We start from the raw sequence: 144,179 nt of genomic DNA on the forward strand, positions 1-144,179 counted from the left end.
AGTTTTACTTCTTCTTTTCCAATTTGGGTTCCTTTTATTGCTTTTTCTGCTCTGATTGCTGTGGCCAAAACTTTCAGAACTATGTTGAATAGTAGCAGTGAAAGTGGGCACCCTTGTCTTGTTCCTGACTTTAGGGGAAATGCTTTCAATTTTTCACCATTGAGGATAATGTTTGCTGTGGGTTTGTCATATATAGCTTTTATTGTGTTGAGGTATGTTCCTTCTATTCCTGCTTTCTGGAGAGTTTTTTTTTTATCATAAATGGATGTTGAATTTTGTCAAAGGCTTTCTTTACATCTATTGAGATAATCATATGGCTTTTATTTTTCAATTTGTTAATGTGGTGTATTACATTGATTGATTTGCAGATATTGAAGAATCCTTGCATCCCTGGGATAAAGCCCACTTGGTCATGGTGTATGATCTTTTTAATGTGTTGTTGGGTTCTGATTGCTAGAATTGTGTTAACGATTTTTGCATCCATGTTCATCAGTGATATTGGCCTCTAGTTTTCTTTTTTTGTAGCATCTTTGTCAGGTTTTGGTATTAGGGTGATGGTGGCCTCGTAGAATGAGTTTGGAAGTTTACTTTCCTCTGCAATTTTCTGGAAGAATTTGAGTAGGATAGGTTCTTCTCTAAGTTTTCGGTAGAATTCAGCTGTGAAGCTGTCTGGACCTGGGCTTTTGTTTGCTGGAAGATTTCTGATTAGTTTCAATTTCCGTGCTTGTGATGGATCTGTTAAGAATTTCTATGTCTTCCTGGTTCAGTTTTGGAAAGTTGTACTTTTCTAAGAGTTTGTCCATTTCTTCCAAGTTGTCCGTTTTATTGGCATATAATTGCTGATAGTAGTCTCTTATGATCCTTTGTATTTCTGTGTTGTCTGTTGTGATCTCTCCATTTTCATTTCTAATTTTGTTGATTTGATTTTTCTCCCTTTGTTTCTTTTTTTTTTTTTTTTTTTTTCCTCTCCCTTTGTTTCTTGATGAGTCTGGCTAATGGCTTGTCAATTTTATTTATCCTTTTAAAGAACCAGCTTTTGGCTTTGTTGATTTTTGTTATGGTCTCCTTTGTTTCTTTTGCCTTTATTTTTGCCCTAATTTTTAAGATTTCTTTCCTCTACTAACCCTGGGTTCTTTATTTCTTCCTTTTCTAGTTGCTTTAGGTGTAGAGTTAGGTTGTTTATTTGACTTTTTTCTTGTTTCTTGAGGTATGCCTGTATTGCTATGAACTTTCCCCATAGCACTGCTTTTACAGTGTCCCACAGGTTTTGGGTTGTTGTGTTTTCATTTTCATTCATTTCTATGCATATTTTGATTTCCTTTTTTATTTCTTCTGTGATTTGTTGGTTATTCAGCAGCGTGTTGTTCAGCCTCCATATGTTGCAACTTTTAATAGTTTTTCTCCTGTGATTGAGATCTAATCTTACTGCATTGTGGTCAGAAAAGATGCTTGGAATGATTTCAATTTTTTTGAATTTACCAAGGCTAGATTTATGGCCCAGGATGTGATCTATCCTGGAGAAGATTCCGTGTGCACTTGAGAAAAAGGTGAAATTCATTGTTTTGGGGTGAAATGTCCTATAGATATCAATTAGGTCTAACTGGTCTATTGTATCATTTAAAGTTTGTGTTTCCTTGTAAATTTTCTGTTTAGTTGATCTATCCATAGATGTGAGTGGGGTATTAAAGTCTCCCACTATTATGGTGTTATTGTTATTCCCCTTTCATACTTGTTAGCATTTGTCTTACATATTGTGGTGCTCCTATGTTGGGTGCATATATATTTATAATTGTTCTATCTTCTTTTTGGATTGGTCCTTTGATCATTATGTAATGTCCTTCTTTGTCTCTTTTCACAGCCTTTGTTTTAAAGTCTATTTTATCTGATATGAGTATTGCTAATCCTGCTTTCTTTCAGTCTCTATTTGCGTGGAATATCTTTTTCCAGCCTTTCACTTTCAGTCTATATGTGTCCCTTGTTTTGAGGTGGACAACATATATAGGGGTCTTGTTTTTGTATCCATTCAGCCAATCTTTGTCTTTTGGTTGGGGCATTCAACCCTTTTACGTTTAAGGTAATTACTGATAAGTATGATCCCATTGCCATTTACTTTATTGTTTTGGGTTCGAGTTTATACACCCTGTGGTTCCTGTCTAGAGAAGATCCTTTAGCATTTGTTGGAGAGCTGGTTTGGTGGTGCTGAATTCTCTCAGCTTTTGCTTGTCTGTAAAGCTTTTGATTTCTCCTTCATATTTGAATGAGATCCTTGCTGGGTACAGTAATCTGGGCTCCAGATTATTTTCTTTCATCACTTTAAGTATGTCCTGCCATTCCCTCCTGGCCTGAAGAGTTTCTATTGAAAGATCAGCTGTTATCCTTATGGGAATCCCCTTGTGTGTTGTTTGTTGTTTTTCCCTTGCTGCTTTTAATATTTGTTCTTTGTGTTTGATCCTTGTTAATTTGATTAATATGTGTCTTGGGGTTGTTTCACCTTGGGTTTATCCTGTTTGGGACTCTCTGGGTTTCTTGGACTTGGGTGATTATTTCCTTCCCCATTTTTGGAAAGTTTTCAACTATTATCTCCTCAAGTATTTTTTCATGGTCTCTCTTTTTGTCTTCTTCTTCCGGGACACCTATGATTCGAATGTTGGAGCGTTTAACATTGTCCCAGAGGTCTCTGAGATTGTCCTCATTTCTTTTAATTCGTTTTTCTTTTTTCCTCTCTGATTTATTTATTTCTACCATTCTATCTTCTACTTCACTAATCCTATCTTCTGCCTCCATTATTCTACTATTGGTTCCCTCCAGAGTGTTTTTGATATCATTTATTGCATTATTCATTTTATATTGACTCTTTTTTATTTCTTCTAGGTCCTTGTTAAACCTTTCTTGCATCATCTCAATCCTTGTCTCCAGGCTATTTATCTGTGATTCCATTTTGTTTTCAAGATTTTAGATCATTTTCACTATCACTATCACTATCAGGTAGATTCCCTATCTCTTCCTCTTTTGTTTGGTTTGGTAGGCATTTATCCTGTTGCTTTACCTGCTGGGTATTCCTCTGTCTCTTCATCTTGTTTATATTGCTGTGTTTGGGGTGACCTTTCTGTATTCTGGCAGTTTGTGAAGTTCTCCTCGCTGTGGGTGGAGCTGGATTTCTTCTCTCTGGAGTGCAATGAAATGTCCAATAATGAGTTATGAGATGTCAATGGGTTTGGAGTGACTTTGGGCAGCCTGTATATTGAAGCTCAGGGCTGTGTTCCTGTGTTGCTGGAAAATTTGTGTGGTATGTCTTGCTCTGGAACTTGTTGGCCCTTGGGTGGTGCTTAGTTTCAGTGTAGGTATGGAGATGTTTGATGAGCTCCTATTGATTAATGTTCCCTGGAGTCAGGAGTTCTCTGGTGTTCTCAGGATTTGGACTTAAGCCTCCTGATTCTGGTTTTCAGTCTTATTTTTACAGTAGCCTCAAGACTTCTCCGTCTATACAGCACCATTGATAAAACATCTAGGTTAAAGATGAAAAGTTTCTCCACAGTGAGGGACACCCAGAGAGGTTCACAGAGTTACATGGAGAAGAGAAGAAGGAGGAGGGAGTTAGAGGTGACCCAAATGAGATGAGGTGGAATCTAAAGAGGAGAGAGCAATCTAGCCAGTAATCCCTTCCCTATGTGCGCTCCACAGTCTGGACCGCTCAGAGATGTTCACGGAATTATACAGAGAAGAGAAGAAGGAGGAAGGAGACAGAGGTGGCCAGGAGGATAAAAAAGGGGAATGCAAAGGAGAGAGACAGATCCAGCCAGTAATCAGTTGCCTAAGTGTTCTCCACTGTCTGGAACACACAGAGATTCACAGAGTTGGGTAGAAAACAGAAGGGGAAGGGAGGAGATAGAGGCGACCTGGTGGAGAAAAAGGAGAGTCCAAAGGGGTAGAGAGCAATCAAGGCAGTAATCTCGCTCCCAAGTAAAAATGGGTACTGAAGACTGGGTTCTTAAAGGTACAAAATTGATCAGAAGTACCAAAAAGCAAAGATTAAAAATCTAAAGTAGAGGTTGGATTTTCAAAACTACAATATTAAAGAAAAGAAAAAAACAAAGTCACAAAAATTATGAAAACTATATATATTTGAAGTTTACTTTAAAAAATAGGGTCTCTCTTTTTTTTTTGCAAAACTTATATGCAGAGTACATCATGAGAAACCCTGGGCTGGAAGAAGCACAAGCTGGAATCAAGATTGCCGGGAGAAATATCAATAACCTCAGATATGCAGATGACACCATCCTTATGGCAGAAAGTGAAGAGGAACTAAAAAGCCTCTTGAGGAAAGTGAAAGAGGAGAGTGAAAAAGTTGGTTTAAAACTCAACATTCAGAGAACGAAGATCATGGCATCTGGTCCCATCACTTCATGGGAAATAGATGGGGAAACAGTGGGAACTGTGTCAGACTTTATTTTTGGGGGGCTCCAAAATCACTGCAGACGGTGATTGCAGCCATGAAATTAAAAGACGCTTACTCCTTGGAAGAAAAGTTATGACCAACCTAGATAGCATATTCAAAAGCAGAAACATTACTTTGCCAACAAAGATCTGTCTAGTCAAGGCTATGGTTTTTCCTGTGGTCACGTATGGATGTGAAAGTTGGACTGTGAAGAAGGCTTAGCACTGAAGAATTGACGCTTTTGAACTATGATGTTGGAGAAGACTCCTGAGAGTCCCTTGGACTGCAAGGAGATCCAACCAGTCCATTCTGAAGGAGATCAGCCCTGGGTATTCTTTCGAAGGAATGATGCTGAAGCTGAAACTCCAGGACTTTGGCCACCTCATGCGAAGAGTTGACTCATTGGAAAAGGCTCTGATGCTGGGAGGGATTGGGGGCAGGAGAAGGGGACAACAGAGGATGAGATGGCTGGATGGCATCACTGACTCGATGGACGTGAGTTTGAGTGAACTCTGGGAGTTAGTGATGGACAGGGAGGCCTGGTGTGCTGCGATTCATGGGGTCGCAAAGAGTCAGACACGACTGAGTGACTGAACTGAACTGAATAATAGGTTATAAAAATGAAAATTAAAGGAGTAATAGAGGACATAAAAATTAAAAAAATTTTAAAAAATAAAGAATGATAGTAAAAATAGTAAAAATATATCTAGGACTTTCTCTGGTGTTGTTGTGGGCAGGGTGGGGTCAGTTCATTTTCAGATAGTTCCTTGGTCCGGCTTATATTTCTCAAGATCTATAGGCCCCTTCCTATGTAGTTGGTACTCACTACACGGTTTTAATCCTATTGCACCTGTCACTTCCAAGGTCGGGCAGTCCTCAGAGGCGCAGACTGTGTTGGGCCTGCGTTTTGTGCCCTTCCCAGGTCCAAGCAGCTCAGTTGATCAGGTGTCTGGCAAGCGCGGTCACTGTGACTCATCGCCTCCCCGTCACTGCCGCTCGGTTTCCTGTGTGTACAACCGGTGCACCTTTTCAGGCGGATTTGACTGTCCAGAATCCCAAGAAGTCTTAGTTAGCAGAGAAGCCTGCTTGCAGTTTGGAAGATAATGCCTCTCTGGGGCTGCAATTGCCCCCTTCCGGCTCTGGCTGCCTGTCTAGGGGTGGGGGTGGGGGAATGGTCTGCAGCCAGCTAACTCTGTTCAGTCCTTTGTTCTGTGCGCGGGCCTGGCGGTGTCTTAGGTTAGGGCTTTTCACGTGGTAGCTATCCCACAGTCTGGTTTGCTAGCCCAAGTTAGTTCCCGCAGATTGCCCTCGGGGCACTCAGGCCCGGTCCTTACTCTAAGCAATGCAGCCTGCGCCTCTCTGCCCAGCCCCCGCTAGCTAGTGGTGGCTGCAGGCATCTGCGCTGCTTCTCCACTGGGGGAGTTACAATTGGGCCCAAAATCTGTGGGGTTTAATTATTTATTTATTTATCCTCCCTGTTATGTTGCCCTCTGTGGTTCCAAGGCTCGCCACAGACTGGGCAGTGAGAGTGTTTCCTGGTGTTTGGAAACGTCTCTCTTTTTAAGACTCACTTCTGGGGACAGAGCTCCATCCCTACCTCTTTTGTCTCTCTTTTTGTCTTTTATATTTTTTCTTACCTCCTTTTGAAGACAATGGGCTGCTTTTCTGGTTGCCCGATGTCCTCTGCCGGCATTCAGACGTTGTTTTGTGGAATTTACTCAGCGTTTAAATGTTCTTTTGATGAATTTGTTGGGGAAAAGTGGTCTCCCCGTCCTAGTCCTCTGCTGTCTTGAGTTCTTTGTTCTAAAATGTTTGAAGGTATTAATTATAGTTTCAAAATATCCCCTTGCTGTTGGCTCTGTTACCTTCGTGTTTGGGCTGACTCACTGCAACTCCTTTCGGAGCTGAAGGGAGGAAACCCAGCCTGGAGGACTAGTGTTCAGCCTGCATCTTCCCCTTGCTTTACACGCCCCTTGACTTCCTCCCTTTTTTGCCCCCAGGCCATGGGCCCGTCTTCTTACTTCTCTCACTGCAAATCTCCTGTTCTGCTGGGGACCTGGAGACCGTAAGAAAAGATTCCAACTGTCCCAGTGCAACTGGCTGAGAAGGAAGGGGGAGGCCAGGGCCCCGTGGAGGATAATAGGATAAACGTCCAGTGAAACCTGGATTTTTCAGGTTTCACCTAGCGCTGCTAGAAGCTGCAAGGAGACTTTTCTGCCCTTTTAAAATGATCAAATCACTGATTCTGCAGTCTCTCATCTTCTGAGACTTGTGCTCTAGAAGCAGAATAGTCTGGGCCATGGTGGCCAAGAGCTTCCTGGTGGTGGTGGGCTCCCCGGGGCACCCCCTGAGGCACCCACTAGGAAGCACACGTGGGCACAGGTGTTGGCCAGGACACAAGGCCAGGCGCCCAGAACAACCAGTGCAGCCAGGCTGAGGCCGATGAAGTGGGTGGGGATGGGATGGGCCCTTTGTGTGATTTCTCTGCTAGAGCCATTGATGAGGAATGATGACATCATATAAAATATATGTGGGCCAGTATTGGAACTTTTAAATGTATCTGCCATGCCTCTTAACTTTGAAATTTTTCATCAGCTGCTAGTCTCATTCACCTATGTTACCCAAAGTGCCTCTCTTTTTTATTGTGGTAAAATTTATACAACATCACCTTTTAACCATTTTTACCCTTTTAACCATTTTTAAGTGAACAATTCAGTGGCATTAAGTATATTCATAATTTGTATAACCATTATCACTCTTCATTTCCAGAACTTTTTTCATCATCCCAAACAAGCCACACCCATTAAACAATAACTCCCCATCTTCCCCTGCCCCAGCCCCTGGAAATTTCTGCTATACTTTCTAAAGTCTCTATGTAATTGCATATTCTAGGTGCCTCATACAAGAGGGGTCATAAAGCATTTATCTCTTCATATCTGGCTTACTTCACTTTAGCATAGTGTTTTCAAGTTCACCCAAATTGTAGCCTGTGTCAGAATTTCGTTTCTTTTTAAGACTGAAAAAGATTCCATTGAGTATAGTTACCACATTTAGTTAATCCAGTCATCTGTTGATAGCTCCAAGGGATTTTGAAACAACTAGACATTTCATTTCAAATGTATATAAAAACCTTTCATGTATGAGACCTCATTTTAATGTTTGAAGACGTTAATATATTCCTACCCTGTTTTCTCTGCTATCTTTGTGTTCTCCCAAGTCAATAAGTCCCTTTATTTTCTCTCTCCCGTAGTGTCAGCTTGCTCCAGGTAAGTGGTCTTTGTAGATCGTGGACTTATCGTCCCAGAAGAGACTCTCTGTAGAATGTCTGTTGCCTTCATTTGCACATCCTCTTGGGAGAGGGGGAGTGAGAATCCAAGGGAGCATCACTGACTTATATCTTGGCCAATTCCTGGTGGGAACGAGGGAGAAACACAGGATGTGATACCCACACTCACAACTCCAACCAAGAGAAAGATGCCCTCCCCTCTTAACACCCCAGGCCATAAGAGAGATGGGAGGGCCCAGGGCACTGGCAACCTTTGCTTCAGTCTCCCAACTAATCAGCTTAGCAGTGGTCCCAAGTTCTCCTTCTGTGATTGTTTCTCCCACCTCCATTTCCACATCTATAAAATGGGCATAAAATAGAATGATTCTAGTTAACATTATTATTTTATTTAATCATCTTTTCTTCAGTATTTCCATTAGAGAAAAGTTTTTCTGGCAATATCAAGGATGAATACTTAACTCTTTTAAAAAAAAGTATTGTACGTTGTACCTATGGGTATGTGCTTCTGTGTGTGTGACTTTAAGTAATGCCATGTAAAAAGGAGCTGTGATTTTTAAACTTTATTTATTTTTAATTGGAGGATAATTGCTTTACGATATTGTGTTGTTTTCTGCCATACATCAGAACTGCTATTTTTAAGTTATGTTTTCAAAGTGAAAACATTGGAAGCAAATGTTTCAAGAGGAGGCATTAGAATATTTCCTTAGTGCTAGGAACTGGGGGGTTCATACTGTAAATTAAACTAACAATAAAATGATGATATATTCTTCTTAGGTAAAAATAATTCTCTTCAAGCTGTATAAAGAAGTTAACATCTGATACTTAAAAATATATAGAGAACATTGATTCAATATAATTATCAAATTAGTTCTTATCTGGTATAATAACTATAATTTAAACATGGAACCGATGTCTTTAGTAGAGAATTTGTGTGTGTGTGTGTGTGTGGATAAAGATTTAATTCTAAGCAAGAAAAGACAGGCAGAAAAGACAAATACAAAATTTCTAAACCTCATATATATATGGTCTTATGAAAAATAAAAGTAAATGATGATGAAGTAGAATGCTTCAAAGTAACAAGTTTTTAATATAGTATTCCTATTTTCAGTTCAGTTCACTTCAGTCGCTCAGTCGTGTCCGACTCTTTGCGACCCCATGAATAACAGCACGCCAGGCCTCCCTGTCCATCACCAACTCCCGGAGTTCACTCAGACTCACGTCCATCAAGTCAGTGATGCCATCCAGCCATCTCATCCTCTGTCATCCCCTTCTCCTCGTGCCCCCAATGCCTCCAAGCATCAGAGTCTTTTCCAATGAGTCAACTCTTCGCATGAGGTGGCCAAAGTACTGGAGTTTCAGCTTTAGCATCATTCCCTCCAAAGAAATCCCAGGGCTGATCTCCTTCAGAATGGACTGGTTGAATCTCCTTGCAGTCCAGGGGACTCTCAAGAGTCTTCTCCAACACCACAGTTCAAAAGCATCAATTCTTCAGTGCTAAGCCTTCTTCACAGTCCAACTCTCACATCCATACATGACCACTGGAAAAACCATAGCCTTGACTAGACTATTTTAAGTTATCATAATTTGGGGATGAATAAAATGTTGCAAGCCATTACAAAGTGCTAGCAGTTTATAAACCTGCCCTCAAGAAAGCAGGCATTCCTCAGTTCCCAGGCTTTCTGGCCAGGCTCAGCTCAGTACAACCAATGCCGGGATCAGGTTTTGCTCAAATTGTAAAAAGTAATCTTTCTTTTTCCTCTTTCCTATTTCCCCTCTTTATTTTCAGGTGAAAGAAATGTTTGGTCCAAGGATCCTAAGTGTATTTGTCTGGCTTCTAAAATAGAGACAGGGCTTTTAAGATATTATTTATTTATTTTGCTGCACTGGGTCTTAGTTGGGACCTGGAAACTCTTAGTTGTGGCATGCAGGATCTAGTTCCCTGAGCAGGGATGGAACCCAGGCCCCCTGGACCACCAGAGAGGTCCTGAGACAGGATTTTTAACAAAATGACCTGGAAATAAAAAACTTATGTCATTATGTGCTCAGTAGCTTGAGTCATAGCCAGCTCTTCACGGCCATATGGACTGTAGCCGCCAGACTCCTCTGTCCAGGGGATTCTCCAGGCAAGAATACTAGAGTGGGTTGCCACTTCCTACCTCCGGGGATCTTCCTGACCCAGAGATCGAATCTGCATCGATTCTGTCTCCTGCATTGGCAGGCGGGTTTTTTACTTCTAGTGCTACCTGGGAAACCCATGTAAGGAGGCACATTCAACCCATCCTTTATGATACAACTACATAACCTGGTAAAAAGAATAGTTACTAAAACCAAAACTGAATGAACCATGAATAACAATCAATTCAGAAAACACTCTAGCTTGCACCAAACTACTGTCTACTACCTTCCTAATAAGGTTTGAAGAGCCAGTGATTCTCTTAACTCTGTAAGACATATCAAGTAATACATTGCTATTTTGTCTCGTTTCTAACGGCATTGCTCATATCTGCAGTTATACAATGTGTAGGGTTCAAAGTCAAACACAAAACACTGCTTAAGCAAACAAGTAGAGCGCCATTAGTATACATTTTCCAAATTCCTCCCTCTTTGGTTGCCTTGCATATAGGTAGAACATTGAGCACTGCACTCAGATCCTATATATGGACAACTTTCTCAGTCGGCTTCTCCAACACATAATCACAGAATCAGGGCTATTCTTCAAGGCCATTGAGTGCCTGGCTTTTAATTGCTTCTTGGCCTGGGGCTGAGCATTCAATTAAGATTAACACAGATCCCTGTTCCTACCTTCATGAAGGTTAAAGTTTGGTGTCATTTGGAAAGTTTTGGCATTCTTACTTTGCAAGTCTTATAATCTAAAATATGGTTTTAGTTCTAGTCCTTATTTAAGAAGTTAGAATCTCCAATGAATCTTCATTGAAATGAAAGGAAATGTGCCTGGAGATATAGCGAGGAGTCAGTACCAACAAATCTTATGTGTTATTTCATTTTACTCTTGTGGCAGCCTTGTCAGACTTAAAGTAGGCAGGTATTATTGCCCTCACTTTACAAATGAGCTTTTATAAAGGGAGGTTGTAGGCAACTTGATCATGGTCATAAAAGCTACCAGTGGGTAGAAAAAGGGACCTCAACTTTGGTTTCCTGCCAGACTACCAGTGAGTGACATTGCTGTTCTTTGTTCCTTTTGTGTAAAATTGACTTTGTACTTCCTCCAAAGCGTCCAGCTTTGCCTGAAAAAGAAAAAGAAAAATTCAAGTGCGTCACATCCCAGTGAAAATTAAGTGTGATCAAACTTAGTGTTCCTTGGGCTTCCCTGGTGGCTGAGCCAGTAATGAATTTGCCTGCAATGAGAGAGACACAGGTTTGATCCCTGGGTGGGGAAGATCCTCTGGAGAAGGGAATGGCTACTCACTCCAGTATTCTCGCCTAGAGAATTCCACAGACAGAGGAGCCTGGTAGGTTACAGTCTATGGGGTCGCGAAGAGTCAGACACGACTGAGTGACTAACACTTTCACTTTCAAGGACCCTTGATGAGTCAGTTGTCTCATCAAATTCTCACTTTAAGACATCCTTTCCAGAGACATTACCAGTTCTGACACTGAATTTAGGGCTATTCCTAAAACTGATAGTAAACCTTCAGCAACAGAAAAGGGCATGTAGACATCTATCTAGAAGTTTCCCTAGGTTTGAGAGATCATTTTCTTCAGAAAAAGATTTGTTCAGACCTACCTGCCTGCCCCCATCTGATCTCCCTCTTTCACCAGTAGATCTTTAGTGTTATCACTAACTTTGATACCTTTACTAATACATTTCATATATAAGGTTAATGTTAATGCATGTTAACATGCATTTAACTAAAAAATTTACCTGTATTCTTACAAGCATATCAAATTGCTTTCATTTCTCTGTATTTTCTGTTCAGATCTGATTTATGTGCAAACAAAGGCCATATATAGTTTTTAATCATGACACAATCTCATATTGATCTATATTTATAGCACATTAAAAATAGGGGGGTAATGTTAACCTGACTTGACAACAAATAACAAAATAATAGCTCCTAATATAATAATAACTCAGAATTTCTAGGTAACAGTACTATTAGTCCAACAGTCTGGAGATGACTATTCACAATTTCAAATTTTTCTCTAATTTGTATATTTGCCTGGTGGTTTGTTTTCAGTTTTTGTTGAGCAAGTGACACGGATGGCTTATTTCCAAGAGTAGAAGTCTGAACACTTCTGCCCACTGTGTCATGCTGTGGGAGTTGCCAAAAAAAACAAAATGCAGTCAAAGCACTGGATGGAACAACACTTTACTCACATGGAGACAGAGCAAGGGGGGCTTCAGCAGTGGGTACTGGCCACCAGGGGCCTCCTGGCTGCCTATTCAGGGCCACTGTCTCACATGCACCCCTCTCGATCTGTACCAGAAGGATCCCACACCCTCTCCATAAGGGACAGTAGAGCAGTGATGTTGGCCAGGTGCCATATGACCCACATGCTGAAGCAGAACAAAGGAGTACAGCTTGAGTCTGAACTAGGGAAAAGTGTTTCCACCCAGGATGGTTAGTCCAGCACAGGCTGTAAGGACTCTTTATCTCTTCAGAAGAAAGTGTTCCAGGCTTACTGGGGCAGAGTGGGAGTTGAAATGCTGCACACATGAGACTCCTTTCCCTACAGTTTTAATTTTAGTATCCCCCCACCTTACATTCAGTTTGCAGAAAGCTATTTCATGTAACAGTTACCTAAATGGAGAAGGTTCACAAACTGAGATCAATCCCATTTTCCCTCACTACGTTGGCCTGGGGATATTGTTCCTGCTTCTCTTGAATGCAGCCAAGAACCGCAGCCTTTGAAGATACTTTTTAGGTGACCAGATAATGCCCTTAATAACTGCCTGAGTACCTACTGTGAGCCTTACAGTGGCACGAACAAGTGAATTACGTCACACGTATCATTGCTAGATCAAGTGTTAGGTTTTGTTTTTGATCTTTCTTCTACTGAGTGGCCAAGCTAGAACAGTACACACTGTTCCTTGGTGTCATGAAGTATCTTTATAGAATTTCCAGTGAACAGGATCCCAGGGCTTCTGGGCTGTTGCTAATAAACTGGACCCATGATGGCCTAGCTATGGACCCTTGATGGCTTAGCTATGGACCCATGATGGCCTAGCTATGTAGTACTGAACAGCTGCCCTTAGCACATGTAGTCAGGAAAAGTAGAAACAAACTGACTATGTAGTGTTTACATTTAGAAGTAGCAAATCTTGGGAGATTGGAGGCTGCTCTTGCTTTTCACACTCTACAAGCACTCTGTGGATAACATGTGTACTGTGAGGTACTGCACCTCTGTTGGTGGTATACTTCATTGAACAGAAATCATTAATTTTGTTGTAATAAATGTATCAGTTAGGTTTGTGGTTTGAAGTTCTGTTTAATAATTCCTTTTTTTTTTTTTTCTTAATTGGGGTGTAGTTGCTTTACAGTATCACACAACAAAGTGAATTAGCTATATGCATTGGCATATATCCCTGCCTTTTTTGGACCTCCCTGACACTCCCTCCAATCTCACCCCTCTAGGTTACTACAGAGCACTGAACTGAGCTCCCTACACTGTACAGCAGGTTCCCACTAGCTGTCTACTTTATACGTGGTAGTGCACTCATGGGAGCGCTCTTGCACTGTTGGGGAGAATGTAAACTGATACAGCCATGATGGAAAACAGTATGGAAGTTCCTTAAAAAACTGAAAAGTAGGATGACCATATGACCCAGTAAGCTGGTACTGGACATATACCCTGAGAAAACCAAAATCCAAAAGGAGAGGTGTACCCCCATGTCCGCTGCAGCACTATTGACAGTAATTCCTTCTCCAAGGATGATCCAAAGAGGTTCTCCTGTATCACTTTCTATTCACTTCATAATTTTGCCTCTCAAATTTAGATATTTAATCTTCCTAGAGCCCTTTTGTATGGTGTCATGTAGAAATAATTTAATTTTCTTCATACAGTAAACTGGTTTTACCAATGGCCTATAGTAAATAATCTGTCCCTTTCCCTTTAATTTGTGGTACTATTTTTTATGGTATACTTGGTTCTCTATACACAAATCTAACTTCTGTTCCCAGGGGATATTTATCTGTTCTTTGACCACTGTCACCATTTAAAAATTTATTTTAAATTTTAAGCTAAATCTTTGAGGTATGTCTTAATATTTGAAAGGGAAAGTTTTCCCTCTTTCTTTTTAAAGATTGACTTAATTATTTATGGGCCTCTATTAGGTAAAGCTTAAAACTTCCCTAGTAGCTCAGATGGTAAAGAATCTGCCTGCTATGCAGGAGATCTGGGTTTGATCTCTGGGACGGGAATATCCCCTGGAGAAGGAAATGGCAACCCACTCTAGTGTTCTTGCCTGGAGAATTCCATGGACAGAGGAGCCTGGTGGGCTAAGTCTATGTGATCACAAAGAGTCAGACACGACTGAGTGACTAACACATACCCAGTGATATTGGGTATCACTTGTCTTGAGGCTATCTTAAAGATTTTCCATTAGGTACAATGGTTGTAGTATTTTTGGAATATAAGCCTTACTGAATAAAGGATGTTCTCTTCTATTGTTAATTTGCTAAGCGTTTTCCCCCTTAATCATAGCTATTGAGTTTAATACTTGCTGCATCCTTTGATGATTATATAGATTCTCTTTTTCCAGTCTTTGATACACTGGATTGTGTTAATTGATTATTTTTAATGTTGTTGCACTCTGACATTCCCGGCATATACTCAACTTTGTCATCTTCTTCGTATGCTGCTAGATTCAGCTTGCTAATATTTGATTTAAGATTTTTGACATCTTATTCATGAATGACACTTCCTGTCATTTTCCTTTCCCAAACTGTCTTTGTTTAATTTCACTTTTAAGTTTACACTAGCCTAACAGAATGAATTGGAGACTAGCCCCTTTGGAGACTTCCCTCGTGGCTCAGATGGTAAAGCGTCTGCCTACAATGCAGGAGACCCAGGTTTGATCCCTGGGTCAGGAAGATCCTCTGGAGAAGGAAATGGCATCCCACTCCAGTACTCTTGCCTGGAGAATCCCATGGGTGGAAGAGCATCATATGCTACAGTCCATGAAGTCGCAAAGAGTTGGACATGACTGAGTGACTTCACTTCATTTCACTTCACTTCCCTTTGTCTTTATTTTCCAGAGAAGGTTTTGAAAGTTTGCTTTCAAAGTTTGAAACAATCTGCACTCAATATGCCAGCAAATTTGGAAAACTCGGCAGTGGCCACAGGACTGGAAAAGGTCAGTTTTCATTCCAACCCCAAAGAAAGGCAATGCAAAAGAACGCTCAAACTACCGCACAATTGCACTCATCTCACATGCTAGTAAAGTAATGCTCAAAATTCTCCAAGCCAGGCTTCAGCAATACGTGAACCGTGAACTCCCTGATGTTCAAGCTGGTTTTAGAAAAGGCAAAGGAACCAGAGATCAAATTGCCAACATCCGCTGGATCATGGAAAAAGCAAGAGAGTTCCAGAAAAACATCTATTTCTGCTTTATTGACTATGCCAACGCCTTTGACTGTGTGGATCACAATCAACTGTGGAAAATTCGAAAGAGATGGGAATACCAGACCTGCCTCTTGAGAAATCTGTATGCGGGTCAGGAAGCAACAGTTAGAACTGGACATGGAACAACAGACTGGTTCCAAATAGGAAAAGGAGTATGTCAAGGCTGTATATTGTCACCCTGCTTATTCAACTTCTATGCAGAGTACATCATGAGAAACGCTGGACTGGAACAAACACAAGCTGGAATCGAGATTGCTGGGAGAAATATCAATCACCTCAGATATGCAGATGACACCACCCTTATGGCAGAAAGTGAAGAGGAGCTGAAAAGCCTCTTGATGAAAGTGAAAGAGGAGAGTGAAAAAGTTCGCTTAAAGCTCAACATTCAGAAAACGAAGATCATGGCATCTGGTCCCATCACTTCATGGGAAATAGATGGGGAAACAGTAGAAACAGTGTCAGACTTTATTTTGGGGGGCTCCAAAATCACTGCAGATGGTGACTGCAGCCATGAAATTAAAAGACACTTACTCCTTGGAAGAAAAGCTTTGACCAACCTAGACAGTATATTCAAAAGCAGAGACATTACTTTGCCGACTAAGGTCTGTCTAGTCAAGGCTATGGTTTTTCCTGTGGTCATGTATGGATGTGAGAGTTGGACTGTGAAGAAGGCTTAGCACTGAAGAATTGATGCTTTTGAACTGTGGTGTTGGAGAAGACTCTTGAGAGTCCCTTGGACTGCAAGGAGATCCAACCAGTCCCTTCTGAAGGAGATCAACCCTGGGATTTCTTTGGGAGGAATAATGCTAAAGCTGAAACTCCAGTACTTTGGCCACCTCATGAGAAGAGTTGACTCATTGGAAAAGACTCTGATGCTGGGAGGGATTGGGGGCAGGAGGAGAAGGGGACGACAGAGGATGAGATGGCTAAATGGCATCATGACTCGATGGACGTGAGTCTGAGTGAACTCCGGGAGATGGTGATGGACAGGGAGGCCTGGTGTGCTGCGATTCATGGGGTCACAAAGAGTCGGACACGACTGAGCAACTGAACTGAACTGAACTGATTCCTTTCAAATTTGGTAGAATTTGCTTTTAAACTGGCCAGATACAGACATTTTTCTTTCTTAAAAAAAAAAAAAATATATATATATATATATGAAAATATATATGCATATACACGTGTGTGATCGTACTTTAACTATGTCTTACACAGTTACTTTATATTCAGAATCTGATAATTCTATACAGTTATACCTAATTTTATTGATATTGTATTTTTCACAAATTGAAGATTTGTTGTTGTTGTTATTGTTCAGTTGCTAAGTTGTGTCTGACTCTTTGTGACCCTGTGGACTGCAGCACATCGGACTTCTCAGTCGTCCACTATCTCCCAGAGTTTGCTCAAATTCATGTCCACTGAGTCTGTGATGCCATCCAACCATTTCATCCTCTGTCACCCTCTTCTTCTCCTGCCTTCAATCTTTCTTAGCATCAGGGTCATTTCCAATGAGCCGTCTCTTCGCATCAGGTGGCCAGAGTATTGGAGCTTTATCTTCAGCCTCAGTCCTTCCGATGAATACTCAGGGTTGATTTCCTTTAGGATGGACTGGTTTGATCTCCTTGCAGTCCAAAGGACTCTAAAGAGTCTTCTCCAGTGTCGCAATTCAAAAGCATCAATTCTTCAGCACTTGGCCTTCTTTATGGTCAAACTCTCAGATCCCTCCATGTGAAGCCAGTGAGTCTGTCAGTGCCATTTTTTCCAATGTTAATTGTTCACTTTATATTTCTGTGCCAAATTTTGGTAATTTTTGCAATACTTCAAACTTGTTATGCTGATCTGTGATCAATAATCTTTGATGTTACTACTATGACTTGCTCAGATGGCTAGCATTTTTTAGCAATATGATATTTCAAAATTAAGGTTTATACATTGTTGTTTTTTAGATATAAAGCTATTGAACACTTAGGAGACTACAGTATAAACATACTCTTTTCTGCACTGGGAAACCAAAAATTTGTGTGACTTCCTTTATTGCAATATTCATTTTATTGTGATCTTTCGGAAATATATAATATCTCTGGGGTATGCCTACAGTCTGACTCCTCAGAGGTCTAAATCTGTTATTTATTGTTTCTGCTGACTTTTACTGAACTGGTGATTCCTGTGTGCCTGGTGATTTTTTTTTTTTTTTCAAAATTGTGAGTTTACATTTGACTGCGGTTAACCTGTGGAAATTCATAATGCCTAAACTGGAGTTTTTCCCCCCAATAGAGGATTTTGACTTCGTTTCTACAAGGAGCAGACAATCAATAATATCAGCATGAGATCACTTTAGCCTGACTTGAGGGTCTTGGCTACATGGGGAGCCTTAAACTGGACTATTTCATCATACCAAGGGTTACAGGCTTCATCTAAAAATCATAGTAACACTGTCTGCAGTTGCCTTGGAGAAAGAACAAGTTTCCTTTGTTTTCTGTTCATCAATCAGCTTTCAACTCACTAGTCCTTTTCATATCTTCATATTCCTTGGTTCCTAGACTATTTGTTGAAATAACTTCCTTACAGTATAAAGCATGGGACTGCTTCCCCTTCCTCTCGGGATAGGACCTTGTTTTGTTTTGATCATATCAGAGCTCTCCAACCTTGGATTAAGAGAGGCTACTTATTGTTTCCTCTGGAGAAGGGAGGAGGACTCACAAGGTAATGGAGCACCGAGGAAAGATTAATCCAGGCCCTGAAGGTAGATGCATAGAATAAGGTACACAGATAGAAAAATCTCAATGAGAAATGGATACCAATTGGGGTTCTCGGCCTCCTTAATCAACAGAAATTGAAAAGAGACCAGACAAGAAATTCAGGCAAGGCTTTACTGAGGCTCCTGCTACAGTAGTGGGGAATAAAAACAAGTAACAGATTCCCTTACTCGTTCCCCATGGGAGTGAGCTGGTTCCTATTATACAGTGAGGGAAAGGGTGTGTTCAGGGGTTGGGCTGGACAGGTGGTTTAGGTGGTTTTCTCACCACTTTGGTGGTGGTGTGTGCAGCGGGGCTTGTGCAGTACCCTGCTTTTGCTTCCAGCTCCTTAGACATGGCAGTGGGGTTTTGGGTATCTTTGTATCTTCTTATCCATAATTTGCCCCACTGTACAGGCACAGTTTTTAGTTCCTTATAGTTTCTTTTATTTTTTGTTGCTTGAGGAGAAGTTTGGCCAGGTACAAGCACTACAGCAAAGGACCCCAGGTCCCAGCCTGCTTCAAAACCTCAGAGTGGAACGCTGGTATAATTTATTGTTGTTGTGCAGTCACTAAGTCATGTCTGACTCTTTGCAACCCCACGGACTGCAGCACGCCTGGCTTCCACGTCCCTCACTATCTCCCAGAGTTTGCTCAAACTCATATCTATTGAATCGGAGATGCCATCCAACTGTCTCATCCTCTGCCACTCCCTTCTCCTGCCTTCAATCTTTCCCAGCACCAGGGTCTTTTCAAGTGAGTCTGCTCTTCACATCAGCTGGCCAGAGTACTGGAGTTTCAGCATCAGTTCTTCCAAAGAGTATTCAGGGTTGATTTCCTTTAGGATTAACTAGTTTGATCTTGCTGTCCCAAGGACTGGTATAATTACTCCACTGATTATGACTGAATTTCTGGTAAACCTCTTTATAAGCCAAAAAGAAGGTTTGAGAGATAGATGTAGTGGAGAAGCATTTACAGACCCATTCCTGGGAGGAGCTCCTGTCCTCCATAAAGTAAAACCACAGTAGATTGTTTTTTGTTTGTTTGTTTTGTTTTTGCCATGCCATACTACTTGCAGTATCTTAGTTCCCCTACCAGGGACTGAACCCAGGCCACCCAGGCCACAGCAGTGTAAGCACTGAGTCTTAACCACAGGACCACCAGGGAATTTCTGTGTTGATATTTCTGTTGATGTGCCAAACATGAGAGGGAAATTAAGCCAAGGATAATCACTAATCATATTTGATCTTTTGTTTCAGATGTCTGTTTATTGTGAAAAGCATGCATATAAGAATCAAAATGAAAATCCTATCCCAGACTACAAACACAGCTTGAAAGAATTCGGAGAGACTGACACCCTAGCCATCCCTGGAGATACTGACTCAATGGACATAAGAGACAGATATTTGGCAAGCCTATTTGAGGATTGTTGAAATATACTGGGGCTTATATAATACAGATACTCTTTAGCTATTTATTTATTCTGTTACAATGATTTCTACTAATGTCAAATCCTCCTAGGTGTTGTCAGTTGCTACCAACACACATATTTTAGTTCTATAAAGTCAGAAAAACTAAAATATCTGTGCCAGTTAATGTTTTTATTGAGTAACTTGGGTATCCTTTCTTTCTTATAGCTCTTTCCCCCATCCGTGTCAACAGTGTTGAAGAGTTTTGTTGAATCCTGTTTATAACAGTAAAAGCAGATGTTAACACAGTCCTTAGTCCAGGCTTAATAGGATGAATGGGGATTCAGCAATGATCAAGTCAAGCATGATCCTTCCTTACTCTCATTGATCTTAAAGTTGTCTCTTCTTTTTTGAAAATCCCACTCTCTTTCTTATTTAACCTCTTTTGTGGTGCTCAAAGTAAAAATGATTGCCCCAATCTTACCATAAAATACTCACTGCCTTTGAGAAATCAGACTGAACTTTAACTAAGGAGTGGGCTTAGTTTGCAACTGGGCTTCCTTTCCCTGGGCTTCCTTTGCAACTGTTCTTTTTCTGCCTTCAAGTATCTGTATGTCGACCAGATGAATTCCTATTCTGAGAGAACCCGAAGAAGTACAGTAGGGAGTCACTAATCATTTGTTGGATAGCAAATGATACAACTTTGGGTTACTTATACTATGAGTCTCATTTTGCCTCTTGAGTCTGAACCAGCAATAGTATAGAGAAGTTTCCCTCAATAACTTCTGATACCTGGAGAACCAGAAAAATCTTTCATGGGTTGCTTTCACTATTTGTCTTGGTACACTCATTTAGTCATGCTAAAGAGAAACCTATGACAAGCCTAGACAGCATATGAAAAAGCAGAGACATCATTTGCCAACAAAGTGATGTCTCTGTGACTAAAGTGCCGTATAGTTAAAGCTATAGCTTTTCCAGTAGTCATGTATGGAAGTGAGAGTTGGACCATAAAGAAGGCTGAGTGCCGAAGAATTGATACTTTCAAATCGTGTTGCTGGAGAAGACTCTTGAGTGTCCCTTGGACAGCAGGGAGATCAAACCAGTCAATCCTAAAGGAAATCAATCCTGAATATTTACTGGAAGGATTGATGCTGAAACTGAAGTTCCAGTACGTTGGCCACCGAAGAACTGACTCATCGGAAAAGACCCTGATGTTGGGAAAGATTGAGTGTAGGAGAAGAAGGGGATGACAGAGGATGTCAATGAACATGAATCTGAGCAAACTCCGGGAGTTGTGAAGGACAGGGAAGCCTGGAGTGCTGCAGTCCATGAGGTCCATGGGGTCACAAAGAGACACTACTTGGCTAGTGACTGAACAACCACAACACAGAAAGCATGATCTTATCCTTAGCCAGGGCAATTGTATCAAGATTACCCTAACTGCTCACAAGGTTACTTTTGTTAACTGAGGACTGTAGGATTTCTAACTGCATCCTGGGTTTAAAAGTATTTGACCATAAGTCTAAACTGTTATTCATTCATTCAACAAATGGTTATTGAGTGACTACTTTGGCTGTAGAAGATATAACAGAGGACAAATTAAACAAATATTCCTACTCCCGTGGAACTTACATTCTATCTGGAAAGAAAGGAAAGAAGCAAGATAAGTAAAATACTATTTTAAAGTAATGTTAAGGAGAAAATAAAACAGAGGAAGGAGAGAAACACCAGGAAAAGGGGGATTACAATTCTTCATATGAAAAGCCTGCCAAGGAGTTGTATTTTGAGTGTAGACCTGGAGAAGGTGAAGGAGTGAACTATGTAAATATTTGGAGGGGAATATGCCAGGCAGAGAAGAGTAGGTGCAAAGGCCCTTGGTGGAAGCTTGCTCATTATGTCTTAAGAATAGCAAGGAGTCAAATCTGGCTAAAGAGGAATGAGCTAAGGAGAAAGTAAACAGAGGTAAAATTAGAGAAAAATGGGGCAGATTACACAGGGCCTCATAAGTCACTGTGAAAACTTGGGCTTTTATGAGAAGTGAAAAAGGAGCCACTAACGGTTATAAGGAGGAATTACATGATTGATGTATGCTTTATCATGAGTGCTACCATTGTTTTGTTGAACTAAAAATTAAAGAGGGGCAAGGAGGGACTTCCCTGGTGGTCTAGTGGCTAAGACTGCACACTCTCAATGCAGGGGGCCTGAGTTCAATCCCTGGTCAGGGACCTAGATTCCACATGCCGCAACTAAGAGTTTGATTGCCAACTAATGATCCCAAATGCAAAAAAAGAAGAAGAAGAAGAAGACCCCATGTGTTGCAGCTAAGATCCAGAACAGTCAAATAAATAATTTTTTTTAAGAGGAGCAAGGAAAGAAGTAGGAAGAGCTGAGGAAGATGTTGCAGTATTCCATATGAGAAATGATGGTGACTTGAACTTGAGTGGTAGTAGTGGAAATGGTACCAAGTGATCAAATTCTGGATGAATTTTGAAGAGTGAGCCAGTAAGATTTACTTGTTGGATCAGACTGGGGTGAGAGAGTAAGGGAAGACACCAAGGATTTTGGCCTGAGTAACAGGAAGAAAGGAGTTGCCATTTACTGAGATGAGGATGCTGGCAAGAGGAGCATCCTAGAGCAGGGATGCTTGTCAGACATCAAAGCGAATGTGCCGAATAGGCAGGGGAATGTGAGTCTGGAGCTGAATGCAGAGGTCTGGGCTGGAGATTGAAATTTGGGAGTCACGGTCATATGATGGCATTTAAAGTGACCAGAAGGGACTTCCCTGGTGGTCCAGGGGCTAAGATTCCTTGCTCCCAATGTAAAGGGTCCAGGTCTAATTCCTGGTCAGGGAACTAGCTCCTGCATGCCACTACTAAAGATCCTACCTGTTGCAATTAAGACCCGGTGCAGCTAAATAAATAAATAAAGTTAATTAATTTAAAAAAGTCTAACCAGGGAGCTGGGAGTTGTTGTTCTATATGACTAAAGAATAAGACACGACTGAGTGACTGAACTGAACTGAAACCAGTCAAGTTTCCGCAAGGTTCTGAAGGTTCAAGGTTCCGAGCTGCACAGAAGATGAATGATCCTGTGTGCTGTGATTAAGACCCAGAACAGCCAAATAAATAAATACATTTTTTTAAAAATTAAAAAAATAAATTTATTTAAGAATAAAGTGACTGGAGGAAACCTCCAAGGAAGTGAAAATAAATAAAAGAGTGTGCTCAGAGGTCACGGAGATGAGGAAGAACCAGCAAAGGAGACAGGGGACAAAAACCAGCAGTGTGGTATTCTGGAAGTGAAGAACGTGTTTCTAGGGGAGAGTGATCAACTGGGCCAAACACTGCTTTAGGTCACAAGAATGAGAACTGAGACGTGACCTCTGGATACAGCAATCTAGAGGCCTGCGGCGAGCTCTGATAAGGGCAGTTGGTGAAAGAGTGAGGACAAAAACTTAATGGGTTTGAGTCGATGAGGAAACAGGATGAGCAGAATTGGACACAGGCGAATATAGAGAATTAGTTCATGGAGTGTTCTGTAAAAAGAAAGGCCTGGCAGAAACAGGGTCAAGAAAGGGTTCTTAAAGGATGGGTGTTTAAAAAAAAAGGATGGTGCAATTATGATACTTTGTTTTGGAGGGGTTTTTTTTGTTTTTGTTTTTTTTTACTGTACCTCTCAGCATGTGGGGTCTTAGTTCCCTGACCAGGGATCAAACCCATGCCCTCTGCAGTGGAAGCATGGAATCTTAACTGCTGGACGACCAAAGTAGTCCCTGACAACATGTGTTTATATATTGATGAATAAGTGTATATTAGAAGAGAGAATTGTCAGAGCAATGCTTTTAAGTGGACAAAAGGAATAGGGCTAGTGTGTAAGGGGAGGGGTGGACAATGAAAAACGGCAGATGCAGGCTGGGAAGATGTGGCAGGAGACATGATTATCCTTTGGTTTCTGTATACTTTTTACAAAAGAAATAAAACTTTTGGTTAATGTACTTATACATAATGATAGCGATGGCTGACATACTCACTTTCGGATGACCAGATTATCTTTGTTTTTTTAAAAGATTTTTTTTGATGTAGACCGTTTTTAAAGTCTTTATTGAATTTGTTACAGCATTGCTTCTGTTTCATGTTTTAGTTTTTTTGCTGGAGAAGCATGTATGATCTTAGCTCCCCGACTGAGGATTGAACATACATGGCACCCCCTTGCTCTTGGAAAGTGAAGTCTTATCCACTGGACCACTAGGGAAGCCCCAAGAAGATTATCTTTAAAATTTGAAAACTATACATGTTGCTAATGCTGTTGCCATCAACACTGGGAGGAATGTTACAGTAACATTCCAAGACAGTCTGGTGACCTTCCTCCCAAACTGTTCTTCCTGGATATGCCTCTCTGGTTGTTTTAAAGTGTTTCCTTAATAATCAACTCTACTAAAATAACCCCACAATAATTAGCTCCCTTCATCTAAACACCAGCTATTTTTTAGTTTGGGTCTTTGAGTCACAAAGTTTTTCTATTTTTTTTTTTTTCCTCAAAGTAGCCTACATTCTTGTTTCCTGATCTTGATTATAGGTAGTCTAGTCCATTTCAAAAATTGGTAAAATACAGCTGCTGACTGCTCCATTCAGTTAATTTTCAGTTTATAGCTACTTTCCAGTTCAAGTGATTAAAGGTAGGAACATGAGATAATGGGTCATTTACTGAGTTGTTGATACTGATGCTCATACTGAAAATGGGAAGGAATCATTCTAGAATGCTTAAAATATGTCAGAAAAAGACTTTCTGTTTGTTAGTTGGTAAAAGGCTTGGCATAGCTCTCTGTTTTTTCGGTGAAAGCACTAAAGTCAGGATTGAAAACCTCTTAAGGATCACCTGGCCCAATCATTCATTTGATGCTTCAACTCCCCTGTAACATCTCTGCTAATGTGTCCACACTTTCCTTAGCTCTAATGCCAGGAAAGTGACTACTTTACTCCTCTACATCATAGAAATTAACATACAAGGACACATCTGGAGGTTTCTATTTAAAATGATGATGAATTGTATGAAAGTTTTCAGGACAGTCAAGAGATTTTTCAGTTGCTATACAAAAGATTATAAATCAGAATTCTGGTTTTACAGAGATGCAAATGGGGACATGCAGGTGGAAATGCAGGCATAAGTACCTTGTACAGCAGGCTGAGATGCTGAGTCCCAAGCTAATTCTGGTCTGAAGCACTAGTCACTTCACAGTTGAGGGCAGAGGATGATGTGGAAAGTCTGAGCTGTAGGCTGCTCTCCTAAAGCTATCCTGTGTCTTAATTTTCTTCCCTAAACTTGACAGAATGGCTGACAGCTTTCTTGTCTTTGATTTAGCTCCAGGCACCTGGTTTGCTGCAAGATTTAAAATCCCCCCTTCCTGGTTCATCATTTTGGTCAGAAGATTTAGTTCATAATCATTAATGTTTGATAAGATAACTGGACAAAACTATGCATCCTTTTTCCTCTTAAATACACATAATACAGACAGGGTGAAATCATTTCAGGTTAATGAAGTCGATGTTTTATTTTTGCTTTAATTGATGTGGTTAGCATTAATTCCAGCTGAAATAATGTTTTCCATTTTTTATATAAACCTCAGAGACATGACTTTGCCAACAAATGTACGTCTAGTCAAGGCTATGGTTTTTCCAGCGGTCATATATGGATGTGAGAGTTGGACTATGAAGAAAGCTGAGCACCTAAGAATTGATGCTTTTGAACCATGGTGTTGGAGAAGACTCTTGAGAATCCCTTGGACTGCAAGGAGATCCAACCAGTCCATTCTAAAGGAGATTAGTCCTGGGTGTTCTTTGGAAGGAATGATGCTAAAGCTGAAACTCCAGTACTTTGGCCACCTCATGCGAAGAGTTGACTCATTGGAAAAGACTCTGATGCTGGGAGGGATTGGGGGCAGGAGGAGAAGGGGCCAACAGAGGATGAGATGGCTGAATGGCATCACTGACTCGATGGATGTGAGTCTGAGTGAACTCCGGGAGTTGGTGACAGACAGGGAGGCCTGGCATGCTGCGATTCATAGGGTCGCAAAGAGTCGGACACGACTGAGCAACTGAACTGAACTGAACTGAACTGAACAGGATAGTAAGTTTACTAAAAAATTATTTCACTGGGGAGAGAGGGATGAATGGGTGGAGCACAGAGAATTTTAAGAGCAATGGGACTTTTCTGTTTGTGCGTGCTCAGTTACTTCAGCTGTGTCCAACTCTCTGAGACCCTATGGACTGTAGCTTACCAGGCTCCTCTGTCCATGGGAATCTCCAGGCAAGAATACTGGGTTGGGTTGCCATGCCCTTCTCCAGGGGATCCTCCTGACCCAGGTATTGAACCCGAGTCTCCTGCATTGCAGGCAGATTCTTCACCGCTGAGCCACCAGGGAAGCCCTGGAATACTGCTGTATGATACCCTAATGATGTCAATGTACACTTATCAAAACTACATTCTATATGTAGAACACAAAGAATAAACCCTAATATAAACTATGAACTTCAGGCAATAATAGTGTGTCCATATTGGTTCATTGATTGTAACACAGGTACCTCTGTGTTGGGGGATGTTGACAGAAAGTGAGGCTGTCCTTGTATGGGACAGGGATATAAGGAAAGGGGTATTTTCTGCTCAGTTTTGCTGTAAACTTAAAACAATTCTAAAAATAAAGTCTATCAAAAAATGATTTCACAAAGCCTTCAGAGTTTTGAAGAAGCACAATTACTCATTTCCAAAATGTTTTTTTGTTATTAGAAAACTTGGAGTCATTTTAAATAAACTGTTACCAATGGCAATTAAAAACTATAGTGAAGGCATTTACTTCTTTGTTAAATTATTTTGTACAGTGAAGAATCAGTCTAATTTAGTTGTATGACAAACTTAGGGATGTCTGAGAAAATCACCATAGATGAGGAGTATTAGATTTTCAGATTTTTTTTTAAGGCAGAACCTGAAAACTCGGCAGAAAGATTCTCTCAAGTAAATGCAAAGTAATCTCTGGGATAACTGGATATTTTCTCTGGGTCTTCTGATGGTTTTATAACCTGGTGGCAACTTCAGACTAGTGAAAATAGGTAGTATTTTCTAAGGAATAGCCAGTTGATTTTATTGTACAGCATGATGGAAAGTGAACCTTTGGAGTCATGGAAGAAAGGAGAGGCGTAAATGACCTGTTTCATTCTTGGGGGCTGGGAGAACCCCTGGAATGTAATTTAGTATGATGGCTCATCCTGCCTCTGTGGGTGTCTAAGACAATTTACACAAACAACAAGAATTCCACTGGGATTCCAATCCTAAGAGGTATTGGGTGAGGGGCACTTTGAGTGCCTTGTAGAGTATGTGTTATACTCATTTTTTCCCCAGAAAAGTGAATGGATTTTTTTTGTTTAATTAAAAAAGAAAAAAAAAATTTTTTTTTAATTTTTTGGCTGCGTTGGGTCTTTGTTGCTGTGCATGGGCTTTCTCTAGTTGTGGCAAGCAGGAACCACTCTCTAGTTGCCGTGCTTGGGCTTCTCATTGTGGTGGCTTCTCTTGTTGCAGAGCACGTGCTTAGTTGCCCAGCTGCCCCACAGCATCTGGAATCTTCCAGAAACAGGGATAGAACTCATCTGCATTGGCAAGTGGGCTCCAACTTCTGCACCACCAGGAAGTCTTTTTCTTTAGGCACCAAAATTTTTATTAATCCACTTTCTTGCTCAATTTTATCATTATAAACCAAATGAATCTCTTTTTGACCCAGAGCTGTGATGGGAATTATCAAGTTCCAACGTGCCTTTAAGTTACTCTGGCTCCTCTGAACCTCTGGCAGTCACTTTTCTTGTCCTCTCTTGCTTAACAGTATATTCCAGCCCTTGTAAAATAGGGACTAGAAGTACCAGTCTCTTTGCTCTGAGGTTGGAGAGAATGCCAAGCCCTAAGCCAGGCTCTCAGGAGCCTCAAACTCCAACAGTTCCTCCCCACCCTTTGACAAATCCCCTTCTTCCTTGTCATGGGCTGAGGAACCAATGAACTTGTCATCAAGAACATGGGTATGAAGTCCACAGGTCAAGCGAGGGCCTGGATGGTAAAGTGCATGGGCTTTGTTCCTACCATTGCCAACTTTCAGCCTAAGGAAGGACTGACTGAGTGAGAAGTTCAAAACCCCCTGAGCTCAAGGCTCTTTCCCGTGGGTAACTCCTATGCACCTCCATCATGACCAGGGCTTGAGGGAGGACTTTTCAATCCCCCCTGCCACACTTGGGACAGCATGAGGAGTGCAGCAGAGGCCGAAGACTGAGTGACTAGCCCCAGGGAGCCAACGGGGGACATTATCAAACCAATTTCAAAGGTGGTGGCATTTTTGCTCTTGGGGAGGACAGGTGGGGGGCTTCCCAGGTGGCTCAGTGGTAAAGACTCCGCCTGCCAATGCAGGAGATGCCAGAGATGCAGGTTCCACCCCTGGGTCGGGAAGATCCCTTGGAAGAGGAAATGGCCACCCACTCTAGTATTCTTGCCTAGAAAATCCTATGGAGAGAGGAGTCTGGAGGGCTACAGTCCATAGGATCACAAAGAGTCAGATGGGACTGAGAGACTGAGCATGCTTGCAGGAGAGGAGGGACCCAGGTAAGGACAGCAACTGGCAAGCAAAGGGCAGGCTTGGTTCTTAGTGGTCAGGCTGGAAGGGGCCATCATGGGACACACCCAGGTACTGGGCCTGCTTCTCAGTCAGCTTGGTCAGCTTCACATTCAGCTTGCCCAGGGGGGCTTCAGCCACTGCTTTATCCAGGTTCTTGGGCAGGAAGGAGACCTCCACAGGGTGCTTATCTGGGTGGGTCCACAGCTCAATCTCCTCCAGCACCTGGTTGGTGAAGGAGTCGCTCATCATGAAGCTGGGGTGGCCCATGGTGCAGCCCCGGTGGACCAGCTGGCCCTTGGCCAGCCCGATGATCAGTGCCCATTCTGCAACAAGTAGCAGTTCACCTGGGGCTTGATGTTTGCCTTCTCCGCAGTACTCTCATTCAGGCACTTGATATCAGTCTCCATCTTAAAGTATCTGATTTACACACAGTGACGTCATCTTTCATCTGTTCAAAGTGTGGGTTGACGGATGATGTTGGTACAGCCAATGGTGGTGACAAAATGCTGCCCTCCTGATGGGTCTCATCCATGATGGTCACCTCACACCCCTCCATGGCAGCCTAAAGCACATTGATGGAGCTCATCTCCCCTATGATGAATTGGGCCCCGAAATCCCTTAGGGCCTGGGCACAGCCGTTGCCCTCATTGCCACACCCCACTACCACTGCCATCTTGCCCGCATTCATCATGTCAGGAGTCATTGACACTGACATCAGGCACCTTCAGGATCCCATTGATCATCCTTTTATACAGGTTGTGGACCCGCATTGTGGTCTCTTCAGAGATGCCTCAGATGTGAGACTGGAGCTGCGGGTACTCGGTGTGGATGCAGTTGGTGAGGTTAGCGCCGTTGCCCAGCATCATGTTGAAGGGCACATCCCTGAAGCACAGTCTGCTGGAGGCACCGCAGATACTCCTCATCCGTGTCACTCTTCTGGGCATGGAATGCCAGCCTTGGCAATGGCTGCTGTTGCGTGGTCCTGGGTAGAGAAGATATTGCAGCTGGACCACTGCACCTCACCACCCAGGCGGACGTGGGTCTCACCGAGGACAGCTGTCTCCATGGTAATGTGCAGGCAGACAGCAACATGGCGCCTTTCAGTGGCTTGGAGGCAGAGTACGTCTCCCGCACGCGCATCAGGCCTGGCAGCTCGTTCTCGGCGAGGTCCAGGGCTTTGCGTCCCCAGGCAGCCAGGCTGAAGTCAGTGGCTTTGTAAAGCAGCTTGTTGGACAGGCTGGTAGCGTTTCTGTTTCTGCAAGGAGTGGTGAATGTGGGCAAAGGGGACTGGGCCTCAGGCTGGGAACAGGAGCTGGCAGGGCAGCACCGTGCAGGGTGAGAACAGAATATTTTAGGTAACATTCTAAATGTTGGTTGTCTTGCTCAAGTGGTCATCTTGCTCCAGTGGAAGGGAATACTTGAATGTGTATATATGAGAGAATATAAAAAATAAACAAGCTACAAGGATATATTGTACAGCACAGGGGATATAGCCAATGTCTTATAATAACTTTAAATGGAGTATTAGTTCAGTTCAGTTTAGTCACTCAGTCTGTCCAAATCTGCGACCCCATGAATCGCAGCACGCCAGGCCTCCCTGTCCATCACCACCTCCCGGAGTATAAAATGGAGTATAATTTATTTTTAAAATGGAATCACTATGTTTTACACTCAAAACCAATAAAATATTGTAAATCAACTATACATCGTTAAAAAACAAAAACCAAAGAGTTCCCTGGCAGTTCAGTGGTTAGGGCTCCGAGTTCATACTGCAAGGACATAGGTTCAATCCCTGGTTGAGGAACTAAGATCCCATATGCGAAGCATGGCATGACAAAGAAAGCAAACAAATAAATAAACAGAAACGTTCCTAAATAGAACAAAGGAAATAATACACAACAGAAACCAGCAAGTATGTGATTCTGTTAAGGCCAAATGGGATCGAAATCTGAGTCAAGATGTTGGCCAATGGGTGACAATGATGGCGTTCAGATTCCTGCCCAACTGAGACCGGACAATCAAAACCAGACTCTAGTGGCGGAAGGGGCTGTGGAAGGGAGACAGTAGGGCAGGAGGGATGGCGAGAGGAAGTGGGAATGTAACCCCTGGAGGAGCAGCTGCACAAAGATGAAACAGCTGACTGAACTCCATATATAATGTATGCTTGATTGGACTCAGGTAAAAGCACTGAATTTGAAGAAACTGAACTTCCTGAGGATCCCAATGACTGGGGTTGCAGATCGACAGGAGGAAAGAACTCAGTCATTGCCGACATAGAAACACCTCCAGCAGGCACTGAATGACCACCTGGAACCATCGCTGCCGTTCCCTGTCTGCAGTCACCGTCTCCGTGACCCTGGTATCCCATTCTATTCCCTGGGGTGTTCATTTGTGCGTTATGCAAACATTCTTTCATGGTCGTGTGCCCTGGAGCCTTTGCGGAGTGGACTGGAATAGGAGAGTGGATGGAAGACAGACAGTGTGCAGGAAGTGACAAAGGACTTTGTGATTACACAGTCTTTGGCATTCTAGAAATTAGAGTAGGGGGGATGAAATCAGCAGAATTATGACTCTAGTTTTCCCAATTATTTACATTTAATAGGAGTTTCCCTGATCACATAATATATGAACTTTCTAGCATAATATCATATGTTTGTTATATAAAAGAAAGTTTTATCCAAACTATGTATATCACTATGTAAACTCCTTTAGAAATGGAAATAATTCTGACTCAGGTTTATCAGCTTTAAAGCTGTTAAGAGAAATAAGTTAAGTGTCACAGCTGAATAAATATTCAAGAAAAACAATGAATGCTTTAGGTAGGCAACGAATAGCAAGCCATGGGCAGCCAAGTTCTCTTGTTTTTAGTACTTTTCATCTCTATTGTGAATTGAAAAGGGGAAGAAATGCCCACAGTAAAATTTAGAAATCCTATCAGGCAAAAATTCTCTTTATAGCTAAGTTACAGGTAGAAATTCACTTTAAAAAATGCTGTGGCCAGTTGTTAACACAGCATTACCATCTGCAAATACAGTTCTTTAAACACAACAGATTGTCATTACTCAGCAGGTTCATTAATCACAATTCAGCTTGCTATCAGGAGTGAAAATTACTGGTGTTATTAAATTTCCACCCCATTACCTTGACTTTTATTTAGAAACATTCATCAACAATCTCCTCCTTCATTAGAAGTCACAAGTTAACCAAGCCAAAAAAACAAAAAAAGTCATCAAAGAAGCACAATTTGATGATATCTTGGAAATGTAAATACTTAGTGCAATTTGGTTAATTCACAAAGTCTCTTAAGCATTATAGTAATCTACTCCAGACAATTCTCAAGCCTTTGCTTCAACTGTTAGCTATGGACATTTCAAAAACTGCTTGAGAAAAAAACAGAACTCTTGACATAGTAGATTTCTAGTAATTGTCTCAACCCATCCTCTGACAATTACTCCTTCAGTTGTCTTTGTTTTTGTTTTTTCGCTAGTCCCCCAATACCCTCTGTTAAACGAAGTGTAATTCACTGCCTTAAAGAAAAGCTGCAGGTTTCATCTTAGTGCCTTCACCAGAAATGTTCTGGTCTAAGGAAGCCACTTCCCGTCTGTCCACAGGAACAGTTCTGGGTACCATACCCAGAACTGGTTCTCAGATAGATGTCCTCCAAGATAGATTAAGATCCTAACTGATATTAACCAATCAACAAATGTTTATCAATTACTGTTCATTGGAACTGAGATAGCCATTAAAGAGAACAGAGCATAAGAAGATCAAGTCCTCTACAGCTTTACCCTCTAGATGTCTATAATATACGTATTCACAGGACCAGCTAGTACAGAGCAGCAGATTGTTGGCGTTAAAATGAATGTGCTAGGTAGAAACTATCAGCATGAATGTTTGAATGTCTTACTCCTGACTACAAAGATGAGAAAATTCAGTCATCCTCTCAGAGCAGAAGTGAGATAGGCTGTGAAAAGTAGGGGAGGGAAAACAAAGCGTCCAGAGAGATGTATTTGAAAGCAAAGTGAAATCTGCAATAAATACTGGGTTGGCCCAAAATTTCATTTGGGTTTTCCCATAAGATGTTATGGAAAAACGTGAACTAACAGTTTGGTCAACTCAATATAAATATATTTTTGTGTATGGTGTAAATGTGACATTTCAAGTATAAATATTAATCTTGACTTTGTGCTTTTTGACAGCATTCATTCAAAAACTGAAGCACACTCAGGTCGTCCATGGCTGATTGTTTGGTTCCATGAAGAACCATGGGAAACACAGTCATGACTGACTCTAGTAGGATCACCATCTACACGAAGATTGTACCTCCAGGTTAACTGCCTGCAATAATCTGTCCCAGCAAAATCAATTGTAAATTGCCATTATTTGCAATGAGAGAGTTGTACTGACTGACAGTTCTCATATTAATCGATCTGGGAGGTCCAGAAATATTTTCATCTGAGAAATGTGGTCAATTTCTCTACACCTTCAGTTCAGTTCAGTTCAGTCGCTCAGTCATGTCCGACTGTTTGCGACCCCATGAACCACAGCGCACCAGCCCTCCCTGTCCATCACCAAATCTCGCAGTCTACCAAAACCCATGTCCATTGAGTTGGTGATGCCATCCAGCCATCTCATCCTCTGTCATCCCCTTCTCCTGCCCTCAATCTTTCCCAGCATCAGAGTCTTTTCCAATGAGTCAACTCTTCGCATGAGGTGGCCAAAGTACTGGAGCTTCAGCTTTAGCATCATTCATTCCAAAGAAATCCCAGGGTTGATCTCCTTCAGAATGGACTGGTTGGATCTCCTTGCAGTCCAAGGGACCCTCGAGAGTCTTCTCCAACACCACAGTTCAAAAGCATCAACCCTTCGGTGCTCAGCCTCCTTCACAGTCCAACTCTCACATCCATACATGACCACAGGAAAAACCATAGCCTTGACTAGACGGTCCTTAGTCGGCAAAGTAATGTCACTGCTTTTGAATATACTATCTAGGTTGGTCAAAGCTTTTCTTCCAAGGAGTAAGCGTCTTTTAATTTCATGGCTGCAGTCACCATCTGCAGTGATTTTGGAGCCCCCAAAAATAACGTCTGACACTGTTTCCACTGTTTCCCCATCTATTTCCCATGAAGTGATGGGACCGGATGCCATGATCTTCGTTTACTGAATGTTGAGCTTTAAGCCAACTTTTTCACTCTCCTCTTTCACTTTCATCAAGAGGCTTTTTAGTTCCTCTTCACTTTCTGCCATAAGGGTGGTGTCATCTGCATATCTGAGGTGATTGATATTTCTCCCAGCAATCTTGATTCCAGCTTGTGTTTCTTCCAGTCCAGAGTTTCTCTATGTACTCTGCATAGAAGTTGAATAAGCAGGGTGACAATATACAGCCTTGACATACTCCTTTTCCTATTTGGAACCACTCTGTTGTTCCATGTCCAGTTCTAACTGTTGCTTCCTGACCTGCATACAGATTTCTCAAGAGGCAGGTCAGGTGGTCTGGTATTCCCATCTCTTTCAGAATTTTCCACAGTTGATTGTGATCCACACAGTCAAAGGCTTTGGCATAGTCAATAAAGCAGAAGTATATGTTTTTCTGGAACTCTCTTGCTTTTTCCATGATCCAGTGGATGTTGGCAAGTTGATCTCTGGTTCCTCTGCCTTTTCTAATACCAGCTTGAACATCAGGGAGTACACGGTTCATGTATTGCTGCAGCCTGGCTTGGAGAATTTTGAGCATTACTTTACTAGCATGTGAGATGAGTGCAATTGTGCGGTAGTTTGAGCGTTCTTTTGCATTGCCTTTCTTTGCGGTTGGAATGAAAACTGATCTTTTCCAGTCCTGTGGCCACTGCTGAGTTTTCCAAATTTTCTGGCATATTGAGTGCAGCACTTTCACAGCATCATCTTTCAGGATTTGAAATAGCTCAACTGGAATTCCATCACCTCCACTAGCTTTGTTCATAGTGATGCTTTCTAAGGCCCACTTAACTTCACATTCCAAGATGTCTGGCTCTAGATTAGTGATCACATCATCATGATTATCTGGGTCGTGAAGATCTTTTTTGTACAGTTCTTCCACAACCCGGATAATCACAATGGTGTAATCACTCATCTAGAGACATTACTTTGCCAACTAAGGTCCGTCTAGTCAAGGCTATGGTTTTTCCAGTGGTCATGTATGGATGTGAGAGTTGGACTGTGAAGAAAGGTGAGCACTGAAGAATTGATGCTTTTGAACTGTGGTGTTGGAGAAGACTCTTGAGAGTCCCTTGGACTGCAAGGAGATCCAACCAGTCCATTCTGAAGGAGATCAGCCCTGGGATTTCTTTGGAAGGAATGACGCTAAAGCTGAAACTCCAGTACTTTGGCCACCTCATGCGAAGAGTTGACTCATTGGAAAAGACTCTGATGCTGGGAGGGATTGGGGGCAGGAGGAAAAGGGGAAGACCCAGGATGAGATGGCTGGATGGCATCACGGACTCGATGGAGGTGAGTCTGGGTGAACTCCGGGAGTTGGTGATGGACAGGGAGGCCTGGCGTGCTGCGATTCATGGGGTCGCAAAAAGTCGGACAGAACTGAGCAACTGAGCTGAACTGAATCCAGATGGTGTTAATAGGTAAAATATTACAGAAAGTACAGAAGGCATTTGTTGTTACTGTTGGTGTTCAGTCACTAAGTCCTGTCTGACTCTTCGTGACAGAAGGGATATTGTTTCTATTTCGGGGCTACCAGTGTTCTGAGGTGTGTTTTTTTTGATGTTCTAAGCTCAGGATGTCTGGAATGATTAATGAATGTGTGAATACATGCTGAGGTTAAAAAAAAAAAAAAGTATATGCAAAGGGAGTGCCTGAATAAATCCAGGACTTCATGAAAGGGACAACTGTCAGTTTTGTCTGACCAGCATCTTTTTCCCCTTCCATTAATGATTGAAGGCAGTAATACTCAATCTTCATCTGTGTTATCACCTTGTGCACATCCCACATAGTACTGTGCAGTTATCAATCAAATAGCTTGCTCCCTCTCCCCAAGGTAAACTCTAGAAAAAATCTGAATTTTGATAGGTGGGACAAAGACTAAAATGACTGGAGTTGCTCAAGCCAATGTCAGTGTCCTAGAAAAGACTACTTGGAGTCCCTGAAGGCTGTCCTGATGGATTTTCCTTTCCTGAGGTATGAGCAGCAAAATCTTCCTGTGTACTAAGAACTATTCCACACTTTTAAAATTTGCTGAAATTTAATTTTTTTTTAAGCTAGAGCTGATTTTTGTGGCTTAAAACCAAAGGGAATTAGTGCATTCACTTTACCTGTTACAACTTCCAAGCATATCAGGTAAAAATTATTTTTGTTTTTAAGCCAGGGATGAACTAGACATGTTTGGAGGCAGGAGAAAAAAGGTGTTGAAGAAGAAAAGGACAGCGAGGCTGACTTCTGGGCATGTGACCTGTGTGGTAATGTTCTGCTGTTGTTGTCTTGAAATTCTTACTATTTTTTTTTTGAGCCAGGACCTTGCATTTTCATTTTGCACTAGGCCCAGCCAATTATGAAAGTGCTTCATATGATATAAAGCACTATGTGAAGGCTGATTAATGCCCCCCCAAAGATACTCACACCCTAGTTCCCAGGTCCTGTTAAGTATGCTACCCTATGTGGCAAAAAGGACTTTGCAAATGTGATTATGTTAAGGATTTTGAGTTGGGAAGATTATTTTGGACTATCTGGTGGGCCCAAAGTAATTGCAAGTGTCCTTCACAAGACAGAGGCACCGAATTAGGGTTAGAAAGAGAAAGCATGTGACAACAGAAGCAGAGGGCGTGAAATCTGACTGCGTGATGCATGGTTATGAGCTAAGGAATGTAGGTGGCCTCTCTGTTGTTGCTCAGTCACTCAGTCGTGTCCGACTCCTTGAGACCTGTGGGCTTCAGCATGCCAGGCTTCCCTGTCCTTCACTCTTTCTCAGAGTTTGCTCACTCACGTCCATTGAGTCAATGATACTGTCCAACCAACTCATCCTCCGTCTCCTCCTGCCCTCAATCTTTCCCAGTATCAGTCTTTTCCAATGAGTTGGCTCTTCTAAAAAGGTGGCCAAAGATTGGAACTTCAGCTTCAGCATCAGTCCTTCCAGTGAAAAGGCAAGGAAACATATTTTCCCCTAGAGAAAGCCTCTGGAAAGAATGTAGCCCTGCTGATCTTAATTGAACTCATCTCCAGAACTGTAAGATGATAAATTTGTTTTAAGTCACTAAATCTGCGGTAATTTGTTATAAAAGTGATGGGAAACCTACACACTACAAGGTTACTACAAGGTCACCTTAAGGTGATGCCTTACTAGTTTACCAGAAATCAAGACTATTAATAAAACTAATAGCAGCTATTTATTGAGCATTTCTTTTGTCCTAGGACCATACTAAGCCCTTTATGTATGAAATCTTATGCAATCCTAGAACAATGTTTGAAGTGGATATGCGTGTATTTACTTTAGAGACAGACAAACGGAGGTTCAGAGAGGTTAAGCAACTTGTCTAAAGTCACATAACCAACCAAAATGTCTTAGAGGTGGGAGCTGAACCCACTTATCACTCCCAGTTCAACCCCATTGCCGGATTTTATATAAACCTGGGTTTGTTCCCATCCTTTAACGTGCATTATGTTTGTATGGGTCAACACAGGAGTCAGAGCATGGCCAGGGAGACAGAGCTTGACCTGCCAGAGGACCACATCCACATCTGGGGCGTGTGAGGAGGAGCCCAAGCCAACTCCGCGTCTCAGGTGGCTCATCTAGGCGCGGGCGATAGATGGGAGGCTACAGAAAAGCGGATGAGCCAAAGAAAGCGCCAGACACTGAAAGCCGAAGAGCCCTTGTTTCTCGTTTGCCTAGATCGCGGGCGAATCCTGTAGCCTCGTGGCGGTGCGGGTGTCAGGGGACGACTACAGAGGGAGGGGCCCCCGCCGGGTTTCCACGAGCAACTGCCAGGCGAGGGGGCGCGGCCGGCGGTCAGCGGGAAGGGCGGGCGTTCCTTTCCACCCGCCAGCACCGCCTCTTGTTTTGAAGGCCCGCGTGGTCCCGCGTCATTGGCCGCAGTGGAGCTCAGGCTCCGGAGAGGCGGAGCGGTCTCCGCAGCTGTAGCTCTCCAGTTACCCCCTCCGCCGGCCCCGCCTTCCGGCCGCCGGCGCCCCCCGGGCCGCACTGGACCACAACTCCCACAAGGCCTCGCGCTCGGAGCGGGGGGCGTGGCCGGGCGCAGGGGAAGCCGGGGGCGGGGCCGCCTGGGGGATGAAGTGGGGGCGCTCGACTCGTCCACCTCACTCACAGCTGCCGGGCGGCGGGGAGAGCGTCCTTTGCATCTGGACCGGCGTGCAGACCTCTGACCCTGGAGTCTCTCGGCCGCCGGGAACCGTCCTCTTGGGTCGTCGCCCGGGCCGCCCGCCGTTTCCCGGCCCCGAGGGGCCCGGCCGGCCGCGGCGGGGGGAGAGGTCAGCATGAGCCCGGGGGTCCGGCTGGCCGGCGCAGGGAAGGGGGCAGCTGCCGCGGTGCAGCTTCTCATCACCCTGAGCTTCCTCCCGAGCGTCGTCGAGGCCCAGGTGAGCCGGAATGATGGCGGTGTGGGGACCCCCGGCCGAACGCCGGCGGTGGAGGCGGCGACCGGGCCGCGACTGAGGCGCGGGCGAGCCGGGGAGGGAGCCCCGGGAGGTTTCTGACGAGCGGAAAAGCCGAGGGGCTGAAGCCCCGATCATCGAGCCCAGGAAACGCCTGCGAGCCGCTTGTGATGTGAGGGGTGGCGACACGGGGTGATGGCAGGAAAAAGAGGAAGATGGTGACGGTCCCCTGAGGTGTTTTCATTTTTATCTTTCTGATGTTTCAGCGGCTCCGAGTGTGGCGGGAGATGGGACAGGGATGAAAACCTCTGCAGTTGTTCTGGGACGAGAGCACGCGGAGAAAAGGGGAAGCCCTCAGGGAACTCAGGGGATTGGAGGGGAGGGGGGAGGTGGGGAGTAGGTGACAGACCCAGCGGCCCTGCAGAAGCCAAGTCGATCGCAAGGGGGACAAGTCTGAACTTCCTTGACTTTTGGACTAGAGAGTGCCTCACCTCTCTTACTCAGGACTGTTGTATTTTTACCCAGCTTGTACTCCGTCTGCTGAGTGGCGCCGCCAGGTGAGCTCAAGTACGAGGGGAGGGGGCCCGTGTCTGACGTTGTGGCTCCCTCAGCGGTGAGTGATGGCCGATAAATTAGAGTTTGGGGGTTCTTTGTGAGGCGTAGCTTACAGAAGGGTTCTCAATACGCTGGCTCTCAATAGCTTCCCAGGGTCTTTTGCCTTAATAAAGGCTTCTTTTTTTATACAGTAGAATTTGAATAGGCTTCTGCCAGGTGCTGTCTAGTCTGCACCTGCTGCAGAGTGGCAAAACTGCTAAGAGCTAAAAAAAAAAAAAAAAACACCAAAAACAAGAAAAGGTGTCTCATGTGGAGGGATGATGAGGGGAGACATGGTTTGAAGCAATTAGTGCTGATGGTTAAGTCAAATTGAAGGTAACTCTTGCCTGGAAACTCCCATGGACTGAGGGGCCTGGTAGGCTGCAGTCCATGGGGTCGCTAAGAGTCGGACACGACTGAGCGACTTCCCGTTCACTTTTCACTTTCGTGCGCTGGAGAAGGAAATGACAACCCACTCCAGTGTTCTTGCCTGGAGAATCCCAGGGACAGGGGAGCCTGGTAGGCTGCCATCTGTGGGATCGCACGGAGTCGGACATGACTGAAGTGACTTAGCAGCAACAGCATGACAGTAATCCCAAAGAAAGGCAATGCCAAAGAATGCTCAAACTACCGCACCATTGCACTCATCTCACATGCTAGTAAAGTAATGCTCAAAATTCTCCAAGCCACGCTTCAGCAATTCATGAACTGTGAACTTCCAGATGTTCAAGCTGGTTTTAGAAAAGGCAGAGGAACCAGAGATCAACTTGCCAACATTCGCTGGATCATGGAAAAAGCAAGAGAGTTCCAGAAAAACATGTACTTCTGCTTTATTGACTATGCCAAAGCCTTTGACTGTGTGGATCACAATCAACTGTGGAAAATTCTGAAAGAGATGGGAATACCAGACCACCTAACCTGCCTCTTGAGAAACCTGTATGCAGGTCAGGAAGCAACAGTTAGAACTGGACATGGAATAACAGAGTGGTTCCAAATAGGAAAAGGAGTATGTCAAGGTTGTATATTGTCACTCTGCTTATTTAACTTCTATGCAGAGTATATCATGAGAAACGCTGGACTGGAAGAAACACAAGCTGGAATCAAGATTGCTGGGAGAAATATCAATCACCTCAGATATGCAGATGACACCACTCTTATGGCAGAAAGTGAAGAGGAACTAAAAAGCCTCTTGATGAAAGTGAAAGAGGGGAGTGAAAAAGTTGGCTTAAAGCTCAACATTCAGAAAACGAAGATCATGGCATCTGGTCCCATCACTTCATGGGAAATAGATGGGAAAACAGTGGAAACAGTGTCAGACTTTATTTTTTGGCACTCCAAAATCAGTGCAGATGGTGATTGCAGCCATGAAATTAAAAGACGCTTACTCCTTGGAAGGAAAGTTATGACCAACCTAGACAGCATATTCAAAAGCAGAGATACTACTTTGCCAACTAAGGTCCGTCTAGTTAAGGCTATGGTTTTTCCAGTGGTCATGTATGGATATGAGAGTTGGACTATAAAGAAAGCTGAGCACCAAAGAATTGATGCTTTTGAACTGTGGTGCTGGAGAAGACTCATGAGAGTCCCTTGAACTGCAAGGAGATCCAACCAGTCCATCCTAAAAGAGGCCAGTACTGGGTGTTCATTGGAAGGAATGATGCTAAAGCTGAAGCTCCAGTACTTTGGCTACCTCATGCGAAGAGTTGACTCATTGGAAAAGACTGTGATGCTGGGAGGCACTGGGGGCACGAGGAGAAAGGGATGACCCAGGATGAGATGGCTGGATGGCATCACCGACTCGATGGACGTGAGTTTGAGTGAACTCCAGGAGTTGGTGATGGACAGGGAGGCCTGGCGTGCTGTGATTCATGGGGTCGCAAAGAGTCGGACACGACTGAGCGACTGAACTGAACTGAACTGATGACGGTAACAGTGCAAACATGTTTTTCTGACTTTATTCAGACACTTTTTTTCATGACCCTATGGTGTTCTGAACTCCAGAATGCCTGAATATTTAGTTTCTGTCCCCGTGTGAATATTTTCTAAATGAATAATAAAAATAAAAGGGGCAGACTTTTAGTTTGGGAGGGTGGGATGTTAAAAATGCACATTCTGTGGGCCCACTACCAACTGTTCTGATTTAATGGATCTGGATGTGATCCAGGAATCAGCATTTTAAACCAGGCTTGCAGGTAACTAATGTAGTTATCCTTTTAGCTATCTTACAACACCACTTGGAAATACTTGAAATACATACTGGCAATCTACCAGACTTATGAAAAGTATATTTTCTAAACTGTCTTTGATAAAATTATTTTCTAGTTATCAGTGGGCTATTTCTTTTTGAGTAGTGTTTACATTTAGATATTTTTCTAAAGTTCTTTTTTTTCCCCCCTCATTTCTCTTTCTTTTTAGATAGTATATTTTAATTGTATACTTTCTCACCAATTTAGAAGCTTCATTTTAGGTTCCTATCACAAATTAATGTGTATTAATGTTTTATAATTGCAGGTGTACTCTAAATGTTATTATATCCAAATGAATATATATGATTTAAATTTCATTATGTTCAAATGAATATATGTAGCCCAACAGTTAAGGATTTGTGCATATTCAAGGTTCAGTTCAGTCGCTCAGTCGTGTCCGACTCTGCGACCCCAGGAATCACAGCATGCCAGGCCTCCCTGTCCATCACCAACTCCCGGAGTTCACTCAGACTCACGTCCATCAACAGTGATGCCATCCAGCCATCTCATCCTCTGTCGTCTCCTTCTCCTCCTGCCCCCAATCCCTCCCAGCATCAGAGTCTTTTCCAATGAGTCAACTCTTCGCATGAGGTGGCCAAAGTACTGGAGTTTCAGCTTTAGCATCATTCCTTCCAAAGAAATCCCAGGGTTGATCTCCTTCAGAATGGACTGGTTGGATCTCCTTGCAGTCCAAGGGACTCTCAAGAGTCTTCTCCAATACCACAGTTCAAAAGCATCAATTCTTCGGCGCTCAGCTTTCTTCTCAGTCCAACTCTCGCATCATACATGACCACTGGAAGGTAGCATGTGCCAGAAGTCCTCAAAATTGAATACATATGGTTTTTGTTTCCAGTGGTTCTTTCTCATATAGTATTCCATCATACTTCAATATGTAACATGTTTAAAAACACATTGTCTCATTTCATTTGACACGTCTTTCATGCAGTGAGGTAACTGACATTCAAAGAGCTTACAGGATTAATATTACAGGTTAAGTAAGTGAAGGAGAGTATCTTTCTGGTCTATACAGTTGCATCTCAGTATGCTTGCTTCTTTGTGGTATAGAAAGTAAAGGGAGACCCAGGAAAATACAAAGGTGGAACTAAGCCAGTTCTTTCTCTACTCTTTCATTCACTAACTTGGAAGAAAACCAGTAAAGAATAAAAGGAAGAATTAATTTTTTTTTTCTGCTTTTATTTCCTTTATTTTTTTTTGTAATAATTTTTTTCCTTTATTTTAATTTACAATACTGTATTGGTTTTGCCATACATTGACATGAATCAAGAATTAATTTTTTGAAGAATATTTCTGTTCACAAGTAAGCATTTGTACAACACATACCCCATGTTCTTGTAAATGAAATGCAAGTGTGCTTTGTATTGGGTTAGCCAAAAAGTTTATTTGAATGAACTTTTTTCCAACCTTGAGTATGATAAAACACTAGAAACAAATCATAGTGCATACAAATGATGTAACAAGTTAATCTTCCCATAAAAAAGTAGCTTCAGATTTTAAACTTTTTCTAAGTGCATTTCTGAGCTGGCAAGAAATCAAAGTATATATAAAGCCTCCCCCAACCCCCAAAATGGAAAGCCAGAATTTTGAGTCTCAGTGCTGCTTCAGTGCCGTTACCCTGACGATTTCCCCTGAACTCTGAAGACCTTGAGCTTCTGCTCTGACAACTGTATGGAGTCATGTAAACAAGAAATAAAACCCATGTCTGCCCAAATAGAGGGAAGTAAAAGGGGCCCTCACCATAAGCTTGGGCTCCAAAGAGCTACATCTTAAATATAAGGGGAAATGAAATCCACCACAAGTAAGGGGAAAATGAACAAACTTGCTAGGGGAAGAGGGGGAAAAACTGCCTTGAGAATTTGTAACCATGAGCTGGGAAATTCATGCTACCTGTACTGGGAAAATCTTCAAGTAGAAAATTTAATTTGTAGCAATCTCAGGTTGGTGTGCTCTGAGTTTACAGGTAAAAACAAATATCCATCCCCTCTGGAGGGCTTCCCTGTTAGCTCAATGGTAAAGAATCTCCCTGCCAACACAGGAGATGTAGGAGACATGGGTTCATCCCTGGGACAGGAAGATCCCCTGGAGAAGGAAATGGCCACACTCCAGTATTCTGACCTGGGAAATTCCATGACTGAGGAACCTGGTAGTCTACAGTCCATGGGGTTGCAAAAGAGTCAGACATGACTTAGTGATTAAACTACCACCATCACCATCCCCTCTGGAGGAATTCATTGTCTACACAGGCCCTAAAGAATTTTTGAAGATAAAGTGTCAAGAAAAATAAGCTAATAGTCAAAAATCACAGAACACACAAAGGCAACATGAACGTGATATTTAGAAATACAGATTATAGAAATAGGTCTGTAATAAGCATAGATTTTTTTCAAATAATCAGGTATTATTTAAAATCACCATGTTTAAATGGGGCTTCCCTGGTGGCTCAGACGGTAAAGTGTCTGTCTACAATGCAGGAGACTGGGTTCAATCCCTGGTTTGGGAAGATCCCCTGGAGAAGGAAATGGCAATCCACTCTAGTACTATTGCCTGGAAAATCCCATGGACAGAGGAGCCTGGTAGGGTACAGTCCACGGGTTCGCAAAGAGTTGGACACGACTGAGCGACTTCACAAGAAAATGTTAACACCTGAAGGGAAGAGATTTTTGTCTTTTTTTTCTTTTATTTCTTCTAATGTTACATCCCCAGTACTTAGGACAGTACAGGGCTTATGTTAGGCCCTCAATAAATATATTGGATAAATGAATAAATGAATGGAAAAAAGTGCAAATAAATTATTCAGAATGAAGCTCAGAAAGGTAACAGAATAGTAAATGTTATAGAGAGCTTAAGAAACATGAAGAATAAAATAAGATGGTTTAGTTTGATGAGTTCCAGAGGTTAAAATAGAATAGGGAAAAAGCAATATTGATTACTACATTGAAAAATACAACCCAATAGAAAAATGAACAAAAGATATGAACAGAAATTTTGCACAAGCAGAAAGACAAGTATTTTATAAAACATTAGAACTTTGTACCTCATTCAGTTCAGTTCAGTCGCTCAGTTGTGTCCGACTCTTTGCGACCGCATGAATCTCAGCACGCCAGGCCTCCCTGTCCATCACCATCTCCCGGAGTTCAATCAGACTCACGTCCATCAAGTCAGTGATGCCATCCAGCCATCTCATCCTCTGTCCCCTTCTCCTCCTGCCCCCAATCTCTCCCAGCATCAGAGTCTTTTCCAATGAGTCAACTCTTCGCATGAGGTGGCCAAAGTACTGGAGCTTCAGCTTTAGCATCATTCCTTCCAAAGAAATCCCAGGGTTGATCTCCTTCAGAATGGACTGGTTGGATCTCCTTGCAGTCCAAGGGACTCTCAAGAGTCTTCCCCAACACCACAGTTCAAAAGCATCAATTCTTTGGCGCTCAGCCTTCTTCACAGTCCAACTCTCACATCCATACATGACCAATGGAAAAACCATAGCCTTGACTAGACGGACCTTAGTCGGCAAAGTAATGTCTCTGCTTTTGAATATGCTGTCTAGGTTGGTCATAACTTTCCTTCCAAGGAGTAAGCATCTTTTAATTTCATGGCTGCAGTCACCATCTGCAGTGATTTTGGAGCCCCCCAAAATAAAGTCTGACACTGTTTCTACTGTTTTCCCATCTATTTCCCATGAAGTGATGGGACCAGATGCCGTGATCTTCGTTTTCTGAATGCTGAGCTTTAAGCGAACTTTTTCACTCCCCTCTTTCACTTTCATCAAGAGGCTTTTCAGCTCCTCTTCACTTTCTGCCATAAGGGTGGTGTCATCTGCATATCTGAGGTGATTGATATTTCTCCCAGCAATCTTGATTCCAGCTTGTGTTTCTTCCAGTCCAGCGTTTCTTATGATATACTCTGCATAGAAGTTAAATAAGCAGGGTGACAATATACAGCCTTGACATACTCCTTTTCCTATTTGGAACCACTCTGTTGTTCCATGCTCAGTTCTAACTGTTGCTTCCTGACCTGCATACAGATTTCTCAAGAGGCAGGTCAGGTGGTCTGGTATTCCCATCTCTTTCAGAATTTTCCACAGTTTCTTGTGATCCACACTGTCAAAGGCTTTGGCATAGTCAATAAAGCAGAAATAGATGTTTTTCTGGATCTCTCTTGCTTTTTCCATGATCCAGCGGATGTTGGCAATTTGATCTCTGGTTCCTCTGCCTTTTCTAAAACCAGCTTGAACATCAGGGAGTTCACGGTTCACATATTGCTGAAGCCTGGCTTGGAGAATTTTGAGTATTACTTTACTAGCATGTGAGATGAGTGCAATTGTGCAGCAGTTTGAGCGTTCTTTTGCATTGCCTTTCTTTGGGGTTGGAATGAAAACTGACCTTTTCCAGTCTTGTGGCCACTGCTGAGTTTTCCAAATTTGCTGGCATATTGAGTGCAGCACTTTTGCAGCATCATCTTTCAGGATTTGAAACTGCTCAACTGGAATTCCATCACCTCCACTAGCTTTGTTCTTAGTGATGCTTTCTAAGGCCCACTTGACTTCATATTCCAGGATGTCTGGCTCTAGATTAGTGATCACATCATCAAGATTATCTGGGTCGGAAGATCTTTTTTGTACAATTCTTCCATGTATTCTTGCCACCTCTTCTTAGTATCTTCTGCTTCTGTTAGGTCCATACCATTTCTGTGCTTTATCGAGCCCATCTTTGCATGAGATGTTCCCTTGGTATCTCTAATTTTCTTGAAGAGATCTCTAGTCTTTCCCATTCTGTTGTTTTCCTCTATTTCTTTGCATTGATCTCATTAGTGCAAAAAAAAAAAAAAAAATCAGATATCCTTTACAGTTTTTTCTCTGTATTTATGAACTTGGATTTGTTGTCGTTTTCTGTTTAGACTACATGTGAATGTGAGATCATATAGTATTTATCTTTCTGTGACTTATTTCACTTAGCACAATGTCCTCAAGTTCCATCCATGTTGCAAATGGCCAGATTTTTTTTTTTTCCATTACCGGCTGTATTGTGTATATATCCGACATCTTCTTTATTCATCCTTCAGTTGATACTTAGGTCACTTTCATACTTGGTTATTGTAAATAATACTGCAGTGAACATGGGGCTACATATATCTTTAAGTTAGTATATTTGTTTTCTTCAGGTGAATAACAAAAAGTGAAATTGCTGGATTTTGTGGTAGTTCTATTTTAAAGTTTTTTTGTAACCTCCATACTCTTCTCCATAATAGTTGTGCCAATTTACAGTCCACGAGCAGTGCACAAGGGTTTTCTTTTCTCTACATCCTCACCAACACTTGTTACTCTGATCTTTTTGATAATAGCCATTCTAACAGGTATGACATGATATCTCATTATAGTTTTGATTTTCATTTTCTTGATGTTGGTGATATTGAGCACCTTTTTGTGTACTTGTTGGCCATTCATATGTCTTCTTTGGAAAAATATTTAGATCCTTAAATAATATTTTCCCATTTAAAAGTACTTTTACTTATTCATTTATGTTTGGCTCTGCTGGGTCTTCATTGCTGCTCAGGCTTTTCTCTAGTTGCAGTGCCTGGGCTTCTCATCGCAGTGACTTTTCTTGTTGAAGGGCATGGGCTCTAGGGTTTTCGGTTTTGTTCAGTAGTTGTGGTGCAGGGGCCTCGTTGCTCCTTTGCACGTGGGATCTTCCTAGAGTGGGGTTGAACCAGTGCCTCCTGCATTGGCAAGTGGATTCTTTACCACTGAGTCACCAGGGAAGCCTTCACTGCTCATTTTTTAATCAGATTGTTTTTTGCTATTGAGTTATGTGAGTTCTTTATATATTTTGGATATTAACCCCTTATTAGATATGATTTGCAAATATTTTTTTCATTTCCATAGGTTGTCTTTTCTTTTTGTTAGTGGTTTTGCTTTGCTTTACAGAAGCTTTTTATTTTGACATAGTCCTACTTGTTAATTTTTACTTTTGTTACCTTTTAATTTGGTATCAAATCCAAAAAGTCATCATCAAGACTGATGTTAAGGAGCTTAAAATCTGTATTTTCTTCCAGTAGTTTTATGGTATCAGGTCTTATTATGTTCAAGTCTTTGATCCATTTGAGTTAATTTCAAATGCGTATGCTGTAAGGTAGTGGTACAGTTTCGTTCTTTTGCATGTGGCTGTCTGTCTGGTTTCCTCAACATTGTTGAAAAGACTGTCCTTTCCCCATTGTATATTCTTGGCTCTGTTGTCATATATTAATTGACCATATATTCATGGGCTTCTTTCTGGGCTTTTTATTCTGTTTTGTTCTTCTGTGTTTGTTTTTCTGCCAGTATCATACTGTTTTGATGACTATAGGTTTGTAATCTAGTTTGAAATTGGGGCACATGATGCCTCCATCTTTGTTCTTTTTCATGATTGCTTTGACTATTCTAGGTCTTTTATGGTTCCATACAAATCTTTAGGACTGTTCTATTCTGTAAAAATGCTGTTGGAATTTTGACAGGGCTGTATTGAGTCTTTATCCTGCTTAGAGTACTAAGGACATTTTAACAATATTTTTCTAATCCATGAGAATGGAATAGTCTTCTATTTATTCAATATTTTCCATCAGTATATTATAGTTTATAGGCATTTCACCACTTGGTTTATTTTTTCCCTAGGTATTATCTTATTCTTTTTGATGTAATTGATTGTAAGTGAATTATTTCTTAATTTCTTTGTCTGATAGTTTGTTATTAGTGTATGGAAACACTGTACACTATTTTCATATATTGATTTTGTGTCCTAGAACTTGCTGAATTTATTAGTTCTAACTGTTTCAGTGAATGAAGTCTTTAGGATTTTCTGTATATATCATCTGCAAATAGAGTTTTCTTCTTCCTTTCCACTTTGGATGCCTTTTTTTTCTTTTTCCTATCTAATTTCTATTTTAAAAAACTTGGTTATACACAAAGTTTTTGTCTTAATAGTAGTCTTTAAGAGTTAGAAATAAGTACGTGGTAATTTTGTGTACCTTATTCCAACCCCTACCACAAATAATATGTTTGTAAATGCTGCAGTTTACTAACTAAAATCCAGTAATTTAAGAAAAATTTGTAAGAATGAGCACTCACTCATTCTTACTGGGTAAAGTATTTTTCAAGCCTAAAAAGCTTTTTGGTATGTATTTTGTTTCCTTTTTCCCCCTATTATTATTTAGGGGCCTAGAGTGTAAATGGGACACATTTACACTCCCAAGGAAAAAGCATGAGACAGAAACAACTAGAAAGTTTCCATTTTTAAAATCATTCTTTGCATATATTACACCTGTGGATCACATGAATAACCTTTAACAGGCTGAATTCCATTTTTGTTTTTAAATTTTAGTTTTAATTGTGATAATTGTTTGTTCCATGCAATTGTGAGAAATAATACATAAAAATGTCATTTACCCTTTATCCAGTTTTTCCCCGGTGGTAACATTTTGTAAGGGCTTCCCAGGTGGCACAGTGGTAAAGAATCTGCCTGCTGATGTAAGAGATGCAAGATATGTGGGTTTGATCCCTGGGTCGGGAAGATCCCCTGGAGTAGAAAATGGCATCCTACTCCAGTATTCTTGCCTAGGAAATCCGAAGAGGAAATCGGCAGAGGAGCCTGGTGGGCTATGATCCATGGGGTCACAAAAAGTCAGACATGACTGAGCACATACACACATTTTGTAAGCATATAGTGTAATATTATAAATAGAGCACTGACATCGATGTAATCATGTATGTTCATTTCACTTGTTTCATTTGTGTATCTGTGGATTAGTTCTATACCTTTATATCACATGGTATGAGTTTGTGTGTCCACCACTGCAGTCAGGATACTGAAAAATGTCATCACTGCAAGGATCCTTTCTGCCCGTTTATAGCCACACCTACCTCCTTGCTTCCCTACTCCAACTCCCATCCCCTACTCCAGTCCCTAAGCGCTGGCAACCAGCAGTCTGTTTTCCATTTCTAAACTTTTGTCATTTCAAAAATGTTATATAAATGAAATCTTGTAGTATCTCATCTTTTGGGTTTGACTTTTTTTTTATTTAGCATAATTCCATAAAGATTCATCCAAGTTGTGCATGTTAATGAGTACCATTTTTAAATTTAGCCAAAGAATGTTTTGTGGAATTTTTCGACTCTGAATTCACTTTGTAAATATTAATTTCTCTTCTTTGATTACTGTGAGTAGTCAATAAGATCATTTAATTTAAAATACAATAGACCTGGGACTAAGTCTTATGTCTACTTTGGAAAAAATTATTTTAACCTTGCTAAGCTTTAATTTCCTTTTATGTAAAGTGAGAATAGTGCCATTTCATAAGGTATTTAAAGGGTAAATGTGTTAACATATGTAGTGCTCTTAGCATCATGTCTGTTATGAAAGGGTTCCATGAATGAGACTCTAAAAGAAAGGTACAGTTACTGTGGCAGTATTATTACAGCCTGTGATTTCTAGGTTAATCTTGGAAGTAGTTGCCTTAGTATTCCAGTGACTGTTTGGATTCTGTATATGTTAGACAAGGGTGAGAGTATTCAATACCTTTCTTTTGACCACTGAATAAGAATGTTTATTTTTTCCGAATGGGTATATGTAATCCTTCTGTTGTTTTTTTATTTAACTGACCATTGTAAAACATGACAGCTTTAAATGTTATGTGTCTTAATCAGCAAATACTGGCTAAGTTGAAGGCATAATTTATCTTATTACATAATAGTACAGATTTGCTAAAGTTGAAACATTAATTCACATCTCTTCTATTATATATGTGTTTTTTTCCCTAGGTCACTGGAGTCTTGGATGACTGCTTGTGTGACATTGATAGCATCGATAACTTCAACACCTTCAAAATCTTCCCCAAAATAAAGAAGCTGCAAGAACGAGACTATTTTCGTTATTACAAGGTGTGGTATAACTTGATTCCATCGGTCCTGAAGATTTGTCTATAGCTCTCTATAGAGGTGACTTTTATAACTCTTTGGAAAATCCTTTTCTTTCTTCTCAGCACTCTGTGTATATCCTTCATCACTGGACTGTATTAACTCTTGTAGTGAAAGCCTGTTAGTCTTTTTGAACATTACGAATCTGAACTCCCTTCCTGTGTTTGGGGAATTTCTCATTGGTCAGTTTGGGTTTTCAGGCGCAAAGACTCATTCCTCTAAGATGTTGAAAATACCTGGGACTTATTTTGTCCGCCTCCCTTGGGACTTAGGTTTTGTCATCTAGACACACTTACCCAGGCTTTAAGTTGTGCAGTTGGCAGTGTTGTGTGCTATCAGTGTTAGAGGTGCAAAGTCCCAACAAATGTATTTGTTGGGTGGCTCACTGGAGGAGTGACAGAACAGCCTGAGGACGTAAGCAGAACAGACTGCAGCTTGGGTCTTAAGTCTGAGAGCCCACTCTAGACCTTCACAGAACAGCCAGTGGTAGTTTAAAGGCAGTAGCAATAACGCAGATTCAAAGGAACAATAGTTAAAAGCCGCTGTTATACTTCTTTGCCTCTACTCTTGCTCTCAGTATTCAATTGGGTTTATAATTTCTTTAATTTTCATTTTTAGTTCATTTTTAATTATCTTAGCCTTTTAAATAGCTTCTAGGGTTAAAGAATATACTATTTGTGAAGTTTTAAGTTGTACAGAAAGATACCAAAGTAGAGACCTAAAGATTTGGGAACCTGTCCCCTTTTCCCATCAGCACCAAGAATATACAAAAAGGTGGATATATCTCCTCAATACAAAACCCTTTAGAGATGCAGATCCCATAAACTTATTTCAAAAAGAAATCTATGCCTAAGCAAACTCTTCTAATATTTTAGACGTTTTTCATACAAACAACACAGGTTAGAAAACCTTCTTCTAATTCCTAGCCCTAAATTTATGTCTGTCTGCATTTGTAACTGCTTTCTCTTGCTTCCTTTCTATTACTAGGCTTACCCATATGAAATTGTTGCTTTTAGAAACTGGAAAGGTTGACTATTGCCTACTTCATATGGTTCAGTCTATTTCCTGTGTTTAGTGAACGAAGTGTTCCTTCTACCAAAGATCATCCCTTCACAGAACGTCCAGATCACATCTCCATTCAAAATGTCATGGCCTCATTCTTCCACTCCTCCGTTTTTGGAATTGTTTTTACAGTTTCTGTATCCTCACCCATCTGGTCAATAATAAGCACTAAAATATTCAAATACATGGATGAATATCTCATTTAATCATTCATTACACTGGAATCCTGTTAGGTCAACATCATCCACATTTTCCAAAAAAGATACAATGGTTTACGTACCCTAAGGTAGGGTACTTTTGTTGGCTTACAAACAAAACAGAAGTTTTATTAAGAAATGTGAGGCAGCTCACAAAATTGAAAGATAAGCTAAAGAAGCATATTTCAGGTGAGACAGAAATTATAGCAGGTATTAATGGCCATTCTCTTTGTGATACCAAAATTTTGAATTAAATTAACCATTTCCCCATATTTTTATATTATACAAGAGTCAGATTTCTGGGAGGAAAGGTCTGAATTGGTCTTGGTAGGGTTACGTAGCCCTACCCCTTGACCAAAAGACAATTTGGTTAATAGTTCTATTTGTATTTGCATATTTGCAAACTGTTTCTCAAAGGAAAATTAGGGGACGTTACAGAAGGAGGAAAAATGAAAGTCAGGTAGGCAGAAATAACAGTGTGCTTGGCTAGCCAACATACAGTTCATCCTTATGCATGTGATTTAAAAAATGTTCCAACCAATATATTGAAATTACTCTAAATGTAACCACAATGTATTCAGACCCTCTTCCAGAGGAGAGTAATGTAATAATCTAGTTAATCAGTTAGTTTCAAGTCTAAGATGTTCGGGTGCTATCTACTCTTCGAATTCTGTCAACATACGAATTAAAAAAAAACAACAACAGGAAAGCTAAGAGAAGAGGTTAATTTTAAACACACATACATAGTTTTGATTCATCTAGCAAGGAAATACAAGTAGAAGAAAGAGCCTAACCTCTGACAGCTGATCAGTTGGCTGCTGTAACTGGTATTTATATATTCTGTCTTCTACTATCCATTCCATTCCTTTATTTACCAAATATTTATCAAATTACTTTGTAGCAGAGTATATTCTAGGTGCTGTGGATACAATAGTGAGTAAAACAAAACCTCCAAACTTATGAAACTTTTTATTATGATTACAGAGACAAACCTTGAACAAGTAAAAAATAAAATATAATTTCCTGTGATAATGTCAATGTTATGGAGAAAAACAAAGCAAAATAAGAGAAATAATAGGGGTGGGGAAGGTAGATGGTCAGGAAAGGACTGTTTGAGCGAAGACCTACCTAAGGTGAAAGAGTAAACCATGACAAGATCTGGAGAAAGAACATTTTAGGGAAGGGGAGTAGAACTATGGGTATAAAGGCATAGGGTGTTTGAAGACCAGTATAGCGGGAGGAAAGTGAATAAGAGGGAGAATTGGAGAGGTAGTTAGGGGCCTGATTTATTTATTTATTTTAATTAATTAATTTTACTTTATAATATTGTATTGGTTTTGCCATACATTGATTTGAATCCACCATGAGTGTACAGGTGTTCCCCATCCTGAACCCCACTCCCACCTCCCTCCCCATCCCATCCCTCTGGGTCATCCCAGTGCACCAGCCCCAAGCACCCTGTATTCGAACCTGGACTGGCGATTCGTTTCACATATGATATTTTACATGTTTCAGTGCCATTCTCCCATATCATCCCACCCTCATGCTCTCCCACAGAGTCCAAAAGACTGTTCTATACATCTGTGTCTCTTTTGCTGTCTCGCATCCAGGGTTATCATTACCATCTTTCTAAATTCCATACATATGCTTTAGTATACTGTATTGGTGTTTTTCTTTCTGGCTTACTTCACTCTGTATAATAGGCTCCAGTTTCATCCACCTCATTAGAACTGATTCAAATGTTCTTTTTAATGGCTGAGTGATATTCTGTTGTGTTTATGTACCACAGCTTTCTTATCCATCCATCTGCTGATGGACATCTAGGTTATAATACCCATGTCCTGGCTATTATAAACAGTGCTGCGATGAACACTGGGGTACACGTGTCTCTTTTGATTCTGGTTTCCTCAGTGTGTATGCCCAGCAGTGGGATTGCTGGGTCATATGGCAGTTCTATTTCCAGTTTTTTAAGGAATCTCCACACTGTTCTCCATAGTGGCTGTACTAGTTTGCATTCCCACCAACAGTGTAAGAGGGTTCCCTTTTCTCCACACTCTCTCCAGCATTTATTGCTTGTAGACTTTTGATAGCAGCCATTCTGACTGGCGTGAAATGGTACCTCATTGTGGTTTTGATTTGCATTTCTCTGATAATGAGTGATGTTGAGCATCGTTTCATGTGTTTGTTAACCATCTGTATGTTTCCTTGAATACTGGACCCTTAGATGAAATAGTATGTGTGTGTGTGTGTGTGTGTGTGTGTGTGTGTGTGTTGTGCTTAATCACTCAGTCGTGTCCAACTGTTTGTGACCCCATGGACTATTGCCCGCCAGGCTCCCCCGTCCCCGGGATTCTCCAGGCAAGAACACTGGCGTGGGCTGCCATTTCCTTCTCCAGTGCATGAAAGTGAAAAGTGAACATGAAGTCGCTCAGTTGTGTCTGACTCTTTGCGACCCCGTGGACTGCAGCCCACCAGGCTCCTCCATCTAGAAAACTCTAAATAATAAATTGCACACAAATAATAAAAAATACATTAAGATAGCAGGTTATAAATTTAATATTGAAAAATCAATATCTTCTTAAATACAAACAATGTTAGAAGATATAATGGAGACGAAATCCCCATTACATTTGCAAAAAAGATAAAATATACAGGAATAAATCTATCAAAAAATACAGTTATTATTTCTAAAAGAAGAAAGCTTCAAAACACTTCTTCAAGACACAAAAGTAGGCTCAAACAAATGGGCAGATGTCTTTTGTAGCATAAAGACGTTACCTCTCCCCCAAGTTGTGGTTCAGTCCTTAAATTGTGTCTGACTTTTTGCAACCCCATGAACTGTAGCCCACCAGGCTTCTCTGTCTCTGAAATTCTCCAGGTAACAGTACTGGGGTGTATTGCCATTTCCTTCTCCAGGGGATCTTCCTGACCCAGGGATCAACCCTGTGTCTCTTGCATTGGCAGGCAGATTTTTGACCACTGAGCCACCTGGGAAGCCCCAGAGTTAATATATAAATTTAATGTGATCCCCCCAAAATAGCAGTAATGTATTTTTCTAGAGCTGGACAAGTTGTCACAGGTTAAGTTCCTGGGAAGCTGACTCTGAGACTGTGTTTAGTGTCCAAGAGGTTAATTAGGGGCAGCTCTTGGAACCAACAACGTAGAGAAGGAAAAGGAAGGGAGACATCAGGACTGGGCAAAGGGGGAAATAAAGCTGTGACCTCAGGTGACACTTTAGGGGGAGTTCTTAATTTTTTGAATTTATTTATTTACTTTTGGCTGTGTTGGGCTTTTCTCTCATTGCAGTGAATGGGGGCTCCTCTCCAGTTGCAGTGCTCAGGTTTCTCCTTGTGGTGGCTTCTCTTGTTGCTCTTCTCTGGAGCTTGGGCTTCAGGAGTTGTGGCTTGTGGGCTCAGTAGTTTCAGCTCCCGAGCTCTAGCCCTCAGGCTTAATAGTTGTGGTGCACCGGCTTAGTTGCTCTGAGGCATGTGGGATCTTCCTCGACCAGGGATCGAACCTGTGTCTCCTGCATTAGCAGGTGGGTCCTTTACCACTGAGTCACCAGGAAAGCCCCTATGGGGAGTTCTTAAGATAGTACAACCAGAGCTGTCCCTACTGCAGAGGGATGTCTAGCCCTTTATTTCCTTACACCAGTCATTGGATGTAGTGACATTGTGCACAGTGGCTCTCATTAGCCAAGGTTGGCTGCCTGCAATGTTTCCAGGGCTGGGGTAAGAGGCCCTTTCTTCCTGAAGGGTAACCTGAGCAGCCTGTTGCAGTGTGTGCACAGCCTACTGGTTGCATTTTGTATTAATTATCTATCACTCTGTAACAGTTTAGCCTAAAACGTAGCAACTTAAAACAGCAAACTGAGAAGGTGCTATTGGAGGAACCCTCAAGGGAATGAGAAAGCAAGCCTTGTGGCTATCTAAGGAGCAACAAGAGTCAAGGCTCAGGGACCACGGTGTGCTTCATGTATCTGAGGAACAGCAGGAGGAGGCCAGTGAGCAAGGGTCAGGAACCTAGGGAATCAGCCCATGGGAGGGGCTCTCAGCCATTGAATTGGACTTGTGTTTTGAACTGACCTGATTTTCAGAGTTATCTGTATGGGGTGAGAGAAGAGTTAGGGTGATCCAGGATTTTGGCCTGAAGAACTAGAATAATGGAGTTGGTATTTACTGAGATGGCAAGAATTACTACAGGGCAGAGCACAGTTTGCGGTGTCTTAGTACATTTGAGATGTCTGTGCCTGTCCTGTGGAGGTGTCAGGGAGGAGCTAGATTTACAAGCCAGCAGCTCAGGGGCACCTGCAGTTTCCAAGGGTGCCAGGTGATTTTAAGCTTTTTTGCCTTCAGACATCCTGATGCCTCTGCCTAGAAATCTCTTTCTCTAGGAAACTTGTAGTCGTAGCCATTTTACCTGTTGCCTTGGAGGCCCTCCTGACATCCCATAGGCAGAGTTCACCGCTTTCTCTTCGTGTTGCCAGCTTCTACCTGTTTTTGCCTCTTTCTCTGTAAATTTGGGTATGGCTTACCTCACCTCACATTTAATTTATTGAGGTGTCTATTATGTGTTGTGGATACTGGGGTAAAATAATGAACCAGGCTAAATCCCCATTCTTACAGTGAGGGGTTCAGACAATAAGCAGATAATGTTCAGGTAGTGATAAATGCTATAATGATACAGCGTGTAGGGTGCATACTGGGCACTGCTTTAGAGAGTCTGATCAGAAAGGTCTCTGCTGAGGTGATCTTCGAGAGAACCAGAGTCGGACACGACTGAGTGACTGAACTAAACTGAAGGAGGGGAGGGGGTTGAGCCGTAAAAGATCTGGAGGAGCCACCGAAAAAGGCCCTGAGACAGGAAGGAGCTTGGTGTGTTCCCAGCCAGAAAGCCATTGTGCCTGGAGGTCTGTGGGAGGAGGCCAGGCGATGGAGGGCCTGTGGATTTAAGGTGATGGGAATCTGTGGGACGGTTTTGAGCAGGGCTTGGTATGCTCCGAATTGTGTTTTAAAGAGCTCATTGTAGCTCCTGTATTAGAGACTAGCGAGCAGTAGATGCAGGAAGACTTGCAGGAGTCAGGGCAGGAGTGGGTGGTGACAGAAGAGATGGTGAGAAGTGAACAATAAGTTGTTTGCAGGGGATAAAGGAAAGGGAGGAAGTAAGAATGAAGCTTTGATTTTTGGCTTGGGCAATCGATGTGGAGGTCCTATTGAATTAATGCCTTCCTGTTAGGTTAGAATATGAAAACCAGAGTTTGTCCCTGCTGAAATGTCCTGCATTGTGTTGCCTACCTCTCCCTCATTCCCTGCCACTCCCTGCCTTCCCCTCTAAAAGTCAGTGAAACTAAGTCACCTTCTCAATTCCCGGAACCGTCCCAGTCGTGTTACCTTTCCATACACACATTTCCACCAGCTAAAACACCACCTCCTCAGATGTCTCCAGCCACCAGCCCGATATTTTCCATCAAAGAACTCTGGATTTTCCTTTGTAGCACTTGCCAGAATTTGTAATTAAGTAAACACTCAAATAGATGATTCCTGGTTCCCCCGGAAGACTATAAGCTGCAGGGAGGGTGTGCTTTTTCTGCCTCTGGAGCCTACACAGCGCCTGGTGCAGAATGGGTGCTCAGTGCACGTCTGTTAAGGGAGTGGGTGCCTGGGAGAACCTGGTCAGTGGGTGATGGTAAGGAGATGGGAGACATTATAGAGTGGTCCTGTAGTGCTTTCCAGGTTCTTCAGATGAGCAGTGTGCTTGGACTTCATTCCTTTTTGAAGTGTCAGAGGACTAATAGCATTTATTTTTAAAAATTTATATTAGACCTTGGATGTCTGAAAAACTTGAGTGGTTTTAACTTCTGAGCTGTACAAATGCCACAGGACACGAAGCTTTCTTTTCACCACCGGGTCCCTGGTGCCCAGCGCAGTGATACTTAGCACTGTAAGACTGTGACACATGTTGACTAATGCTCATTCATTCTTTCTCTCAAGGTTAACCTGAAACGACCGTGTCCTTTCTGGGCAGAAGATGGCCATTGTTCAATAAAAGACTGTCATGTGGAGCCTTGTCCAGAGGTAAAATAAATTTTTTGAAAATCAAGAAAAGAAATGCTTTCTCTTGGGCTTTTAGATAAGAATGAACTCTACATTTTAGGCTTATATCCAAGCATTTGGACTTGGCATCAGATTCATATGCCCTCAACTTTCTTCTTTTTAACCAGATTATGGAAGATTTAGTCTGTACTTGCCACCAAGTACACTCATGTATCCAGTGATGTTGGAGACTGGATGTAGAACTAGAGTCTGATTCTAAAATGGAGGCCTATTCTAGGGCAAGATCTACAGTTAGCTGTTATGTCATGCTTTATTGAATCTGCATCTTGTTTCGTGGGCAAAGAAAATGCTACTGGACCTTAAATTTCAAATTTAGAGTGGGAATTAGAGTGCAAAAAGTTGGAAAATTCAAAGCTTGGAGTTAGATCTTCACTTGGTCTCGTTACATTGAGAGGAAAACGGGCTGTACTTATTAGTAAGGGAATTCTACATTTCAGACTTTATTTTTTGACATCTAGCATTATTAATTATATTCCTCTTTGGCAGTTTCTTGCCAGGAAAATCCCATGGACAGAGGAGCCTGGCGGGCTACAGTCCATAGGGGTCACAAAGAGTCGGACACGACTGTTCGACTTCACTTTCACTTTTGACAGTAATTAGTTAGAAGCTGTATTTTCATTTTACTTTTTTTGTTCTATTACCTAAAATCAGTTAGTCTAGTTTTTACCTTACAAACAGGAAAAAAACATCTGAACCAATGTCCTTTCTAAAGGGAAAAAATTTTTTTTAATTATTTACATGTTCCTTTAAGAATAAAATGTTTTAACTTTTCAGTTTGCAATAATTTCAGATCTACAGAAAAGTTGCAAGAATAGTACAAACAATTCCCATTTCCTTTTTATCCATATTTTCCCAAATGTTAAATGTTGATCAAGGTTGCTCTTCTTCCATCTATATGTATATATTAATATTATTATATTTTGAACCATTTAGATATGTTACCAACATGATCTTTTATCCTTAAATACTTCAGTGTATATTTCTTTAAAAACAAGATTATTAACCACAGTGTAATTAACAAAATCAGGAAATTAATATTTATATAATACTAATGTCTATAGACTTTAATCACAGATCACCGGCTGACTTAATAATGTGCTTTTACAGAAATAGCAACAACAACTAAGTTTCTGACCCAGAATCATACCTTGCATTTGGATGTCATATCTCTTTAGTCTTCTTTAATCTGGAATAGTCCTTCGGTGTTCCTTTCTCTCTTGTTGTCTCTTTAACAAACCCTTTCCCTTCCTTCTTTCCTTAAAATACACTAGTTATTTTGAGACTACCTCTTATTTTGGGTTTTTCTGGCCTTTTCTGATGATTGCATTCAGGTCATGCACTTTGGACAGTACACCATAGAAGGGATGTTGTGTCCTTCTCAGTGTCCTATTGGGAGGCAAATTACGTCATCATGATTACATGATTAGGCTTGTATGGGCTGTATTTCTTCATGGTAAACTGGGAAACATTTTTTGAAACTATGAAAACATCCAGTTTTCTATCGTATTTTTACCATCATGGTTTTAGCATCCACTCATGATTCTTGCCTGAATTAATTATTTATATGATGATTGTCCATTTGTGATTTTTCTGATTCCATTTCTTCTACATTAGTTGATATTCTACTGCATAAAGAGCTTTTCCTTTATTTATTGTATGTTTATGTCAATATGGACTTGAATTATTATTTTAATTTAATATCATTACTATCATGATTTTTAATAACAGCTTTATTCAGACATAATTGCCCTACCATAGAATTCACTCATTCTAAAGTGCACAATTCAGTGAGTTTTAGTATATTACAGAATTGCACAACAGTCATCACTATCTGGTTGTAATACATTTCACTACCCCAGAAAGAAACCCTACCCATGAACAGTCATTCCTTGTTTCCTACTCTCTCCTGCTGGAAACCACTAATCCATTCTGTCTCTATGAACTTGCCTATTATGGACACTTCAAGTAAATAAAATCATACAGTATGTGATCATTTGTGACTGGTTTCTTTTGCTTAGCATAATGTTTTGAAGGTCCATCCATGCTATCGTGTGTGTCAGTATACTTCATCCCATTGCCGAGTAATATTCCACTGTATGGGTATACCTCATCTTGTTTATTTATCAGTTGATGGACATTTGGATTGTTTCCACTTTTTGGCTACTATGAATAATGAATAAATATCCAGGCACAGATATTTGTGTGTACGTATGTTTTTCAATTCTCTTAAGTATACTTTGGAGTGAAATTGCTAGATCATATATAGTAACTTTAACTCTTGAGGAATTGCCAAACTGTTAACCATTGTGGCTGCATCATTTTACATGGACTCTAGCAGTGTATGATGGTTCCAGTTTCTACATGCTTGTCAACACTTACCGCTGTCTTATCATTGCTTTTTTTTTTTTTTTTGGTGTGGGCTTTCTCAAGTGGAGGCTGTTCTTCATTGTGGTGCATGGGCTTAGAAGCCATGACTTCTCTTGTTGGGGAGCACAGGCTCTAGGTGTGCGGGCTTCAGTGGTTGCGGCACACAGGCTCAGTAGTTGTGGCCTATGCGCTCAGTTGCTCTGCAGCATGTGGAAGCAGGTGGAATCTTCCTGGACCAGGAATTGAACCCATGTCTGCCGCTTTGGCAGGCAGATTGCTGTCCACTGTGCCACCAGGGAAGTCCTCTGCATTATGTTTTGTTTTAGCCGTCCTTACAAATGGCATCTCATTTTGGTTTTGATTTGCATTTCCCTGATATCAGGTATCTTTTCAGGTGCTTATTAGCCATTTGTATATATTCATCAAAAGCATGTCTGTTCAAATACTTTGCCCATTTTTTGAGTTGCCGTTTTATTGCTGAGCTGTAAGAGTTACTTTGCACAGTATGTGTCTCTAAGTTGTTTCTATGTTAAAATATCAATTTCTTATTGTCTGCAGTGGATTATCCTCTGTAGTCTTAATTTTTTTTTTAACTTTTTATTTTGTACTGGGGTAAAGCCAATTAACAATGGTGTGATAGTTGCCGGTGAACAGTGAAGAGACTCAGCCATACATATACATGTATCCATTCTCTTCCAAACACCCCTCCCATCCAGGCTGCCACATAACATTGAACAGAGTTCCATGTGCTGTACAGTAGGTCTTTGTTGGTTATCCATTCTAAATATAGAAGTGTATACATGTCCAGCCCAACCGTCCTATCTCTTCCCTCCACCCTATCCCCCATAAGTTCATTCTTTTAAGTCTGTTGAGTCTTTCTATTTTGTAAGTTCATTTGTATCATTTCTTTTTAGAGTCCACATATAAGGGATGTCATACAGTGTTTCTTCTTCTCTGTCTTGTAGTCTTAAATTTCTAATAAAAATAAGTGAAAATGTTTATTTGCATGTAAATCGCCAACATAAGAAATCTAACACAAGTATTTAAAAATTTGTCTCTTCCTTTCCCAATGCCATCTTCTTTCATTTCTTTCTGGAGATAAAAACTATCCCTTTATGTTGGTTCTTTTAACTAATGTGAGGATATTTGTATTTCTCTCTCTTTGAGGGAGAATTTAGTAGGCATTTCATATTGAATCCGAACTTGTCATGATACAGAGTTACAATTTGCATTCCATAATTTGAAGTCTAATTTAATCGTGAGGCTCACTTAATTTTGTAATTTGCAGACTGCTTCATATTGTTAGTGCCAATGGCCAGGTTTATTTCATGTTTGATTTTAGTTATTAGCTTTACATTTGTCATTGCTGTTAATAATTCTCTTTTGTGGTTTTTATGTTACACATGACTATCATCTGTAGTGCCTATCCGAATATTTCTCAGTAGCCTGTATTAAGATTCGCTTAAGTCACAAGTTACTGCATTTAGCATCAAACCTTTTAAAAAGCTGTAAGTACACTTTTATTTTAGCATATTATGTGAGTTAGAAGACAACAGTGAGAGGGCACTTTTGATAAGTATTCCATACTTTAAATTCAGGGTCTTATAACTGTAACTGTTACATTTGGCTTGAGTTATAGTTTTCTCTCTTCTGCCCTCTATTAATGGTGCTAAAAACATTGAAATTATAAAGTATTGGCAGCAATTAATGTTTTAACTACATGATCTCTTTGTTCATTGGGGAAAATTTTCTTATCATTTTTGTTACTTACATTCTTCAGCCTGACAGAAAAATATTTATTCTGAAAATTTGATTAGGTTGGAAATGTGAAAAAGTTTTAATAGGTAATTTGCTATTAATTTGATAATCCATAGATTCAGATGTTGGAAATCAGTCTCCTGGTATGATCTGAGGATCAGCCCGAGACTGTCTGCTTTCAGATATGATTTTTATTGAAGATTGTGTTTGATAAACCAGTTGTAATAATTCATAGATTTATGCTTGAGATGAATTATTGGTTTTACAGAAAAGATAAACCTATATACAGTTCTTACTGTATATAGTAAGAACTGATGCAATTCGTACGTTGGTAAACCTTAGTTTAATCATGAACCAAAGAGCTTACTCTTTAAAAAAAAAAATTATTGAAGTGTGGTTGATTTTGCTGTTGAGACATTATGTCATGTCCACAATGTTGATAATTTCTGCTGTATAGCAAAGTTACTCAGTTATACTTATAATACTTTTTTATATTTTTTCCCATTTTGTTTTTTCACAGTATGCTGAATTTAGTTCCCTGTGCTATACAGTAGGGCCTTGTTGTTATCCATCCTACATACAGTAGTTTGTATCTCCTAACCCCAAACTCCCAATCCTTCCCTCTCCCACACCGTTCCCCTTGCCAACCACAGTTCTGTCAAAGAACTTACTCTTGCTTTTTAGTATTAATTCAAAATTATCTAAACTTTAAATGTCAACTTTGAGTAAAACTTTTAATTGAATATAATAAATTTCAAATAATTTTGAATTTTTAAAAAGTTGTTTCTGTGGAAATAAAGTTTATGGAAAAAGTATTTTGCTAGGGTCTTTTTGAACCTAAAAATTATATAAACTATTATGTACTACGTTGAGAGTTATTAGAGCTGATTATGACAACCTTTGTCTTTTAGTTTTCTGTACTGTGATTTACAAGCCTGTACATTGGGGTAGTTCTTTACCTTTCATCTCAAGAGGTAGTGTGAAAATGAAATTTGAATGAATGTATATTTTCTCCTCGTGGACTAAAACAGTCTTTGAATTAGGATAATGGCATTGATAATTTATGAAAAATCTCAAGAAATATAAAGATCATTTTCTAAATTGCTATTGTTGTTCTTTTAAGAGTAAAATTCCAGTTGGAATTAAAGCTGGAAATTCTAATAAGGTAAGTCACTTTTCTTCATTAAATATTTCTGCTTTACACAGTGAAACTTGCCCCTTATTGCTTGATGTGGTTGCAAAAGAGAACCATAATATGGTTAGCTGAGAACGGACACGTTTTTGCCTGAAAATCCCAAATCCCTAATTTTGTATTAAGTCATGAGGTGTAATATAGTCTTACAATTAAATTATATAGCTTCTTTTGAAATACTTTAGTTCTGTTTTTAGAACTTCTGGAAGAACTATAAAACATAACTTCAGTGTCAGTTTACCTAATCAGCAGGTGTTTTATCAGGCATGTGTTTTTACTCCTCTTTTTCATACCCTGTCTCTCTGCTTCCTAATGCTTTTGCTCTCCATTTTGTTCTTATACTCTCTACCATTTGCAGTCTTTTGTGCTTACCCTTTTTTATGTATTTTTATTTCAGATCTAAAATAAATAGTATAAAGATAATTGAAATTCTGTCTGAACTCTGTCCCAGTCCCATTATATAATAATATTTCCTCCCTCCTTAGAGCTAGCCACTTTGCTGAAGTTGTCATGTATCCTTCTGTGATACTTTTTATGTTGTATTATACATGTATCTACAAGTAATATATAGAACTTTTACTTGAAATTTTTAAAACTTTAAAATAAATTTATATTTTGTGTGTCTTCAAGTTAAAAACATTTTTTGCTTAATAGTTTTACTCAGTATTGGCTTTTAACATTTTGTCTCTGCTGATATATGTAGATTTTGTTAATTTTAATAGCTGTAGAATACTCAGTTATATAGATATTTGTATAATTGTGTGACTAGCCATTCCTCTGTTGATAGACATTTCAATTGTTTTCAGGTTTTTGCTATTACAAACAATGACGCACTGGCATCTTTGTCTTTCGTCGAATTGTGCACATATGTAAGAGTTTCTTTAGGTCTATATTTAGAAGTAAGATTGCTGGGCCAAAGGGTATGCCTATCTCAACATAATGAGAGAGTATCAAATAACTTTCTAGAGTGATTCTTGTTCTTAAATGTTGCTCTGGATATAGATTCAGCAGTAGGACTGCTGGCTCAAGGATTTATTCATATTTGCAGCTCTACGTAAATATTAAGTTACTTTCTCAAGAGTCTTCTCAGTTCACATCATCACCAACATACCACTGCAAATTGCTACATTTTAAATGTCTTTGCTTACTTATTAGGTGGAAATTTGTGACATATTTTCATTTGTATTTCTTCTCTGTGTTAGGGATTTTGATGATAGGACGTATCTATATTTAGTATATATTATCATTGACAAATTGACTCTTCTGCCAGTGGAAAATGAAATAAAGGTAATAATTGTCACTAAACTTACTTATTCTGAACTTCCTTTCAGTACTCAAAAGTGGCAAATAATACCAAAGAATTAGAAGACTGTGAGCAAGCTAGTAAACTGGGAGCAATTAACAGCACATTAAGGTAAATTTTATTTTAGTAGTGTTAAGAAAATATTCTCTTGTTTAAATTATTTGCATTAGAAATCTTTGATTTTTTCTTGTGATTTTGATTAAACACTAGTTTCAACTAATTTTTGAAAGGAAGAAGTTATTCTTTATCCTAAATTCCATGATAGCTTTCCTTCTTCTTGTCTAATTTGTTCTTAAATTTCTGTCATCAGTAATGACTATGAAAAATGAAAAATTCAGGCAGTTTCTCAGCTAACAGGGTTTATGGGTCATTCTTTCTGATTATTATAGAAAAAGAAACTTGAATCTCTAAGTTTTTTTTAAACAGTAATTCATTGTGGGAAGGAGAGGGTGAGATGATTTAAGAGAGTAGCACTGAAACATACATATTACCATATGTAAAATAGATAGACAGTGGGAATTTGCTATATTCCTAAAGCCAGTGCTCTGTGACAACCTGGAGGGGTGGGATGGGGAGGGAAATCTAAGAGGGAGGGGACATACATATACCTGTGACTGATTCATGTTGATGTATGGCAGAAATCATCACAATATTATAATTATCCTCCAATTAAAAATAAAAATGATAATTCAATCTATATGTTGCATTTTGACTATTAAAGGTTTCTATTAACATAACTGTTACAATGCATGAATTTTTTTTTTCTGTTGACTTTTCTTTATTTGCTCTAAGTACAAACCTGCTTTTGAAGGCCAACATAATTTGTAAATGGTCTCAGATAATGCAGTATAAAATAACTGAGCAGAAGGCAGTATTATAGAAATTCTTTTTATTTTTCTTGTTTAGATATGTAGTTGTGTACTATAAATGTTAAAGACTTAATAAAGTTAGCAGTTTTATGTATCTGATTTACTGATGAAAATTCAATGTAGAAAATTAGAAATGATGGTATAATAAACACTCATATATTCACTACTCCAAATGAATAAGTGTTAACATTATCTACCATGTTTTTGAGAAAAATGTCAAAGACAAATTTGAAATTCCATATGTTTCTTCCTCAGTCCCTCTTTTCTTCCATTTTTTCTTATAAGTAAATTTAGTGTATATCTAGTCCATATTTTTATTTTTAGTTTATAATATAAACTATATGTAGATACATAGATGTAGTTTGTGTAGAAGATTTTATTTTTCCTTTATGTAAATTATATGTGTTAAATAACATTCTGAAACTTTCTTTTTACACTGCACATTTTGCCTTCTAGATATATTCATGTTAAAACTAAGAGATTTGCCTCGTTCTTTCAGCTGATGAATGGTTTTCATCATATAAAGTGAAAGTCGCTCAGTCATGTCCAACTCTTTGGGACCCCAGGGACTATCTACAGTCCATAGAATTCTCTAGGCCAGGATACTGGAGTGGATAGCCTATCCTTTCTCCAGGGGAACTTCCTGACCCAGGAATCGAACTGGGGTCCTCTGCATTGCAGGTGAATTCTTTACCAACTGAGCTGTCAGGGAAGCCCAGTGTTCATCAGTGGGAAATAGACAAGTAAAATATGGTATTCCCCTACTGATGAACATTTTTTACTTTTACAAATTATGCCACTTTGAACATCCTTGATAATTTTTTTTATATACACCAGAAGTGAAATTGTTGAATCTTAGGATTGCCCTCTTACAGCTGCTCTTGTTTGTTTGTTTGTTTATTGGCATATAGTTGCTTAGCTGTTCTTGATATTGCCTAACGGCTTTCTAAAATACTTGTATGGCTGTGTTGCCTCCAACACCAAGAACTTGTTTTGTTGTCCACATCTTTGACAAAAAATTGATAATGTTTAAGTGTGAAATAGTATCTCATTTTTGTTTAATTTATATTTTGTTGATTACCAGTGAGTTTGGGCATTTTTCCCTCTGTTTATTGGGCATTTGGGTTTCTTATTCATTCAACAAATGACTGCCAGGCACTATCCTAGGGATATAGCAGTGTACATGAGAAACAGATTCCTGCCCATGTGCAGCTTAAAACAAGTAAAGTCAATGAGAAGTAAGTCAGATGATGATGAGTGCCAGGGAGAAAAATAATGCAGGGAAGACTGTGAGAGAGGCCTTGGAGTAAAGGTGCTTGCACTGTTTTAAATTGGTGGTCCAGTGGTTAAGACTCTGCCTTCCAATACAGGGAGCCCACTTTTGATCCCTGGTCAGGGAACTAAGATCCCACATGCCTTGAGGTGCAACAATAGATAAATAAATAAATAGTCCAAGAAGACCAGAGTGATAACAGGCAAAGTGCTCTTGAAGGCATGAGTCATGATAATATGGCTGCAGGGGAGGGAGTGGTGGTGTTGGGGTTGGTGGGTGGCTGGGGGTTGAGTACTCCAGGCATGCATAATGGTTAGCAAAAGGCCCTGAGGTTGGAGTCTGCCTTTACTTCTTGAGGAATCACATGGCCAGTGTGGCTAGAGTACAGTGAACAAGAACAAAATAGTAGAAGAGAAGATCAAAAGGTGCTAGGGGAGGAATGCCAAGGGCAGTGTAGGGTGGAGATCTCATAGAGTCTAGAAGACACTTGACTATGAATATTGATTTCAGACTGAGTGGAATGAAAAATTACTGGAGGATTTTGAGAGATTGGGTTTGGCGGAGCCAGGTCTGTGGAATCCTGGTTGTATGGTTGTAGTATTATCCTTCTAAGACATGATGGTGGTTCAGTTTAGACTGGAGTGATAGCAGTAGAACCCCCAGGGAATTTGACTTTGGAGAGCAGTGGGATTTGAATCAGTTCAGTCAGTTCAGTCACTCAGTCATGTCTGACTCTTTGCAACTCCATAGACTGCAGCACGCCAAGCCTCCCTATCCATCACCAACTCCCAGAGTTTACTCAAACTAATGTCCATTGAGCCAGTCATGCCATCCAACCATCTCATCTTCTGTCATCCCCTTTTCCTCCCACCTTCAATCTTTCCCAGCATCAGGATCTTTTCAGATGAGTCAGTTCTTCACATCAGGTGGCCAAAGTATTGGAGTTTCAGCTTCAACATCAGTCCTTCCAATGAATATTCAGGACTAATTTCCTTTAGGATGAACTGGTTGGATCTCCCTGCTGTCCAAGGGATTCCCAAGAGTCTTCTCCAACACCACAGTTCAAACACATTAATTCTTCGGCGCTCAGCCCTCTTTATAGTCCAACTCTCACATCCATACATGACTACTGGAAAAACCATAGCCTTGACTAGATGGACCTTTGTTGACAAAGTAATGTCTCTGCTTTTTAATATGCTGTCTAGGTTGGTCATAACTTTCCTTCCAAGGAGTAAGCATCTTTTAATTTCATGGCTGCAATCACCATCTGCAGTGATTTTGGAGCCCCCCAAAGAAGTCTGTCACTGTTTCCATTGTTTCCCCATCTATTTGCCATGAAGTGATGGGACCAGATGCCATGATCTTAGTTTTCTGAATGTTGAACTTTAAGCCAACTGTTTCACTCTCCTCTTTCACTTTCCTCAAGGAGCTCTTTATTTCTTCTTCACTTTCTGCCATAAGGGTGGTGTCATCTACATATTTGAGATTATTGATATTTCTCCCAGCAATCTTGATTCCAGCTTGTGCTTCATCCAGCCCAGCATTTCTCGTGATGTACTCTGCATATAAGTTAAATAAGCAGGGTGACAATATACAGCCTTGGCATACTTCTTTTCCTATTTGAAACCAGTCTGTTGTTCCATGTCCAGTTCTAACTGTTGCTTCCTGACCTGCATACAGATTTCTTAGGAGGAAGGTAAGGTGGTCTGGTATTTCCATCTCTTTCAGAATTTTCCACAGTTTCTTGTGATCCACACAGTCAAAGGCTTTGGTGTAGTGAATAAAGCACAGATAGATGCTTTCCTGGAACTCTCTTGCTTTTTCAGTGATCCAGCAGATGTTGGCAAGTTGATCTCTGGTTCCTCTGCCTTTTCTAAAACCAGCTTGAACATCTGGAAGTTCATGGTTCATGAGCTGTTGAAGCCTAACTTGGAGAATTTGAGTATTACTTTACTAGCGTGTGAGATGAGTGCAATTGTGCGGTAGTTTGAGCATTCTTTGACATTGCCTTTCTTAGGGATTGGAATGAAAACTGACCTTTTCCAGTCCCGTGGCTCCTGCTGAGTTTTCCAAATTTGCTGGCATATTGAGTGTAGCAAAGGGATTTGATTACAGAACTTTATAGAGGACTGGGGAAACAGACTCTTGGAGGGCACAAACAAAATCTTGTGTGTACCTGAACCCAGGAGAATGGAGCAGTGGCCCCACAAGAGATTGACCCAGACTTGCTTATGAGTGTCCAGGAGTCTCTGGTGGAGGTGTGGGTTGGTGGTATTCTGCTACAGGGTCAGGAGCACTGAGTGTGGCACTGCATGCCTGGGACCACATGCATGGGACCTTTTGAAGGAGGTCGCCATTATCTTCATTACCTCCACCATAGTTTGGTCTCAGGTCAAATAACAGGGAGGGAACACAGCCCCGCCCATCAACAGAAAATTGGATTACAGATTTACCGAACATGACCCATCAGCAGAAAAAGACCCAGTTTACCCCACAGTCAGTCTCTCCCATCAGGAAGCTTCCATAAGCCTCGTATCTTTATCCATCAGAAGGTAGACAGAATGAAAACCACAATCATGGAAAACTAATCAAACTGATCACATGGACCATAACCTGTCTAACTCAGTGAAACTATGAGCCATGCTGTGTGGGCCACCCAAGACAGATGGGTCATCATAGAGAGTTCTGACAAAATGTGGTCTACTGGAGAAGGCAGTGGCAAACCACTTCAGTATTCTTTCCTTGAGAACCCCATGAACAGTATGAAAAGGCAAAAAGATATGATACTGAAAGATGAACTCCCCAGGTTGGTAGGTGCCCAATATACTACTGGAGAAGAGTGGAGAAATAACACCAGAAAGAATGAAGAGATGGAGCCAAAGCAAAAACAATGCCCAGTTGTGGATGTGACAGGTGATGGACGTAAAGTCCGATGCTGTAAAGAACAATACTGCACAGGAACCTGGAATGTTAGGTCCATGAATCAAGGCAAATTGGAAGTGATCAAACAGGAGACGGCAAGAGTGAACGTCAACATTCTAGGAATCAGCGAACTAAAATGGACTGGAATGGGTGAATTTAACTCAGATGACCATTATACCTACTACTGTGGGCAAGAATCCCTTAGAAGAAATGGAGTAGCCATCATAGTCAACAAAAGAGTCCAAAGTGCAGTACTTGGGTCCAGTCTCAAAAATGACAGAATGATCTCTGTTTGTTCCCATGGCAAGCCATTCAATATCACAGTAATCCAAATCTCTGCCCCAACCACTAATGCCAAAGAAGCTGAAGTTGAACGGTTCTATAAAGACTTACAAGACCTTCTAGAACTAACACCCAAAAAAGATGTCCTTTTAGTTATAGGGGACTGGAGTGCAAAAGTAGGAAATCAAGAAATACCTGTAGTAACAGGCAAGTTTGACCTTGAAGTACAAAATGAAGCAGGGCAAAGGGTAACAGAGTTTTGCCAAGAGAACGCACTGGTCATAGCAAACACCCTCTTCCAACAACACAATAGAAGACTACACATGGATATCACCAGATGGTCAATACCAAAATCAAATTGATTATATTCTTTGCAGATGAAGATGGAGAAGCTCTATATAGTCAGCAAAAATGAGATGAGGAGTTGACTGTGGCTCAGATCATGAACTCCTTATTGCCAAATTCAGACTTAAATTGAAGAAAGTGTGGAAAACCACTAGACTGTCCAGGTATGACCTAAACTAGATCCCAACCGATTATACAGTGGAAGTGACAAATAGAGTCAAGGGATTAGATGTGATAGACAGAGTGCCTGAAGAACTAAGGTCAGAGGTTCATGACACTGTATTGGAAGCAAGGATCAAGACTATCCCCAAGAAAAGGAAATGCAAAAAGGCAAAATGGTTGTCTGAGGAGGCCTTACAAATAGCTGTGAAAAGAAGAGAAGCGAAAGGCAAAGGAGGAAAGAAAAGATATACCCATGTGAAAGTAGAATTCCAAAGAATAGCACGGAGAGATAAGAAAGCCTTCCTCAGTGATCAGTGCAACGAGATAGAGGTAAACAATAGAATGGGAAGGACTAAAGATCTCTTCAAGAAAATTAGTGATACCAAGGGAACATTTCATGCAAAGATGGGCACAATAAAGGACAGAAATGGTATGGACCCCACAGAAGCAGAAGATATTAAGAAGAGCTAGCAAGAATACACAGAAGAGTATTCAAAAAAGATCTTCATGACCCAGATAACCACGATGGTGTGATCACTCACCAAGAGCCAGACATCCTGGAATGTGAAGTCAGGTGGGCCTCAGGAAGCATCACTATGAACAAAGCTAGTGAAGGTGATGGAATTCCAGTTGAGCTATTTCAAATCCTGAAAGATGATGCTGTGAAAGTGCTGCACTGAATATGCCAGCAAATTTGGAAAACTCAGCAGTGGCCACAGGACTGGAAAAGTTCAGGTTTCATTCCAGTCCCGAAGGAAAGGCAATGCCAAAGAATGCTCAAACTACTACACAATTGCACTCATCTCACACACTAGCAAAGTAATGCTCAAAATTATCCAAGCAAAGCTTCAACAATGCATGAACTGAGAACTTCCAGATGTTCAAGATGGTTTTAGAAAAGACTTAGGAACCAGAGATCAACTTGCCAACATCTGTTGGATCATCGAAAAAGCAAGAGAGTTCCACAACATATTTCTGCTTTATTGACTACACCAAAGCCTTGACTGTGTGGATCACAACAAACTTTGGAGAATTTTTAAAGAGATGGGAATACCAGACCACCTTACCTGCCTCCTGAGAAATCTGTATGCAGGTCAGGAAGCAACAGTTAGAACTGGACATGGAACAGTAGACTGACTTCAATTAGGGAAAGGAGTACGTCAAGGTTGTGTATTGTCACCCTGCTTATTTAACTTATATGCAGAGTATATCATGCAAAATGCCAGGCGGGATGAAGCACAAGCTGGAATCTGATTGCCATGAGAAATATCAATAACCTCAGATATGCAGATGATACCACCCTTACGGCAGAAAGTGAAGAAGAGCCTCTTGAGAAAAGTGAAAGAGGAGAGTGAAAAAGTTGGCTTAAAGCTCAACATTCAGAAAAGATCATGGCATCTGATCCCATCACTTCATGGCAAATAATTGGGGAAACAGTGGAAACGGTGACAGACTTTATTTTGGGGGGCTCCAAAATCACTGTAGATGGTGACGGCAGCCATGAAATTAAAACATGCTTGCTTCTTGGGAAAATAGGTATGACCAACCTAGGCAGCATATTAAAAAGCAGAGACATTACTTTGCCAACAAAGGTCCATCTAGTCAAAGCTATTGTTTTTCCAGTAGTCATGTATGGATGTGAGAGTTGGATTATAAAGAAAGCTGAGTACCGAAGAACTGATGCTTTTGAACTGTGGTGTTGGAGAAGACTCTTGAGTCCCTTGGACTGCAAAGAGATCCAGCCAGTCCATCCTAAAGGAAATCAGTCCTGAATATTCATTGGAAGAGCTGATGCTGAAGCTGAAACTCCAATACTCTAGCCACCTAATGTGAAGAACTGACTCCTTGGAAAAGACCCTGGTGCTGGGAAAGATTGAAGGTGGCAGCAGAAAGGGACAACAGAGGATGAGACTGTTGGATGGCATCACTGACTGTGGTCATGAGTTTGAGAAGCTCTGGGAATTGGTGACGAACAGGAAGCCTGCCATGCTGCAATCCATGGGGTGCAAATAGTCTGACAGGACTGAGCAACTGAACAAAACTGATAGCAGTGGAAACATTCAGAGGTGGTCAGATTCAGAATAGATTTTGAAGGTAGAGCTGATAGTATTTGCTGAAGGATTGAATGTAGTATATGAAAACAGATAGAAGCTGTGAATAATTACAAGATTTAGAACTAAGAAAATGAAGCTGCCACTTGCTGCACTGGGGACATCTGCAAGAGGAACAAGTTTGATGGGAAATAATAGTTCAACCTTGTACTTGTTAAGTTTGAACTGCCTATGGAGATGTCAAGCAGGCAGATGTACAAGTCTCAGTTTCAGTGGAGAGGTCTGGACTGGAGAGAAAATGTGGGAGTCATTCAGTGAATATGTGATACTTCAAAACCATAAACCTGAGTGAGATTACCAAGGAGAAAATATAAATAGAGATGTGATCCAGGGGCTGGGCCATAAGTAATCATAAGATTTTTGAGGTAAATGGCTTGTTCATATTCTTTGCTATTTTTCTCTCCTTTGGGGAAAGGGTACATTTCTAAATGAATTGGTAGGCACTCTTCATATAATCTGATAATATTTCTTTGTTGGTTATGTGGGATGTTAGGGCTTGTCTTTTGATTTCACTTATAGATTTTTGTTGTTGAACCATAGTTACTAATTTTTTTAACTTTTAAAGTTAACACACATATAATAAAGTATACAAGTCCAAGTATAAAAGTCATTTTAATTTTACAGAGTGAACCAACTCCATTAACCACCATCCAGAACAAGATACTTGCACCCAGGAGATCACCTTATGTGCTTTCCTAACCATTATCACTTTGCAGAATTAACCATGATTTTTAGTTATATTAGCAAAGATTAGTTTTGCCATTTTATAAGTGGAATAATACAGTGTGTCTTCTTTCGTATCTGGCTTATTTTATGCAACATTATGTTGAATAATATGCTGGATGTTTTGGCCATTTCACAAAACATTTAGGTAGCTATTGGGTGGTACATTTGTATGCATTCCTGTGGAGAAGTGTACCTACAGGGGGAATTGTTTAGTCACTAAGGCATGTCCAATCCTTTTGTGACCCCACGGACTATAGCCTGCCAGGCTTCTCTGTCCATGGCATTTCGCAGGCAAGAACACTGGAGTAGATTGCCATTTCCTTCCACGGAGGTATCTTTGAACCTGCACTGCCTGCACTGGCAGGCAGATTTTTCTTTTTTTTTTGCCACTGAGCCACCAGGGAATTACGAACTGCCAAATGGTTTTCCAAAATGACTGTACCAAAATACATTGCTGCTAGTAGTACTGTACAGGAATTCCTCATCCCACAACTTCTCTGACAACCAGTACTGCTTTATAGAAGTGTAATTGACATACAATACACTGCTAAGTCACTTCAGTCCTGTCTGACTCTGTGTGACCCCATAGACGGCTCCCCCGTCCCTGGGATTCTCCAGGCAAGAACACTGGAGTGAGTTGCCATTTCCTTCTCCAGTGCATGAAAGTGAAAAGTGAAAGTGAAGTCGCTCAGTCATGTTCGACCCTCAGCGACCCCATGGACTGCAGCCTTCCAGGCTCCTCCATCCATGGGATTTTCCAGGCAGGAGAACTGGAGTGGGGTGCCATTGCAATACACTATACCTATTCAAAATGTACAATGTGATGTTTTGACATGCGTACACTCACAAAAATCAGCGCAATCAAGATAATTATATCTACACTCCCCAAGGTTTTTTCATACCCCTGTGAAATCCCTCCATCCCATTCCTTCCTGCCCGTTTCCCACTTTAAAGATGACTGCTTTAACTCACAGCAGCATCTTGATAGGAAGCCCTAGGTTAAGCCCAAGAAATTCTTCTGTAAGTACTGTGGCATCGATCTTTAAACTGACTTTTTAGAAAAGCTGGACTATGATGATTTGGGAGAATGGCACTGAAACATGTATAGTATCATGTAAGAAACGAATCACCAGTCTATGTTCGATAGAGGATACAGGATGCTTGGGGCTGGTACACGGGGATGATCCAGAGAGATGATATGGGGTGGGAGGTGGGAGGGGGTTCAGGATTGGGAACTCATGTACACCCGTGGCTGATTCATGTCAATGTATGGCAAAACCAATACAGTATTGTAAAGCAAAATAAAGTAAAAATAAAAATTTAAAAAATGAAAAGCTGGACTAGATGATCTCTAAGTTTCCTTCCAACTCATTTTTAAACCAGACTGGGCCAGCTCTATTAGCATTAGGTTAGCATTCCATCAGAGAAGGCAATGGCACCCCACTCCAGTACTCTTGCCTGGAAAACCCCATGGACGGAGGAGCCTGGTAGGCAGCAGTCCATGGGGTCGCTAAGAGACAGACACGACTGAGCGACTTCACTTTCACTTTTCACTTTCATGCATTGAAGAAGGAAATGGCAACCCACTCCAGTGTTCTTGCCTGGAGAATCCCAGGGACTGGGGAGCCTGGTGGGCTGCTGTCTATGGGGTCGCACAGAGTTGGACACGACTGAAGTGACTTAGCAGCAGCAGCATTCCTTATCTTTTCTGCTACTGTGGCTTTAGGGAAGGGTTAGATGAAACAATTAGAAAACCTCATCAAATAAAGGTACTAAAAGTTCCTCCAAGTCATATTGCTAATAAGAAATTAGGTGTTTATATAAAAATTGCTTTGTTCCTTACTATTTTCAGGAGAAGACTTATCTGATTAAACATGACTATAGTTATCATTTTAGTTGTAATTAGAACTTAGGCATTCTTGTTTTATGTCATCATATATTTCAACTGAGTCACCTATGGTATAAATTTTTTTATTAACTTTATTCTCATAGGAGAAAATTCTATGGTAAATTGGAGATTTTTATTGGTGAAGTGGTTGTAGTACAGACAGCCTTGTATACTTCATGCAGTGGTTATGCTATGCAGCAGCTTCTCAAATGCAAAATAAATTATTGGCTATGACAGTACCATGTGTAGGAATACCTGATTTATACTTAGTACATAATTTTTTTGCCTTGTTCTTTTTCTTTTTGTGTAGTGAGTAAAGAAAGGTAATAATACTTCCCTTATATATGCTGCCACTGTGTATTTAAGATAGAGAAAGTCTGAATATAGGTTAAAGGAAATATAGGTCAGGGTTTATTTTGAGTGTAGTTGTTCCTTTATCAGTTCTCCTGGCCAGAAATCTTGTCATAGATTTTGCTAAACGTGAGGTAATGTGTAAAATGAATAATACAGTGTGATAAAAGTAACATTGATGTTACTAAGGGATGTTGGATGGAAGATCCTAGAAATGCATTTTTTTTTTTAGTATTTTTGCGTGTAATATAAATACAGAAGCAATTTAAATTAAAAGAATCTTGAAAGTAAATTTAATTCCTACTTAGGAAAAAATAATACATATTTACTTTGTTTCTAAGTCAACTGAAAAGACCAGCTTGAGTTTTGTGTTTAATTGCATCTTATACATATTTGTAAATTAGTTTTCTGGTCTAAGTAATTATCATTGAACTAGGCCTAAAATAGTTTTAATGTAGTTAAGAAATGAAAATCACTCATGGAAATTAATATCTCTTTCATATCACTTGTTTTAATCATTGCTTCATGTGACCACTAACTGAATTTGTAATGCCATCTAATTAATGAAGAAGTGATCTCAGATTATCCATTTTTAATACACTAGAATACAGTGTCAAACTTTTCAACTCCAAATTTAATCCTTTTTCTCTTTTATTCCTCCTTCCCCTAGTAATCAAAGCAAAGAAGCTTTCATTGACTGGGCAAGATATGATGATTCACAGGATCACTTCTGTGAACTTGATGGTAATAAAATTAACTTGTAATTACATTATTTTAACTTTAACGCTTTTAAGATACTTAAATCAGTGAAAATAAAAAGTTACAGCTATAATACACAGGATGTTATATGTGGATCTTATTATTCATAATAGTAGTTATTAAGAACTGGTGTTCCAGGCCTTGTACTAAGTGCCTTAAGTTCATCATTTCTTAGCTTTACAGCTACACTGATAGGTGTGTATTATTTTATATCTGAGGAAACTGAGTCTCAAAAAGACTAAAAACTTGCCCAAGATCACAGAGTAGCAAGAGGCTGAGACAGGATTCATTCCTAGATCTCATTCCCACACATGTCTTCTTTCCACTGTGACACCCCCATCTCCTATGGACCTCTAATTCAAGCCACTTAGTTATAGGTCTGTGACCATATTATAGAAATGTTCACAATGAAATTAGTTGGAGGTCTCAACAAACTAACATAAAGACACCTTCCAGTATTGGAGAGGACTCTAACTTGATCCCCACAGTCCTGTTTGGAATGGAATAAAGCCAGGCCACGGTTCAACAGTAACTACCATTTCTTTCGGCAGAAGATAATTGACGTGTCTCCTGATCTTTTGTCTACAGGAGAATACTCCCAATAATTGTGTTGCATAGGCTTAGGACAATTCATTCAGCCTCTCTTTACCTTTTACCTTGGTATTGTTATATTTTTTGAGGTGGAAAAGGATTTGAGGTTCAAGCACACATAATTAACAGGCAGCAGAAGTTCTTCTGAAGTTTTAAAGCATCTAAAGTGGTCTGCTTTCTAAAAATTTTTTAAAGATTCATATGTAGAATTGTGCTGTTAATACAGTCTGTAATGGGATACTTACAGGGCACTTCTCCAATATTATGGTAAATTGAGGAGCCACTGGGAGAGGGAGTGTTATTACCACGGTTTATATGGTTTCAGCAAGGAAATTGTTAAGAAGTCTGAACAAAGTTTTTTTGGATATAGTGATAGGCAAATTCATAAAATACCCTGTTAGGATATTTAGAATTGGCAAAGGTTTCATCAAAGCAAGTCACTATACCCGGGTAAGCACTCACATGGCTACCTACATAAAATCATCTTTTAAAAACTTTAGGATTACATAATTAAAATAACTGGTAGTTTTTATAGTTTGTGTAGGTCTTAAACCTGTGAAACCATGCTACTAGTTGGATTACCACTTCTTCTGGGTAATAATGTTCATGTGTGTCCCAAAGATTTTTCACCTACAATTTAAAAAAAAATACCATCAGAGTAGCTTTGTTATCATTGTTATTTCAATAATCTAAATCATTAAAGCAAAAAACCTAAAGAATGTTCACCCCAGTGTATTGGAATATAGCCAGACACCCCTGTTATCAGCTGATTTGTTTTTGGCTTTGTTCTTGTTTGAAAGGAAGATGATCCTTATAGATCAAATAATAGGTTTTTAAATAATTTAGTGGTTTAAGGTAGGCTGCTCTCCCTCCCTCTCTCTATTTATTTATTTTTCTGTTATTGTGTTTTATGCATGGCTTGCTGCTTCCTTTGCCTCAGGTTTCTGCTCAAATGTCACCTCATTAGAGAACCTGCTGTCATAAAATAGCAACCACTTTCCTCTGTCTCTGTGCACTGCTGCCTGCTCTCAGAGCACTAAGAGCTGTGTGTGAGACATTATTTAACTGTTTATTGTCTGTCTTCAGCTAGACTGTGAGCTACTTGAGGGCAAGGACTTTGTCTTTTTGTTCATAACTGTGTCCCTAGTGCCTAGAATACTGCCTGGCCATGGTTCATTCCCAATAAATATCTGTTGATTGAAGTAGTTGGTTCGTGTCCGACTCTTTGTGAACCCACACACTATAGCTCACCAGGCTCCTCTGTCCATGGGATTCTCCAGGCAAGAATACTAGAGTGGGTTGCCATTCCCTTCTCCAGAGGATCTTCCCAACCCAGGGATCAAACCCAGATCTCCTGCATTGCAGGCAGATTCTTTACCTTTTGAGCCACAAGGAAGTGCTAGTTGGTTCATAAATAATGTGATAGATTTTTACTTTTTTATTTTTCCCCTTTCAGCAGGTTCATTGATATGTTAAAAATACTGCTTGAAACAGGAGTTTCTAAATCTGGCTGTGTATCAAAATTACTTGGGTGCTTTATAAACTATAGTTTCTCCTTGACTGAGGAAATTATGTTTTAATAGTAAATTGCAGTTTGGGGTAGCTTCAGAGATAGAAGATTGTGGGCTTAGTCCTGAGTCTGTAACCTAATATTTCTGATCTGTGTCCATAAGCAAAAAGCCTGCATATTAAGTTGGCCTGTGCCACCATTACATTTTAAGAGATACATGGGTCAGGAGGGCTAGAGAATGCAATGTGGCCTCAAAACACTAATACTAAATTAGAGCAGTGAAAGGAAAATTCAATCGGATAAAAGGGGTACTTGAGGAGGAAGAAGAAATATTAGTTCAAGTTGACAAATTTACAGAATTAGATATTTAGACTTAATAGAAATTCTTTGAATCCTTAGGTAATTGTTAGAACAGTCAAAAAGAAGAAATATCTTTGGAGTAGGTTTGTAGAGGGAGGAAGAAGAGAAAACTCTTTGAGGGGAGGATTTATTAGGGATCCAAGAGAGCTATCTGAATGAATGGTACAGTTGTACAAATGAAAAGAAATTATGGTTTAGGAACAAATTAGTTAACATCATGTCACAGGTGACCCCAGGAGTAAGAATGGGTGTGTTTTGTAGGGGACCTCAACCTGTGTGTGCTTTTTCCCACATATGTTCTTCATTCTGGATGTCATGAAATTATTGTCAGTATAGGTCAGGAGTTGACAGACTTTTTCTTTTGTAAATGGGCAGATAGTAAATATTTTAGATAGACCATATATATTATATATATTAGATAGACCATAGTTTACATGGTCTCAATTGTAACTGCTCAGGTCTGCCATAATAGTGTGAAAGCAGCACAGAGGCAAATGAACAGACTTGTGTTCCCATAAAACTTTCTTTACAAAAATACATAGCTGACCAGACTTGACTTGTGGGCCATAGTTTGCTAACACTTTCTGTAGGTTAACAAAACCCACCTTTTTCATAATTTGAAAAAGTATTAAATTTTTTAAAACAGCTTGTGGTTGAATTAAAGGAATACACATTAAGAACATGAAGAATGTAAGTTTTACTTAATTTTAAAACCTGTATAATTGATTTTGCTCATATGACTTTCTACTCCCTTGAAGTATATGTTAAATCCATATACTTTAATATCTGAATCCAAGGATTTTTTTTCTTTACTGTTTAGTTGGTTTAATTGGGTGAAAAGGGTGATACTAATTCAATCTGCACATTCATAGATGACTCTATGTAAGTGTAGGCTTATGTGTGTGCATGCATGTACTTTATACATATGGACATATATGTATATGAGTATATATTTATGATATTAATTTAGTATTTAAGTTCATATACATAACTCAGTTTTGTAAGGTGAACTAAGAATGGCTCAAAGAAATTTAAAATAATTAACAGAAATTAGTTATTATAAAGCTTTTAAAATTTTACTGTAAAAGTAAAATTCATTGACTTAATTATTTAAATTTTAATTTGTTAATTAAAAATTTTAAAATTAATTAGTCTTAGGTCTTGATTAAGAAATGTCTTTAGACAGTTTCTGTTCTTCCATTTACAAATAAACTGTTTTCTATGCCTTAATTTACATAGTGGAGTATCTGTATAATGTTAGTGCTAGAAATAGAGCCAGTATTCTTTTAAAATCATGTTTCCATCATCTGTGAGATACCACTCGTTTACCAATGGGAAGCTGAAATTATCTTTGTACTCTTCCTGCATCACAAAAATACCAGGTAGTTCTCAGAAGACATGTGTCAGGATGCTCTTTTTTCCCTTTAGGATTGTGGATAATCTTAATCTATGGTCATTGAATAGCCAGTGAATATTTTTGACTGACAGGTAATGAAACTAAGAGGGACTATATTTTAATGACCATATTTGGTCTTGCTTCAAGTCAGGTGACTATATATTAATATCATTGATTAATACCATGACACCAAAAAGTAGGAAGCATATAAATAAAAGAATACATCTGTGTCAACATACATAGCACTTCAGCCTATAAGTATTATTAGATTTGTGAAGCATAGTCATTATGATTTTTGTATAGGTAAGAAAACCTGTACTTCCCTTTTCTACCCAAAATATGAACCTCAATAATTAAGATGATTTTTCCTTTTATCTTTTGTATCCCCCAGAGATCTCTCTCAAAATATTGTCCAAATAGTAGAGATGTAGTAAATACTTATTTGGGTTTCAACATGGAAAGTCATTATTTAATTTTAAATGTGCTAATAAGTTCTTGAAGTTGTGCCTACTAACCAATATGTTAACCAGTTAATATGTTAAATAATATATTAACATTAACAATAAATTTGTAACTTTTTTTTAACTAGAACATGGTGTAACTCTGAATGATCAAATTTGAATCTCAAAGTTATTGTCCCATTTACTTTCTAAATCCAAGCAGAGGGTAACAGAGAGATCTTTTTTAATATAATATGTACTAACATGTCTCAAGTATGTGTTTAGGTAGCTATATACATGGAGGGGGTAAACACATGAAATATTAAAACAGGTTATGATTTGGTTAGGTCTTTTCAGTCTTGCTGGTTTAAACTTGAGAAGTAATTAATGCCTCTAATTAAGGTAAGGGATGTTATGTTACTTAAAAGAGCACTGAGCATCCAAAAGAAAGGGAGAACTTAAGTTCAAGTTATTATAAATCCTGGGTCAAGGAGAGTCACAAGTGTGCTAACCACTCTACCTTTTAACTTGGAGATGACTTGAAAGTGCAGTATTTCTCTAACTTTTGTGTAGCCCTGTTTGCTTTGTAATGGTAAATTTTGCATAGATGGTGACATGTATTTGGTTTTATGAATTGTTTCTTGTTCAGATGAGAGATCTCCAGCTGCTCAGTATGTAGACCTGCTGCTGAATCCCGAGCGTTACACCGGCTATAAAGGGTCCTCTGCATGGAGAGTGTGGAACAGCATCTATGAAGAGAACTGTTTCAAGTAACTGGAGGGGGTAGGGGAAGGAGGAGGATTGACTAGAGGGAAGGTGGAAGAAAGGGAATATTTGTTTCCTTTGGAAAAAATTACATCAAAATGTCAAACCATTTTACATCTGAATTTTGTACTTTTCTTTTTCAGGCCTCGATCTGTTTATCGTCCTTTAAATCCTCTGGCACCCAGCAGAGGTGGGTGTCTCATACATTTTCATGTTTTTGGATATTGTTTACAAAATACCTTTGTAGCTATGTATTGAGAAAATTTTCAGCTATTTTGTATATTTGTTAATTTGAATGATTAAAAGAATAAGCTTAGTTCTTAGTTGTGTCAAGATTTCCACATTTTTTTTATAATTACTGTCCTTTATTGACTGCTTGATATGTGCCAGGTCCTAAACTAGGAGCTTTATATAAAATAAATTAGAAATATGAGTAATCCATATATATTAGAGGTTCTGGGGAACTCCTGAAAATCTGGATGTCCAGGCCTTATCCCATACCAGTTGTCAGAATCTCTGGAATTAGGATCCAGGTGTTGGTGATTTTAAAGCTTTCTAGATGATTCTAGTATGCAGCCAAGTTTGAGAACCAGTGGCTCCTCCTGTGCTTTTCAGACTTCAGTGTGCATACAGATCACCTGGGAGCCTTGTTAAATACCATGTTCTGATTCTGTAGGTCTTGGGTGAGGCGCCCAGGTGATGCCCACGTGCTGATCTGTGCACAACACTCTGAGTCAGAAGGATGCAGAGAAGTACCAAAAAGCTAGGTTGCCACTTGCCACATCAGGCTATTGAGCACAGAAAGTGTGGCTTGTGTGAAACTAAATTTCCCATTTTATGTAATTTTAGTTCATTTAAATTAAAAAACTAAAGCAGTATAAGATATTTTTGCCCTTAAATAGAATCTTATTGTTTTGGTAGAACTACTTTAACTCTTGCATCACAAAGCGAATTGTTGATGTACTGTAATGCATGTATACCATTTACTTTTCAAAATGTGGATATGAGAATACATTACATTTTTATTAGAAAAAAATTTTAATCACATACATGGCTGGTATTATAGTTCTATGCGACAGCATTATCGTACACAGTTGGAGGTTATTCAGTATAAAATTATTAGGCATATCTTCAATCTGTTCTCAACGAGTACCCAAACCCTGGGAGCAGCCCTGTGATTGACATTCTAATGCTTTCTTTAGACCAGGATTGATTTAGGAACTTGAATTTCCTGGTCTAGATTCATCTTTTTAGGCATTTCTCAAAACCAGAGAGATTTGGGAAGGTGGAATGAATGGACTGCTCTCAGATGTGCGCTGTGTCACAGTGTGGCATATAGTCTTCCCAAATTCATTCTGAAACTGCCTGGACAAGGTAATTGGAGTATGAAGACGATGTGGATGGCTTCCTACCCTTTCTCTCTTTTTACTACTTTTACCTCATAGCTTTTCTATTTTCAACTTAAATGTTTTTATTGTAGAAGATTTTATGAAAATTGAAACAATACAAAAATAACATAAAGTAAAAAGAGGACACTCTCCTCCCGCCCACCCCACCCCACCCCCCACCCCCGCCACCATTCCTACCTGCCTCCACACTTTTTCTCTTCCAAGTACGGTTTGGAAGGTATCCTTCCAGACCTTTTCTATGATAACTTACTCTTTTTTTTTTTTGGCCGTGCAGGCTTTTCTGTAGTTGCAGCAAGCAGGGGCTACTCTCTAGCTGTGGTGCTTGGGTTTCTCTTGTTGCAGAGCACGGGCTCTAGGGTGCTCTGGCCTCAGTAGCTGTGTTTCGAGGGCTTAGTAGGTTTGGCTCCCGGCCTTTAGAGCACAGCCTCAACAGTTGTGGCGCACAGGCTTAGTTGCTCCATGTCTGTGGAATCTTCCCAGATCAGGGATCAAACACATGTCTCCTACACTGGCAGGCAGATTTCTTACCACTGAGCCCCCAAGGAAGACCATATGATCACTTGTAAAGCAGAAAGTACAGTTGTTCATTTAATGAAAGCATCAAATCCTAAGAAACACTTCACTTCCATATTATGATAAACTAAGACTTGAAACTGTAGGAGAGATGAGGAGAGGAAGCAAAGTGCTCAGAGAAAAAGATAGAGGGAGGAAAGAGGAGCAGAAAAGAGAAAACAAGTGTAGAAGAGGGAGACAAAAGACTGGGGAAGGGAGAGCATGGGTCCCAGGTGATGGTGGTGCCCTAGGAAGTAATGGAACAGCTCTTGCTAATGCTGTTGATGAGCTTTCTTCACTCAAAGTGTGAATTGTTGATGAACAGCTGTTTAGTATTCCTAACTATGTGTTTTCCACGCTATTCCTGAGCTATAACAGCTGGGATTCTACAACTAGCTTTTGAACAGTTTTTGTGCAACAGAACTTTTTTTCAAAAATGAAATCTTATGTCAGAATTCCACATGTAAAGCCAGTAAAGGCAGGGCTGCTGTGGAGCCCGATAGTCCAGCCTTCTGGCCTCTTCCCCACGTCTGGGCAGTCCCACAGCACCTGCAAGGATGCTTTCATTGACAACAGGTTGGGAAGGGCTTTTACTCAGGCGACTGTGTGCTGAGGAGCAAGCCGTAAATTAAGAAAGAAAAGGGCTCCAGTCTGAAAACACATGTTCAGAAAGAGTTGCATGCATAACAATTAAAGGAGTAACTTTGTATATTTGTGAATTATTGAAACTAGTGGTTTTTATGATTACGTGCTCTCTGATACTATTTATTGCATAAAACATGTATGAAAATCTTGTGCTGTTTGGCTTTTATTCTTATTAAGAAGTCTTACTTGTAGGATAACTACAAGCCAACAACGTTAATGGTATGGTTAATAGTTTAACACACAGTAAGTTTTAACCACATATTAAAATAAATAGGATTGGAATCTGAACTGTGAAAGACATTTTCTGATATCCTATCTATTTATTTTATCTTTCAGGAGAAGATGATGGTGAGTTAGAACTCTCATTTTATGTTTGCTTCAAGTGTAGAAGAAATGTCTTTAATGATCAAAATTTGATTTTTTCCTGTTTTAAATTCAAAGTTACCCTATGTTAAAAACAGTATAACATACAGCATGCTTGGGGCTGGTGCATGGGGATGACCCACAGAGATGTTATGGGGAGGGAGGTGGGAGGGGGGTTCATGTTTGGGAACACATGTAAGAATTAAAGATTTTAAAATTAAAAAAAAAAAAAAAAAAAAAAAAACAACAGTATAACAGCCATTCTACTTACATGTTTAGTATAGAAACAGGATCACATTCCAAGTTCCCCTGTTTTTTGGTTATTGTGATCTACTTGAATATGTTCTAAAGAAATGGAGGGAAATTAAAATAGTTTTACCAGATATTTGTCTTGTGATTTCTTTATTTTCTTATTGATTTTGTAATGTATAACCTCAGTCATCATTATTACACTTAATCTGATGAATGATAATTTGTCAACAGTAGGTTACTCCAGATTTCTAAATGAATATCAGTTATAACATGCCCCAAAACAGCCAACATAAATGTTTCAAATGAATATTTACTTAGCTGTGTTCAAGGGCACCATGATGAGCATTGTACACATTGTACAGGATGGAAAGATGTATAAAACATATCTTTCCTCTAGGAGCTAAAAATATGTACAGTAGGAATGATAAGCACTATTCATAAGAGATGATAAAGAATTATTACATACATAGTACAGACAGTAAGTGGTGTAGTAGTTTGTTCAGAGCTGAAATAGATCCTATCTCACTTGGAATATTACTGGGAAAGGTGGCATTTGAGATGCACAAATAATGGACCGATTTAAGCCAGTAGAATTGGATAGTATGTCCTACCTCAATGACAGCATGGACCAAGGAGTTGAAAAAGGAAAAACCAAGGCATGTTTTGGGAGACCCTGTTAGCAGTTGGAAAGACTTCACATGGGGTAGTTTAAATTAGAAAGATGAGTAGAGGACAGATTGTTGAGGACCTTGGAAGCTAGACTTTTGCTATTAACTGTTGGGGCTTTCTGAATAAATGAGTAAGATAATGAATGATCCTTTGTAAAAGTATCATCTAAGTAAGAGCATGTTGAATGAATGAATCTCTAGGAAGGTATTTGTGTTGTTGCAAAGGGTGAAGACTCAGGAGACAAAGTAATTCCCCACCATCTTAATTTATCCTCTATACTCCTTGCTCAGCCATCTGTGTGTTGAGTTTTCATCCTCATGCTTTGCTTTAAACAATTAAAATAAGGATGGGTAACTTAGAACGTATATTAACTATTTTTATCCTTATTGACTGCCATTTTCCTTTTCACTCAGAACAATAGTGGGCTAGGATTAGTTATTTTAGCATGATACACATAGTACACATAGTAAGGTCTCTTCATATTCTGGTCACTAACTTTTCTGAAGAATTATCTTGAAAACTAGAGAACTTTTTTTATTATCCCTTGAAACTTAGTATTTTTAGATAATTAAGGAAGTATATGTAGCTTTACTGGTTCAGGAAAAATAGGATAATTAGTAATTTGATTTTTGTATTATAATTATTTTTTTCTGGAAGTTTTGAACAGTGCTTTGGTTGTTATTATCAAAGGCAAACTTAAGATTATTTCTCTTCAACCTTATGGATATTTAAGCCTTTAAGTAAATGTGTATATATAATTTTTATTGTTTTTGCTTTGTTTTTTAGGAGAATCATTCTACACATGGCTAGAAGGTAACCTAATGTCTGCATTTTAAACGTATTGGCATCTTACAAAAAGATTCGTTTAATATATATTTGTAAGTTTTAGGATTCATTACCTAGACAACTAATCTTGACAGTGTTTGAAAGAAAATAACATGTTTTATGTTATTGTAGTTCAGGATAAAATTATTTGAAAATGTTGAGGATATTGGTCAGCTAAAAACCAGTGTTACGGAAATACACAGGGCAGATATGGTCATCACATTTTCATAACTGGTTCCCAGTCTTATTTCCATTCTGTATGTAATATTCATCCAAACTACTTTTCTAGGAAGCATTATGCAAGTCTGGTTTGTTAAGTAGAGACATTCTTTTTGAAAGAAAGTGGGTTTTTTTGTATATGAAATTAAGGGAAGATGAATTTGAATTCAGAAGATTTTAAACATATTTAAACATACAGTCTAAACTAAAGAATAAAGTAATATAGATCCCAATATACTAGATTCTTATGTTTGTTAGTAATGTTATATTATGCATGAGATTTCTCTTTTTTTAATGAATTATTTTCGATGTGCAAATACTGCTAGGAATTACACTGACAAATGGCCAATGTGGGAAAAGATGCTTAGCTTTGTTTAATTAGCTTTATTCTAAAAGTACAAATTGCAAAAAATAGTATTTAGTTTAAAAGAGGTGGGCAAAGACTCTGCATATTGATAATGGAGGATAAGAATGAAATTTATGGGCAGTGTCAAATTCTGGGATATATACTGTGTACCCCAGAATCCCCTAGTATCCTATTGATAGAAGTCCACTGATACATGGTTCAGTGAGCACACCCATTTATAGGCAACTGACTCAATTTCTCTGAGATTCAGGTTGCTGATCTGGGGAACAAGAGTGGCAGTAGCCATCCAACTTACCTACACTGTGAGTGTAGATGATGCCTGTGAAAATTGCTTTGAGAATCACTAAACAATGTACAAATGCCAAATAATAGTATTGCAGTAAATCTAGCCCTTTTGTGAGAAAAAAATTATATATTGTTGTCCTATAGTTTGGTTAGTGAAAATGAATTTGAATGAAATTAAATCCAGAAGAGAAAGAGGAGAACCACTTTCTAAAGTCAGCAGCTGGATTTGCTAGGCATTGGCCTGGCAGCAGACTGCAGGTAGGAGTCAGCTCTCCAGCACTTTCCTGCTAAGAGTATTGTATATCTTCTTGGTGCATTCACTTGGCATCTTTTATTGATAAGATTTTTCTTGAGGTTGCCTAATTTTCAGTTTATGGAAGTATAGATTTTTCTTCCTTCCTTCCCACTTACTACCCATCCCCGTTTTAGGTAAGGAGCTCTGTGGACTTTGCAAATTTGAATTGCCTCTCTCATTTTTAGGCATATGAATTTTCATGAGCTTTGCTTTGCTTATTTTCCATTCTCTTATCTTTAGATATTTTACTGCTTAGGTTGAAAGGAAGAAAAAGTGAACCTCAAATCTGATCATTTTGCTACTTGATAACAGATTTGATTAAAAGTTTTACTACAGGAGAATTTAGTACCTAATGTTTTATCAAAGTTATCGTATTGTTTATATCCCTTGTTACCATAAACTTGGCCATATGCTTTTTTTTTTAAAGAGGTAAATGCTGCATTTAATTTTTATTTATTATGAGGAAACCACAAAATAGAATTTAATTTCTACCTTTATCCATGGGGTTTCCCAGGTGGCGCTAATGCTAAAGAACTGCATGCCATCGCAGGAGACGAGGTTCGATCCCTAGGTCAGGAAGATCCCCTGGAGGAGGGCATGGCAACCCACTCCAGTATTCTTAGCTGGAGAATCCCATGGACAGAGGAGCCTTGTGTGTTACAGTCCATAGGGTTGCAAAGAGTTGGACACAACTGAAGCGACTTAGCATGCACACACTCTATCCATGAGATGAGATGAGAATATTCTAGGAAGAATTCTGAATTAGGGAATGAGATCTCCAAATAATTATTTTTTCCTATTAGAAGCTACTTGATTCAGAGCCATCTGTTGTAGAACACAAAGGGAAAGTAAATTGAAGATCTAAAAGATCCTAAGAAGATGCAAAGTAAGCCACATGCATACTCTTAATGTCTTAAAAAGCCTTCAGCATATAAATGAGATTATTTCTTAGTTTCCACTATTGGAGCCCATTTTTCCCCATGGGGAAAGTGAAAAAAAAAAGCAAAAAAAGACATAACTCTGTTAAGTGGTAAAAAAGGGAAAAAGCTCATTGTTCTGGATGTGGTGGATTCTTAAAGACTTGGTTTTTGCATTTTTGTTTTTAAATTTTTCTATAAAGAATATTTTCTAAAAATATTGTTCCCTTTTTATTGTGGAAAATACAGTATAAAATTTACTTTCTTGGACATTTCAAATTTTACTTAATAGCATTAAGTACATTCACAATATACTTCACATTCACATTCACTCTTATAATAAGAGACAATATTTTTAAATGGAGGCAGGGGTAGGATAGGATGACGAAATTATCTTGACCTCTGTTTTCAGCAAAAGCCTATGGGGCTTAAGAAGGCTACATAAGGTAAACTTCCATCACAGTCCTAAACTCCATCTTGATGTGGTTTTACTCACAGAGTAAAGAGCACACATTTTTCTATTGGCTGGATGTCTGTCTTCTAGGTCTGGGCTCCTGAGAAGCAGAACATGTAGTTAAGTAGAGAAATCCAGGACAAAGGATTAATAAGACACAGTAAAGAATCTAGAAGAAGGGGAATTCCCTGGTGGTCCATTGGTTAGGATTCCCCACTTTCACTGCTGAGGGCCTGGCTTCAAAAATAAATAATAATAGTCTAGAAAAAGGAGAGAACTCAGTTTCAGTTTCTTGTTCCTCCACTATCAAGTAGGTTCAAATAAGACATCTGTAGGGAAGGGAAAAGGAGAAACAGCTATTGTTAAGCCAAAGCAGTGACTTTATGTCTGCTTTAGTTTAGCCGAAACCACAGAGTATCTGTGCTGTTGCCTTCTGGGTAACATGTGGACTTAACCAAGTGCATCTGCTCGAGTGTTTGGACCTTCAGAAGTCCAGACATTTGTATCTTATTCTGCACTAAGTTATCATATTCAGTTACCTCCTGAAGTCAAAATCTTATTTTATCTGCTAGTGAGAGGATCTCAAACTAATTATTTCATATAGTTCCTTGATTTATTTTTAATGTCCTTGAATCTTAACTTTAAAAATAAGCCTGCATACCTAATCCTCTTGATTCAGCATTTCTGTTATCTAAATGGATGTAATTTCTTTTTCAATATTTTTCTGACTAGGTTTGTGTCTGGAGAAAAGAGTCTTCTATAAGCTTATATCGGGACTTCATGCTAGTATTAATTTACATCTGTGTGCAAATTATCTTTTGGAAGGTAATCACATTTTTTCTATTAGTATAAAAATTGTTGGGGAAAGAATATATTCTCTAGAGAAAAAAATCCTACTTATTAAAAGTACATAATATATTTCTTTTTTAGAAACCTGGGGTAAACCTAGCTGGGGACCTAACATAAAAGAATTTAAACGCCGATTCGACCCTGTGGAGACCAAGGGAGAAGGCCCAAGAAGGCTAAAGAATCTGTACTTCCTATATTTAATTGAGCTTCGAGCTTTATCAAAAGTGGCCCCATACTTTGAGCGCTCAATTGTCGACCTTTACACTGGAAATGTGCAAGAAGATGCTGACACAAAAACCCTTCTACTGAATATCTTTCAAGATACAAAGTAAGACTTGAATTATCAGTGATCTGAAATTCTCCACTCTATAATTGGATGAGGTAGTCCTTGAAATACAACAAAAACTGACTCCTGAAAGCTGATTAGGAAAAGGGAGAATTAGAACTGAGAAGGACAGTGTTCCATTGGATGGCAGCATTTTAAAATTTTTTTCTAAAAATGTTGACCGAAAAGTTTTATTGCATAAACTTTCACACTCGAGAATAGGCTGTATTTTTAAATATAACTTTAAATTTTATGCAGTGCCAAAATTTAATGTTATTTTAGTGTTTGTTTTCTTCCAGTTGCTATTTAAATTCATGGTAATATGTGTTAGCATAAGGATAGATTACCTAAGAGAACATTAGCTTTACATTCTACAGTTTAACCTTAAAAAAAATATCCTGGGTCTATGAAATTGCAGTTTACTGATTGTTAAAATGAGCATGGAGGAAAGTTGGGTTAAAAAATGCTTAAGATAAATTGTGCATTACATTTTTTGAAATGCTAACAATGTTTTACATTTTTCACATAAATTGCTATTAAGTTTTTAGGTTATTTCTGTCAAAATTTCTTCAAAACCTTACAGTCTTACAAATTACAAAGCCCTCTTTTACCAAATAGTTATATGTAAACTATTGCCACTTTCTCATGTTACCCAAACCTTACACATGAGTAAATTATGAATTTTAAATATTTGTAGGGATAGAAAATTCTACCAGAACTTGAATTTTTCATCTGTAACTTATAATATTTTCGTTTCATCAGGTCCTTTCCCATGCACTTTGACGAGAAATCCATGTTTGCAGGTGACAAAAAGGGGGCCAAGTCGTTAAAGGTAAAAAGTTCTTGATTGGTGGGAAGAGTGGAGAGCAGCTGACTGGTTGTGTTTTAATATTTTTCCTCTAAACTTCCTTTCCCAGTTCTCAGTCTGGTTGGTCTGATTGGATTTTACTGTAAATGATACAAAAAAACTCATCTCAATTCCTTTTTTCTCTCTAGTTTGCCCCCCTGCTTAGTGAATCTTCAGTTGTAGCTCTAATGACACCTTTGTAATTGTCCTTTTAAAAGACATTATTTTGAGAGGAAGTTTTCTTTCTTTTCTTTCTTGTCGTTTTGATGCATCTTAAAAGCAATCATGCACTGTTAGCCACTTAGAAGATAGTAATAGCATATTTTCAAAAGTTTATCTTATGAACTATTACAGTTTTTCAAACTATTATGTTTTTGCACTTATGGACTAACATATAAGGCAAAAATTATCTGTTGACTTGGGATATCAGAAAGAGACTATATTTTAGGAACATTATGAAACTTCACATTAGGAGCACTTCATTTTTATTTGCTTACAGCAGAGGGCCCCAGTCTCCCGGATCTGATGCTTGATGATCTGAGGTGGAACTGATGAAATAAAGTGCACAATAAATGTAATGTGTTTGAATCATCCTGAAACCATCCCCCCTCCCTGTTCATGGAAGAATTATCTTCCATGAAACCGGTCCCTAGTGCCTAAAAGGTTGGGGACCACGGGCTTACAGTAATTAAGGAATACATTATACCTTTACAGTTTGATAAAAGTATTTGAAATTGACTGGCAAATAGTCTTCTCCTACAGCTCTATACTTTTTTATATACAATTCTGAAATCCAAAAGCTCCAACCACTGGAACATTTTTCTTATGTTTGGTGCAAGTTAATTTGTTAGCAAAACCTAACCTGAACTGATGTAAAGATAGTGAAAGTGAAGTTGCTCAGTCGTCTCCAACTCTTTGCCACCCCATGGACTGTGGCCTACCAGGTTCCTCCGTCCATGGGATTTTCCAGGCAAGAATACTGGAGTGGGTTGCCATTTCCTTCTGCAGGAGATCTTCCTGACCTAGGGATTGAACCTGGGTCTCCGTCATTGTAGGCAGACGCTTTACCGTCTGAGCCACCAAGGAAGTCTAACCTGAACTGATGTAAAGATAGTTACAGTGTTTTTTTTAAAAAATTCTGCTTTGTATGACTATTATTACATTTTGCTACAAAAACAATCATATATTTGATTATAAGGTGTTGCCATATACTCCAGTAGGATGTTTCTAATAAACAGTGTTATGTACTTTATTTCTAAAATGTGAAAAATTCTGAATTCTGAAACATGTTTGGCCCCAGGATATTTTAGATGTAGACATGCTACAAGAACGAATAAATTAGTCAGCGTTGCTTAGTATTTCTGAAATGAAATAGTTTAGCCACACTGTATTTTAGTTTTGGAAGGTTGTTTTGATTTATGGTTTTAGAGGTATATTAGTATTATGGTATTTAACATAATGTTAATTCATTTTTGTAATGCTTCCTACTTTATAAGTGTTTATATAAGTTTTATACTTTTGATCAAGACAACTATAATTATGTATCTTTTTTTATAGATGAGGAAGGTAAGATTGAGACCAGACTAAAGTTTCACAACTAGCTTTTAAAGTGTAAAATGCTGGAGATTTGGTTTGCTACTTTTCAAAGGTATATAAAGGAGAATTTAAATCCATTTTTCCATCTGCTCCAAAGCATGTGAATTCTATGAGAATGGAGCACAAGGGAGTTTTTGGATGTTTCTATTGTTTTTCTTTTGGCCAAGCTATAGATTCCTCCAAACACTTTGGGCAGCAGGGCTGGGCTTTTGATGGGCCAGAGTTTTCAGGTGACTCACTCCAGCCCTTTGCAATGAAACATTTACCTCAGTACAATAAAATGATGTTTATTTCCTACACTTGCCCAATGAAAAGGATGAGGAAACTTTCTCTTAGTTAGTGTTCAGAAGCTGAGACTGACCTTAGTGTCATAGAAAGCCGTGCACAGATCACAGGCAGAAGAGTTACCTAATTGTGTGGGGAACTAACACAGCACCATTCAAGGATCCAGTGTGTGAGCGTCCCTGGAGAAGCAGCCTTAGCGAACGTGGGGGACTGCGAGACCACACGCTGTGGCCATCCATGCTGACAGAGCACGTGCAGAAATGTGGGGTCATCCTAAGGAGAGGCGTGGGAATTGATCATTGTTCCAGGACTAGCTTTCTGATTCACGCTTACACAAAGCAGTGCATCTGAAATACATCAAGCGTAATGTAGATATGTATTTGCCACTGGTTGTATGCAGATATCAAATGGAAGCAGCAGTTAAGCTCGTTCAAAGTAAAAACCATGCATGATTTACTCGTGTCCCCCACAGTGAACATGTTGGTGCATTGCATGGAGTAGCCTCTCATTAAAAAATTGGTTGAATTAATATATGGAGTGAATTTTATAAAATGCTATTAATGTTAGCTATTTCATATGCATGCTATGCTGTACAAATCCAGATTATTTTCTTCATTGTTGAAAAACACAACTCATTCATTAATAAGCTTCAAAATGTTTTTAGAACTCAGATAAATGCAGTTTAATTTTTAACATCTAATCAGAATGGAAATATTTTCTGCACATTAGGAGGAATTCCGGTTACATTTCAAGAACATCTCCCGTATAATGGACTGCGTGGGATGCGACAAATGCAGGTTATGGGGGAAGCTACAGGTTTGTGTGTGGTTTTCTGTTCTGAAACTGTTACTAACCTTACATTTCTGCACTGAGAAGTTGAAAGTTTTTGTTAAAATGTCCTCATTGTTCATTGAATTAGAGATCCAAAGTGTGGTTTTGCTATTTTATTTATGAAAAAAATTAGTGTGTTATATGTATGTGTGTAAGGTTGTTTTTTCTGTTATTCTAGGTTAATGATTTTGGTTTTATTATATCTGTTTCTGTTGGTACAATATCAGATTTCATTTCTGAAGTTGGGTGATTATAAATAGATTGTATTGGTATTTTACATACCTATTTAGAAGGTAAAATGTAATCATATAAAAAACTTAATTATCAAATTTTAATCCCTGACTTGGCATCAGTGATCAGAAGAAGGAGGTCCCCTAGTCAAAATAGGAAAGTCTGCACAGCAGGCCCATTTCCCTATATATTTCAATGTAAAAAGGCTTGTGTGATATTTTCTATCATCTTTTTACAAAGATGATAGTAAGTCATAGAAAGTCAGGAGATGGAATATTTTTTAATGGTGACTACACTGAAATCAGATTTTTCTTTTTCTCTAGTGGTAAGAATTGAGAAATTATTAAGTGTAGGTATGAGTAAGAACTTATAATGATTTCTAAGTTTTGAATTGCTAGGGGCTAGAAAGAATGCTTTCAAGGTTACATATTGAACACTTTTAATCCTAATGTGATATTTTCTTGGTTAAAAAAATGGCATTTTAGTAATTTGGAATAGTATGATGTATATCCAAAAGGTGTTAAACTTTTCAGGTCCTTAACAGCTTCAGTAAATTTATCATATGCATAATCTGTGAGAAGTAGAAACTATATTTTGCATAGTTGAATATTTTGGTGAAAAGTTCAGTTCATTTGAATTTCCTGCCATCGCATCACAATGACTGAATGTTTCTTTAAACTTTTATAGTTATTATTATTATGTGAATTTAATTACAAGTTTGTCACTATTTTCTTTAGACTCAGGGTTTAGGAACTGCCCTGAAGATATTATTCTCTGAAAAAGAAATCCAAAAGCTTCCAGAGAACAGCCCATCTAAAGGCTTCCAACTCACTCGACAGGAAATAGTTGCTCTTTTAAATGCTTTTGGAAGGTGAGAACTCTTCTCATGGGCTTCCCTGGTGGCTCAAATGATAAAGAATCCTCCTGCAATGCAGGAAACCTGCATTCGATGCCTGGGTCAGGGAGATTCCCTGGAGAAGGAAATGGCAATCCACTCTAGTATTCTTGCCTGGAAAATTCTATGGACAGAGTAGCCTGACGGGCTATATAGTCCATGGGTTGCAAGAGACAGACGTGACTTAGTGACTAAACAACACACAACAACAACTCCATTTATAGTTATTATAAAATGTTGGCTGTATTCCTGTGTTGTACAGTGTATCCTTGTAGTTTATTTTATGTATAATAGTTTGTACCTTTAGCTTGTTACCCCTATATTGTCCCTTTCCCTATCCTCTCCACCACTGGTCACCACTAGTTCTCTGTAGCTGTGAATCTGCTTCTTTAAATCTGTTTAAATCTAAATAAAATTAAATTGAGAAAGAACCAGATATCAACTTCCTCAAAATTTCTCTCAGTCTCATAAGGAATATTCACAAATGCAGCCCTTCCAGCTTCAGTTCTCTAGCTCAGTTCAGTTCAGTTGCTCAGTCGTGTCTGACTCTTTGGACCCCATGGACTGCAGCAGCCAGGCTTACCTGTCCATCACCAACTCCCAGAGCTTACTCAGACTCATGTTCATTGAGTTGGTGATGCCAGCCAACCATCTCATCCTCTGTCATCCCCTTCTCCTCTCGCCTTCAATCTTTCCCAGTATCAGGGTCTTTTCCAATGAGTCAGTTCTTCACATCAAGTGGCCAATGTATTGGAGCTTCAGTTTCAACATCAGTTCTTCCAATGAATATTCAGGATAGATCTCCTTTAGGATTGACTGGTTTGATCTCCTTGCTGTCCAAGGGACTCTCCAGAGTCTTCTCCAACATTACAATTCAAAAGCATCAATTCTTTGGTGCTCAGGGCTTCCCTGGTGGCTCAGAGGTTAAAGCGTCTGCTTCCAATGTGGGAGACCCGGGTTCGATCCCTGGGTCGGGAAGATCCCCTGGAGAAGGAAATGGCAATCCACTCCAGTATTCTTGCCTGGAGAATCCCATGGACGGAGAAGCCTAGTAGGTTACAGTCCACAGGGTCGCAAAGAGTGGGACACGACTGAGCGACTTCACCTCACCTTTCTTTATAGTTCAACTCTCACATCAGTACATGACTACTGGAAAAGCCATAGCTTTGACTAGAAGGACCTTTGTCGGCAAAGTAATGTCTCTGCTTTTTGATATGCTGACTAGGTTGGTCATAGCTTTTCTTCCAAGGAGCAAGCATCTTTTATTTCATGGCTGCAGTCACCATCTGCAGGGATTTTGGAGCCCCCCCAAAATGAAGTCTGTCACTGTTTCCATTGTTTCCCCATCTATTTGCCATGAAGTGATGGGACCAGATGCCATGATCTTCGTTTTCTGAATGTTGAGCTTTAAGCCAGCTTTTTCACTCTCCTCTTTCTCTTTCATCAAGAGGCTCTTTAGTTCTTTTTCACTTTCTGCCATAAGGGTGGTGTCATCTGCATATCTGAGGTTATTGATATTTCTCCCGGCAATCTTGATTCCAGCCTGTGCTTCATCCAGCCCGGCATTTCTCATATGCATATAAGTTAAATAAGCAGGGTGACAATATACAGCCTTGACGTACTCCTTTCTCGATTTGGAACCAGTCTGTTGTTCCATGTCCAGTTCTAACTGTTGCTTCTTGACCTGCATACAGGTTTCTCAGGAGGCAGGTCAGGTGGTTTGGTATTCTCATCTCTTTAAGAATTTTCCACAGAGGCTGTTTTACCTTTCATTGCTCTCTAGAGAGTGCTGGACTCAGTCAGATATTAGCATTCTGGAATCCCGGCCCTGCCGTTTACTGGCAACATGAGCTCAGGTACATCATTCCTTTCTCCCAGTTTATCTCCTTTCTCTGTACCATGAAGATAAGTAAAAATCTTTCCCATGGAGTTAACATGAAGGTAAAATGAGGGTCCACGTGACACTTTTAAATTATAAGAAGCCCTCTGAAGTCCACGGCAGTAGGGCTGGTGGTGATGGTAATTTACAAACACCACTGGGCGTTCAGTGCTCTAATACACTCAGTACTTAAAAATCTGTCTATTTTTCTATGACTAGACTAGATGTGAGAAACCTTTCTTTTCTTAAGGGTTATGATACTCAGGGTGGGATGGTTACACAAATAAGGAACAGCCTAATTTAATCACCCTTATCTTCCCAGGAAAACAAATAACAGCCATCTGCTTTTTAAAGCTCTTAAAATATTCATCTTTCTCTACCCTTAATTATTAAAGTAATTCATGGTCATTATAGAAAATTTAGAAAAACATGTGAAAGTAATTAATAATTGTGAATCAGATCTGTTCATTGTATCTTCCACCTGATTATCAGTTCATTTATATAGTAAATGATTTTGGCTGCACTAACCACAGAATTCTTTTGTTATACTTTGGGGAGTTTGTGCACTCGTTCTTAAGTGAACTGGGAGTTTTCCTGGTCTAACAACCTATATAATGCAGTTCTACCTCAGCTAGGGCACCCAGCGCAGCATTGCTTTGTCCATAATGCTAGTGGGCAGAGACAAACAATGAGGGCTGTTTTTGGTTCTAGCCACAGAATGCTGGGAAATGTGCTTTCTTTATTTTGAATACTCTGCAAATGTCTTTGCTACACTAGCAGCCAATTTTTGATAGTTTCAGCATTTCTATCAAATGGTTTATTTTCCTGGGTATAGATAGAGAGGGGATTAATAACCTGTTGAGTCCTACAGCATATTTTAGTGTCCCTCTGAAAGTACCAGTGAAGCAGTAGATCGATGCAGCCATGCTGTGTCTGTCTGAGCATAGTAACAGGGAGTGTGGGCACTCTGTCCTGTGTCATAACGTGTGAGCTCTCGGATGCATCTTCACAGAGACTCAGGTCCCACACAGTGCTGCCGAGTCTGTACTCTCCTTGTAAAATGTTAGCTTGTATAAAACCTTGAGTTTTCTGATACTCTCCATTTTTGTGTCTAAATCAGACTTTGAGCATACTTTTTTCAACTGCTGCTCTTTACTGAGCTCTCTTTTCTTTAGTTAAGGGCCTTGGTCTCTACCGTATCTTCATATGTATTTTGATAGTTTTTTTTTTTAATGGGTAATTTGAGGTACAGAATATGATTTTACACATTTATTTTGCTTAATAATCATATTTTCTCCTAATAAACATTTTTACTTCTCTAATATTCTGAGGATTTGAGTAAGAATTCATTTTCTGTTCATCTACAGCTTGTAAGAGTATAAAGAAAATGTTCTTGAGACCATAGAGAACATAGATGTTTTTTGAGAGGCCGTATGGTCCTGGGATCTGATGAGCCTGTTAGAATCCTACCCACTAGCTGAGTGACCCTGAGAAAATTACTTGATTTATTTAAGCCTCAGGGTTCCTAAATGGGCGTCCCAGGTGGTAATAGTGGTAAAGAACCTGCCTGCCAATGCAGGAGACCTAAGAGATGCGCCTTTGAGCCCTGGGTGGGGAAGATCCCCTGGAGGAGGGCATGGCAACTCACTCTAGTGTTCTTGTCTGGAGAATACCTTGGACAGAAGAGCCTGGTGGTCCATAGGGTCACAAAGAGTCCAACACAATGGAAGCAACTTAGCATGCACAGTGTTCTTAAAATATAAAATCAGGATTAATTTTATCTACTTTGTAGAGTTTTTTGTTTTGTTTTGTTTACAATTAATGAGATTACATGTGTGATGGGCTCAGAACATTGCCTACCATACCTTAAGCTCTCAATATAAGAAAAGTTATTACTTATTATGTACTTAAAGGCGCTCAAAAAAATAAAAAGCTCAGTACTGTATTCTATATTATCTTAAGTTATAGAAAGAAAAACGTTAAATTTTTATTGTGTAAACCTGAACTATACATAAGGATAATTGAGCTTATAGAATTTCTTTTTTAATGATTCCCATTTCAGAGTTTTACTTCTGAGTTTGGGCTCAGAAGTATTTTATTCATTCATTCAGTCAGCCAGTAATTATTTATTGAACACTATAAATATGGGTCCCTAGAGAAGGAAATGACAACCCACTCCAGTATTCTTTGCCTGGGAAATTCCATGGACAGAGGAGCCTGGTGGGCTACAGTCTACAGGATCGAAAAGTTGGACACGAATAAGTGACTAACAACAACAAATAAATATGGGTGGCTGGAGGGCATAGGGATTCAACAGTAGGCAGATAAATAGAATCTGTACCTTTGTGTTAAAATAGATCAGTGTTTGTGTCGAAACAAATCCATTGTTTGGGGAACAATAAGAAAGAATTGGACATTTACAGAGGAGTGTGCAAAATGAATTTTTAAGGCCAAATGTAAATGATTTGAGATTCTTTATTGTAATAAATCATCATATCACTGTTCCCATCCATCATTGATCTAGAATTTGTTGCTAATAGGAAGTAACTTTGCCCCTTCTAAATCAAAAGTAACAAACTACAGCTCTGTTTTGCCAGTCTTTAATAATTATAGCATATGCTTTAAAAAATGGAAGCTTCATTGTTCAGTGAAACATTATTTTATTTTCAATTTGCTTTCAAATTATAGTCCATATGACAGCATCAATAATATGAAATGTGCACACATCATATTAGCTGTACTAATATGCTTTTTTTTTCTCTTGTAGGCTCTCTACAAGTATAAGAGAGTTACAGAATTTCAAAGTTTTATTACAACACAGTAGGTAATAGAGGCTTTTATATGTCTAATTAGAGACAAAGTGACTGTGTGAAGCCTTTTTAGTCTTGGACATTTCAGCAAAAGGAGACTAATCAGATGTCAAGAATTCTGAGCTCTTAAAGAGAAAATTCAAATGTTCACTTGAATATTTATGCTTCTTAATAGATTATCAACTAGAGATATTTATAAATGAAGTATATACTTTTAAAACATGTAAGTTATACTAATTTTGTGTTTAATTCCATGTGTTACCATCTGTTGAATATATTCTGAACAGCAGAATATTCACAAAGAGTTGGCTTTGTGTTTATTCTGTTCTTTATTTCCAGTAGTCAAACTTAAAAATGTCTATGTCTCCATCCAAGTAACACTGTTAACAGTCTGTTATGGAAAAGGAGAGCTAGAGAGCAAATGATGCTTAGGGCCGGTATCAGTAACAAAAATTTGTCAATGATTTTTAAATGTATTTAGCCTTGCCTAGCTCGGTGTGTCACCATCTATCATATGAAAGTGTCTGCGTGATGAATGACCCTTTCAATGTATAATTACAGTAGTTACTTAAGAATCCCTAAGACTCCAACTTCAATGTCATTGGTTTTAAGATTTTTACTTGCTGTTGTTGTCGCTGTTCTGTTTTGGTCTAAAGGTGAATAAATATCTTCAGCAAAGGTGAATAAGTACTGTCCCCTACGCTACCCATTCAGATTCCCTGGCCTGCAGTGGGCTGGCTCAGGATTCTTTGCTGAGAATCTAGAAAACAGTTTCTGTTGGTTTTGTGTCTCTTTGCCCCTACTCCAAGTTTAGAAATTTTTGTTTAAGAAAACAAAAATGGCATAAATACTTAACAGTTTCCATATTGATAAAATTTGAATGGGATTATATGGATTTATAACACCAGTTGGAAACATTATATACACAAAACTTACTATTTTAAAGTAAGCATTTTTAAAGGATTTTATTTTTGAATACAGTCTATGCAATCCTCTCTCAACCTGATTTTCTTTGGTGTTTAAATAATTAGTTCATACTTCTGTAAGCTTCCTTTTTCCTTTTCTTTTTTAGTTCTTTGTATATAAATGAACTTGCAACTTGTACCAACAGATGACTTTATAAGTTCTAAACTGTCATTTTCTAAACCTGGGATTTAAATATATTTAATATTTAAAATATTGATTATTGTTAAAGGTGTTAGTGTATATATAATGTGATTAATTTGGAAGGTTGCATCTGTGTAGAAGTAATGCGGGTATCAGTCTTTTATGAAGTAAATAAGTGCTCTTAAATCCACATCTTATCCTGCCAAAGTCTGAAATGTCTTCACTGATGGTTTAGTGGCATATTTGTACTTAGTTGGTTCATCCCCCCTTTAAAAATATGTAGCTATCCCTTGCAGGGATATGGTTGAGGGGGAGTAAGAGCTCACTAGTTATTTTCTTACCCAGTTTCTAACCCTTGTAGACCTGGAGTTTTCATGTTGTTGATGGTGGTGGTGGTATATTTTTGTTGAATAAAACAGACTGATTTGGTTGGCGCCTCCTCCACTTTTTGTTTTCATTTTTAGGGATACAAGTACTCTCTGGTGGGAAAGGGGGACCTTAAGGTAAATTTGTCTAAAAAGTTGAATATCTAGGTAATCTTGCTGGTAAATTAATAAGAATTATTCTTAGTGTTTTTCTAAGAAAATGTGAATGTTTTGCACTTTGTCTATTATTACTGTAAGTTTAAAAATCTTTTTGGTAGTGTTACTTCACCATTCTCCCAGTTAAAGTCTATTGTTTAAGTTCTATTTCCTGGAAAAAAATCTTTTGTCATTTCCATTTGTTTTCTTTACTGTGATTCGTTTCAAGCTTAGTTAAAATTGTGTCTTAGAGTGAGTTCTAGGAATTAAAAATTCTAGTTAGGGTAAAAAATTCTTTTAAAGGTTTTAACAAATCTTTCACTATCAAGAAAATAAACAAATGAAGTAGTCTTAAGCTGAAATCTATTTGATTAACTTTACCATAAATGAGATTGTTGGGGGGAACCTACTTTTTTGTGTATGTGTATATTTCTTAAATGAATGTGATAGAAATCTCTGTTTTGTGAGCCTAGTGATGTTTTATGATCCCTGTGATACAAACTTTTTTCCAACTCCTACTTTTTATTGTGAAGTGATATTGGAGTACTGACTGCATTGTGACAATGCTTGGCTGGCAATACCTCTTGGCATTTTGTCTTTATCTCATCACCTAATTTAAAAATCCAGCACTTGATAATATAACTTGACAGAAATGATTGTACCAGCTGATAAAGTAATGAAAATGAAGAGAAGGAACATATTCCTTCCTTCAATAGCGTGGTTTTTTTTTTTTCCCTTAAGTGACATCTGTGTAAATTAGAAATACTCTGTATTAAAACTGATAAGCTTAAATGTTTCTCTTGTGTTGATTCTTAGATTAAGAGGAGGATCAGACAGAATATTAGAATGGTTTTTTACAGTTTTGAAATTTGCTAAGTCAAATGTTTTGACACTTTAACGTTGTGAATTGTTCAATACTTGTAATCTCTGTATGTCTATGAAACACTGTGCCATATTCTCCAACTTTACCTAGGTGCCACTGTATATAAGCAAGGACAGCTATTTTGATCTCCATCAGCATTGCCTTCATCTGGAAATTTGGGAACAGTTCACAGTAAGCCTCCCAGCAGTTTTGCAAACTGAAGTACCTGCAGAAACCATAGCTATTCACCAAAATACACAGACTGGGTGCATGGTATCATGGAAATTATTTGGTAAAACAAAAACAACACAGACACATACCAGGTTTATGTGTATTCTATTTGAAGTAACATCTACAGGTGCAGCTTTGATTTTGAACAGAATTCCAAATGATTTGCTGTTGTACCCACAAGATTACAGAAAATGTGAATTAAAGTAAATGTTTCTGCAATCTTCCTATCCTGTTTTTTTTAAACCCCTTTTAAATGTTTCCTTTTATGAGATGAAAATTTGGTTATAATTGGTAGAGAATAGAGAAAATAAGTAGTCTGTGGTTGTTTCCTTTTTAAAATAATTGCAAGCATTGGCAGCCACTGTTGAAGGGCTTTGCATGGGTTATTTATCTTCTCAGGAGCCCTAACAGGTAGGTACAATTACTTCTCTGTTTTTAAATCAGAAAACTGAGGAGAAGAGAGGCTAAGTAATTTGTCCACAGTCACATTCTAGGTTGTGGGACTAGAACTTGAAACTAGAAAGTCTTACTCTGGTGCCTCTGCTCAGAATGTGGTATATTTGTGTTATTTTAGAAACTGGCTTATTACCAGTCAACTAAAACCTGGGGAGCTTTTAGTATCTTTTGACTGATACTGAATCTCATAAAGCTTTTTAAATATATTTTATTTAATTTTTTGAATAACTAATACATTCACATAGTTCAAAAACCAAAAAAAATATGAAAAGCTATACAGTGGAATGTCTTCTTTCTGTCTTTGGCCCGACTTTCCATACTGCACATCCTTCCCCCGCCCTTACCACAAATAACCTCTGTTCTTGGTTTCTTATATTTCTGTCTATACATTTTTAAGGCATATACAAACAAATACAAATGGAAAGTCTCATTTTTTCCTTCACTTTTACCCAAAGAGTGGTGGTATATACATACTGTTTGCTTTTTTTCACTTAGTTTTTCTTGGTAGTCTTCCCATGTCAATAGATAACTTAATCACACTTCTTTTTTTAAGGTAACTGCTTAGTATTCCATTATATGAATGTACAGGGCTTCCCTCATAGCTCAGTTGGTAAAGAATCCACCTGCAATGCAAAGACTCTGGTTTGATTCCTGGGTCAGGAAGATCTGCTGGAGAAGAGATAGGCTACCCACCCAAGTATTCTTGGGCTTCCCTTGTGGCTCAGCTGGTAAAGAATCCACCTGCAATGCAGGAGACCTTGGGTTCAATCCCTGGGTTGGGAAAATCCCCTGGAGAAGGAAAAGTCTACCCACTCCAGTATTCTAGCCTGGAGAATTCCATGGACTATATGGTCCATGGGGTCGCAAAGAGTTGGACACGACTGAGCGACTTTCACACTTCATACACTTCACACCTCACATATGAATGTACAATTGTTTAGTTAGCCAGTCTTCTATTAATGGGCATTTGGATTGTTTCCAGACATTCTATATATGCCATTTTACACATATGTAAATATGTACTTGTAGTCTAAATTCTTGCAAATGGAATTTTTAGGTCAAAGACCATGTGCATTTGTAATTGTGAAAGATAGTAGTATATGCCCTCCACAGGAGATGGTTACCAGATGATACTCGTGTGCAATTTAAAACAATGCCTGCTTGCCCACAACCTGACCAACATGAGTATTATTAAAATGTTGGATTTTTGCTATCCTGATAAGATGCAAAATTATATATCAGTGTGTTTTAGTTTTTTCCGTATCACAGGTAAGGCTTACTACCTTTCATTTGTTTAAGGTTTATTGTTTATCTTAATTTCCTTTTGTGTTTGTATCTTTTCCCCATTTTTCTACTGCACTATTGATCTTATCAATTTCTAGAAGTGTTTTATTTGTCAGGGATATTAATCCTCTGGGGGCTTCCCAAGTGGCTCAGTGGTAAATAATCTACCTGCCAATGCAAGGAGATGTGAGTTTAATCCCTGGGTTAGGAAGATCCCCTGGAGAAGGAAATGGCAACCCATTTCAGTATTCTTCCCTGGGAAATCTCATGGACAGAGGAGTCTGGTGGGCTACAGTCCATGGGGTTGCAAAGAGTTGAACACTACTGAGCATGCACACCCTTATTAATCCTCTGTCTATAATAAGCTGTACACTTTTTTCCCAATATGTTGTCTATCTTCTGACTTTGCTTATGGTGGTTTTGTCATGGAATTTTTTTTTTTATTTTTATGCAGTCTAATTTATTATTTTAGTGACTTCTGGACTTTGATAGTTAAGAATGCCTTGTTCACAGCAATAATTCATCTATATGTTTTCTAGAACATTCATGGTTTTATTTTTTTATATCTAAATTTTGATTCCTTGGAGTGTATCCTGGTATAAAGTGCAAATTAAGTATCCAGCCTATTTTTCCCCCAGGTGATTCCCCAGTTATTCCAGCACCATTCATCTTTTCCTCACTAGTTTGAAATGCTAGGTGTAATCATATCTACAATTCTAGGTTCTCTATTCCATTGGTCTGTTAGTCCTGTACCTGTTCCACATTGTTTTAATTACTCAGGGCCTAGGTTTTAATAGCTACTGCATTCGTCCCCTCAGTCTCCCCCCACACCCCTTTAAAATAATTTTTTTAAAGCTGTTATTTGTTCCATTAATGCTTCAAAAAAAAAATCCTTTAATATATGAATGATGCTAAAACTCTGCCCACCTCAAGTGTTTGGAGGGTTGCACTTTTAACCACAATATGTCACTGTCCTTTTGATACTTCACTTGATAAAAAATCTACTTTTTACTATCTGCTGTGTTAATCACATCAGTATTCTATTTGCCAGTGCCCAAACAGGTAAGGACAAAGAGACAGAAGATGCAGCTGAGACTCAGCTTCTACGAATGATTTCAGAATGATCTTGCTATACAATCCTTACTTGCTTTTTTATTCCATTATGGATTCTTTGTACAAAAGTTAGATATCTGTCAAAGATTCATGAAAAAACAGGGAGGGGCCCTTAAATGAGTATTAAACTTATAAAATCTATATGCAGTGGATAAAAATGCAAGTGTAATAAGTCACCTTAAAAAACCCCAATAACTTGTCAGAATAGCAGGATCTGAGTATTCGCTCGCTCTTCTAGGAGCTGGACATATAGCAGTGAACAAAACAAATATCCCTGCCTTCAGGTAAATTCCATAACCTCACTGGGTTATATCTAGTTTATAATAAGAATATACCCAGAGAAAGAATACAGTTGACCCTTGAACAACATGGGTTGGAACTGCATGAGTCCACTTGGAAACACGTGAGTTTTCTTCAATATATACATAGGGGCTACAGCACTACCTAATGTGTGGTTGGCTCTATCTACAAATTTGGAACTACAGATACAGAGAGCTGACTATAAAGTTATACATGGATTTGACTCCCTGGGGCTCAGCCCCTACTAACCTTCATAATGTTCAGTAATCAACTGTATTTTAATAGAAGAAGAATAGGTAACATAGAAACTTGTCTAGTGGAGAAGGTACCCTCCATACCAAAATCACTGCAGACAGTGACTGCAGCCATGAAATTAAAAGACACTGGCTCCTTGGAAGAAAAGCTATGACAAACTTAGCATATTAGAAAGCAGAGACATCACTTTGCTGACAAAGGTTTGTATAGACAAAGCTGTGGTTCTTCCAGTAGTCATACATGGATGTGAGAGTTGGACCATAAAGATGGCTGAGTGCTAAAGAACTGATGCTTTCTAATTGTGCTAGAGAAGACTCTGGAGAACCCCTTAGACAGCAAGGAGATCAAACCGGTTGATCCTAAAGGAAATCACCCTTGAATACTCACTGGAAGGGCTGAAGCTGAAGTTCCAATACTTTGGCCACCTGATGCGAAGAGCTGACTCATTAGAAAAGACCCTGATGCTGGGAAAGATTGAGGGCAGGAGGAGAATGGGCCACCAGAGGATGAGATGGTTGGATGGCATCACCGACTCAATAGACATGAATCTGAGCAAACTCCCGGAGATAGTGAAGGACAGAGAAGGCTGGTGTGCTGCAGTCCATGGGGTCGCAAAGAGTCGGACACGACTGAGCGAGTGAACAACTGTGTGAATGAATCTTAGTGTCTGCTTAAAAGTGCCATCAATTTGTCACAGATCAATTAACATCAATTAAAACAATCTACCTACCACCCTTGGTCAGGGCAGAGTCAGCATTCACCACACATCATTCTAATATCATTTAAGTTTTCCATGCTGATTTCCTTCACAGACCATATCACCAAATGGGTAAGTGTTCTGTCCTTCTTGACAGGTTTTCAGTCTGCAAGCCTGAAGCCCAGACTTTGGGCTAGTGAATGCACCAAGGGATAAACAGTGGCATAAACTGAAAGGTGCTGGTAAAACAGCATTTGTTTATGCTAAATGTACCCCGTTTATACTTCAGTTAATCCTTTCAAGGGTACTTATGACTGCAAAGAGACAGGACAGACTGTTGTAGCTTAGCAAGGTTCATGGGAAATAGAGGGTCAGAGTCAAGAAGGGTCAGAGTGACAGGAATCAGTGGAGAAAGAGGCAGATTTTGGAGGTCATACAAGCTAAAAAGAAACAGGTCTACCTGAAGAGATCAGGCCACTCATCTGAAGTTTGGAGTGGGCTTTTAAAGTTCAGAGGGAGAATCTGTTCTACAGATGGGAGAGTCTAATATTCTGCATGGCAGGGCAGCCTCTGACCTGTCAAAAGAACAGATCAGAATTGGAGGCTAAAGAAGGAATGCTGGCAAGGAAAACAGAGGGGAGATCCAGCCACAGGTCAAGGGACAGAGAGAAGCAACCCAGCTTTAGAGAAACCAGGCAGATACCATTAGGAGCTCTTGCGTCAATGGGCTTGCACCTAAGGACTCTGGCTGCCAGGTCATCAAGTAGGGGTTTTAGTCTCAGAACCCCACTTGGAATGAGCCCACATCACTGCCCAGGTCCAGAAGACCTGGGTGACAGGAATGAGGAATGCACACAGTTATCTAGGTTGGGGGCACATGGACGACATTAGCTGATGTTCAGGTATTTTGACCCTTTAATGAAAGGGCTCTGCATACATGCCTGCTTAGGGCCAAGAGCAGGGTTAATGTAAGGACTGTGCTGACTGGACCCACAAATACCAAGCCCAGGGTTTAGCACATAGTAAGTGTTCAATAAACACTTAATTCCACTTCCTTACCCTCACTGTCCCTTAAAAAAATGTTAAAAGTTTCCTCACTTTAATCAGTTTGTTTGTAGTCTCAGAATTCCGCTATTTAGCTTGATCATTTCCAAAAGCTCCTCCACCTGCACTTTGAAAAGTCTTAGGTAATACTGTGCACCATTAACAATGCTTTTAATTAACAAAATTCTCACCTATATGGGATAAAAATTAGAAATACATATTAGATGTGTCTTTGATCAGCCTTATGCTAGTCTATATTTTATCATGCAGTAATCTAAAGCAAAGCAAGTTGTTTTTTTAAGTTTCTTGGAAATCTTGACAGCTTCAAATGTTTAGACCCATTTAGTTCTAATACAAGTTCATCTTTATTGTCAAAAAGTAAAAGCAATATTCTTGTAATACTTAACTATGTAAATGTAAATGAGAACCTTTTTCTCAGAGTACTTCTCACGCTCTAGGATTTACTAATTCTTACTCCTTTCCTCTTAAATAGGGGTTAATTGTTCAAGGCCAACAAAGAGCAGTTCTTTTGGATTTTGGTAGAGAAAAAATTGGGGGATACATTAGCAAGTGTGCCTGATGTAAGCAGCTAAACACAATAGCCAGCATAGTCATTAACACTGCCTGACATATTCAAGAAAGAACTGGCATAGCTAAATGTGACTGACGTGTGTATATTGTCAGAATCAAAACTTCTTAGAATTCACAGTTGTGTGTGAACACACTGGATGTTTTAATCATCAGCTCAATTAAATGCGTTCACTGTAGAAAGGGAAAAAAGCCAATGAAAGGTATCTACAGGCAGACCTCATTTTACTGTGCTTCACATTACTGCACTGCAGATACTGCATTTTCTACAAATCGAAGGTCTGAGGCAAGCCTATGTGGCTCAAGTCTTCCAATGCCATTTTCCCAACAGCACTGGTGTCTCTGTGTCACATTTTGGTAATTCTCACAATATTTCAAATATTTTTCATTATTATTGTCATGGTAACATGATCAGTGATCTTTGCTGAAGATTCAGATCATGGTTAACATTTTTTAGCAGTAAAATATTCTTAAATTAAGGTATGTGTATTTTTTTTATATAATGCTACTGTATACTTAAAAGTATAAATGTAATTCTTAAAAAAAAATGTAGACCATTGTTATTTATTGAATTTGTTACAATATCACTTCAGTTTTTTATGTTTTGATTTTTTGGCTACTCAGCATGTGGAGTCTTAGCTCCCCAACCAGGGAATGAACCCTCACCCACTGCAGTGGCAAAGCCCTAACCACTGGACCTCCAAGGAAAATCCCTAATGTTTTATGCACTGGGAAACCAAATTTGTGATTCACGTTTTTGCAGTATTTTGCTTTACTGCAGTGGTTTGGAATCACACCTGCAATATACAAGGTCTGCCTGTACACAAACCAGTTGGCATTCTTTAGACAGTTAACTCCATAATTAATCCTACTGTGTATATTTCCAGTGGGTGCACAAGAATATTCATATGCGGCCTTTTAGTGCTGAATCAGAGTTAGCTAAATGATGGTACAAAATTTTTGGTGATACGGCCTCTATCCCATTCTCAAACTTTCACATTATGGGTGGGGAGGGGGTAATTTCATCATGTTGCCATAAAACAAGAGGATGTTTGGGTATTTTAGAACCAATAATCTCCATTTCTTGTCTTCTTGTGACCTTTAGTATTTCACCTAGGAGTAGGGCTGTTAGTGTACTTGGAGCACAAGTAAAAAGAAATTTAAGGGAAACTTAATTTTCCTTTCCATACCATACGTGCAACATTTCAGAGTAAAAGTGATCGTTTACTATGAGATTGAGTTTGTTACAATCACAGATTTTGATATTCTGGATGTGTTTACAATTGTACTTCTTTTAAAAGGGAAGAGAAAAACAGGCACTTAGGACATTTTTATCTTTTCCAATAAAAATAATAGTTCAAATAATACTAGCAGCTTAATCATAAAAACAGGCTATCAGTTAATGCTGAGTATTTCAATCTTCCTGCCAATAACAACAGAATAATAAAATATTCGTATGTCATAGGATGAATATAGGACTTGTATGATTTTAGTAATATTTTAAAAAAATATATCTACCCTTCAATGACCTAATACTGCAGAACTGCATTACTTCCTGAAAGCATGACTTAGAGGATTTTTAAGCATTTTCTGAGTCTGCCTTTAAATTCTAAGTATCATTAACAAAAATATTATTAGAAGTAGGGTGTTCTTAAAGCTATTTAGAATAACAGCTTATAATATTTTAAGGCAACCTGAATTATCAGTGCAAATTTTGCTTCACTGTAGAGTTTTCCCTGGCAGTAACTATTTTAAATATGTGACCCAAATTCTTCCACATATTGGAAAGCAAAGTTGTTGTGTGATTATGCAGGGTGAAGGTATCCCATACACAAGAAAAACCCTACTGTGATCCACTGAAAACTCAAAATTCTGATTTTAAATACCATCAGGGTAAGAAAAGCAGACTTGATCCCTATGAAGTCAATGCGCAGAGATAAGTTATTTCTGAAGGCCAAACTGGGAAGTAAGATATCAGAAATGGGTTTCTCCATGAGGACAGAACTTACTAAGTTTCTTTTCACCTGCCCCTCCCTCTGTCCCCAAATATGGTACTTTCTCTTTGGTAATAATACTTCCTCAACCATGTACAGCCTCTAATTATAGGCAGTTTTATACCTGCAGGCCATATATATATATATATATATATATAGTCTTGGAGATGTTTAGAATGGCACTTATGGTTGGGGAACTATTTTTATGACCTGTGCTTCACTTAGATGAAAGACAACTTACAAGTAGCTGTCTGGAACATGTGCTTTTCCATGACTTAAGAGGCAGGCATCATGCTATAGAATATTGCAATGCTACTATTAATATCTTTTTAAACAAGCAGCTTCCAGTAGGCTGCTTTCAGAGCTATTTAAAAATAAAAGGTATAATTTTAATATGGTTGGAAACGAAAATAAAACTGTTAGAATTCCGCATAGATGTTCTGGCTCAAAGATGCAAGGATATCTGTTATTCATCCCCTCTTAAGAACTTTGTTCAGTCACGAATGTTCAGTAAGCTGGAAAAGGTGCAGTCTTACTGAAGTTTCGAGGTAATGGCTATTAGATTTACTGGGCTGACAAACTATGCAAAAATTTCTGAATACAGAAGAGGAGGTTTAATAGTGTAAATCAATTCTATCCATGTTTCTAATGTTATCAACTTATCATTGGAGTGTGTACATCAGGACCCTGTTGAAAGGAGGATTAAATTTTGGAAAAATGTAGGAGATTCTCTGAGGAACCAACCATCTGTGCTTTTCAACACTGTAAGGAACCAACTACCTACTGTGTAGCCTGCTGACATTCTGCTGCATTATAAATTTCAACACTTGGGTTGCAATTGGCTTCCTAGACGTCAACTATACTTAGAGTCTAACAGAATCTTAGTGACCTGGCGAGGTAAGGGTCTGAGGAATACTTTAGTCCAAAAGCCTTTAAAAAAAAAAAACCATCAGACTATATACTGTATACTTTTAAAGTGAATTATGCATAAAAGTCTGTGCAAACTATGACATATATTGCAATAATATTCTCAAAAAATCCTAGTATATTTTAGCATTAAGTTATATAAAATACATCTTTATAAAAGTACAGAATTTTTTAAAATTTAAATTATACTCACGGAATAGGCAGCCAGGCTCACTTTTTAGTACTAAAATAAGATTTTATCAATCTAAATTATTGCTTAGTCCTATAGAGCCATCAGAAACCTGTAACAAATTCAAGTCCTATTTCTGAAGGAAACATGCCCTAGAAATTCAGCTGTCATTAAGTTAGTCTTTCTTAAACGTTTCAACTGAGGCATATCTTCCGTACAACTGTTAACTGACGCTACCCATGGCTTGGTTTGTCAGGATCCAGAATTGAGTCTGGTTGTAAAGTTCCTACTTGCGCCAGGAAGCTGTTCGCTGTTTGTTGTCCCCAGTCGTAGTAGTCTGGAGCAAAACTTGAAAAGGAAAAGAGAGATTTCAGTGACTTGAAACATTATGCTGACTGCTGATGACATGCCTATTTTAGGTTGACAGAAGTGGGCTTCTATATTGATAATCCTAAAGCTTTTCAAAGTAGTTTCTTGAAGCTAGTTTTCCCACACAACCGTGCTAGCTATGCACAGTGGCTAGAAGACCTCCCACAAAAGTCACCTCAACTCTAAAGAGCCTGGAAGAGTAGTATTACTGATATACATAATAATACCAATCACTATGTATATCACAATGCTTTAGCCACAAATTGTATCTGAATCCTAATGGAGAGTCTAATTCACTACCAGTGTGTTTTTGGACAAACAACTTCTGTGCCTCAATGTTAATATCTGTTAGGATGGGAGTAATATTAGGAACTAACTTGTTGGGCTTTTGTGAGTTAATACCTGTAAAACTTTTAGAACATACAGTATCTTAATATACGGTCACCACTCAATCATGCACATTGAATTATTGGTGTTCCTATTACTATTTCCCTCTATATAATGGAAAGACTGGCAGGTGGAGGGGTTAGGGCTGCTCCAGCAGATACAGGGGGACATAAATAGGGAGCCGGCACTGCAGGGGCGTGACTGGATAAGAGGACAGTTTTAGGGAAGAGAGTTAGGTAGGACACCTTTGACCTCAGGAAGTCCTTCTAGTTCTCCCTTCTTTATCTGTTCTTTAGACCTTCTGACTGGATGGATGGCTCTACTCTCTCTTTTTCCCTATCACCATCTTTTCCTCTATCTGACCGCATGTTTCCACTCCCTGGTCCACTGAGACAGTAAGGTATTCTCCCAGCTTTTCCTGAATTCTCCTGTGCCCACAATAAGGGCTCCTTTCAGACTTCTTATGAGGTTTTCTAAGGATTTTACTATTGGTAATAAAGAGCAGAAAAGCAAGCATATCCTCTCTTTATCATTTTACCCCAGGAGGAAAAGAATTTACCTTAAAATGTTAATGGCAGGTCTTTAAATTCACAAAGGATTACATAAGACTGGCTTTCACTGCAAAAAACCCCACTCGGCCTGAACCTGTCCTTTCATAGGAACAGCGGAGTGGTTCTGGAAGAACCAGCAGAGAGAAGAGAGGAGCTTGGCAAGCATGAGGTCAGCGCTTTAGCCCCAGAGTGAAAGAGGGGACAGGAGCACTGGGCAGTGGAGTGTGGCTGAAACGTCCCTGGGCTGGGGCGGGGGAGCAGAGGGGAGAGCAGGGGGCAGAGAAGGACCCAGGAGCTACCACACCTCCTGTTTGCAGACCACGACCACAACCTTGGCCTTGGCAGCCATGGGAAAGCGCATGGTCCCTGGAGGGAGGGTCTCGACGCTGGCTGCAATCAGTCTCGCTACTCAGGTGCTTCCCCCTCCTTTTTCTGTCTGCCTCACCTCCCAGCTCCAGGGTTTTAAGTAGATATTCTGCGCTACCTTCCCCCCACCCCCATTTAGTTTGAATCTATCTCATTGGCTCGGCCTTCAGCCCCCTAGCCATGCCCCTCTAACAGGAACTAGGTAGGGTCTTACCTTCCCTGAAGTCCCTGAGGGGCAATGTTCCAGGCAAGGTCATCATCACTGTCATATCTTCGAGGGTTGTCAAAGAAGTAAGATCTGGGACCGAATCCATGGCTGGGGACCATTCCAGGGTTTGTCTGGAGGGACAGTTGAATTGTTCAGTGTGCTTTCAGTCACTGTGCCTCGCACAAGGCAAAGCAAAACACCCCTTTCTTTCTTGCAGGAGACTAAAGATGCATTCACCTGAGTGCAGGCACCTGTTCAGCTGGAGTGTTCATTTCAGTTGCTTTTATATTTAAGAGTATTAACTTTTTCTCTTAGTGGTATGCACAAAATCTTGCAGAGTTCTGCTTGAAGCAGTGAATTGTTGTTGTGTTAACTCACTCGGTCATGTCTGACTCTTTGTGACCCCACGGACTGTAGCCCACCAGGCTCCTCTGTCCATGGGATTTCCCAGGCAAGAATATTAGAGTGGGTTGCCTTTTCCTTCTCTGTGGGATCTTCCCAACCCAGAACCAGGGTCGAACCTGGGTCTCCTGCATCACAGGCACATTCTTTACAGCCTAAGTCACCAGGGAAGCCCCACAGCAATGAATGATCACTGTTTCAATCTCTCACAGAAAAACCAGACAATACCCCCAATCAGCCAAACTAGACAGTCCCAAATAAGATCTAAACCTGTATAATCATGTGGGCATTCACAGCAATGAATTAAAATAATGAAATGATGAAATTGCAAGTTTCTTAGCCAGTTTATACAATCTGCCTCTCCTGTTTCTGTCCCCAAGCTGAGTTTACCGCTTAAGAAAATCACAGTTACCCACAGGGCACTGCTTCTAGGACCCCACACGGATACCCAAATCCAAGGATGCTCAGGTACCTTATATAAAATAACATAGTACAGTCAGCTCTCAGTCTATGCAGGTTCCACATCTGTGGATTCAATCTGGCCTTTGTTTGGCATCTTTGTCCGTATCACTAGTGGTACATTTAAAAGTTAACCAAGAGAGTTTGAAAAAAGGTTATTATAGGATGGGTATCTATATGTGAATTTCTGCTTTTCTAAGACTAATCTAGCCAAACATAGGAAGCAAAGCAGAACTTATGCAAGGTGGAACACCTTCAACTTTACTATTTGTAGCAGTTCAAGAATATCTATACACAGAATGAAATTGAACCCTTACCACACACACACATACAAAAGTAACTCAAAATGGATCAAAGACCTAAACATAGGAGTAAAAACTATAAAACTCTAAGAAGAAAATATAGGGGCAAATCTTCATGACCTGGCAAAGAATTTTTAGATATGTCACCAAAAACAAACAACAAACCAAACAACATAATCTGGATTTCATCAAAATTAAGTATTTTTGCTTCAAAAGATACCATCAAAAATGTGAAAAGACAGCCACACAGAGAAAATATTTGCAAATCATGTATCTTACAAGAGACTTGTATCTAAAATATACAAGAACTCTTACAACTCAATAGTAAAAAGTCAACTCAATGCAAGAAGCTCAAATCAGGCGCTCTGTGACAACCTAGAAGGGTGGGAGATGGGAGGGAGGTTCAAGAGGGAGGGGACATATGTATACCTATGGCTGATTCATGTTGATAAATAGTAGGAACCAACCCAATATTGTAAAGCAATTATCCTCCAATTAAAAAAAATGTTTAAGTGGGCAAAGGATCTGAATAGCCATTTTTCCAAGGAAGATCTACAAATGGCCAAATAAATACATTTTAAAAATGCTTGACATCTGTAGTCATCAGTGAAATGCAAATTAAAAGCCAAAATGAGATACCTATCACAGTGTCCAGAATCAAAAAGCCAGATAACCAAGCACTGGGGAGGATGTAGAAGAAACTTCACTACTGGGAATAAAAACTCTCTGGCAGTTTTTCAAAAAAGTTAAACCTAGAATTACCAAATGACCCAAGCAATTGTACTGCTAGATACATACTGAAGAGACACGAAGACCTATGTTCAAACAGAAAATTGTAATGAATATTTATAGCAGCATTATTCTAACAGTCAAGAGGTGGAAACAACCCAAATGTCCATCAATGGATGGATAAACAAGATGTGGCATACCCACACTATGAAATACTGGCCATAAAAAGGGATGAGGTACTAACACATACTACAGTGTGGATGAACCTTGAAAACACTGTGCCAAGCGGAAGAGCCAGTGACAAAAAGTGGCATGCTATATGACCCCATCCTTATCAAAGTCCAGAATAGGGAAGTCTGTAGACACAGAAAGTAGATCAGTAGTTGCTTGGGGAAGGGGTATGGGGCATGGTAGATAAAGGGTATGACGTTTCTTTCTGAGTTGATAAAAAATGTTCTATGGTGGTGATAACTGCACATACCTGAATATATCAACAACCATTTAATTACACACATGAAATGGGTAAACCGTTTGTTGTATGGAAATTATATCTCAATAAAGCTGTTTAAAATATGTGTGTGTTTGTGTGTGTGTATACACACACACATATAAAATGGAGATTCTCAAACTTTACAGTGCATTCAAAGCACTTGGGGTGGTTATTAAATTATTTAAAATGTAGATTCCCAGAACCTACCCTGAGAGATTCTCAACTGAGTCCAGGACATGGCCTAAGCATCAATACTTAGACCAAGCAAGCACCCCTTGGGTCTCTGATGTGGATCCAAAGAGCCACACGTACACTGTTACACTGGCTCCAGTGATGTCAAGTATAGAGGCTTGTTTATACCCACTGTGTTCTGGATACAAATGGTAGAGAACATGTTTTAAAAACACCCCACCTGCAGGATGTGCTCTTTTAAAAGTCAGTGAGTATTAATTAAATTACAAGTTTCTCCCCAAAAGAATATCTGATTTTTGTCAAATTACAGAAGTTACAGATTGTTATTCAGTCGCTAAGTCATATCCAACTCTTTGTGACCCCGTGTGACTGCAGCACTCCAGGCTTCCCTGTCCTTCACCATCTCCTGGAGTTTGCTCAAACTCATGTCCATTGAGTGAGTGATGCCATCCAACCATCTTATCCTCTATCGCCTCCTTCTCCTCCTGCCCTCGATCTTTCCCAGCATCAGGGTCAAAGTTACAGATAGTAATAGGACTATTACTGAGTCATTAGGAATTTAGTTTCTTCTCCAAACCTTATTATGCCGAGCAAAGCCACAGTGTAGGACAGAATTAAAATCATGGACCTGACTTCCATTTCATGGTGGCGTACAAGGACGTGTGTTCATCTCTTCCTGCAAAAGCACCAAAATTGCAACTAGCTTTGAAGAACCATTGATAGGAGGATGCCAGAATCCACCAATAAAAGATACCCCACATCCAAAGACAATGAAGCCACAGCAAGATGGTAGGAGGGGTGCAATCACAATGAAATCAAATCCCATACCCTCCAGGTGGGTGACCCACAGACTGGAGAAGAATAATACCAAAGAAGTTCTCTCACTGTTATGAAGATTCTAAACCCCACATCAGGCTTCCCAGCCTGGGGATCCAACATAGGGACTGGGAATCCCCAGGGAACCTGGCCTTGAGGGTCAGCAGGATTTGATTATAGGACTTCCAGAGGACTGGGGGAAATAGAGACTCCAGTTTTGGAGGGCACAAACAAAACCATGCATGCACCAAGACCCAGAGGAGAGGGGCAGTGACCCCACAGGAGACTGAACCAAAACTACCTGCTAGTATTAGAGGGCCTCCTGTGAAGGCGTGGGCACTCAGGGGCATACCACAGGGATGGGAGGCACTGGAAGGTCCCCCCTTGGCATAAACCGTCTTGGAGTTTGCCATTAACCTTACCATAGAGCCCTTAGACCCCAGGGCTGGGTCGCCTCAGGCCAAACAACTACCAGGGAGGGAGGGCAACCCCACCCATCATCAGATAATTGGATTAAAGCTTTACTGAGCAAGGCCCTGCCCACCAGAGCAAGACCTAGTTTTTCCCTGTTCCTCCCATCAAGAAGCTTACACAAGCCTCTTAGCTTCATCCATCAGAGGGCACACAGAAGAAACAAGAAACACAGTCCCACAGCAGCTAAAACAAAAACTATAGTACAGAAAGTTAATCAGGATGAAAAAGCAGAAAGTTATGTCCCAGATGAAAGGACAAGATAAAACCCCAGAAAAACAACTAAATAAAGTGGAGATAGGCAACCTTCCAGAAAAAAAAAATTCAGAATAATGACAGTGAAGATGATCCAGGATTTCTGGAAAAGAATAGAGGCAAAGATTGAAAAGATATAAGAAATGTTTACCTAAGACCTACAAGAACTAAAGAACTAACAAACAGAGATGAATAATACACTAGAAGGAATCAATAGCAGAATAATTGAGGCAGAAGAACCGATAAATGACCTGGAGGATAGAAGGGTGGAAATCACTGCCACAGAACATAGAAAAAAGAATGAAAAGAAGACAGTCTGAGAGACCTCTGAGACAACATTAAACACACCGACACTGGCATTATAGGGGTCCCAGAAGGAGAAGAGAGAGAGAAAAGACATGAGAAAATATTGGAAGAAATAATAGCTGAAAAATTCCTGAACATGGGAAAAGAAATAGTCAACCAAGTCCAGGAAGCACAGAGAGTCTCAGGCAGGATAAACCCAAGGGGAAACACTCCAAGACACACAGTAATCAAACTGACAAAAATTAAAGTCAGAGATAAAATATTAAAAGCAACAAGAGAAAAACAACAAATAACATACAAGGGAACTCCCATCAGGCTATCAGCTGATTTCGCAACAGAAACTCTACAAGCCAGAAGGGAATGACATGACATATTTAAAGTGATGAAGGGGAAGAACCTACAACCAAGACTACTCTACCCAGCAAGATTTGATGGAGAAATCAAAAGCTTTCCAGACAAGCATAAATTAAGAGAATTCAGCACCACCAAACCAGTTTTGCGACAAATGCTGAAGGAACTTCTCTAGGCAGGAAACACAAGAGAAGGAAAAGACCTACAGAAAATCAACCCAAAACAATTAAGAAAATGGTAACAGGATCATACATATAGATAATTACCTTAAATATAGATGGATTAAATGCACCAACCAAAAGACATAGACTGGCTGGGTGGATGAAAACATGTGCATGTATGCACTTCCACTCACCACATCACTCTGCTTGTTGCTCCCAAATTGTACATAATTATTTTATATTTTTACGTTAGTCATGTTCCCATTATGGCTTACAATTATAATTATCTTTTGGTTTTTGTCTGGCTATTGATTGTGAAAACTGATAAGCATCTTTTACCATTGTGATTATGTAACTATTACTCACTTAATACCATTGTATCATGATTGGTCAACAGAAAAATAACAGAACTCTCTGTCACCAAAACTAGGATCTAATAGAAAAACCTATAATCACTTTTTAAAATCCAGATGCATATAAGAATTATCTTGAATGTTTTTGAAAAATACAAATGCTCAGTTATTGCTTTTTTTTCTCCAGAGCTCCAGATATGTTTCTAATGAGCAGTCATGCTTAAAAACGTCTGGACTATATGACGATCTTTTACTTTTATCTAGTTTGTTTCACTTTTTCTATTTCATATTCAGTGCTCCCGTTTCATTTAGTTTATGTTCTCCAGTTTCTCCATCTCTTTTTTTGATGTTCTTTCTCAAGTCTTTATCAGGTATAGTAGAAAAGCTTTTATATACATAAATATAAATATGTATATATTTTAGAAAACTTATGAATTTTTGCCTAACTAAAGAAATTATGACATTTTGATTCTACTTGTTTGGCCTAGTATAAATAGAATGCTAGATTTCTAACTAAAAAATAGATAAGCAGCTAAGGTTTAATGTATAGCATAGGGAACTATAGTCAATATCGTATAATAATCTATGATGGAAAATAATTCCAAAAATAATAGATGTGTACTTGTAGAACCGTATCACCTTGCTGGGCACCTGAAACACTGTAAATCAACTATACTTCAATAAAATACATTTAAAAAAAAATCATGGATCTGGGAGCCAGGATGCCTCAGTTTGAATTGGAGCACTGTCCCCTACCAGCCATGATTCTGAGCCTCAGTTTCCTCATCTCAAAATGAGTATTATATTCATCTACTTTACAGAGTTACTGTGAGAATTAAATACTTTAGTATATTTTAAATGCTTAGAACAAGACCTAGCACATATAAGTGCTATACAGTTGTTAGCTATTTTTACCAAATACTATATGTAATAATGCTTTTAACCCTGGCGGTCTTGCCCAGGGGTATTTTATGAACACTGGTGCTTCACCAAGCCAAACCTGATACTCAGATTTGCCTGCTAATGAGAATTACTTCATGACTACAATATAAAACATGGGAAGGGCTTCCTATTTATGATTTTACATTGTTCATGCTGAATTAACTCTCTCAGGATGAATCAGGAGATAATGTCCTTTAGGGAATAAAGAATCATTTTCACTCATTAACATGCTACTGCAGATGAGCAGTTAGCAGTGTGACCCAACAACTGCTGGATGTTCCCGGGATGCTTTCAAGGATCAGCAGGGTCATACCTATTTGCATAATTAGCATATTAAGAAGCTATTTACCTTTTCTATTGTGTTGACACTGGCACCAGTGATCCAAAAGCTGTAGTTAGCAAAACTGCTGCTGCTTGAGCACATTTCAAAGCAGTGACACCAACTGTACCAGCAGTTACTGCGCTCTTCACCACTACACAGTCACAGTTTAAAAAAGATTCACGTAACAAAGCAGAAAAAACTGACTACTGTAATTTTATTGCAAGAAAAAGAACCTGTACAACTCCGAGTTACAGTTACTTTCTGCATGCAACATGACAGCTTCCTGACAACCATGGCTTTTCAGCTGTGGACATTTGGCAGACACTCTCGCAAAAAGGAATGAACTGAGCTGTAAATTCAAGGAAAACATGTGACTATTTGTTTTCATTGATCAAATTTCACCTTTTAAGCAAACATTAAAGCTTTGGAAACCTTGTATTCTCCACCGTGAGGTTGACAGGTTCCCAATATCTGATTTTTCTGATGATCAGTGGTGAGATTAATGAATGAGATATTCTTCTTGTATAATGGAAATATCACTTTTGAAAGATATGCATAAGTCAATAAACCAAAATTTTCCAAATGACCAATACATGACATGACAAAACTATGCATGGGTATAAAGATCCATTCAAAGTGCAAGGTAGATGGGGAGGAGAGAAGACGGCTGAGGAATAGGACAGGAATAGCACACAAATTCATCAAAAGATTATCTGAACGCTGAGCAAATATCAAAGTGCAAGGTAAACCGACAGATGTTAACATAGAAAACAACGTGAAAAGGTCACTGATACAGGTTTAAATTCCAAATTGCAGCTACGAAATCTTAAGAAATCATACCTCATTGAGTTTGGGTATATATTAAAAAATACATTTATATTAAAATGTGAGGCTTGATTTTCTTCATATACTTCAAAATAACATATCACAACAGAAGCAGATAGGAGAATCCAGCTGTCTTCTATTAAGCCAGACATTAAAAAGAGTCACAGAATTTAAACAATGAAGAAGAACTAAAGAACCTTTTGATGAAAGTGAAAGAGGAGAGTGAAAAAGTTGGCTTAAAGCTCAACATTCAGAAAACTAAGATCATGGCATCTGGTCCCATCACTTCATGGGAAATAGAAGAAAACAGTGATGAGAAAACAGTGGAAACAGTGGCTGACTTTATTTTTTTGGGCTCCAAAATCACTGCAGATGGTGACTGCAGCCATGAAATTAAAAGACGCTTACTGCTTGTAAGGAAAGTTATGACCAACCTAGATAGCCTATTAGAAAGCAGAATATGCTTTTGCCAACAAAGGTCCATCTAGTCAAGGCTATGGTTTTTCCAGTGCTCATGTATGGATGTGAGAGTTGGACTGTGAAGAAAGCTGAGCGCTGAAGAATTGATGCTTTTGAACCGTGGTGTTGGAGAAGCCTCTGGAGATCCAGCCAGTCCATCCTAAAGGAGATCAGTCCTGAGTGTTCATTGGAAGGACTGATGCTAAAGCTGAAACTTCAATACTTTGGCCACCCGATGCAAAGAGCTGAGTCATTTGAAAAGACCCTGATGCTGGGAAAGATTGAGGACAAGAGGAGAAGGGGACGACAGAGGATGAGATGGTTGGATGGCATCACTGACTCAATGGACATGAGTTTGAGTAAACTCCGGGAGTTGGTGATGGACAAGGAGGCCTGGCGTGCTGTGATTCATGGGGTCGCAAAGAGTCGGACACAACTGAGCGACTGAACTGAACTCTTCTCACTACTTTGTTTTGGAGAATATAGTTCTTTTTCATAAAATAATTAGAGTAACACATTATGGGTTTATTTATATTTAATTAACAAATATTTTTTTTAATTACACATATACATACCTCCAAACTAGCTTGTTGGTGTACTCAATAACTTATCAATGTAACCCCAAATAGCCAAAGCAATCTTGAATAAAAAGAACAAAGCTGGAGTAGGCATCATGCCCCCCTGATTTCAAACTATTTTACAAAGCTATAGTAATCAAAACAGTATGATACTGGTATAGAAACAGACAGAGATCAACAGAACAGTATAGAGAGCCCAGAAAGAAACCTATGAATATATGGTCACAGCAATATGTGAACCGTGAACTTCCAGATGTTCAAGCTGGTTTTAGAAAAGGCAGAGGAACCAGAGATCAAATTGCCAACATCCGCTGGATCATCAAAAAAGCAAGAGAGTTCCAGAAAAACATCTATTTCTGCTTTATTGACTATGCCAAAGCCTTTGACTATGTGGATCACAAGAAACTGTGGAAAATTCTGAAAGAGATGGGAATACCAGACCACCTAACCCGCCTCTTGAGAAATCTGTATGCAGGCCAGGAAGCAACAGTTAGAACTGGACATGGAACAACAGACTGGTTCCAGATAGGAAAAGGAGTACGTCATGGCTGTATATTGTTACCCTGCTTATTTAACTTCTATGCAGAGTACATCATGAGAAACGCTGGACTGGAAGAAACACAAGCTGGAATCAAGATTGCTGGGAGAAATATCAATAACCTCAGATATGCAGATGACACCATCCTTATGACAGAAAGCGAAGAGGAACTAAAAAGCCTCTTGATGAAAGTGAAAGAGGAGAGTGAAAAAGTTGGCGTAAAGCTCAACATTCAGAAAACGAAGATCACGGCATCTGGTCCCATCACTTCATGGGAAATAGATGGGGAAACAGTGGAAACAGTGTCAAACTTTATTTTTCTGGGCTCCAAAATCACTGCAGATGGTGATTGCAGCCATGAAATTAAAAGACAGTTACTCCTTGGAAGAAGTTATGACCAACCTAGATAGTATATTCAAAAGCAGAGATATTACTTTGCCAACTAATGTCCGTCTAGTCAAGGGTATGGTTTTTCCAGTGGTCATGTATGGATGTGAGAGCTGGACTGAGAAGAAGGCTGAGCGCTGAAGAATTGATGCTTTTGAACTGTGGTGTTGGAGAAGACTCTTGAGAGTCCCTTGGACTGCAAGGAGATCAAACCAGTCCATTCTGAAGGAGATCAGCCCTGGGATTTGTTTGGAAGGAATGATGCTAAAGCTGAAATTCCAGTACTTCGGCCACCTCATGCAAAGAGTTGACTCATTGGAGAAGACTTTGTTGCTGGGAGGGATTGGGGGCAGGAGGAGAAGGGGACAACAGAGGATGAGATGGCTGGATGGCATCACGGACTCAATGGACGTGAGTCTGAGTGAACTCCGGGAGATGGTGATGGACAGGGAGGCCTGGCGTGCTGCGATTCATGGGGTCGCAAAGAGTCGGACACGACTGAGCGACTGAACTGAACTGAACTGAAGTTACCACAAAGCAGTCAAGAACACACACTAAGGAAAGAACAGCCTCTTCAATGAATGGTGCTGGGAAAACTGGACTATAATCTTACATCATACACAAAAATTAACTCCAAATGGATGGAAGACTTGCATGTAAGACCTGAAGCCATAAAACTAGGAAAAAGGATTGGCAGTAAGTTCCTTGACATTCATCTTGGTGAGGATTTTGGGGTCTAACTCCAAAAGCAAAGGAAACAAAATAAAAAATAAACAAGTGGGACTACATCAAACTTAACAGGTTCTGCACAGCAAAGGAAAACCATCAACAAAATGAAAAGGCAACCTACCAAATGGGAGAAAATATCTTCAAGCCCTAGACAAGATAAGGAGTTGATATACAACATATGTAAAGAACTCATACAACTCAATAGCAAAAACCACTGCACACCTGTCAGAATAGCTACTATCAAAAAGAAAAGTGTTAGCGAGGATGTAGAGAAAAGGGAATCACTGTGTATTGTTGGTGAGAACATAAATTAATGCAATAGAGGTTCCTCAAAAAATTAAAAACAGAACTACCACATAATACAGCAGTTCCTCTTTTGCATACTTATCTGAAGAAAATGAAAATATTAATTCAAAAGGATATACACATCCCCATGTTCACTGAAGCATTATTTACAATAGCCAAGATATGGAGACAACACAAATGTCCACCAATGCATGAATGGATAAGGAAAATGATATGCGCACACACAAAATATTCGGTCATAGAAAGAATGAAACCTCCTGATAAACCACGATGGGAAAGAATGTGACAAAGAATACATATATGGATAACTGAGTCACTTTGCTGTACAGCAGAAATTAATACAACATTGTAAATCAACTATACTACATTTTTTTTAAAAGGATGAAATCTCACTATTTGCAAAAATATGGTTGAACCTTGAGAGCACTATGTTAAGTTAAATAAGTCAACTAGAAAAAGGTAAAAAGAGATAAATAGCATATCATCTCACTTATATAGGGAATCTAAAAGCAAACAAACCCCAAGCTCACAGATGTAGAGAACAGATTGGTGGCTGCCTGAGATAGGAAGGAGGTGGGCGAAATGGGGGAAAGGAGTCAAAAGATACAAACTTCCAGTTATAAAAATGAATGCGTCATGAGGATTCACATACAGCATGGTGACGATAGTTAATATTGTACTGCATATTTGAAAGTAGCTGAAAGAGTAGATCTTCGAAGTTCCTATCACATTCACAAAAATTTGTAAACTATGTGTGGCCTATTGTGGTGATCATCTTGCAATATATATAAATACCAAATAATTACACTGTATACCTAAAACTAATTTATATCAATTATACCTCAACAAACAAATAAACTAATAGTGTATCAATGTAAAGTATCCTGAGGCCAAAAAGTTTGGGAACCACTGCTCTAGATAATACCCTAAACAGTAGATATATTCAAACACAAGAGCCAAGTAACTCCATATACACATAGGATGTGTTAAGGCTGCATGTTTCCCTGGATAATGCGACCTGAGAGGACAGACGGACTATCCATTTTATTCTGTCTTCATTTAACTCATTATTTACCAGGGAATTTTGTAGAAACTAAGGCCTGTGGCTGGCAATTTTTATTTTGGCCAGCCAAAAATTAATTCTGCTTTTTCACTAGCACTTTGTGGGTTGTTATATTCAGTAATTACACCTCTCACACCTGTAAAGTCTCCTCCAGCACCGTGAGCTTCATCTTCACTTTCTGTATCAAAACCAATCACTTAGGCCTTCTGTCTTCTTTTGGGCCAATATTCACAACGTCTGAATCAGAACTGTATTTTGCAGAACTATCATCTTTTGAGACACTAGTATACAGGTCACTCAGATAATTAGAGATAGGATTTGCATAAAATTCACCAAAAAATTCTTCATTCAAAATTTCGAGATGCATCATTTTGAAAATTTTACAGTAATACATTTGCATTTATAATATACATAGGGTTGGAACAAAAATCTAATGAAGCAAAACATGAATGATAATGACAATCATAAGCTATAGAAGGAACCCTTGATTAATTTTAAGCTCTAACAACTTGGCACAGTGATGGCAACCTATCACTCTCTAAAAACATGCTGTCTCTGGCCAATAATATTTGGGTAACAAAAGACATATTAATGCATCTCTGGTCAATAATGTGTTGATAAAACAGTACTTTGAATGACAGTCTTTCACTCCTTAGGGCTCAGATGTCCAGTCTCTCCTTCGGACTGCCTTGGATTTGGGGAGTATAGTTGCGAAGCCTCTGACATACTAAGAAGTGGTGAGAAGGCTGTGGAAAGCCAAGGAGAAGCATAGAGAGCAGAGGGATTTTTGTTAAGAGGCTTCTCCCAGAAAACTTCAACTTCTTCAGAAAAGGAAGAAAAATAAGGCACTGGACTCTAGCCTAGAATCCATTGCCCACTCTCCACATGTTTCTCTGCTACCAATGCGGAAGAATCTGAGTCTGACTTTACAGAAGCCTCCAGGTGTTTCCAATGCCAGGAATAGTCAGCGGGGGCATCAAATTGCTGTTCTGAAGCTGAAAATGGCAAAAGGAGATTTTGCCAGATCTGGAAAATGGTGCCCACTGCCACTCTATCTTCAGGGGCTCATGGGTCAGGCTGCAGTTCTCCACCAAGCACCCCCTTCCAGTCTTACTTTTATTTTTTATTTTTTCCTATTCCTGGCTCGCCAGTGACTATCCAGAGATGAATAAGAAATAGACAAGATAAAACACAAGTTGGTCATGAACACCAGTGCTTTCCTTGCCACCCACACTGTGCTTATGTTGACCAAAAACCATCACTCTACTTTTCTGTGGGTTTCTCTGGTGGCTCAGACGGTAGAGAATCTTCCTGCAATGCATGAGACCCGGGTTCGATCCCTGGGTCGGGAAGATCCCCTGGAGAAGGGAATGACAACCCACTCCAGTATTCTTGCCTGGAGAACCGGATGGACAGAGGGCTACAGTCCATGGGGTTGCAAAGAGTCAGACATGACCGAGCAAGTCTCACACACACACGTACGTTTCTGTGGGCTTCACAGATCAGTGATTCTCCCACTAGTTCCTCTGGGTGGAATAATCCATGGAGCAAAGCTTCCATGAGTTCCCTCACACTACCAGGTTTTGCATTTTCTGCCCCACTCCCATAAGGACATTTATATGAAGCTGGTTGACCAGAAATGCGACTGAGTTGGGGGAGTGATTTAAGCATTCTTCACAATAAAGTTGTCTTCCCTACCACCCCCTCCCCTAATCACCATCCAGCACGACACAGGGGTGAAGAGCTGAGTTACCATTCTCTCTTTTCCTTGGCTAAAATAAAAGCTTCTATATTTGGTTCATAGCAAGTCAAGTCAAGGCTCAAATACTAGTGAGGCAGCTGTTTCATTATGAAAAAAGTTAATCACTATCTCCAGGATTCAAGATGCAATGTTTTGGGGTTTATTTGGTTTTTTCTTGGTAAAATTAAACTGAAAAACAAATTTTCCTCAAAAGATAATGAATGGAAAAGAAAGTCTCAATTAAACAAAGGAACTTTTCATATTAGAATAAGATGGAAGAATCTATCAAAAATCTAAGAAAAAATTCCAACTGTAGGCTTTGTGATTAGAATTAGGAGATGTTTTCTGCAAAAGAATCCACCTACAGTGCAGGAGATTCCAGTTCAATCCCTGGGTCAGGAAGATCTGCTGGTGAAGGGATAGGTTACCCACTCCAGTATTCTTGAGCTTCCCTTGCAGCTCAGCTGGTAATCCTCCTGCAATGCAGGAGACCTGTGCTTGATCCCTGGGTTGGGAAGATCTTGTGGAGAAGGAAAAGGCTACCCACTCCAGTATTCTGGCCTGGAGAATTCCATGGACTGTATAGTCCATAGGATCGGGAAGAGTCGGACACAACAGAGTGACTTTCACATTCATTTTCTGCAAATACAAAGTGGTTTACTTACCAGGTCCTTCGTAGAATTTCTGACTCGGAAGAAGTAGACTACTAAGGTGGTGGGTAAGAGTTCCCACACAAAGAGGACCACTCCAAACACTATGTATCCGGCATCTCCCAGCTGATTCTTCAAATCCGCCTGTTGAGAAGAGAGGGAGAAAATGGAGAGTCACCAGCCTCAGGGCAGAGTAAGTTTGATTCAGTTCTAATATGGCAGAGACTAAATCTAATTCAGTGTAATTTCTTCCCCCTAAAACATGCATGTTAAAATGAGATACTATTAATACTACTGTGCCAGGCCTTGGTGGTGGGGCGGGGGTGGGGGGGAGTTATTTAAACCATATAGGATGGATAATTTTAAAAACATTTTATTGACATGGTTTTTGACTGTGCTGGGTCTTCATTAACGCACAGGCTTTCCTCTAGGCACGGAGAGTGGGGGCACTCTCCCGCTGTGGTGCTCGGGTTTCTCACTGTGGCAGTTTCTCTTGTAGAGCGCAGGCTCTGGGGCTTGCAGGCTCAGTAGTTGTGGCACACCCACTTAGTTGCCCCTTGGCACGGCGGGTCTTCTGGGACCAGGGATTGAATCCATGTCCCCGGCATCAGCAGGCAGATTCTTAACCACTGGACCACCAGGGAAGTCCCAGGATAGACAATTATCTTCTTCAAAATATTCAAAGACAGTAACTGCCGGTCTCTGATGCTTCATTCCTTCACCCTCCAGGAATGAATCTTCTTACATCCAAATAAAGTCTCTAAGCTGACTTTTCTTCGACAACTGAATAATGATAATGTTCTGCTGCCTTCTCCCAATTCTTCTTTAAAATCACTTTTTGGCTGCACTATGTGTCATGCGGGATCCTAGTTCCCCAGCCAGGAATCAAACCCGTGCCCCCTGCATTAGAAGCACGGAGTTCTAACTACTAGACCACCAGGGGAGTCCCTCTCCTAATTCTTTTTTTTAAATATTTATTTATTTATTTGGCTGCACCAGTTCTTAGTTGCAGCATGTGAGATCTATCTAGTTCCCTCACCAGGATGCTGGCCTCCTGGAAGCAGATGGGGTGCAGCAGCGCTCTCCTTTCTGTAGGCCAGAGGGAGGGTGGGTAAGGCTATTTCTGGGCAAGTCTATCAGAAAGGCCGGCATTTCAAAGGAAGACAGAAACGTCATCAAACTATAAAGGGCCAGTCCCCTAAATGGAATCCTCTCACCTTCTCTACCACATTGTGTTTAAAGTATATGGATGCATGCTAAGTCGCTTCAGTCTTGTCCGACTCTTCGTGGCCTCATGGACTTGTACCCTACCAGGCTCCTCTGTCCGTGGGATTTTCCAGGCAAGAATACTGGAGTGGGTTTGCCATGCCCTTCTCCAGGGGATCTTCCTGACCCAGAGATGGAACCCAGGTGTCCGGCATTGGCAGGCGGGTTCTTTACCACTAGTGCTGCCTGGGAAGCCTTAAAGTACAGTATCCAAAACCAGTCTCGCTCCTCTTCAGAAAGATGACTCAAACTCTGCACTGAAACTCCACCCACATGTCTCAAAAGTGCGCTGTGTGTGCTTCTACCATTCTGCACAAATAACCTGCAACTTGGGGCCATCTGCTTGCTCCTAGATTATTTTGGCTGCAACACATAGATCTAGGTATCTATAAACAAACAGCCACCCAAAACAACAGAATTGTGTTGTGGGTGATAAAAATTTGCGATATTTTAAATTCATTGTATTTATAAGCTCATACTTGAAAGAAGCATTGAAATAAGTATTTTGTTAAAACCAAATCCTTATTGTTTAATGGGGGGAGAGTCTCAGTTTGGGAAGATGAAGACATTCTGGAGATGGATGGTGGTGATGGCTGCATGACACTGTGAATGTACTTTAATGCCACTGAACTGTGCACTTAGAAATGATTAAAGTAGTCAACTGTACCTACATGTTACCATGATAAAAATCCTCTGGGTATTATGAATAAGTCTCTAATTTATCACCGTTGAATGTTTAGATTTTTATGTATTTGATTTCTGACAACAGGGAAATTCTTCACCAGTGCCCTGCCCACCTTCCTCCCACCCTACATTTGTGCTGTTGGTTTGATTGGTGGTGATTATGACTGTTGTGGTTTGAATCCAACCCTTGCACGAGCTTCTTACGGATTTCATCTTGCCCTCAGTTTTTGTTGTTGTTTTTTGGTAGAATCTGTCTATTTGAGCTGCACCGTGTGGGATTTTAGTTCCCTGATCAGGGATGGAACCCGAGTCCCCTGCCCTGGGAGGGTGAAGGCTTAACCACTGACCCACCAGGGAAGTCCCTGCCATCAGTTTTAACTTAGCACGGTTGTTTTCTTCTTTCCTCCAGAGTGTTAATTCAAGGTTTGAGCACTGTTTGGATTTTAGAGGTGGATTTGTCTATAGTTGGACATTCAGTGTTTAGCCAGGAAAATCTCAGGAGCATTTGCAACTCCACCCAGTAAACTCCTACTATAGACGCTTCTATTTCTTTGCTGTGTGGCTCTTTTCTTCAGCGGACATAAACTTCTGCATGGAAGGATGGGTCTGTTCACTTTTGTGTGTCTGGCACTTTGTCCAGGGCGGGAGACAAAGAAATGATACTTTTCAAATTAGGGAATGCTGATTCATTCTCATTCTTTTTTTCCTTCTCTTTGTTTGGCCATACCATGCAGCATGTGGAATCTTAATTCCCCAACCAGGGACTGAATGCACGTCCCCTGCAGTGGAAGCGCAGAGTCTTAACCACCGGACAGCCCGGGAATTCCCCTCTCAGTCGTTTACATTTTGAGCTTTTGTGAACATGGATGCCATATTATATTTCATTACCTTTGTTCATTTGTTTACAAATTTCTAGAATACATTATAAAAAAGAAAGAGTTTCCTACTGAGATGTAAAATGGGCTCTTTCTAACCCCCTAATATCCTTGGTCACTTTTGTCTACATTTCTTTCGCTTACTGCTCCATTAAAAAAAACACTTCATCATCTTACGTGTTTTCTAACCTGAATACCATTCATTTTTATCTTTGCAAATTTCACCCTTTAATAAAATCATATTACATTTATATAAAAACACTTAAAAATTTTAAGTACCGCTTGACAAAAGCCCCAGAAAGTAGCAAGGAGAAGTGTGTCTGTTTTCTAATTTTCTCAGAAGACGTGTGAGCTGGAACAAGGCAAGTACTGTGATTCCATCTGACAGGTGAGGATGTAGACACCACCCAGTTAAGTGACCCCCAAGGTCACCCAGCTCTTCAGCAGCAAAAGCAAGGAGCTGACAGCTCTCTGCCACACAGCCTGCTGCCAAAGCAAGGATCCAGCGCCCACTGACCTGGTCTGACACATTGTACCAGTCGTAATCAAAGGAATGGACATTCTTGCTCTGAGAGAACGACAAGATGAACAGGTTGTAGCAGGCCCGAGAGGTGTAGAGCAGGATGACGGTCACGCCGATGGCGGTCACCTGACACACGGAGGAGCCCTGGAAAAGTAGGAACCGTGAGCGGGGTCCCCGATCCGGGCCCAAGACCACAGTCCCCTCCCCAGCATGGCCTCTGTTCAGAACTGCTAAACCCTCCCAGCTTCTCTTCCACTCTCAGACTCTCAACCCCACTGCAAGCCTCCCCTCACTCCACACCCACCCTAAAACTTCCAATTCTCTTCAGAGAGATGCTTCAAAACCTGAAAACATGAACTATTTGCCTAAGACCTCGGCTTGGAAGAACAAGACAGTCAGATGACTTACTTGGTTAAATCTCTAAGTGCCGCTGCTCAGCTCCAAGGACGCTCTGAGCTTATGAGCCCAGGGCCTGCCCCCTGGCTTGGAAACAACAAAACCAGCTCAGAGGGATGCCAGCCTGGGGACAGTGGAGCTGTGGACAGTGGCTCTGGGTGGGGAGCATGTCTTCAAGACCCACCTGTTCTAGGCTGGGAAGGTGGGGGTCCCAATGTGATTCAGAGCTTGGGACTGTGTGAAAATTGGTCATCTGTGTCCCCACTAATGAAGCTGTCAATGTCCAAAGTTAGCTAAATGACCTCTAACTGAAAACAGCTGTCATAGTGGTCATTTAGTCTCTAAGTCGTGTCCCACTCTTTTGCAACCCCGTGGACTGTAGTCCACCAGGCTCCTTTGTCCGTGGGATTTCTCAGGCACAAATACTGGAGTGGGTTGCTGTTTCCTTCTCCAGAGGATCTTCCTGACCCAGGGATCAAACCTGTGTCTCCCACACCGGCATGTGGATTCTTTACCACTGAGCCACCAGGAGAGCCCTGGTGTTAAAAACAGTTAACCAAAAAACTGAAATTCATTTTTGAAGTCACTAACTAAATCTAAGCTCTTATTTTATTTTGCCAATGGTAGTCTATCAGATTGCTTGCACAGAGGTGATCTAAATCTGACAATCTGACAGTCTAAATCCCTCCTATGAAAACCACTATTCTGTTTTGTTTTGGCCGCACTACAAGGCATGTGGCATCTTAGCTCCCTGACCAGGAACTGAACTCGAGCCGTTTGCACTGGAAGCATGGAGTCTTAACCACTGGACCACCAGGGACGTCCCCATAATTCTGTTTTCAAAAAGCCTTGAATAGACCTTATACAGGAGACAGTGTAAATAATAAAGCTAAGGCAAAGTCAAGTATAAAATTTGTCCACATTTATCAATGAAAAAAGGACCCAGCCACACTAACTTTTCGGATTTTGCAAGAGCTCAGGCAATCACAGGATACCTTGAGGTAGAAGGCTTTGTAATTTTGAAGTTGGAGGCACAGATTTTAATCTACTGATAGCTGCTAAAGACCAGGTATCTTAAGAAGCAGAGTGCTCAGGTCCTTCAGACCAGCAACGTTACAACCACATGGGTTCCCTGGCAAGGGTTAGGGCGCCACAGACTTTCAGAAGCAGAGGAGCTATGAAATCACTCAACTACCTTACATGTGAGAAAACCAAGGCTCAGTGGGCAACGTGCTGGTGGGCCAGGGTCCTGTGGCCAGTGGGAGCCCAGAGCACTTACTATGACCTCCGCACATCACCAGGCTCCTTAATGAGGGGGAACTGGGGACCAGGCTGGTGAGGGGCACTTCAGAACCACCGCACCAAGGAGCACATCTGCCCCTCTCTGTAACTCTGGGGGAAGGGAAGGAGAAAACAGGGACTCCAGGGCTGGGGGTGCAGCAGTGAAACCAGAGAATGTGCAGGGGCTGCCCTCTCGGGGTGTGGCCAGGCCACTCTAGGGGACTGTTCTATCGTCTCTGCACATGCCCTGCCCGACCACTGCCTGCTTCTCCTACACCCATTCACATGACTGACCTTCCTGTGGACTTGCCCCCAGGCCCAGCTGGTGACTCTTCTTATCAAAGTGGTGGTGAGTGTCATGACCCTCTGCTGGTTTCCCGGGTAACTAACAAGCCCATGCGTGCTCAGTCACTTCAGTCCTGTCTGACTCTTCGTGACCCCATGGACTGTAGCCCACCAGGCTCCTCTGTCCATAGGATACTCCAGACAAGAATACCAGAGTGGGTTGCCATGTCCTCCTCCAGGGGATCTTCCCAATCCAGGGATCAAACCAGCATCCCAAGCATCTCCTGTATTGCAGACAGATTCTTTACCACTGAGCCACTGATCACACCTGACATCAGTTCCCTCTGCAACTGGTCGTCTTCCTTCCTGACCCCCGACACCGGAGGCCGCTACCATGTCCTGCTGCCACCCACTGCACATGTGGAATGTTGCTCCATGACTGTGCTTCAGACGTGTAAGATCCCCGACCCATTAAGCCATCGCTGACTCCAGGATCTTTCTTCAGTACTGAAACTGGGCATGCCCTGGCCTTGTAGGCCTACGGGGTACAGCCCAACACACGGTCTGACTCCATCTCTGAACTGTCACCTTGAGAGGCCTGCTGTCCCGAACCCCAGGAGCAGCTCCCCCTGTTAAGGGGGACCCTCATAGGGGCACAGTCAAGGCAGGGGCGCGCCTGGATCTGAGTGTCTCTGCACTACGACCCGGTGGTAAAGAGGACAGACCCCAGAGCCCGGAGCCAGGCTGCTGCGGCCACACCATGGCTCTGCATCTCCCGGCTTGTGTAACTCGGGCTGAGCCTCTGATGTCTGGTGCCTCCATTTCCCTAGGTAGGTGACACCTACTCACCCTGAATTTTGAAGGTTACAGTCCTACCTACATGCAGAGTGCTTATAAAACGGCTAGGAACAAAGGGAATACGAGCTGTGTGTTTCTAACATTAGAGCCACAGTCAATGCCACAGGTCCTCTAAACTCTCACTTAAACCTCTGTTTCCAGAAACCAGAGATTTACCTCTCTGCACACCCCAGTAAACCTCGAGCCACCCGGAGTCAATTCTTCTCACAAAGTTCAATGAACTACACGGCTCTGTGTCTTGGCAACACCACCACAGCTAATCATTTGCAAGAGGTCAGGTGGGAGAGGCATTGGTTGATTTCTGTTTTCTGTTGCAAACCAGGGAATTCTTTTTGGTGGAGGTGAGCCTCACTGCACAGTATATGGGATCTTAGTTCCCCAACACGGGATAAAAACCTGTGCCCCCTGCATTAGGAGTGTGCCCAATCATAACCACTGGACTACCGGGGAAATCCCAGAAAGCTTAATGGCAGGATCTCAACCACGTGTCCGCCTTACCTTAGACTCCAAGTAAATGTTGGCCAAGGACATCTTGGAGATTTTGTAGAGGCAGATGGACAGGGAGACAGCGCAGAGCACAAAGAGCGTGTCGTTGACGGCCACGCGCACGGACACGATCACTTTCCTCTCCCAGGTGCCCGTCTTGACCAGCACCGCACAGGTTAGGTTCACCAACAGGAAAACGAGGCTGATGAAGAGCGAGGCCAGGTAGAGGGGCAACCTGGGAAGGAAGAGAGAGGCTGAAGGCAGCCTTCCCCACAAGCTTCCTGTACATTCTGGATCAATCCCCAAGGAAACTGTGGCTTTTTGAGGGTTGTTTGTTTGTTTGTTTGTTTTTTGGTTAAATGCTAGAAGCAGAACATGCCAAAGTTAACACTTAAGAGCTCGGAGTTTGGGGTCGGTAGATGCAAACTATTATATTTAGAATGGACAAACAAGGTCCCACTGCACAGCACAGGGGACTCTACTGAATATCATATGATAAATCATAATGGAAAAGAATATAAAAAAAGAATGTATACATGTGTATAACTGAGCCACTCGGCTGTAGCCTGGAGACCGGCGCACACTGTAAACCAACATTTATACTGCGATGAAAAAGGGTTCGGCCTTTGGAGGGTCCCCAGATTTAAATCAACTACGAACAGTGCCCTCGGGGAGGTCCTTTACCTGAGCCCTGCTTCCCCGTTCCCCGGAGGCTACGAGGATCAGAGGGGCTGTGTGGACATGGGCTGATGCACGCGCTGCTCACAAGGATGGTAGAGCAGAGCCAGGCTCTGAGGCAGGGCTGGGATTCAGGAAGAGCACCAGCCATTCTGCACACTGAGAGCCTGGGCAAGGTGGCCCTGGGTGAGCCCTAGTGTCACCAGAAAACAGCCTAAATAACACCGACCTTGCAGGCTCTTCCTGAGGATTAGGTAAGATAATGTTTTAAAAGGGTTTTACCCCTCAAAAGCCATCAAGTCTGGGCAGCACCCCCTTTGCATGGGAACACTCACTAGTAGTACAGCTATCCCCAAGCTTTTGGGCAACAGGGACCAATTTTGTGGAAGACAATTTTTCCATGGACTGGGGTCGGGGATGGTTTCGGATGATTCAAGTGCATTTTATTTATTGTGCACTTTATTTCTATTATTATTACATCAGTTCCACCTCAGATCATCAGGCATTATTAGATCCTGGAGGCTGGGAACCCCTGCACTAGCCTCGGGGCAATGGTGGTGGCCATTTTTAACTTGCAGTTTCTCAGAGCTGCATGCTGCCTACGTGACCTGTGCAGGGTCTAGAGAGACACTTCTTACATTTTCCAACATGGAGATCAGTTCAAGTTTCTCTCTAGGACTGTCCATATCGTGTTTACTTCAGCTAAGTATCACTCAAGCAGCAAATATTGGTTTGGCTCAAGAATAGACCATTCAGGTACTGATGAACCTATTTGCAGGGCAGGAATACAGACGCAGACATAAAGAACAGATCTGTGGACACAGCAGGGGATGGGAGAGGGTGGGAGGAATTGAGAGAATAGCATTAAAATGTATATATTAACATATGTAAAACAGATAGCTAGTGGGAAGTTGCTACATAGCACAGAGAGCTCAACCCAGTTCTCTGTGATAACCTAGAGGTGCGGGATGGGATGGGGAGATGGGAGGGAGGTTCAAGAGGGAAGGGACATATGTATACTTATGGCTGATTCACATGTTGTATGGCAGAAACCAACACAACACTGTAAAGCAATCATCATTTAAAAATTAAAAAAAAATTTTTTTAAGTCATATCCTACACTATTTTTTTAAACTTAACAAAAAAGACCATTTAAGTTGAATATGTCTGCATCTGCCCAAAGGGCTGCTGAGGCAAGGGGAGAGAATGGACATAGGGCATTAGCACAACATGTAACTCATGGTAAATTAGCCACAAAACCTTAAATTATGAAGGTTTTCATGAGCTCTCTACACGTTCCCAAAGTGATGGAGGGAATCAGGGGCTTAGAGGGAGACAAAGGCAGGACCAACTGGGAGTCACCAGAAATCTGCAATCTGCTTCCTCGAAAGCCCTATTTCTTATTGTTCTATTATTATCTGCTGTGCTTTTGTGAAGAACACAGTTTGGAAACATCTGGAACCTCTGGAATCAGCCCTGCTGTTCTTGACCCCTTGCTGGTGTGTATGCACACATTCTATCCATGTGACGACAATGAAGCTCCGGAAAAAAGCATAATATGGACGTTCAGCTTTTCCAAAGGACTCCTCCTGGGTGTTGTTTCAAATACTATGCTCTGTCGTGTCCGACTCTTTGTGACCCCGTGGACGGTAGCTTGCCAGGCTCCTCTGACCATGGGATTCATCAGGCAAGAATACTGGAATGGGTTGCTATGCCCTCCTGCAGGGGATCTTCTGGACCCAGGAATTGAACCTGTGTCTCCTATGAGGCACCTCCTGCACTGGCAGGTGGGTTCTTTACCACTAGCGCCACCTGGGAAGCCCAAAAGTCTTTATTGAATTTGTTACAATATTGCTTCTGCATTATGTTTGGTTTTTTGATTACAAGGCTTGTGGGATCTCAGCTCCCTGACCAGGGATCGAACCCGCACCACCTGAATCAGAAGGTCAAGTCTTAACCACTAAGGTGGATATAAATTCTTACTCCTCTTTCTTCACTGTGAAAATTCTATGGGACAGTGAGAGGGCACAGGAAGCAAAAGACAAGCAGGCCCCGCTTACCACCGCTTACCCCGCTTACGGTGCGGCCCCCACCCTGCTGGAGCACGGCCCCAGCCACCCACTCAGCTTCTGCTCCCCCTCCTGGCCTCAACTGCTCTGCTTGCATCTGCTGGCTGTGGCCCAGAGAGCAAGGGTCACAGATGCGGCACCAGGCAAGTCCTCGGCTACTCAGGGCTGCTGTGCCCCCACGTTTATAACGCAGAGCTGACCCCTCCTCTCCAGCCTCCAAGAGCTGTCGTGAGAACTCAAGGGACCCTGTGCTTCTCCTCCGATGTCACCCAGGGAAGAATGAGGCCTCATCCTCACCCTCAAGAGCAACTTCTAGAAAAAGGTGTCCCTTCCTGCCTTATCACCTCCTCTGCAGGTAGCCCCCGCTGGCCCCGCCTCCTCCCACTGTTTTCTCCCTGACCTCGAAGGTGTGACCCCCGCTCCATCCTTCCCCCATCTGAGCCTGTCTCTGGAGGCCCTTGGTCCCTCTTCCATCCTCTTCGTCTACCAGAGTGATGGTGTCCGTGTCTCTCTGCCCTGCATCCTCTTCTTCGGGAAATACATTCCTTCCTCCAGCCTCTGTCACAGCTCTTGTTCAACCAAGTTCCACAGCCCTTGTCTCAAACCACTGCCTCTGCCCAAATCAACTCACACTCCAAACAGCCTCTTTTGAGGCCCACACCCAAGCTCAATTCTTAATGTTCCCCCTCCTACCCCTCCCCAAGTTTTCCTAATACAAGCATAACTCGGTATCTGCAAGGGACACCTTTTAGGCCCCCACAGCCAACACTGAACCCAAAGATACTCAAGTCCCTGACAGAGAGCGCTGTAGTGCATGTCATCTAAGGCATATCGGGCCTCCCACCCTCTGTATCCACAGGTGTGGAATCCTTGGATTCCACAACGGAGCGCTGACTGTAAAGCATTGTTACTTTAAACTGACCTTCTTAGAATCAACAGTCTGGCAGAAACGTGAACTGAACTTCTCAAAAAGCAGTGAAGGGACAGACAAAGAGGACAGATTTGTGGTTGCTAAGAGGAAGGGAAGGATTGGGAGTCTGGGATTAGCAGACCCAACCTAGTATATACAGGATGGATAAACACCAAGGTCCTACCGCACAGCACGGGGAATTCTACTCAATATCTCGTGATAAAGCATAGAAAAGGACATGAAAAAGAAGTCATTCTGCTGTACAGCAGAAATTAACACAACATTATCAATCAACTATACTTCGATAATTTTTTCTTTAAGTAGTGAAGGGAGACAGCAAGATCAGATGAAAAAAACATAGCACACAAGTCTCATCACTTGTATCCTGGCCTGAGTACACTGTCACCTAACTTCCTGAACTTCAGCTTCCTGGGATGCAAAGGAGGATTAGAATATACACTTTCAGAACTTTAAATAAACAGTCTTTGTGAATTTAAGATGGTACCTGTTTAAATGGTGGCTCAGGCAGTAAAGAATCTGCCTGTAATGCAGGAGACCTGGGTTCGATCCCTGGGTTGGGAAGATCCCCTAGAGAAGGGAATGGCAAACCACTCCAGTATTCTTGCCTGGAGAATTCCATGGACAGAGGAGCCTGGTGGGCTACAGTCTATGGAGCTGCAGAGTCAGACACGACTGAGTGACTAACGCTTTCCCTTTCAACGTGTTTAAATAAAATACAATAGGAATATAGTTTTACGTATTTGTAAAGTAATAAAATAATTAAAATTTCACTTGGACTCCAGAAGGTAAGAGGCCAAAGTCTCCTTCCCAGAAATGTGTGTCTGGACAGTCGAGCTCTCCTGGGCAGGGAACTGACACACCTTGACTCATGCGGCGACTGTCTCATGGCTTCTTGACACCTTGTCTCCCTTCCCATTCTGGCCGAGGCTGACCATTCAAGCCACAGGGGAAGTCAACAGGTCTCTTTGAAAACCTGGGGCAAGTAACAGATCCTGCCCACAGGAAAAATATGCAAGTCCACCTCCTGCAATAAATTCAGCCTATGATTTCAGGCCTCCTCTGGTCCAGATTATGAGCCTCTCTTACTCAGCCCTGCCCAGATCTCAGCTGCACCTGCACCTGGGGTGGGGGGGGGAGGGGGCCGCCTGGCCACAGAGACATCTTCAGGGAGCCCCTCTTCCTTCTGCTGAGGCCCAGTCCATCCCAAGTGCCTCCAAAAGGATTAAATGCCATGTGCACGGCTTACTTCCCTTTCTGCTCTCTGGTAGGAAACACACCAGACTCTCATTTCTTTTTTCATTTTTGGCAGTTCCACGTGGCATGTTGGATCTTAGTCCCCCAACAGGGATTGAACCCGAGTCCCTTGCATTGGAAGCACCAAGCCTTAATCACTGGACCACCGGGGAAGTCCCTACTAGACTTTTGTTTCTAATCAAGGCCAATATGCTGCAAGGCCTGGTAAGTGGTGACCCAGTGAGCAGTGAACTTGACCCCTGACAAGCAGGCAGGTCACAGAGGAGTGATGTGTGAAAACCCTGGCTAGAAAAACGGTTACCTGCAGCCACAAAGAGAATTGCCTTAGGGGGTACTTACCGGTATTTGAGTAATTCTGGAGAATATTTTGACTTGGCTTTAAAAATCACCTGAAATGACAAAACAAAAACAAAAGCAAAAAAATACAGCAAGTTGGGGCCACAATATACTTGTACTGACGAACTAATGTCATTGCTTGGAACTTCTCTTTCCCTTCATGCCCAGGTCACTGTCTCTGTCTCTAAAACTGAAATGTCTACTTTGTAATAAAGTTCGTGAACCTAAACATTTTCTAGGTCGTGCCTAAATTTTTTAAAAAATTGTAATTAATTTATTTTTATTGAAGGACAATTGCTCTACAATACTGTGTTGGTCTCTGCCAAACATCACCAACAGTCACCCATGGGTGTACTTATGTCCCCTCAACTTGAAACTACCCCCCGCTGCCCTCCCCATCCCACCCCTCTAGGTTGTTACAGAGACCAGGTTTGAGTTTCCTGAGTCATACAGCACTTTGTCGCTCACATTGTGATGCATGTGGGATCCTAGTTCCCCTACCAGGGGAATCTGTGCCCTCTGCAGTGGAAGCATGGAGTCTTAACCACTGGATCACCAGACAAGTCCTCAGTCAGTCCAGTCGCTCAGTCGTGTCCAACTCTGTGACCCCATGGACTGTGGCACACCAGGCTTCCCTGTCCATCACCAACTCCTGGAGCTTGCTCAAACTCATGTCCATCGAGTCAGTGATGCTATCCAGCCATCTCATCCTCTGTCATCCCCTTCTCCTCCTGCCTTCAATCTTTCCCAGCACCAGGGTCTTTTCCAATGAGTCAGCTCTTCGCATCAGGTGGCCCAAGTATTGGAGTTTCAGCTTCAGCATCAGTCCCTCCAAAGAATATTCAGGGCTGATTTCCTTTAGGATTGACTGGTTTGATCTCCTTGCTGTCCAAGGGACTCTCAAGAGTCTTTTCCAACACCGCAGTTCAAAAGCATCAATTCTTTGGCACTCAGCTTTCTTTATAGTCCAACTCTCACATCCATACATGACTACTGGAAAAACCACAGCTTTGACTAGACAGACCTTTGTCAGCAAGTAATGTGTCTGCTTTTTAATATGCTTCCAAGCAGCAAGCATCTTTTAATTTCGTGACTGTCATCACCATCTGCAGTAATTTTGGAGCCCAAGAAAATAAAGTCTGTCACTGTTTCCATTGTTTCCCCATCTATTTGCCATGAAGTGATGGGACCGAATGCCAAGGTCTTAGTTTTCTTAATCTTGCACTGTTAAGAAAGTTCCAGGCCCCACAACAGATTTCCCAACCTGGGGATCTGGCAAAGGGAGTAAGATCCCCCAGGGAAGTCCTTAAGCTGTGCCTAAATTTTCATTTAATTTAAATTTTAAAAACAAAAGTATTTAAAAATGGTTAAACGGCTTAAAAAAAAAAAGTATTATTGGTCTACCACTACCTAGTACCATCTCTTATTTTAAGATTTGCATTTGAGCTTATACTTCCCCCAGAGATAAACAACTCACTCTCACACTTTATCAGGATTTTCATTGGTACCAAAAGAATGTGGTTTGAATATATGTGTCCATCAACTCAGGCCTTAAACTTGGCAGCCCACTGGACTATAGGAGTGTCAAACTCAATCGTTATCTATGGATGAAACATTGCTTGTGGGAATTTCTCCAGATTTTCACAGCCTGCACAATTGTTAACGTGCTCCACCCAGGGGGCAGAAGCTGGCCTGGGAGAGCCTGTGCCAGGCGAGGAAGTGAAGGGAAGACAGAACGCAGGTGTCAGCCCAGGCTCCAGCCCCACCAGACACATGGCTCTTCCCACAGTGTGTGTGAGGGAGCCTGAGGGGGTCACCAGTCGGGGTCCGGCTGGGGGTGAGGAGGGGCAGCAGGACACCTGCTCATACATTTGCTCTCCTGACCCCTGGTGTTTGGGGGGATGAGGGCAGAACAGAGAGAAGGAAAGGAGGGGCATGGGAAAGTGAGGGTATTTGTTCAGAGATGCTCGTGCTGTGGACCGAGGGTACCAGATGGCCTGCCTCCAGGCACCCCCTCTCCAAAGAGCTCCTAACACAGGCCCTGGTCCCCACCTTGCCTCATGCTGGCCCTGAGGGCTGCCGTGACCCTCTGGGAACTCACTGGCCCCGCCCTCCTGGCCCCGCCCCACCTCACTAATCTGCTGGCACTATGTGCCCTCCCGTATCCTCAGTCGTGGGGCCCCTGGTACTTCCGTAGAGATTTGCTCAGTGCCTCCACTTCCAAGCACCTGTCTAAAGGGGAGAAATCATGCCTGAGTGGTAAGAAGCGAAGGACAAGGGGAGTGAGGGCATGGTCCTGGCAATAGGGGAGGAGGGGACAGGCAACTCTAGGGTGCAGTGGTGGGGTCGGGGGGGTGGTCACAGGGCTTTGATACTGTCATCCTGTCTGAGGAGCAAGCAGTGAGAATCAGTTTGCTAGAGGGGTATGTGAACGTAATCTAGGGGAAGCCTTCAGTGGATCCAAATGCCTGGTGGTGTGTCTGGGGGTGCAGCCAGATGTCACAAGGGGCAGCAAGCCTCCAGGTGACTCTAGGGGCCAATTCCCATAACCCATGTGCAATAGAAGCAGCCAATCCCCTTGGAATCTTTTTAGAGACACTCTTCTGAGGACCATCAGTAGTAATTCTCCAACTTACATGTGTATAGGAGCTGCCCAGGAAAATTGCTAAAGATGCACATCCCAGGGCCCCACCTTCAGAGATGCCAAGCCAGTGGGCCTGGACTGGGGCCCAGTGCCTACCTCGAGTAATTCAGATTTGCCTAGCCCAAGGACTGTGTGTGTGCGTTCATTCGCTCAGTCGTGTCCTACTCTTTGCGACCCCATGGACTATAGCCTACCAGGCTCCTCTGACCATGGAATTTTCAAGGTAAGAATACTGGAGTGGGTTGCCACTTCCTTCTCCAGAGGATCTTCCCGACCCAGGGATGGAAACTGAGTCTCCTGCCGCATTGGCAGGTAGATTCTTTACCACAGTGCCGCCTGGAAAGCCCAGCCCAAGGACTACCTCTTAGGAAATATTAAAGAGATTAAATTGCCTGACCTAATATTCTTTTCTCTGGAAGAAGCACAAGCTGGAATCAAGATTGCCGGGAGAAATATCAATCACCTCAGATATGCAGATGACACCACCCTTATGGCAGAAAGTGAAGAGGAACTCAAAAGCCTCTTGATGAAAGTGAAAGAGGAGAGTGAAAAAGTTGGCTTAAAGCTCAACATTCAGAAAATGAAGATCATGGCATCTGGTCCCATCACTTCATAGCAAATAGATGGGGAAACAGTGGAAACAGTGTCAGACTTTATTTTGGGGGGCTCCAAAATCACTGCAGATGGTGACTGCAGCCATGAAATTAAAAGACACTTGCTTCTTGGAAGGAAAGTTATGACCAACCTAGACAGCATATTCAAAAGCAGAGATATTACTTTGCCAACAAAGGTCCGTCTAGTCAAGGCTATGGTTTTTCCAGCAGTCATGTATGGATGTGAGAGTTGGACTGTGAAGAAAGTTGAGTGCCGAAGAATTGATGCTTTTGAACTGTGGTACTGGAGAAGACTCTTGAGAGTCCCTTGGACTGCAAGGAGATCCAACCAGTCCATTCTAAAGGAGATCAGTCCTAGGTGTTCTTTGGAAGGAATGATGCTGAAGCTGAAACTCCAGTACTTTGGTCACCTCATGCAAAGAGTTGCCTCATTGGAAAAGACTCTGATGCTGGGAGGGATTGGGGGCAGGAGGAGAAGGGGACGACGGAGGATGAGATGGCTGGATGGCATCACCGACTCGGCGAACGTGAGTTTGAGTGAACTCCGGGAGTTGGTGATGGACAGGGAGGCCTGGCGTGCTGCGATTCATGGGGTCGCAAAGAATCGGACATGACTGAGTGACTGAACTGAACTGAACTGAATATTCTTTTCTTACTTTTAAAGGTAGCCAAATATCAAAAAGGTTTTTTGTGTTTTTTAATTGGTGAACCACCTATGGTTTATTGCTTAGAATGCCCTCTCCCCATCTGGCCAGCAGAAATCCTATGCATCTTTATTTTTTTTTGCTGCACGATATGTGGGATCTTAGCTCCGCAACCAAAGATAGAACCGAGCCCCCTGCAGTGGAAGCACAGAGTCTTAACCACTGGCCCACCAGGGAAGTCCTTCACCCAATATTCTTAAACAGCTTTGCGATCATTCATTTCAAACACTGAAATAGGTGATCACAGTGATTAGGTGACAGCAAGAGTGCAGGTAGGGGTGCCAAGCACAGAGATCAGGAGACGCTCCGAGTCCACGGGCAGGACCCCCTCCCCAAGTCTCAAACTTACACTAACGCGCCGCCAATCGAGAACTCTCATCGGCAGAATCCACATCTGGGGGAGAAGGGACTGCAGATATTCCCATAGACTTTCCAATAAGCAAATCCACACCTCACTTTTTGAAACACACTTCAGATTGTCACAGGAGAGCATTCCAGACTTACAGAAGAATCATTCTGTTTCTGACATGAGTTTTGTCTCTGTCCTAGATTGTTTTTGGAAGGAGGTAGGAAGTAGGAGTTCACATCGTAAATAAAGTGCCCGGTGATAACACAAAGAGATGACGTGAGTACACCGCCCCTACGTCAAACAGGCCCCTAGCTCAGCTTTCTCTGACAAGCTCCCATGGGACTTTAGGCAACTCACATCACCTCTGGTATTTCTCTTCAGTCCATAAAGAGAAATGTTATAAAAACAACCTCTCTTAGGAATAAGGCATAGATTAGTGACTCCAAAGTTCTGTTACAAAATAAAATCCTGACCCATGGAACATATAACAATGTTCTCAGAAAAACGCTACTAGTACTTGTACGTAGTACATAGTACTTGAGGAATTTGCTTTTAAATAATCAAGAGAATTCTTCACAGATATCAGAGTGAGGAGATGAAACTATAGCATTTTTAAACCTCTTTCAAAATTGAAGTATATCTAATTTACAAATTTCCTGTTAGTTTCAGGTGTACAGCAAAGTGATTCAGTTACACACACACACATGTCACTGTCTAGGTTTGTCATAGCTTTTCTTCCAAGGAGCAAGCATCTTTTAATTTCATGGCCGCAGTCACCATACACACACACACACACACACACACACATGGAGTCTTTTCCAGATTCTTTTCCGTTACAGGTATCACAAGATTGTGAACACAGTTCCCTGTGCTATACAGTAGGTCTTTACTGTTTACCTATTTTATACATAGCAGTTGTATCTGTTAATCCCTGTTAACGCCTAATTTATCCCCATCTCTTCAGTAACCATAAATTTGCTTTCTATGCCTATGAGTCTATTCTGTCTTATAAATAAGTGAAATTTTGTCCTTTTTTTTTTTAGATTCCACATATAAGTGATGTCATATGATATTGATTGAAAGTACAGTATTTTTTTAAAGTGTTTGAACTTATCAAGGAAATACACAAATAATATTTTAACACTTTGTGGGGCCTTACTCGGTGGCAGGTAACTCAGCTGACTCTCATACCAGGGCCATCGCTGGGCTCCTGAGAACCACCCACAGGTCTATGCTATGGACTCAGCTCTGTGCAAAGTGCTGTCATGGATCAAAGAAAAATTTGAACCCTTCTGCCTTCAACAGGGTTATGGTCCTACTGGCAAGGCAAGACCTGGACAGGGCAAAGGACAAGAGAAGATGTAACCCAGAAAGGCTGTGGACTCAGGTGGTCGGAGCACAGGAGGCTGATCTGCAGGTCAGAGGCTCAGCCTTGTGGTGGGCACATCGCTTCATACTGCTCATCTCACAGAGACGGCTCTTGGCACAAGGGCACATGTGTGGATCAGAGTCAACTCACGGCCCATCAGGTGCCCAGCTCACCGCCACCACTTGGCCAGAACTGGGTCTTGGGGGCAAAAGCAGCTAAGTCCTCCCAACTGAAAGCATAGCCCACCTGCACACCATCCTCCTCTATAAACAAAACAAAAGCCATTTGTCTACTTCCCACAGCTGGATGGGGCATGAACTAAAAGAGAATCAGGCATGGGAAGACAGCCTGACCCGAGAGGCTCCTTCCTGGAACACAGTAAAGGTCAGGGTTCCCAGCCATGACCATCAGATATCTGGGCCAGGACTCGAACTTTATAAACCATTACATGCTTTGCCCCTACAATTTTCCTTTTAAGAAATGACTCTGAGGCTGGGCGTCTCACGGTGCACTCACAGAACTGGGAAATCACAAGAGTGACTAAGAAAACAGGTCATATTAGGAAACAAATTTAGAACCTGCTAGGCTACCCTGCTTTTCCCTGCAGGAATTCCCAGAGCCTTTAAAAGGCTTTGCTCTACACTGTCAATCTTCAAGGGAAATGCACCGTATGCAGCAGTTTTCCAAAGCTATCTGGCCACTGAAGGTGTTCCTGGTGAGTGTTCCAGGAAACAGAGTTTGGGAAACACTGCCTTTAAGGCACTAAACATGGATGGAATGTTCACTGCAGCCTTCATCATCATCATCACTATCGGCACAACAAACAGGAAACAATGATAACTTTAAATCACACTCAGCTTTCAACCCCATGGACACAGGCACCAATCAACCAAGGCACCGAGCACAAGGGGTCCCCCAGGTCAAGCATTCTACCCCAATGGGGACCCAGAGCCCCACCTCGTAAAAAGACGGGGGAACCCCACAATACTCATACCTTCTTAAAATCCACATCCCTGACCGAAGGAGAAAAGTCATTATTACCAGGTAAGGGCACAATCTGATACACAATATTAATAAACTGTTTGACACTCTTGAATTTAAAAGTAAGGGTGACAGATAATGACCTCAAAATAAAAGCCTCCACCATGATTTGTAACAGCTCTGTCCAGTCTGTAATTTGTGGCAATTACTGTTGACTCCTGAACAACAAAGGAATTAGGAGCACCCACCGTCCACACTGGTGGCTCAGAGGTTAAAGCGTCTGCCTGGAATGAGGGAGACCCAGGTTCAATCCCTGGGT

The 144,179-nt window shown here is 40.5% G+C and overlaps 2 protein-coding genes and 1 pseudogene across 2 annotated transcripts in view; 1 reads left to right on the top strand and 2 right to left on the bottom strand.

The window, feature by feature from the left end:
* Positions 1-28,119: 28,119 nt before the first annotated feature.
* Positions 28,120-29,454, bottom strand: LOC128048066 (adenosylhomocysteinase-like; annotated as a pseudogene).
* Positions 29,455-37,527: 8,073 nt separating this feature from the next.
* Positions 37,528-98,039, top strand: ERO1B (endoplasmic reticulum oxidoreductase 1 beta). Its single transcript, XM_052640087.1, has 16 exons — positions 37,528-37,668; positions 49,324-49,443; positions 56,729-56,812; positions 62,100-62,141; positions 63,500-63,582; positions 75,071-75,144; positions 80,106-80,226; positions 80,365-80,411; positions 83,164-83,175; positions 84,898-84,924; positions 88,206-88,298; positions 88,404-88,650; positions 89,410-89,479; positions 92,105-92,191; positions 93,175-93,308; positions 97,979-98,039. Exons 1-16 carry the CDS (start codon positions 37,567-37,569, stop codon positions 98,037-98,039), a joined length of 1,404 nt encoding a protein of 467 aa, XP_052496047.1. The 5' UTR covers positions 37,528-37,566.
* Positions 98,040-109,609: 11,570 nt separating this feature from the next.
* The window catches only part of GPR137B (G protein-coupled receptor 137B), a 55,463-nt gene continuing 20,893 nt past the window's right edge, over positions 109,610-144,179 (bottom strand). The window contains exons 2-7 of the mRNA XM_052640689.1: positions 137,203-137,252; positions 131,944-132,166; positions 128,620-128,769; positions 125,293-125,421; positions 111,457-111,581; positions 109,610-109,917 (exon numbers count right to left, since the gene is read on the bottom strand). Of these exons, the coding sequence (XP_052496649.1) occupies positions 109,803-109,917; positions 111,457-111,581; positions 125,293-125,421; positions 128,620-128,769; positions 131,944-132,166; positions 137,203-137,252 (792 nt within the window). The 3' untranslated portion in view covers positions 109,610-109,802. The remainder of the gene's footprint in view (positions 109,918-111,456; positions 111,582-125,292; positions 125,422-128,619; positions 128,770-131,943; positions 132,167-137,202; positions 137,253-144,179) is intronic.

The sequence above is a fragment of the Budorcas taxicolor genome, chromosome 5, assembly GCF_023091745.1.
Source record: "Budorcas taxicolor isolate Tak-1 chromosome 5, Takin1.1, whole genome shotgun sequence".
In the NCBI taxonomy this organism is placed as follows: domain Eukaryota; kingdom Metazoa; phylum Chordata; class Mammalia; order Artiodactyla; family Bovidae; genus Budorcas; species Budorcas taxicolor.

Coding starts and splice junctions, on each gene's coding strand:
- ERO1B (XM_052640087.1), top strand. CDS start 37,567: ATGAGCCCGGGGGTCCGGCTGGCCGGCGCAGGGAAGGGGGCAGCTGCC. Junction 37,669..49,323: donor CGAGCGTCGTCGAGGCCCAG/GTGAGCCGGAAT, acceptor TTTTTTCCCTAG/GTCACTGGAGTCTTGGATGA. Junction 80,227..80,364: donor TATGAAGAGAACTGTTTCAA/GTAACTGGAGGG, acceptor TTTCTTTTTCAG/GCCTCGATCTGTTTATCGTC.